The following is a 142675-nucleotide window of genomic DNA, read 5'->3' as shown; positions in this document are numbered from 1 at the left end:
ATTTTGGGGCAGCTGAGGCCCAACCCCACTGCCTGGAGAATGGCTGTTTGGAGGAACACGAGTACACTGGGTGTTCTGGCTAGGCTGGCTGGGCCTCGCTGGCTCCAGTCCACCTGTGGCTGCCTCCATGCTCAGGCAGTGAGCACTCAGCCCCACTGGGAGCTCTGCTTGTCGCTGTCTCAGAAGTTTGCAGCTGACAAAAGTGATTCTCACAGTTGGTATAAAGCAAACCAACACTCGTGAAGATGGTGCAGGACCAGGCAACGTTCCATTCTGTTATATGAAAGGTGGCCGTGAGTCAGCGGACTTGATGGCAACTAATAGCCTCCTTCCTTTTAAGCCTGTTAATAGGGTTGTAGGCAGAAAAAAAATCAAAAACCCCTACCTTTTTCTCTCCACGCCCCTCTCTACAGGCGATAAGGATCAAGCAATCCTCCAACACACCACGGCAAAACCGCAGTTTCATGTACATGCGGTTATCAGTTACCAGGAACTACACACACTGAAAACTCTTCATGTAACACTTTCCTCACACACCTCAAAAAGAGGGTGGGCATTGGGGAACCAATATTCATTAGATACCTACTACATGTGGGCACTTGATTTTCTCGTTTAGTCCCTACCACCCTGAGGGGTGCCATTACCCTCATTTTATAGATAAGAAAACTGAGTTCAGGAGTTGAGTAAGATATCTAAGCAATTAAATGTAGACCAGGATTTAAAGCCAGTGTTCCGTCCCTGTCCCTCCAAAACTAACGGTCACTGATTTCATTTCAATTTGATCCCTTCCGCCAGACTTCTGCTAAGTTCTGCTCACAGGCTGTAACTTTAGTGACAGGAAGTACTGTTATATTTGGATTTTGCTAACAGGGCAAACTAGCCTTTCTTGCTAGCACCATCACATAGGGGGAAATTACCACTAAGAAAGTACAACAGAGCTTAAGTAGATAGCCTTTTCTACAGAATAAGAGATACACTCTAACACAGTATGAGACTGAAGCGTGTATGTCCAAAGCAGGATACATTGAGGTATAATTTTGTCACCTACTGTCCACCAAAACGATCAAAATAAAATACACAGAATGTTTTAAAACGTTGGAAGCATAAGACCGCTTGGAAACCTAACGAAACGAACCCACAGTTTTCCTTGAGCTAGGAATATGCTTGCTTATTTTAAATATCAGTTTAACAGGTTTAATCTTCAGTCACTAAATAAAAATAATGGGAGATTCAACTGCCTGGTCTTCAAAGTTGGTTGTGCTTAGTCCTTTAAACTCAAAAAACCAAACCCACTGCCGTAGAGTCGATTCCAACTCAGCGATCCTGTACCAAAGCCAAACCAAACCTGCTGGCTATCAAGTGCAACTCGTAGTGACCGTATAGGACAGAGAAGAACTGCCCCATATGGTCTCCAGGGAGCACCTCGTGGATTTGAACTGCCAACCTTTTGGTTAGCAGCCATACCTCTTAACCACCTCTTAACCACTATGCTACCAGGGTTTCCAACAGAGTAAAACTCCCATAGGGTTCCCAGGGTCCTAAGAAGCAGACTGCTACCTCTTACTCCTGCAGAGTTATTGATGGGTTCAAACAACCGATCTTTTGGTTAGCAGCCAAGCACTTAACCACTGTGACACCAAAGACACCAGGGCTCCCTTTATTTAGTCCTTTAGTCCCTTGTTATTCAAATTGCCATCTATGGATCAGCAGCATAGGCATGACCTGGAAGACTGTTAGAAATAAAGCATCTCAGCCATACCCTAGACCTACAGAAGCTGCATTGTAACAAGGTACCCAGGTGATTGGTTTGTGGGCACACCAGCATTTAAGAAGCTCGGCTCTACTGAGGAAAACCTGAAATATAAACATACTCAACTGTGTTTATTCATCCAAGTTAAACTGTCCTCTGCAGACCCAGCTTCTTCCCACACTCCTGCTCCATACGACACTTCCTTTCTCTTGGGGTGTTTTCACAGAAACAGGTTTTGGAGAAGGGAGCTACCTTTGAAATAATCTAGTCCTAATCCATCACCATGGCCCCCTGCATGTAACTGCCATTACCGTAATTATCACACTGCCCTGTTTAAGAGCCTGCTCTCTACTAGTTTGATCTTCGAGAGCAGTTCTGTTCATGTCCGTGTCCTCAGAGGATAGCATATCCATAGCCGGCACCTAGCAGGACTCTGATAACTTGTTCAACTCCCTCATTTCAGTAGATGAAGCAAACAGCCAGGAAGATTTGGGTGGGTCACAAAGGTAGCACCACAGTCAGGGGCTAAGCCAAGTCCAAACTCCTGATCCAAGAGGCATAAATAAGATGATTTGGTGGCCGACATGTTTGCCATCCATTTCTCTCTAAAACCCACTCCCTAATTTTGGATGACAATTCTTGTTTGATATTCTGAGAACTAGCTTGCTTTTATCTAAGCTCATTACAACCCAAAAGCCCATCCATATATTTCAAAAGACACAAAAATGCACATTTAAGATTTCACATGAGCCAAAATTGACAGCTGCAGAGGCTCTGTTCACATTGGGAGAGTTGAAGTGACGTCCTCGCTGCAGCCCAGGACATGTCTGTAGCACCACAGCATTGGTTTAGCATCCTTGTTTGAAGAGGTGTAGAAGGACCAGTGAAGCGCAGACAAGGTTTGCTTTATTAACAGCTGTGGGAATCACTTTTTTCAGCTGTAGACTTCTGACCATGCTACTACTTTAACTTCAGAAACAGTGACAAGCAGAGCTCCCAGGTGGGGCTGAGCGCTCACCGCCTGAGCACAGAGGCAGCCATATGCACCTCAGAGAAGAGGGTGGTGGGGAATTGGGATGTCTGAGAGACTGTGTCTGGAAATTGGACTATGGGGCAATGGACAGATGGAGTGAAATAGGATGAGCCAGGTGGGATGTGGCAGATGGAAAAACGAGTGATGACCAAAAATTCAGAGCACTTCCGAGCACCCGTCTGAGGTGATGAATCCAGATTTGGACCTATTGTGATAAAGCCGTGTAGACAGAATCTTGTCCCCATGACCTTTGCCCTCTGGTGTCATGCCGGTGGTTATGTTACATCACATGGCAAAAAGGACTTTGCAGGTGAAATTGATTACTGATCAGTTGATTTTTGTCCTAGGGTAAAATCACAACAAAGTTATAGTAAAGCAAAAAGAAAGATTTTATTCAGCATATGTTCCAAGAAGCTAAAGTGGGAAATGGACAAGCATGCTGCAAGAGCTATGTCTACCCAAGTCTGAGGGACCTTACAGAATCATCAGTATCTATTAACATTACGAATGGATAAAATCATTGAAAGCTTTGCCTTTTCACAGATTGGCCAAAAACTGCTAAATCACCCTGATTCTACATTTTGAATTTTTTTCTTAAAAACTTTTTATTTTTGTATTTTAAATTTAAATATGTGATCTAACTGGAAATAACTAGGTATAAGCAGCAAGTCAATGGATCAAAGTATTTATTTTTAGAGGTTATTGTTTAGGTAGTTACCAAATTGCCCAGAAAACTAGTTCTTGAATAAACCATCTCGTTCCTCTGCTCCCCACCATCAAAAAATTGAAAAGCATTTTCAGAAAAAGGAAGCCCACCATTCTCACCATTTCATTTTAAATATATTGCTTTGGTGCATAAAATACCCCTTCTCTCTTTTTTTTTTTTTTTATTTATCCATCTGTGATCTTTTCTCTATTAAACTCACAAAAATTTGAGGTGTGCGGGATTTTTGCAAAACTAACAAGCAAGGGTGATTTCATAACTGGGTCTATGTGTTCCAGCCTCAAAGCAGGAGAGGTGTAAATAGAAGCCACAAGGATGTCTTAAGCCATGAGAACATGCTTCTCTGGGATTTGCTGTTTTGTTCTACAGAGGGCTCTAGATTTTTTCCATATGAAGATAAATCTGTATATCAACTTTACTATCCACAGGGAATAACACCCTAAGCCATAGTCATTTATAAGGAATATATTCATGCCTTGGAGGATATTTACAAGTATATGTTTGAATTGTTTTTCTTAATAATCACTGATACAAGTTTCAGTAACGAGAGTCAAGAGGGTCTTCATTGGTCCAACAAATCCTACTGTTTACTAAGTGCTAATAGAAAAAGGGTGAAAAATATGTAGGTTTTTTGTGCTCCATTTATGATTTGTTTGTGTGAAAGTTTCCCTAAAATATATTTTCCCAAGATTGTCCCAGCTGTTGTCTTTACACCTCAGGACCCAGTTGATGTGTCCTTGTGAGTCCTTGTGAGTCCAGCTCCAGCTGGGTCACACTCTTGATGCTCAAGGACAGGGAATAATGCCTCCAATTTTATCTCCTACATCATTTTAAAATTGGGAGATTATCCTGATTTATCAGAGTGGACTTTAAGCAGAAGTGGAATTCGGAGTGGTCCAAAGCATGAGAAGGATTCGACGTGCCCTTGCTGTCCTGAAGGTGAAGGGGCCAGCCATGTGGAAAGCATAAGTAAGAAATGACTTCTACCAATACCCAGTGAGCATGGAAAGCCCAGCACACACCTTGGTTCCAGCCCTGTGAGGCCCTGAGCAGGGGACCCAGTTGGGCCACACCGTGCCCAAATGAGTGTTCTTTTAAGCCGCTAAGTTGGTAGTAATTTATTACGGCAGCAATCAGGAAAGAGAGTCATTTTCTCAGTGAAGATTATATACTCTGTTCCAATGCTTCTCAAACCTCCCAGGCTGCAACTTTAGTGACAGGGTCTCCTATTATATTTGGATTTTGCTAACAAGGCATAGTAGCCTTTTTGACGTCACCACCTACACAGCAGGTAGAGCCCAAGGCTGAATACGGGCGGTTTCACTTCCTTTGCCCTTTTCCGTGGCCTGTGAGGGGACGGGCTTGCAGATTTGTGTCCTGCTTCCGGAGGATGGATCCTTGCTAGCGCCCCTGCCCCCAGCTGAATGGAAAGCAGGCTTCTGGAGGCCACTGGCAGCAGCATCCTGGCCTCGGAGATGAGGGCACTCACGTCATCACTAAGAAAAGTATGCATGGAGTTGCCAGACACTTAGCGAGAAGGAATGACTCATTCAAAAACAAAATACTGAGCATTCACTATGTGCCAGGCCCTGTGCGAGGAGCCTGGGATGCAGCAGGCTCCTTTTCCCTCCCCACATGGAGCTTACAGTCTAGCAACTTAAGAAAGGCTGAAACTACTGTCGGCTACTCTGAGTGGAGATTGCCCTTTTCTTTGCTCTTTCGGAGGGTGATGGCCTCTGGCAGCTAAGTGCCGAGGCCAGGTAGGTTTGGCAGCTGGTGCACATCTGCTCTCGCTCCTGGGGCGCCAGGTGGGCCAGGCTTGTCCTTGGGCAGCAGTAAGTGGCCTGTGGAGGCTGTGCCTGAGAAGAGTTGAAATTGTGTTTCAAGGCCTTCAAATCCAGAGTCATGGATGGAAATAACTGTGCCAGCACAAAAATAATCATCAGGATACTCTTTTAAACATGCTCATAAGACAATGTAGGGTAGTAGAAGGTTCCATCAGATCCCTAACAAATAACCCCAACGGACAGAAAGACAACTAGCCTGTGGGACAAGTAGAATTTAAAAATCTGTATTAGCTGGAAAAGAATATCATGATGTTCTCTTTCAATAGGTGTGTGGCAAGTCTAAGATGCAAGGGAATTGGCTTTTAAAAGTGGTACAAGGGCGCCATGAAAACCTCATAGCGTAACTTGACTGTAATCTAGATCGCTTGGAAGAGCAGCTGCTGTGGAGAGTGTCTGTCTCAGATCCCACCCAAGAGAGTTTGCTGCTGAGGAACAACACCTGAGTAAGGTGTTCACAGCACAGACACGAGGCATCAGCCAGATTCTAGGGACCCCAGACCTTTGTGGCAGCATTCATAGATGAACCCCAGCTAGTAGTGGTTTCCTCCTTCATTTAATAAACTGCAGATGCAAATGGTGGTCACTGGCCAGTTTCCTCTTTACCGAGTCTGAGTGGGTTTTCTTGGATATCTTTTCCACGATGAGCCTTAGGATTAAGAGGTAGCCCGGGCAGTGGAGGAGATGGCCCCGCCTGCTTTCTGAACTCCATTCCAGAGGCCAGTCTTTTAGATGATAACCTTCCCCTTCTTGGCCTCTCTCTCCATAGATTACATCGTCATCTTTTGTGACTCTTACCTTTGTAGGTGAGTGATTCTGAAGTGATTTCAACCAGGCCTCTGAAATGAGCGGTCTCTTCTCTGAAGAAGCATTAGTTGTCCCCAAGTTGTTCACTTGCGTCACTGGGCTGTGAATGAGAAGGCGTCCTGGTTCCTGGCCAGCTGGGCCCTGTGACCTTATCGCCGCCTGCCCCTGGTCGGGCCCTGTCCCAGGGGACTGCTGCTCTGAGCTCGCCCTGCCATGTTGCAGCCACCTGGGTGGGACCCTTTGCGGGTCAGTGCTCCTCCACCACTGTGCTGTCTGTGACTCTGAAGTATCAGGTCTGGTCCGCATGTTTGTTCTCAGTTATGGATTGTCAGCTCCTTGTCGACAGTCTTATTCCGGCATGTGCATTTGTCATCTGTTGGGCTGATTTCTGACCATATCCACTGTGCTCTGCTTCCTTAGGAGTTTTTCTCAGAATTTAATACACAGGGCTAAGCACTTGTACGTTCATATCTTATCCTTAAATGACTCTATGAGGCAAGGAGGGCAGAGTTGTAGAAACAAGTCCAGCGAGAAGACACAATTATTTTTAATTGTCCTTTAAGTGAAAGTTTATAGTTTAAGCTAGATTCTCATACAAAGATTTATACACACATTGTTATGTGACCCTAGTTGCTCTCCCTGTAACGTGACAGCACACTCCTCCTTTCCACCTTGGATTTCCCGTGACCATTCAACCAGCTCCTGTCCCTTTCTGCTTTCTTATTTCACCTCCAGACAGGAGCTATCCATTTAGTCTCACGTATCTACTTGATCTAAGAAGCACTCTCTTCACAAGTATCATTTTATGTCTTACAGTCCAGTCTAATCTTTGTCTGAAGAGTTGGCTTTGGGAATGGTTTCAGTTCTGGGCTAACAGAGAGTCCGGGGGCCATGTCTTCCAGGGTCCCTCCAGTCTCAGTCAGACCATTAAGCCTGGTCTTTTTATTAGAATTTGAGTTCTGCATCCCACTTTTCTCCTGCCCCATCAGGGACTATCTGTTGTCTTCCCTGTCAGGGCAGTCATTGGTGGTAGCTGGGCACCATTTAGTTCTTCTGGTCTCAGGCTGATGGAGTCTCTAGTTTATGTGGCCCTTCCTGTCTTTGGGGTTAATGTTTTCCTTGTGTCTTTGATGTTCTTCATTCTCTTTTGCTCCAGGTGGATTGGGGCCAATTGATGTATCTTAGATGGCAGCTTGCTAGCTTTTAGGACCCCAGTCACCACTCACCAAGATGGGATGCAGAACATTTTCTTAATAAACTTTGTTATGCCTGGCTTATTTTTACCAGAGCCAGTGCTGGACCTTAAGTTGTTCTTTGCTCCAGACCTGCTCCTGTAAGTTCCATCATTTCAATCTTTCATTTTTCATTGAAAAATGTGGATATTTTTTGACAGCTCCTCTCACACACATTTAATTTCTTCACAGTCTTAGAGCGTTAACGTCACCATAACCCACGGCTGTCAAGTTGATTCTGACTCATGGTGTCCCTAAGGGACAGAGAAAAACTACCCTATAGGGTTTCCAAGGCTGTAAATCTTCACAGAAGCAGACTGCTGCATCTTTCTCCCTTGAGTGGCTGGTGAGTTCATGCCATTGACCTTTTGGTTAGCAGCTTAATAACTGCGCCTTTAACGTCACAATAGCACTATAAAAAAACGTTCCTGCCACAATGCAAATATTTTTAAAAGGGTGCTCTGCAAGACTGCTGTTGTTAAGTGAGGGTGTCCGTGGCTTCTGCCTGCTTCTAAGCCATACCCGTGAGGCCTAGTCACTGCACCTTAATGCTCCCAGTCTGGGTAGGGCCATGGGGGCCAGATGGGACTACCACATTGACCATTGCCAGGGATGGATGAGCAATGGTCCAGACCTAGTTCATCTGCATGTGCTCTTCCCAGCCCGAGTGATTGGTTTAGGGGCAGGCATGAGATCCAGGATGGCCCAAGGAGAAATCTCTGGGACTGGTTAGAACTGTTGCATAGGAGACGTGCTTTCCCTGGGGCTGAAGGGCTAAGTGAGCCCTGGTGGTGCTGTGGTTAAGCGCTACACTGAGCTACACCTGCTAACTAAAAGGTTGGCAATTCGAATCTACCAGCCATTCCTTGGAAATTCTATAGGGCAGTTCTACTCTGCCCTGTGGGCTCGCTGTGAGTTGGAATTGCCTCGACAGCAACAGGCAATAGGTTCTGGAGGACTGAGAGGTATCCGATAGCTGATGGGGACTGTCTTGCCACCATTTGAAGATGGTCTGTCTGAAAAGGAAGCCCACATGGTCAAGAGAAGGGTGAGGAGGCAAACACAGGTGGCTTGTGGCATAGCCATGCCACCTCCAGATGCTATCTGCTGGGAACGCCCATTCCATGAGAGCTTGCCTCCTTAGGAAAGGTTGGAGTAGGGAGCTAGAAAGGCTTTGTTCTGGGCCTTGGCTCTTCCGTACAAACTGCACAGATCTACGGCTGAACCAGCTGCCTTCAAAATCCAGAGAACTAACTCCCACCAACTCTCTGCCAAATGGCAACCCATTTGACCTAGATGTGGTGGTGATGAAACTTAGGCCCTACACTTCCCAGATCTGAAGACCGTCTTGGAGGGGCTTGGAGAGGCTGCAGTTTAGCCTTACGAGCAGTCTGGAGTAGGCTGCTTGGTTTAAACCCTTTCTCTGCCCCTTCCTAGAGCTTTGTGATCTGGAGAAGTGACTTAACCTCTCCGTTCCTGAGGGCTTTTGTTTGCAAAACAGGGCTAAGTAAATAGAATAGTGCCAATTAGTGCTATATATGTTGTCTTAGTTATCTAGCACTGCTGTAACAGAAATACCACAAGTGGATGGTTTTAACAAAGAGAAATTTATTCTCTCACAGTCTAGGAGGCTAGAAGTCCAAATTCAGGGTGCCAGCTCCAGGGGAAGGCTTTCTGTGTCGGTGCTGGGGGAAGGCCCTTGTCATTAGTCTTCTCTGGTCTAGGAGATTCTCAGCACAGAGACCCGGATCTAAAGGATGCGCCCCCCCCGCCCCGGTTTTTCATTCTTGGTGTTATGAGGTCCTTCTGTCTCTGCTTGCTTCTCTCTTTTATATCTCGAAAGAGATTGACTCAATATACAACCTAATCCTGTAGATTGAGCCCTGCCTCATTAATTTAACTGCTTCTAATCCTGCCTCATTAACATCATAGAGGTAGGATTTACAATGCATAGGCAAATCACAGAAGATCAGAAAATGGTGGACAACCACACAATACTGGGAATCTTGGCCTAGCCAAGTTGACACACATTTTTGGGGGGCACAGTTCAATCCATAACATGTGCCTTAGCTGTTTATTAGTGTTGTTGAAGATTAGTTATTTGAGAGTAGATGATTCCTCTCTTTCCTCCTGTGCTTCATCCTCTGGCCACAAGTGCCCTCTTTTGCCCAGGCACATCCCCATACCCTCACCACCATAGGCATCTGGAGTCGGAGCCAGCTTTTCCAGCTTTGGAGACTTGCTGAGCGTTCCTGAGCAGTCTGGGAGTGTTGGAGAAGCATCTGCCCAGTGAAAAACTAGTTGCTAGTTCAACTTGCAAACTAATGGCTAAAAGAGTTCCCTCCCAAGAGGAGTGCATCACTGACCTGTGACTATACCTGTGGGTGCCCAGGAGGGAAAGGGGCTCCATATATCTGGCCAGGAGGGCTTTTTAAATGGACTTCTGAGTGAATGTCCCTCTGCTTGGGGTCCCAAACCTAAGTGTCTTTAACTTAGAGGGTGGGGTGAATGACAAGTCCCTCAGGATTAATGCCTGATGCCTTGCTTTGGACCTTCTGGCATGGAAAGGTTTTTCTCTACCAGGACATAGTAGTTGGGTGGGAAAAGCACTGGCTGGGACCCCAGAGCTAAGATCCTGTCTTTGCTAGTGATTTGGTATTTGTACGACCTTGGGGTGAGCCCCTCACCCTCTGCCCAAGCTTATCCTGGAAAGAAATCACAAGGAAAGCAGCCAGAAGCTTTAAGGATTTCCCAATCTAGTCCTTAGACCTCTCCTTTTGACAATATGTTATAGATTGCTGGGACCAAAAAGGTTTAAAGCTTGTTCTCTTCCATGCTCATTGGCACCTCTGGGCAAGTGTTCTCTTGTTAACAGCTGCCCACACTCAAGGATGGGAAATCCAGGGGTTGCCAGTTAGAACAAGTGTGTTCACGGCAGTGGGAAGACAGGACTGGCTGGCACTGGGCTGGGGTGGATTGGGGTTAAGCAGCTGTTTTGCTATTTGGAACACGGGCCATGGTTGGCTTACCAAAATCAAAACCAAACCCACTGCCATTGAGTCAATTTCAACTCACAGCGACACTATGAGTCGCATTAGCTTAGGGCTCACCAAAGACAGATAACTGTAGCCCCATATTTCCATGGTCTCTTCCTGGCTTATAGCAAATAAGCTGCTAACTTTCCTGGTGGGGAGACAAAAGAGCTCAGCATTTGGGGACCTGGGCTGACTGGAAAGCTGTAAAAGCAAGGTTGGGTTACTGGGCATGTGCTGAAAGGATGAGGAAATTCATTGCTAGAAACCAGAGGTAGGACTTGAGTAAGATCCTGTACCCTCTTCCCAAGAGCCTCTTTTCCCCCTTGGATCAGCTCACCTTATTGCTAATACCACCCAGTTACTCATTAAGCCAGATGAATGCCACACCTTTGCAACTTTTTACTCTCTCCTCTCCATCTTACCTGCTCTTGATTCAGTCCAGCAGAAACAAGGACATACCAAATCCACTGCCGTCGAGTCCACTCTGACTCATAGTGACCCTACAGGGCAGAGTAGAACTGCCCCATCGGGTTTCCAAGGCTGTGAATCTTTGTGGAAGCAGACGGCCGCATCCTCCTGCGGAGCAGCTGGTGGGTTCCAATGGCTGACCTTTTTGGTTAGCTGCCAAGTGCTTAACCACTGCACCACCAGGACTCTTCAAAGTGAGGGGTCATACCCCTCATAGCAAGAACCCAATTTTTCCAACTTGCCCCGGCTTTGGCCAGATCATCCGTGCTAAAGGTAAGGGAACATTTGGTTACCCAAAACTAACCAAAATGTCAATGTACTTTGAAAGAGTATGTGATTCACTCACTCATTCATATTATTCATTCAATAAACACTTAGAACTTATAATTATATACCAGGTATTGTACTAGGTCCTGAATTTACAAAGATAAAGACAGTCCCTTCATAACAACTTCCTGGTGTCAGCTATTTTCAGAGTATTTCTAATATCTGAGAAGTGAAGATTTCCACTTGCTTCCCTCACAGTGAAAGTTAAGAATTCCTGAGTGGGATGGGCACTGGCTTGTTAGCCTGTAGCCTGCAAGCAGTAATTACCTTTTTCCTCTTTCCTCCTCCAAGCAGGTGTTGCAGCCATGGAGGTCCAGGGTCCTTCAGAAATCCCAAACCACCCAGGGTGTATGCGTATGGGGGAGGAGCCGGGAGGCATACACACACATGAGTATCTCATGGGAGGAACTTGGTGAGTGTGTCAAGCACACTCCCTACTTTCCCCTACTGTGGGTATTGTCTGTCTTCAATTAAAACCTTGTCCAGAAAGCTAACAGACTGTCAGCTGCAGCAAGGGTTCTAATTCAAACAAACAAATCTGTTGCTGTTGTGTCAATTTTGACTCATAGTTACCCTACAGGACAGAGCAGAACTGCCCCATAGGGTTTCTAAGAAGTGGCTGGTGGATTCAAACTGCCGTCCTTTTGTTTAGCAGCTGAACTCTTAACCACTGAGCCTCCAGGGCTCTGATACTGTTCTATTGACCATGACAAAATCCTAGAGAAAAACTGGGATTTCTGGATGGGAGGATACATAGGAATTGTCTCATGGGATTTGTACTACATACATACACGCATCTACTGTGCACATGTGTAAAGAGCTGCCAGCTAACATTTCTCAAATGGCGGCTCATTCAAGGCCATCGAACGAGTAGACTGTTGATGGCCTGCCTGTCTATTGTCAGTCCACTGATTGATACCCCAGTACTGTCGAGTCAATTCCGACTCATAGCCAGTGCTGTCAAGTCAATTCCGACTCATAGCGACCTTATGGGGCAGAGTAGAACGGCCCCAAAGAGTTTCCAAGGAGCGTCTGGCGGATTCGAACTGCCGACCCTTTGGTTAGCAGCTGTAGCACTTAACCACTACACCACCAGGGTTTCTGATTGATACCCAGCGGTACTTAATCAAGGACTTTCAGTGCAGCTATTGGTATTTGTCGAGTCTTGCAAACAAGAACAAAACACAATGAGAAAAAGGAGGGCGTGCTCCTGTGACCAACTGCTGCAGCTGCTGCCACAAGTTCTCACCCCTCCACGGACCTGTCACCCCTCCCTCAGCACCTGGAAGAAGAAACAAGGCTGGCTTCTCGCTGAGAGGCCACAGCCTGCCAGCCTCCTCCAAGGCCCTCGTAGCTGACGGTATCTCGGTGCGGCAAACTTTCATTCCTGTGCTCACAGTATTTCTCCCCAAACTTTTTTCCCCATCTACCTCCCGGTTTGTCACGATGATGGGGAGTGGCCCCAGCCTGCCCCAGCAGGCACCTGCCTCCCTGGCCAAACCCCAGCCCTGCAACAAGTCCCTGCTTCTGCCTCCAGGCTCTGAGAACCCTTTGAGAATAGATCGGGGTGAGGAGGAAGTGGGGGCAAACCCTCTCCAGTCTCTCCTCAGCAAGCTTGTTTCTTCAAACAGGTCTGCCTTTCACCTGCACAATCAATGTGTGGACAAGGCCCAATGGGGAGGTGATGCTGCCTTGTGGTGTGATCCTTAACCACGTCGCTGTAGAAAACATGCTTTGAGAAATGGTCTCTAAAATGCTCTGGAGCCCCTGTTGTCCACTAACAAGCACTCTCTGTCTCTGAAGACAGACTCGTTCCTCTAGGGTCTACATCCTGAAATCCAGGGCAGAAGTTGTAGCCAGACCCTGGGACTTTTCAGGTGGACCGCTTCCCACCCTGCTGCCAAGCCTGAGTCAGCAGGCACAGAGAGAGGGGGCAGGGAGCTGCTTGGTGTTCTGCCCCAGCTTGCCCGTCTACTTGAGGAGGAGGGTAGGATGGGTGGGACGCCATAGGTGGGCCTGCTTTGAAAGGCAGTTAGATGGTGTGCATCTTTTTACATGCCCTTAAGCCGACTTTCAAGAGGGCCCACTGGGCTCATGTTTGCTTTTTGTTCTTAAAAACAATTCCAAAATTATCCATTGAAATAAAAATCTATTATTCTGGTTTCCATCTTCACCTGTTAATGTTGTTGTTGTGTGCCATTGAGTCAATTCCGATTCATAGTGACCCTACCTGTTAATAGTGATTTATAAACTGAATTTTGATAAAACTTGAGGAAAGTGTCCTTGTTTATTAGTTAATTGTAGGATGGGCTGGAACCCTTCAAGCAGAATAGCCACCACTGTTCTCTTGGCAAAAGGCTCTTGTCTACTGTTGTGACCCGTCACAAAATGCCAACGCTACCAGATGTTTTGAAAACACACCCCGTGAAGGTACTTTTTGTTGTATTCAGATTGAGGATCCAATACAAGCCTTTGTTTGCTGGAAATTTAAAAACAAGTCTATTTATTTAGTAGAACGTGAAAATAATTCCCGTGGAGACAGTACGTTTCAGGACCATTATTTGAGGGCTTTAGTGCACATGTGTCTCACAACTTCTAATACATGCTGGCTTTCAGGAGCCATGGCCAAGTGCCAGGGCAAGAACAAAGAATGGCCAAGTGCCAGAGCGTGAACAAAGAAAACAAATCTCCTGACCTCAACACACTGAATGTCAAAGTACTTAAGGCCTCATGGACCCCTGGACAAGATAGGAGATAGAGAAAGCAAGAAGGAAGTGGCTTAGGCACAGTCACTGTGTCCCGCTGGTAAAAATGTCAGAAAGTGGTTTGCATGAATGTGAGAAAGAAAGTAGTTATAACAAATTCTACTTTGCATTAAATGGAATTGTTTTTGCCTACCCTGCCCATAGGAATTCCTTCACCACGGTGCATTTTTATACTCTGAGAAGAAAGATCTTTTGAAAGCAAGTTTCAGCAAGAAGGTGGAAAGGCCTCTCAGGAAGAAGGCAGAGCTGGCGAAGCCACTGGGGAGCTCCAAGGCATTTGGAAACCATCCACAGTAGGAACCCATGGTACCTTCCTTACTGGCAAGAAAGCTGGGGAGGTTGGAGGTGTGTTTGCAAGGATCAGTGAGGACTCAGCATTCAAATTGAGAGGACACAAGAAGTGGAAGCTAGAGTAGTTCACCTGTCAGAAGGAATGGGGAAAAAATAGCTTCTGGGAGTACAAACAGGCCAAGACAAGTTGCCTGACAGTTGGATTCTGCCTCCCAGAGAAGACTCTTGGTTGACATGAGGCAATCTTTGTCACCTTGGCCAAGCCCAGCTCATCAAGAACCTGGACATTGAAGTAAATGACTTCTTGGGCTCAGTAGACATCTTCCCTGGTCAGTAGGGTATCCAGTGGCTGTGTTAAAGCTACCTATAACCCTCCAAACAGTTCTTTACAGCATCCCCACTGTGGCCACAAGAACAAAAGCGCCTTCTATGGCCAAATGATCCAGTGTTTACTTCCGTGGGTCCTTGGACACCTTAACCAGATGGCACTAAGTAGTGGCTACTACAGGACAGAAGGAGCAGAGGACAGATACCAGCTAGGGCTCAGTGCTCCAGGAAATGCTTAAGGAAAAGGCGCAGGTGCTGGCTCCCCAACTCAACTTCTGGACATTCCAGACCATTGCCACCACATACTTCACCCACTGAACCCAAATAAGAGTTTTTATGGGAAGATGCCTTCCTTCTGAGATACTAACATTTGAGTGCTTCCGTAACTATTTTTTAGCATCTCAAGACCTGGTCTCATTCTGCAATCCCCGAATTGCTCCAAACCCTTCTGTACCTTCTGATTGCCATGTCCCTGCTCAGCTTTTTGGAGCATAGGAACTACAGTCATCACGGGCTCCCGGTTCTTCCCGAGGCAGGTAGAGACTGCTTGAGCAGGAGGTGCTGAGCCATTTCTGTGGTTCCTGAGGCCAGGAGAAAGTGCTCAGATTCCCGTTTGGTATAAAGAGAAGAAAGCATCTTCCCTAGAATTTGTATTCAGCTCAGTCATTTCTGAGTTTGTAAAGACATTATTCTTGATGTTATTATTTTCTAAAATGACTGTTAAAAAAGGACATAAAATCCTAGGTCTAACTTAGAAACGTTTTAAGGTGTCTATATATTTTTCCTATCATGGGTAGGGCAGGTGGTGTACTTGTATTGGGGAGTGCCCTTAGGAACAACGGAGTCCCTGGGTGGTGCAAAGGTGAGCAGTTCGAGTCCACCCAGAGGCATCTCAGAAGCAAGGCCTGGAGATCTACTTCCCCAAAATCGTCCATTGAAAACCCTACACATCACAGTTCTACTCTGACAAGTAGGGGGTTGCCATGAGTCACAATCACTTCAATGCCCTCAGCCAATCCTACAGGGAATTCTGATTTTGAGATGGCTATTTTTTATTTAGGTGCCCAAATTGAGGCAGGGAGGCATGGCTTTTGTACCCCTCACCACCTGCATCTGTTGCCCCTGGAGAGGAAGTGTCACCTTGGGAGAGGCAGCTCCCCTCTGAGGACACTTCCTGGGGAGAGACTCAGTTGAGGCGAAGAGTGTCTGGATCCTAAAAACAAGTGTCTGGGTGACACACCCCAGCAACTACTACCCTCCTCATCAGCCCGCTAATAAGAAGAGACTAACATTATTTAAAATTATTTATTTTTCTATAGTACATCTCAATCAAATCATAAAACAGTCTGATACATTTTTTTCTCAAACACAATTACACTCATCTCAGATGCTTTTTCTTTCTTCTTTCGATCTTACAAGATGGACAAAGATACACCTTACTGGGCCAAAAAAAAAATATATATATATATATGTATATCACTCAGAGTAAATTTATTGAAAACACAAGCCTCCCAGGCCCCGCCCCAGGGCATCTGATTGCGTGTCTGGAGGGGGGCCCTGGAAATCCCACTGTCAATTCTCCTGCAGGTGGTACCTGACCCACCATTCGAGAAACATTGCTTAGCATTTGTCCGTTATCTACTGGAAGCAATTTCAGTAAATCTGGGAATAATGATGTATACAGAAATAGCTCTTCTATAAAATTTCCGTATAAAAATAATGGTATTTATTTACAAAGTTTGAGATACTACAAAATAATGTATCATATTAGGTTAGGTGCTTCAATCTAAGAAACGAATGTCTGCGTTAGGCAAGTCAGATGTGGTGTTTGGATCCCACCCCCCCCATGTAAACTGTGTAAAGTGTGGGACGCCATGATGTTTTCTTCACGCAGAAAAAAGCAGAACTATATTTTCTGGAAGTAAAACCTAACAGCTCACGATCAGAGTAAAACATGTCCAAATGAAAAGGCGCACTAACTGATGATCTGAGCTCATGGACTTCCCTCCACCTTTCCTTTTTTTTTTTTTTTTGTCTAAAAGTCAAGTGTAGCGGTATTGAACCAAAACACCTGACGGAACTCACAGTACTGAAACGTGTTCCTCAGAGCTCAGGCCTCCTGAGCAGTAGTGCCCTTGGCTACTTTGCAGTTCCATTTTTCGTGAACTTATCCTGGTACCACTGGGAAAAATAGAACTTCAGTGTGCTCAGAGAAGCCTTTTAGCGCTAAAGTGACTGGGCCTTCAGGGATCTTAGTATGAAAAAAAACTTTAACCCCAGTCGTGAACAAGAAAAACCATGAGGCTATTTGCTATTAGACGGTGCCTGTCCTGTTGACCATAAAGCATGGCAGGTGACACTGGTGAAGCAGGACACAGTTGGGTTTTAAGGCCCACAAATGACGTGGGTAAGTCTTCTGTTGAGACAGAGATGAACGGAAACAAGCTCATGTGGTACAGAGGGCCTACTGGTAACCTAACCTCTTAAGGCCCCTACAGGTGTGAATGACAATCTTTGCCAGTGTAGGAATGAGTTTCTTCCCAGGTGTGACTGTCTAAACCTGGGTCTCCTGAGTTGGGAGAGGCCCGAAGTTGACACCACAGCCTCACGCTGGGACTCAGGAGAGGCGGAGCCCCACTTCTGCTCCCCAGCTATTTGGCACTTGGAGTGACTGATGCTAATCCAACAGCCATCTGGAAGGATTTGGAGAGGGCGTAGTTTTCAGGAGGCAATGCGGCTCTTGTTGGAAGAAACCCAGGGTTTTGGTGCAGACTCTGCCACAGATTGGCTGAGAGACCTTGGGCAAGCCATGCTCTCCACTTGTTCCACATCTCTAATATGGGTTTGAAGAGCTGATCTCTCCGACCTGAGATCCTTGGTGGAAAACGGGTGGGCCAATACCTCTCTACGCTTCAGCTGCCATGCTTCCTTCCAATCCAACTACGAGCAGGGAGGACCAAAGTCCAATCCGCTGGAGCAGCAAGTGGTCAAGAGAGTATTAGATTCTATAGGCCTTTTTCTAAAGCAAAGGCTATGTAAGAATGATACAAGATGAACTTGGCTAAGACAACGGCTGCACAGGATACACATAATAGATGAATACAATTTCTCCTGTGTCGATACAATGGTGAATGGATGGGGCTGCTATTATGTAAGCTTTTTGTCCCTGTCAGGGACTCTAAGGCATAACTGGAAGGTGAAAGTTTTACGTCCCCCACTTTTTCTTCCAGAGTACAAGTGTAGACATACGTGGGAAAGTTGGATCCCAAAGATTATCTATGTATAACTTCAGGGATATCTTGTTTAAGTAAAGGGGCTATTACCTGAGAAATGTTATAGTTTATGTGGGCACTTAGCTTGAATATTTTCTTAAAAGGTAAAATCTCAAGCAAAAAAAAAAAAATCAAGCCTTTTTCCTTTTGAGCAACACTGTTTGGCCTGAATGACAGTTAAACAGCAGGTGACATTTTGGCATTTCCCTGGCATCTTGGTTATTTGTCATTGAAGGGACTGTGTTAGGGGGCAGGGAGGCACATTTCTGAGTCACTTGAATGGCATGGTGCAGGCTTCTGGCACAATATACACTATATGCAAATACATATTATGAGTATTTGGGACCATTGCTTTGGGTCCATGAAAATTGGAATTCCTTCTGGAAAAGTGGTCCTTAGGTAGTCGTTAGCTCCACCAAAGCCAGCCCACACGCAGAATAAAAGCAGATCATGTTTTCTGTATCCGATATAAAAAACAGATTTTTATGTACCCAACAACCTGGAAAACTAGGAGAAACATGTAGGAAAGTTCTCCAGTTTCGAATCACTTTTCTACTATGTAGGTTCACCTGGAAGGTAACAAAGGCAATAATCAGAAGGTCATGGGTTAGTTGGAATATTCCCTTGGTTTATGGATATTGTTGGTAGATAAGTTTGGTTTTCTTTTAAATCTTAAAAGTTCCTAAACAGAACCCAAAATGTATGCTTAAAACTGGAACGGTGGGGCCTTTAGAGTTTAGGAGTGATCCTGAGCATGTCACGGGTCGTGTGGTGTGTTAGGAAGCTACAGGGTGGTTCTTTCAATTGGCTGATTCAGGACTTTCTCAGAGGGGCCTGCCCAGGCCACCTCAGCTACAGTAGCCTTCCCCCACTGTCTCACTGCACCGTTGTTTTCTACAGCACTGATGCTTCTGAATGTTTTGCTTGTGATCATCTGTTTTCCGTAAAACCAGAGTTCCATGAGGGCATGGCTGTCTGTCCCTGCTCTCTGTCCCAGTGCCTAGCCCTAGCACAGCACGTAACAGGTGCTCAAGCACACACTGAATGAAGAAATAGACATGTACATTCACTGTGAAGTACCGGATAAAGGCTGACTTGTTTCTGAGGTCTGCTACTACTGTCAAGTATGGCAGGTTATGGTTACAGCCGTCAATCTGCTAACGGGGGGAGCTGCCCGCTTCCATCCTGCTAAGATGGCAGCATCTGCATGGCTTTTTCTCCCCAGCGCTTCCATAAAGAACTCAATGGAAGGAAGCCAAACGTGGTTGTGATATGTGACGTATTCCAGAACAGCAGGCATCGTTGAGAGGTGAAGAATCACTACATCAGCACCTCCTTTCCTGCCCCTCCCCAAGGTCCTCCACGACCATAAGGCACAATTCATACCAATGCTCTACGTCACCTGGACATGAAAAGATTAAGCAGATGAGAGACAGAATGACAGTGAGGAAGGGCTAGGAGAGGCCTGGGTAGGTGCATTCTCACCCGCCCCTGGAAGCCTTCAGCACTGCCCAGCCCTGGTGGCATTGCCTCTGCACACGACGGTCAACAAGGCTGCTGGGTACCTCCAGCACATGTGCTTGGCGGGCAGCAGCTGACTGACCGAATGACACTGCCAAACAGACTCCCAAGGGGAAAAGGCCTCGCTAACTCCCCCAAAGCAGAATGTGGCCTGCACCCTCTGGGAGTGGTGATTTGTGTCCACGCACATATCCCAGGGTACTGCTCCTACAAGGAAGCCTTGAGCTGACACCAACAATTTCCTAACATCTTTTTCACTTCAATTCCTTTATGAAATTCTGACTCAGTGTTCAACTTCAGACCCGGGTAAGTAAGGGGAGATAAAGAAGAATAATGGAATCTATCTTTTTAATGTCTCAGTTAACTTAGTTTTCTCTTTAGGTCAGGTTTTATACCAGCCACAGTACTGGTGACCACATGTCCTTCGCAGTAACCCAAATGCATTATGGGGAAGCGGAGGCCATTTCCAGGGAGACACAACCACCTGTGGCTGGGACGGCCAAAGAAGGGCCGCCAATAAGGATAAGAGACTTTGGTTGCTTTTTTTTTTTTAAGCCCATCCCATATTTTATCAATTTAAAGCACTACGGCAGCAGAGATGAGGAGAGAAGGAGGCAGTTTCCCTCTTAACGAGGATTTTGCTATTTGGTTATAACTAATGGACTTGTCATGAACGTTGAAATGTATCTTGGGACCTAAGACACGCTATTTTGAGTGAAGACTAAAAAACTAGCTATGCCCATGGGCCTCTCTGGGCCCCCCTGAGGTTCAGGGACAAGAAGGGCTGGAGTCAGCAAAGGAGCAGGCAGTCCCTTAAAAGATGGTTTGGAGGAAACCCTGTTTGACCTGACCTGCACGGCTGATGGCTTCCCAGTGAGAAACGTCTCCTGCTGGCCCATGGGGACCCACCAAGACCCCTGCAGCGCTTAACTCCTCTGCCTGACTGGTTGAGGAGCTGTGCTCCAGAAGTCATCTAAACCAGAATTCTCTAAAAACTGCCTTTGCCTCCCTGCTTCTCCCTCCTGCCAACACTGAGTCAGCCTGTGCCGATGGCTTATTCCTGACAGAACGAGGGCTTTGTTTCAAAGGAGCTTAATTAAAGCTTAAGTTGTATGTTCATGTTTATCAGTTTTTCTAACTTTAATACAAAGTTTAAGCCAGCCAAGCGTCTACCTCCAGCTCACTGGAAGCATGGCGGCAGAGCTTTGACAATGCGTCCCAGGAGAGAGCCTGTGCCTCCCCTGTGGGATTGAGAAGAGGGTTAGTCGGGAGGAGCTCGGTGCTGGGCTCATGGGTGCTAGATGCATAATCAAGGAACACCAAAATCATTCCAGTCAAAGTTTTAGAGTTAACCTTTCCATTACATTCCGCTCAAAGCTTTAGAGTTAATTTTGCCATTAGGATTTTGCGTTTTTCAAGACCTTTAATGTGAAATTAATTGTAAACTGCTAATCTACTTGTAGAAGTTATGCCCTTAATTTTGATGTTTCTTTTTTTATTCAAAATAATTTCTTCAAATTCACAAAATATCACTGAGACTCACACTTATTTTCCCCTGTGTCCATTACACGTGCTCAGTGCCTTTAATAGGTCACGGTCTAGCTGCTTCCTTGTTGGGCCATGATGGCGGGTGTCCTCACACCATCTACTCAGAGGGGCCGGGCTGTGAACACACCAGCGTGGGATTACTAATGGCATCTTTGGCTATAAAACGACATACTTTTTCCACCCCACCATAAACCAAATCTTCTGGAGTGTTCAGCGTTTTTCAATGTTTCCATGAAACACTGAATAGTGGGTTAGATTGAAACGCAGTTTACCCAGGAATAAACCCAACAGAGTCGTTCTGATTAATGAAAATGTACAAAACGTGACATGGAAACACTGTTGTTCAGGTTCTTGAAAGTTCAGGTCCTTGAAAGAGGCTTTTAAGACATAAGTAATGCCATTTGGTTCAGTTTCACAAATTGCACACTGAGTGAAATCATACAATCACTGCAGGGAACTGCGGGCAGGCGATTCGATCACAGGGGTTTCTTTGTTTTCTTTTAAATGAAAAAGCTGTACGAAATGCATGATTAAAACTATAGATACAGTTTCCTTCCCCGTAAGGTTCCAGGTTTAGAATGCTGGCAGAAGGCAGTGCTGGCAAAGTGTTCAATGCATGTGGAAATGCTATTCTATTTTGGCTTCCAGAAATAGCCCTAGTATATTCTATGCACCAATGCGCTGGCTAATAATGGTCATTTCAGTTTTACTATAAATTATTCTAAATCTCACTTAAGTACTTAAGAATTAGCATTCGCTCCTTTCTAGAAGCTGTCTAAGGCAGCTGATGCATAAAGCACCTCGACTGGACTTCCCACTAGTTCAGCAGTTCAGTCTGTGCCCCTCAGGCCACAGGATTGTCCATCTACAACCCTCATGTATAGCTCCCCCTACTGGGACTTTTCATGTTTATTTCTGCCTTGTAGAAGGCAGCCCAGGCTAGGAGAGAAACACGAGAAGCATGATCGCCAAGGACTATTCCTTGTAGCAATCTCAATTTCAAGGATTATATGGGCATGGGGGTTGCGGGGAGGGACACAAAGATCCCACCCCAGGGAAGATAAATGAGCTTCATTTATGCTGCCAATTCTTCAGGGATTGTGCCTCCTCTATCACCTCTGAAAACAGGCTTTGTCGGCAACGTGACCTATTGCTCTGCCGGTCAGTTTTCATTCACACTACGTTCGCTTTTGTCTCAATCATCTTGGCCTTCATGTGATTTGCTTATTGTGTTTCTCTAGTTTTCACGGAACACACGGTGCAAACAAAGGCAAAGACTGAAGCAATCATTTCAAAAACAAGCGCTCACACTAAAGACACACATGAGCATCAAATAACAAAAGGTGGATTTCCTCCTGTCTTTATTCTGGGGAGGAGGAATCCTCCTCGTCATCGTCTTCGTCTTCGTCGTTGAACGAACAAGGGGTCTCGCCTCGGGACTCAGAGCAGTGAGAGGCCGCACTGCTGGACTGGTGACTGTTTGGGGCAAGGAGCTGCCCGGTTGCTAAGGCCACTTCAGCATCCAAGCATAACCCTTGGTTGACACTAGCAAACAATTAAAACACACAGGCTCATTAACGCGGTGTATGCGTCAAGTTCTGTAAAACACAGCAGTAAAAACGCAGGAAGGTGGTGCCACTGCCACAATCGGCCATGAATCTGCTGAGGACTCACGCCAGCAGGAAGGCGGCGCTGGCTCCCCCTTCAGAGGGTTAGGGCTTCATGGTTCGCCCTCTAACCTTGAAAAAAATACATACCTTGACTGGGATAAGGTGGCACCAGTGGTCAGGTCTAAATCTGAAACTGACTGGGTAGAGTTCAAAAGCAGTCCCTGATTTAACCAAGAAGGTCCTGTGGAGATATCTAAAAAAAAAAAATGGAACATGTAAGCTCTTATTGTTCTGTGGCTATTGTATTGTACAGCCATACAAGTCTCCTGCCCTGGGAAGAACCCAGGCTTTTCCTCTTCTTGGAAAAAAACTCTCGAGGCTTTAAGTGCAGAAAAAAAATGGTGGGAGGCAGATATAGGGAAAAAGAATTTAAATAAAAACAATCACAGATTCTTTCTTATTTTCTTCTTAAATAAGACCTGCAGAAAGCAAGCTCAGAGCATTGCTCACTGGGCACAGTGATCAAAAGACCATCCCTGGATACCTGCTGGCCTTACCACAAAAGACCTTGGCTGTGGTGTTAACAGTCAAAGCCAGGAGTGGGTGAAGAGAAAGTCAAATTAGAAATATCTTAGGTAAGAGGGATATCCTGATACACTTTTGCCAAAACCCCCACTGCACCATCTTTTCAAGTATCCACAGGTGAACTCAATGCTATTACTTGTCAAAGGTCTATTCTTTTCTGACAAGGTTTCCCACCATCCCTTGCTTTATAATTCAAACTACCCCTTATTTTATTTACTATTTTTTAATAATTTATTTTTTTGTTGATGTTAAAAATATGCACAGCAAAACATATACCAATTCAACAATTTCTACATGTACAATTCAGTGACACTGATTATACTTCTTCAAGTTGGGTAACCATTCTCATCCTCCTTTGCCAAATTATTCCTTCACCACTAACATAAACTCACTACCCCGTATCTAATCGTTCGCGTTGCTGTTGCCAATTTGATCCCATGTAGACTCTTTTTTAAAAGGTCACAGGCAATTAATATTTTTAATGAGGGTGACACAGACATTACTAGAAACTGTCATGTTTTAGTCCACATAAAATACTTTGGGTATATCCTTCTGATCTTATATTCTATGCATATACCATATTTCTCCTATTACCAAACTGATCAATTCTTACTGTAATTACTTGTTTAATATTTGTCTCCCCATCTAGAACGTTAACTCAAAGAAGGCAGTGACTGGAACATAAGATCTAAGTCAATGTTACTCAGTGAATGAATACAGAGTAGTCTGAACAGTTTACAAAATAGGTGGTATATACTCACATTAAGAAAATTAGAACAAGTCCACAAGAGCCAAAAATACCACTTTGAGTATATTCCACCTAAATTCAGAGGTTGTCTCTAGATTTGATGCCCTGAATACTAATAACTGAAGACCAGACAAGCTGTGGAATGACATCGGGGACATCATACATGAGAAAGCAAAATGTCATTAAAAAGACAGGAAAGAAAGAAAAGAACAAAATGGATGTCAGAAGACACTCTGAAACTTGCTCTTGAATGCTGAGTAGCTAAAGCGAACAGAAGAAATGATGAAGTAAAAGAGCTGAACAGAAGTTTCAAAGGGTGGCTCAAGAAGACAAAGTAAAGTATTGTAATGAAATGTGCAAAGATCTGGAGTTAGAAAACAAAAAAGGGAAGAACTCACTCGGCATTTCTCAAGCTGAAAGAACTGAAGAAAAAAAATTTCACCTGTGAGTTGCAATTCTGAAGGATTCTATGGGCAAAATATTGAAAGATGCAGGAAGCAACAAAAGAAGATGGAAGGAATACACAGTCACTGTACCAAAAAGAATGGATTGACGTTCAACCATTTCAGACGATAGTATATGATCAAGAACCAATGTTACTGAAGGAAGAAGTCCAAGTTGCACTGAGAGAATTGGTGAAAAATGAGGCTCCAGGAGTTGACAGAATACTGAGATGTTTCAACAAATGGATGCCGCAATGGAGGTGCTCACTCGTCTATGCCAAGAAATTTGGAAGACTGCTACCTGACTGACCAACTGGAAGAGATCCATATTTGTGCCCATTCCAAAGAAAGGTGATTCCAACAGAATGCGGAAATTACTGAACAATATCGTTAATATCCACACAAGTAATATTTTGCTGAAGATCATTCAAAAGCGGTTGCAGCAGTACATCGACAGGAACTGCCAGAAATTCAAGGTGGATTCAGAAAAGGATATGGAATGAGGAATATTATTGCTGATGTCAGATGGATCTTGGCTGAAAGCAGAGAATACCAGAAAGATGTTTACCTGTGTTTTATTGGCTATGCAAAGGCATTCAACTGTGTGGATCACAACAAATTATGGGTAACATTGCAAAGAATGGGAATTCCAGAACACTTCATTGTGCTCATGAGAAACCTGTACACAGATCAAGAGGTAGTTGTTTGAACAGAACGAGGGGATACTGCATTATTCAAATTCAGGAAAGGTATGCATCAGGGTTGTATCCTTTCACCATACTTACTCAATCTGTATGCTGAGCAAATAATATGAGAAGCTGGACTATATGAAGATGAACACGGCATCAGGACTGGGGAAAGACTCGTTAACAACCTGTGATATGCAGATGACACAACCGTTGCTTGCTGAAAGCCAAGAGGACTTGAAGCACATACTATGAAGATCAAATTTCACAGCCTTCAGTATGGATTACAGCTCAACATAAGAAAATAAAAATTCTCACAACTGGACCAATAAGCAACACCATGATCAACAGAGAAAGTACTGACGTTGTCAAGGATTTCATTTTACTCAGATCCACAATCAACACCCATGGAAGCTGCAGTCAAAAAATCAAATGATGTATTACATTGGACAAATCTGCTGCAAAAGACCTCTTTAAAGTGTTCAAAAGCAAAGATGTCACTTTGAGGACTAAGGTGATCCAAAGCATGGTATTTTTAATTGCTTCACGTTCCTGCGAAAGCTGGACAATGAATAAGGAAGATGGATGAAGAACTGACACCCTTGAATTACGATGTCAGCAAAGAATGAATATATCATGGACTACCAGAAGAAAAAACAAATCTGTCTTGAAAGAAGTATAGCCAGAATGCTCCTTAGAAGCAAGGATGGTGAGACTTCATCTCATGTACTTTGGGCATGTTATTGGGGGGACCAGTTGCTGGAGAAGGACATCATGCTTGATAAAGCAGAGGGTCAGCAAAAAATAGGAAGTTCCTCCAAGAGATGGACTGACACTGGCTGCAACAATGGGCTCAAGCATAACAATGATTATGGGGATGGCCCAGGACCGGGCAGTGTTTCATTTTATTGTACATAGGGTTGCTGTTATGGCTTGAATTGTATCCCCTGAAAATGTGTGTCCACTTGGCTAGGCCATGATTTCCAGTATTGTGCGGTTGTCCACCATTTTGTGATTTTATGTGATTATCCTATGTGTTGTAAATCCTAACCTCTATGCTGTTAATGAGGCAGGATTAGAAACAGTTATGTTAATGAGGCAGGACTCAATCTACAGGATTAGGTTTTATCTTGAGTCAATGTCTTTTGAGATATAAAAGAAAGAATCAAGCAGAGAAGGAGACCTCATGCCACCAAGAAAGAAGCACCAGGAGTGGAGCCTGTCCTTTGGACCCAGGGTCCCTGTGCTGAGAAGCTCCTAGACCAGAGGGAGATTGATGACAAGGATTTTTCTCCAGAAATGACAGAGAAAGCCTTCCCCTGGAGCTGGTGCCTTTGAACTTGGACTTTTAGTCTCCTAAACTGTGAAACTGTGAGATAATAAACTTCTGTTTGATAAAGCCATCCACTTGTGGTATTTGTTTTAGCAGCACTAATAACTAAGACCCGCTTCCATCAAGTCTATTCTGACTCATAGCGACCCTAGAGGACAGAGCAGAACCACCCCATAGGGTCTCCAAGGAGCAGTTTGTGGATTCGAACTTCTGACCTTTGGGTTAGCAGTCATAGATAGCTCTTAACCACTGTGCCACCTGGGCTCCAGTAACTAAGACAGTTGCTATGAATCAGAATGGGCTCGATGGCATATAACAACAGCAACAATATATTCACATTAGACATACATCTCTAACTCCTAAAAATTAAACACGGTTATCAAAAGACTTCATCAAAAGAGTAAAAAGAGAACATACAGACGGGGAAAGAATTTTTTGGCTATGACATATCTGACAAGGGTCTCATCACTGAAATCTACAAAATACTTCAATATTTCAACAGCAAAAAGAGAAATAATTCTATTAAAAAATGGGTAAAGGAAATGAACAGACACTTTACCAAAGAAGACATTCAGCCAACAAGCAGACACATGAAGAAATGCTCGTGATAATTAGCCACTAGAGAAGTACAAATCAAAACTACAATGAGGAACCATCTTACCTCGACAATACTGGCACTAATAATTAAAAAAAACAAAAACAAAAACAGAAAATATTAAATGTTGGAGAGGTTGTGGGAAGACCGGAACTCTTATGCACTGCAAGTGAGAACGTAAAATGGTACAACCACTATTGCAAACGATATGGTCCCTCCTTAGAAAGCCAGAAACAGAAATACACAATCCAGCAATCCCACTCCTAGGAATAATCCTAGAGAAATAAGGGCTATTACACGAATAGACATATGCTTACCTAAGTTCACTGCAGCACTGTTTACAATAGCAAAAAGATGAAAACTATCTAATTGCCCATCAACAGATGAATGGATAAACAAATTATGGTACATACAGACAATGGAGTACCACACAACGATAAGGAGCGACGACTTAAAGAATGAAGACAAATCCATGAAACATCTCACAACATGGATGAACCTGGAGGGCATTACGCTGAGTGAAGTAAGTCAATCACAAAAGGACAAATATTGTATGAGACCACTATTATACAAACTCAAGAAAAGGTTTAAACACAGAAAAAAGCAATCTTTGATGGTTACGAGGGAGGTGAGGGGTAGGGAGGGGAAATCACTTACTCTAGAGTAGACAAGTGTCAACTTTGGTGAAGAGAAAGACAACACACAATATAGGGGAAGTCAGCACAATCTGACCAAGGTAATCTCACAGAAGCTCACTAGACACATCCAAACACCCGGAGGAACCTAGTTGCTGGGGCTGAGGGCTGGGGACCATAATCTGGGGGATGTCTAGGTCAACAGGCATAACGTACTTCATAAGCAAAATGTTCTACACTCTACTTTGGTGAGTAGCGTCTGGGGTCTTAAAAGCTTGCGAGCAGCTGTCTAAGATACATCTATTGGTCCTATACCATCTGGAGCAAAGGAGAATGAAGAAAACCAGACATAAGGAAACTATTAGCTCAAAGGACTAAAGGACCACATGAACTACAGCTTCTACCAGCATGAGCCTGGCTACCACCATCAACTGCTCTGACAGGGATCACCATAAAAGAGTTCCAGAGAGGAGGAGAAAAATATAGAGCAAAATTCAAATTCACAAAAAAAAAAGACCAGACTTACTGGTCTGACAGAGACTGAAGGAATGCCCGAGACTACGGCCCCTGGACACCCTGCTAACTTAGAACCGAAGCCACTCCCGAAGCCCACTTTTCAAAGATTACACAGGCCTGTAAAACAAATAACATACGAGGGGAACGTGCTTCTTAGTTCAACCAAATATATGAGACCGAATTGGCAAATCCTGCCCAAAAGCAAGACGAGCAGGCAGGAAGAGACAGGAAAACTGGATGAATGGACGTAGTGGTGGAAAGGGGAAGAGTGCTGACACGTTGCAGAGATGACAACCAATGTCACAAACAATTTGTGTATAAATTTTTGAAAGAAACTACCTTGCACTGTAACCTTTCACCTAAAGCACAGTAAAAAAAAAAAAAAAAAAACAACCCCTAAGAAGAAAATCTTTGACTTAAATTGTAAAGTTAAGACCAAATGTATGCTCAGAAAATATAATTTACCAAAAGGAGGTTTTATTCAGTCAAAATAATTTTTATAATTATTATACAAAAAATGGAATTATATGTAATGAGATTGGAAACTGTGCTACCCTATCCTGGCACTGTCTGACCAAGTGAGAGGCTGTTCCCATGTATGAAAATATACTAAATGTCTACATTAATTTTAGAATGGTCTTGTGAAGCTTTTTCTTCACAGGCAAGCTAAGGCAGCTGTTAAAAAAAAAAAAAAAAGAAGACTCCAGTTCTAAGAAGAATAGCAGACTTTCAATACACTAAGTAAGAGCAAGTCTGTACAAGACGAAATTAAAGCCAGAATTCTGTGCTGGGTATTAATTAGTATATAAAACTATGGAAACTTTCTGTCAGAATACGGCTATTTATTTGTGAGCAGGACACATGAGTTTTTCTTTTACAGTGGCTTTGAAAAGCCTACAGTTCTGTCACATTATGGTAGGAGCCACACAATGGTTCTCACATTCCTGCCCAAGAGCCATTCTGTCCCTTTCTACACTAAAGGCACGTTTCTTCCTTTGAACTAATGAGAAAGTCTGTATCCCAGTCAGCAAATGAGGTCACCAAGAGATCAAAACCACAGAGCCTGCCTATTTGCCCTGAGCCTTTTTACCAAGAATAAGCTAAGATAAAGTGATTTACGAGTAAGTCTTTATTCAGGCCCTGCTGGACTGCCCGTATGACTGGCTGCTAACGGAACAGCAGACCCGCCCGGAGAGAATGTGCGGTGCAGGCGACAGGCTGGAGACACAGGGCGGGGAGGCTGAGGGGCAAAGAGGAGCAGGGGTCGCACCATAGAAGACAACGTTGCCAACTGAGGAACAAAATCAAACAGAAAGCAAACCTCAATCAAGGAACTTTTCTGTTGAAACCAAAGGGCCAAAACCATGAAACAAAATAAAAGGGACCTTTCTGCTTGTATTTGATTTACTAGACCTTAGCATTAGCATTAAAATGTCTTAAAAAGTGGTGTCAAATCCTAGGTGGTAATACTTATGAATGAAGAAAAAGGAGAAAGCAAACGATTCTTTATACGTCTATGTTATATGGGTAGGACGGAGCCCTGGTGGCTCAGTGGTTAAGCGTTTGTCTGCTAACCAGAAGGTCAGCAGTTCAAATCCACCAGCCGCTCCTTGGAAACCCTATGCGGCAGCTTTACTCTGTCCTATACGGTCGCTATGAGTTGGAATCGACTCGACGGCAACAGGTTTTACTGGTAGAATGTATCATATTTTCAGGAATTAGGACAATCACAAACATTTCTGAATATTTAAAAAAAAAAAAACCATTGCCCTGAGTCTATTCCAATTCAGAGTGACCCTGTAGGGCAGAGTAGAACTGCCCCATAGGGTTTCCGAGGCTGTAATCTTTATGGACGCAAACTGCCACGTCTTTCCCCAGGGAGCAGCAGGTGGGTTCAAACCACAGACCTTTCAGTTAGCAGCCAAGCACTTTAATCACTGTGCCACCAGGGCTCCAAATTCAGAACAGTATAAAAATTAACCTATTTAATTTTTGTGGTTAGTAACTGAGTACTTAACCACTGTACCACCGAACCAAAAAACCAAACCTGTTGCGGTCCAGTGGATTCCAACTCATAGTGACCCTACAGGACAGAGTGGAACTGCCCCATAAGGTTTCCAAGGAACCTGGTGGATTCGAACTGCCGACCTTTTGGTTGGCAGCTGTAGCACTTAACCACTATGCCACAAACAAAAGCAAGTGAACCATAAACAGGAAATCTGAAAGAGTGGTTACCTCAAAAGGGCGGAAAGGGCACAGACTGAGCGGACTTCAACCGGAATGTTCTTTTTCTTAAACTGGGTGGTGGTGGTGGGGGGGTTCACAGGAGTTCACTGTAATTGTGAGCCTTTAGATTTTACATAAGTAAACCTTCCTTTGTATCTACGCAGTGCTGAATAAAACAATTTAAGGCTGGGAAGAGAGGAATCTTGAGGCATTTCACCGTAACGTGGAAACAGTGTATATAAATATGAATCCGTATTTACCCTACTCTGCCTTTTTTCTGATATTTAAAGTTTTACTATATTCTTCCTCTCTGAATTCAACATTTTAACCCAAGACATTTTTTAATCTTTTGTACAGACAGATGATATAACAGAAAGTACAGTGAAACCTGTGAGAGCCAGAACTTGACGGGACTGCCTTATTTTTGCAAATTTCCTGCCTATCACTTTTCCATTGCTCTCTTAGTGGAAAATATTTTAGTTTTCCTTCTCTGACAGGTTTCTGCCTTCGTGGGTTCTGGCATTCACAGGGTTTTAATGTATTCCATAAGGGTAGGATGGGGGGAGGTTTCTGCTTTCCTCCAAACTGCCCTAAGTTGCCCCTGAGGTGTCCAGAGGGCACTAAGAGAGAGGATGTCTAAAAAACTTCATCAAACTTTCACTAAAAGCTTACTCTAGCCAGCCTCCATGCTAGTACTGAGAAACAGATATAAAAGATATCTCTGAGGAGTCAAATTTAGTGATGAACTGGCTGATTTCGATGTATACAATGCATGTTATATACATGTAAATTCAGAATAAAACTCAAAATCCATTGCTGACGAGTCGATTCCGAGTCATAGCGACCCTATAGGACAGAGTAAAACTGCCCCAGGATTTCCAAGGCTGTAAATCTTTACGGAAGCAGACTGTCACATCTTCTCCCGTGGAGCAAGTTGGTGGGTTCAAACTGCCGACCTTTTGGTTAGCAGCTGAGCACTTTAACCATCGTGCTACCAGGGCTCCAAAATCAGAACAGCATAAAAAATCATCTATCTAATCTTTTGACCAGAGATCCTAAATGCATTATCTGAAGTGGTGAAAGTTGCAATTTAGTGATGCCATCAAGTACGGGCTTTTCAAAAATATCACAGTTTTCCGTGAGAAAGTTTGAACAAGTTAGGGTTTGGCATTTAGCCAGAGGCGACATGTGGAAATGGCAGTTACCTGTGATGTAACCTTCTAGGGCCTTTGGCACCAGCGATTTAGCAAGCTTCAGGTCCTCCAGGGAGCATGCCCCTGACTCCAGGCCAAATGACATTCCCATGCGCTTCAGTACTTCTATGTCATCATGGATCTCAAAGGTGTTGTCAAAATTAAAAAGGTATTCAAACCTGCAGCAGGAAACAAAGTTAGGAGGTGGTTGTAGGCAGTATGAGGGTCTGAACAATTTGGTACCTTGAGAGCCAAAGTTCAGCTGAGAGCCTAAGTTTAGCTACAGTACTGTCACCGTTGAGAGCAATAAAGACCCATTCTGGTGTGTCCCAGGAGACATCCCAAATAAACCACTCTCCCAATTAAAACAACTTTCCTGTGACAGACAGCAGGAGTCTCTAAACTTGAGTCCTCTTTAAGCTGTTGCAAACAGGAGGCAGACATTTTGCCTGGCAAAGGCCTTTCACTGTTCTAAATCCAATACTTTTCAAAGCTGCCTACAGCTTTGTCACGGAAGATAGAGTATCATGGCTTTCCCCCTTTCTTTCCAGTTTAATAGAGTCTTAAGCTTTAACGTTTTGGATGCTTCCTTCATTTTCATGAGCCAAATGTTAGCTCCAGCATACCCCAGGTAAGCAACAAATGGAAGGCTTTTCCTCTGAGGTGTGCACACCCTCACAAACTGGCCAATTCCCAAATCCTGCCTTCAGACCAAGTACCAAAGGGATACACAGCTGCCCAGCACAACCCTTCAATAAAGAGGCAAGAGCAGGAAGATACAACCTGACTCTCAGGCTCTGGGGCACCCCTAACCATAGGCCTCAGCCCTGCAGGGCAGAGTTCAGGTGACGGTACTGGGACAGTGCTGTTATGACATTCACTACATGAAAATCATGTGCGGGTGAAACTTTTTATGCTAGATATTGTTGTTGATTCTGACACATAGCAGCCCTATAGGACAGAGTAGAGCTGCCTCATAGGGTTTTCTAAACTGTAATCTTTAGAGGAGCAGATTTCCACGTCTTTTCTCCCGTGGAGCCACTGGTGGGTTAGGACCACCAACCTTTCCGTTAGCAGCTGTGTGTTTAACCACTGTGCCACCAGGGCTCCTTATGCTACATTTTAGATCAAAGCAAACATTATAATTTTAAGCAACAAGCCATATTTAAATAATTTGAAGTATGTAAATTTGAATAAAGGACATTAAAAAATTTTCAGAAGTGAACAGAAAATCTGAAGTGGGTGTCTGTCACAGGGATAATTTCAGGCGTATGTGAAAAGGAGACAGATTTGTACACTGAATCCTCACTGTGGGGACGCCTCCGGGCTAACTGAGGGGAAAAGAATGCATCACCAACATGACTGAAAGAAAGGGCGATAGGACCTACCTTGAGTAACAAGCTTCTACAAGTTGTTTAAAGACTCCTTCCCGCCACTTGGGGGAGGTTCAGGAAAGGGCATGAGTCAGTAACCACCAGGGGACAGAAACCTTACTAGCTCTCAGCCTGGGTGGATAGAACCCCTAATTCTCTTAGGTGAATGGTCCCCAGACTTTAATGCCACCCCTTTTAAATTTAAAATAAAAGACTAACTAAGGAGAGAATTTAATAATTCCCCACAGGACGAGAGACTAAGTAGAGAGAGTAGCTACAATTCTAACAGGTCTTTTTTTTTTTTCTGAAAATACCCTAACCATTCTCTAGAATTCTCGGTTGCTTTTTTTCTGAGACTAATTAACATCCTTTTAGACATAGATGGTTGTGCAGAATTTGCATGTGTGTAATATCGACCACTGGGCTGGGTTCTTTATGAATTTATCATAAACTGCAAGGTAATTACTATAATTCTTATTTTTAGGGAGGAAGGCAGGAGATCTCAGAGAGGGTAAGGGACTCTGTATAGCTAGGGGAAAGACTGAAAAAACTGGGGCTGCTGACTTCATAGCCTGCAGTCTCTACTATTTCTCCTTGTGCCAGTGGCTTCATTCATTAATAAACGGTGCTCTGCAGGAGAAAAGACCTGGTCATCTTGAATGATTTTAGAAATTCCTGCCCACCGTTTTTCTGTGTGTGTGCACGCATATGTGTATGCCTTCTTCTTTAACTGACCCAGAATCTCTGAGGGTAAGAGACACAGATATGGGAACCACACTGCCAGAGAAAAGAGTGGGAAAAACAAAGAGTGGTAAAGGCCAAGGGCAACGAGTTAGCTGTGAGAAGATCAGAGGCTCTGGTCTTCCTGGGACAGTCCTGGGGTCCGCCTGCTGTCCCAATGTAATTAATCATCAATGCTTTCAAAAGTGTCTCAATCTGGATGATAAATTATACACTGGCCCCTTTAACAATGGCTAACATTTATAAAGCATTTGCCTTGAGTCAGCCCCTTTGTAGGCATTATCTCATTTAATCCTCCCAATAAAGCTGGGATGTGACATAGGCCTTAGTGGTCCCATCTGTTGTTACGAAAATGGAGTTTTGTGGGAGTTAAGGTCAAGGGGCAACCATCCTCATTTGGGTCTGACGCCCTCCCTCTGCACTCCACACCCTTAACTCTCTCCTGATCCTGGAAAAGTCCCTGGTTGCAGCCCGAACACCACTGATAGAAACTGTTTTTATGAAGGGTAAAGTCAACTACAGATTAATCGTGTATTTTGAAAAGGAGTATTTCTCACTTGCTATGAGGAAAATTACCATCAGTCTTAGTTGACAGATAAAGCAGAAAACATGCCCAATATTTTTATGTCTACGCATTCACTGGAAACCCTGGTGGCTTAGTTGTTAAGAGCTACGGCTGCTAACTAAAAGGTCAGCAGTTCAAATCCAGTAGGCACTCCTTGGAAACTCTATGGGGCAGTTCTACTCTGTCCTGTAGGGTCGCTATGAGTCAGAACTGACTCAAGGGCAATGGGTTTGGGTTTTTTTGTTGTTGTTGTTAACTCATTCATTAATTAACAGGAGCACACTCAACTATGAAACAGCAAAACAAATGGCTCACTGATAGTCTGAATTACTGCCGTTACTTGCCCAGAGTTACCACACACATGCATGGCTTGGGCCCAGGCACCACTATGCACACAACAGCAGCAGTGCAGAGTCTGGTCTGAGAAGGGGTTACGGATAATGGAGCATAACCTTCTTTATCTTGCATGTGATGGGAATCTGTGAACAGAAGGCCAGACCTGCACCCCTCCCCTAATTTTCCACTCACTTGTCACTGGAGATGCTGCAATCAATGACTGTTTTTCTGCTTGTATTGATGATTATAAATGGCAGCTGAATGGTGGAGTTCAGGGCTGGAGGGCCCTGGTTCTGCTGCTCATTTTGCCGATTCCTCTGTACCAGGTTCTTGAACGCTATTTGCTGTAATAATCAGTAAGAAGAATATGGCTATTTATTGTGGATAAATGAGTGGGAATTTAAATCCATTGACACATTTAAAATATAGTTTAAAATCACAGCATTTAAAGAGGCATTCCACCTACACTGGTGAATTAATTTAGAAAATTAAACACTTAAGAAAAAAATTACAATGCTCCAACTCGAATACATTTCAAAGAAAAAGAAAAGTATACATTGAAATGGTATGTGACATAATCCTACTATAAACAATGGGCCCATGGTTTCCTTCACCCATAGGAACAGGACATCACAGGTCCAGGAGACAGCCCAGTGAGTGGCAACTGTGGCTCTTCTTAGCATGATGCAGCAAAAGGGACACCAAGTGGGCTTATGTTTAACATTTATCTAACACAGATTCCTGAGAGCTTAGAGCCAAACGCACCTTTTAGATTTTCTAACTCAGGGGCTTGCCAACTTTTTAAAGCCACAAGACCCCTTCTTCAAATGAAATCTTAGGGGCACACCCACTACCTAATACAGAGGCAAGCAGCACTGCTCTGGGGGTCTCTAGGGGGCTGAGAGTCGTTAGCCAGCTGCGCCCTTCATTCACCCTCACAGTGGTTTCTGCGGCACCTCCACAGAAATCCTCAGCATCCTTAAGCAAACTTTCTATGACAGTTTGGAATCCAGCCTGTACTGGGTTGGACTGTGTCCCCTAAAAATTCATGTCCTTCCCAGAACATCAGAATGTGACCTTATTTGGAAATAGGGTCATAATCCAATATGACTGGTGATCTTATAAGAAGAGACACAAAGACACGGAATGTAGACAGCCCTGTAAAGACTGAGCCAGAGATTAGAACTATGCTGCCATAAACCAAGGAAGGCCTGGGGCTACCAGAAGCTGGAAGAGGCAAGGTAGGATTCTCCTAGAGGCTGTAGAGAGAGCATGGCCCTGACAGTACCCTGATTTAGGACTTCTGGCCTCCAGAGCTGTGCCAGAATGAATTTCTGTTGTTTTAAGCCACCTAGTTTGTGGCACTTTGTCACGGCAGACATAAGAAACTAAAGTTCAGCCCACCTGTGCCCCACCCAACACATTCCAGATGAGGAAACTGAGTCAGAGCACTGATTATAAGGCCTACATCTTTGTCATCTTTGTACTAAATCTTGCGGCTACTTTTGGTTATAACCATTACTCAAAAAATCAAAGAAAGTAACCCTCCTCTTTTTATTTTTTGATAATAAGGTAAATGTACCATAGAATCCCATAGCTAGAAAGACCTTATAATTAAATAGTTTAAGCTTTCCATCTGCTATCTCAGGAAACAGATACTGGTTTTAAAAAGCTCTTGAAGTTAGAACCATTCATTCTGGGCCTTAACTAAAGTTTGATTAAGATTCCTGTTACCTTAAAATAGTTGGGTGTTATCTCCCTAGAAAGTGAACATTTATGCTTTTAAAATGTACAAAGCAAAAGGGATAATCAATTTATTCTAGCCCTAACAGTGTGCCCAATATCACTTTCTCGTTTTAAGTTATAATTCTTTGTCATCTTCTGCAACTAAAGAACTAAGGCTATTTATATTCACTGCTCAATTCATTTAATATTGAAGAAAAAAATATGCTGGAATTACAGAACTGAGAAAAAGAATTAAATGTTTGAATACTTCTGCCCAGTTTCTTCTTTTCTACTCAAATAAACCTCTTGGGAGCCGCTTCCATACTTTGTGGACCTAGTGCCCTGGGAGGGCCTTAGTACACACAGGGAACATGAACAGTGGTAAGTAATGGTCCTTAAATATTTACGAGTCAACTGTTCAATATTATGTACATTTAATAGCATCAAAGATTTTTCAGGTGCAGACAGCAGTGAAAACATGTTCTTTTCATAGCAAAAAGAAAAATCACCTCCCAATTATTCTGGATGGATGCCCTTATTTGTTGACCCTTTGACTGGTTTTCTGCAGCCTTTTGTTCTTTTCCAGGCTCATTAACATCTATTTCAAAAAATGGAACAGCTTCAGGTGTGTTCAGGAGCCCTGGTGGCACAGTGGTTAAGAGCTTGGCTGCTAACCAAAAGGTCAGCAGTTCAAATCTACCAGCTGCTCCTTGGACACCCCATGGGGCAGATCTACTCCGTCCTATAGGGTCGCTGTGAGTTGGAACTGACTTGACAGCAATGGGTTTGGTTTTTGTTTTTTTCAGGTGTATTCAGACATTCACTTTGCTACATGTTAGCAGTCCTGGAGAACTGCTGGTGCAATGACTAAGCACTTGGCTGCTAACTGAAAGTTTGGCAATTCAAACCCACCAGCTGCTCCTGTAAAGATTACAGCCTAGGAAACCCTATGGGGCAGTTTTACACTGTCATATAGGGTCACTATGAGTCGGGAATGATTTGATGCCACATGGCAATGACAACAACAGGAGGAGGAAATGAGCTGTGTATCTACTAGAAGACTAAAAGTTGTTTTCAATTATAATTTGAGTTTCATTTTAATGTTTAGAGAGACCTGTTTTTATAGATGTTGATAGCTAGGTTTCCTCTGGCTAGAAATCTTTTATAAATATTCGGTTCCAGAGATAGTAGAGGAAAAGAAACTCAGAACTTAGGAAAATACAAATACAATGTTCATTGTACAAAGAAGAGTAAAGAATACAGATAAGCAGAGAAAAATATTCAGCTTTATTCTTTGTGCTGGGCATCTAGAGATATGAAAGTCCCACAATCATAAAGGCAATCTTGTCCAGCACCATTCTTCCTGATAAACAAACAGATAGACAGATTTTTACATGCCGTTTGCCAAAAATCAAGCTCCAAAGTATTCCGTGAAGGTGTTGAAGGAATCCCAGGAAGTATTGGAGGTAACTGTGCAGAAACAGGGACAACAGAGGAAGCTGAGGGAAGAGGGCAGCATAAGAGTAAGTGGCAAGTCCCTGAAGGCCAGGGCTCTCAGAAGGCAGAATCCCACCAGGAGGGGCCCAGGAATAAACTGTTGGTCTTCAACTTTTATTTGTAACCTGCAGAACAATCTCTTGAAACAAAATCTTATTTGGAAGCCCAATATGAAAAATACATAAAATGCCTCAGGTAGGTTCCACAGGGCTCAGTGTGAAAACCAGGCACAGAACACAGTAAGAAAGAAACGGCCTAATCAGGATCAAACATCATGTCTGGGGCTTCCTGTCTTTGGAAAGTCACAACTTTATCTGCTGATAATCCTCTGCCCCTGCCATTTCCTTTCCTACTTCCTACTCTCAGATCAACCACAGTTCTCTGGAAGAGCCACACTCTCTTCTCTTGCCTCTCTGATTTACACATGAATGTGAAAAAAGGACACAAATAAAAGCATCTAGAAAGAGAAAAACAAACACACTTGCAACACTTATGAATATTTAACATATTTGGTCCATTAGATAAAGTACTGAAGGAAAAAACTGGTAAAAGATCTGGTGATTTATTACTACCTTTATCTCTGAAGAGTTGGATCATGTCAAAAATTAAATAGGACCTAAATTTATTCAAATCAAACTGGTTTTGTGGTTGGTTATAAAAGGCTTTTCACATAAAGACATTTTGCTAAGAAAATCATAAAGGCTCTGGTTCACTTTAGAAAGTTTATCTGATTGAATTGAAAATGGCTCAACTGTACTGCTCAGAGTGAATTTTTATACCAATTACAATTACCAAAAATAGAAAGAAAAAAAAAGAAAAAAGTCTAACTACCCTGTGATTTCACTTCACATGATTTTATACAAGGGCTCTATTCAATTTTTTTAAAAACCATCCAAATACTAGGCAGTTATCCAAAAAAAAGTATAAACATAGGAATCCTTATTAAACTATAAAATATATTTTTCTTAAATGCATTTTAAGTTTTGGTGTTTCTACAATACTCATTGAATCATGTCATGTCATTCTGCCATTTCCAGACAGTCTTCAAGGGAAGTAAGTATAACAGGTGGATCTGATTACTCAAAGTGTTTAAATTTTAAACGGCCTTACTACTTGACATTCTAAATCTGAGCTAGAATAAACCAAAAGATTCCTGACAGTTTATGGGCAGAATAAGAATCAGGTATAAGTGTCACAAATAGTCTGCTGCATAACATAAGTCACACATGGGGCAAGTATGCTGTGGCAGGGCTGGGATGAGGTCTAGAAGGAACGATCTAAAAGGCAGCGTGTGTGGAGGGCAATGTGCTCAGATGCAGGTGAGGGAGGCTACCCTGGCGTGGTACCACCAGACGCTACTTACAGGCTCCACGAGGAAAAAGCACGGTGACTCTAAAAGCACGTAAGTGGAGGAAGTGAATAGAGGCAGGGTAGGTGATGAAAACCACCTCAGCATCTTTACCTGCAGGAGAAGTTCTTGCAGCTGAGCCCGCTTCTGCTTTATCCGTTCTATCCGCCTCTGCTTCTCTATCTTTAAAACACAGGTTACAAAATAACATCAGCACATCAGAGCGTAAAGTACAGCTCACTGTTCAGGTCCTATTCTGAGGTAGCAAGAATTCTCCTTACAGAAACTCAACCCATTTTAACCACCAACATCCAAAAAGGCAAATCACACCTTTTGGTGGGGTCAGGAAGCAGGCAAGACAGCATAACGGTGGCAAGTGTCATCAGTAATGAGATTCCTCCACGTAATGAATACGTGGTGTGCGGTCCTGTTGCTGTTTATTCCTGAAATTCTGATCAGAGTGACAGCTACCACTCAACAAAGCGCTTTACACACATTATCTTAATTCATCTTCACAAAAACCACATGAGATAAGAACTATTGTTATCCACTTTGCATGTAAGGAAATGGAGGCTTAGAGGGGTTATGTAACTCCTCAAGTTCACACCACTAGTGAGTGGCAGGGCCAGGATTTGAAACTAAGCCATCTGATTCCAGACACCCTGTTATTAATTACTATATTACCCCTCCAAGACATGCGATTAAAAAAAAAAATTTATTGTGCTTTAAGTGAAAGTTTACAAATCAAGTCGGTCTCTCATACAAAAATTTATATACACCTTGCTATATACTTCTACTTCTAGTTGCTCTCCCCCTAATGAGACAGCACACTCTTTCCCTCCACTCTCTTTTTTTGTGTCCATTCGGCCAGCTTCTGACCCCCTCTGCCCTTTCATCTCCCCTCCAGACAGGAGCTGCCTACATAGTCTCATGTGTCTACTTGATCCAAGAAGCTCACTCTTCACCAGTATCATTTTCTATCCCATAGTCCAGTCCAATCCCTTTCTGAAGAGTTGGCTTTGGGAATGGTTCCTGTCTTGGGCTAACAGAAGGTCTGGGAACCACGACCTCTGGGGTCCTTCTAGGCTCAGTCAGACCATTAAGTCTGGTCTTTTTACAGGAGTTTGGGGTCTGCATCCCACTGCTCTCTTGCTCCCTCAGACATGCAATTTTTACTTATAGTAAGAAACATGCTGTGGACAAATTTCCTAGCTGCAAACAATGCTGATTTTTCCTCAGTCTTTTCTGGAAAACACACTCCGGTCTGAATTTCCTTGCAGATGTATTCCTCATTGTCTCTTTGGGCAGAACTCAATGACATCAAATAAGACCTTTGTCTTGTTTACTCCAACAGATTATTTCTTATTTGCTCCCCCTTAATCTAACCTGCACTAGGAGCTTCCTCTCACCACTGCCACACTTTAGCCCTAAATTACTCAGGGTTCACTGTAAAATCTGTGTGGTCTTCTAAATTTGCAAAACATTGTAGGGGTTTCCTCCTGCATCTGAAGCCCTGACAAGCCAAAAAGGCACTAAAATTAAAAACAAAACAAAAAACCCAAACCTGATGCCTTCAAGTTGATTACGAGTAGAACTGCCCCACAGGGTTTCCGAGGAGTGGCAGGTGGATTTGAACTGCCGACCTTTTGGTTAGCAGCCAAGCTCTTTAACCACTGGGCCACCAGGGCTCCAAAAAGGCACTACCAGAAGCCAAATGAGTCTTTCTCAGCCCCTACCTGTCCTTCACCCCCCACATCCAAGCTGGCCAAGCTGCACTGATTCCACATCTTAAACACCTCTCCAACCTCACTGCCACCGCCTTATCCCAGACCAGCACCGTGTCTCACCTAACTACACCTAAAGCATCCTTCTGTCTCTAATCTCCCCTGGACCTCTTCTCTCCCCATCTTCCTGTCAATTCAACTTCCAACCCACTAGCTAAGTGATTCTTTAAAACATATCGTATCCCTCCCATCCCCGTGCTTTATAATTCATCAATAGCTTCCCATTATTTACAGGATCAGGTTCCCACTACTTAGCACTTATGATCTATCTCCTTTCTCCATGTGTGTACTCTGGTCACAACCAGCTATGGACATGCTCTCTCATGCCTCTGCCTGGAAGGCCCTCCCTACCCTTATCCACTTGGCAAACTTCTACTCTACCCTCATAACTGAGTTCAGGGATTATTTCTGGAAAACCCCTCCCTTTTCTCCCTCTCCAGAGGATCTATCTGTACATACTTCTTTTATAGCAGTGATCACACTTTTTTCAACTTCTTTTACACTCTCCTCTCCCCAGCTATAACAGTTCCTGGGGGTCAGAGATTTTGTCTTATATATTCTTTGGCTCAGCACATGGTAGAAATGGACACATTTTTGCTTACTGAGTCTTTGGTATCAGCTTAATATTACTGGTAAAGTGATCTTCAAATTCCCTTCTATTATCGGAAGAAAGAAAAATGAGAAATGGAGGACATTCCCACTCTAGCAAATGGATAACATTAATTCTGTCACTTTTGATTAATATCTGGTTTCTCCCCCCGTCTACAAGCATAATAATACCAAATAATGTTTCATTTGCTAGAGGAAAAAGAGACTGAGAAAAACATGCAATCAAACTTAATTATCTTCAAAAGCTCAGTTTACTCCACTCATGGTCACGAGAATAAAATCACCTCAAACCAACTTAGCAACAGTGTGTAGGGCAAATGCTCATTTAAGGAAGATTTTTCTATGACGCTGGAAGTTAACAAAATAAAATAACTTCTGCACAAATTCATGTAAGTTGAGTATAAAGACATGATAAGGATGCAAATAAAATGCCATTTTATTGCCACTATTCCAGAGTCATTTGCTTGACTTTCACAACATGTAGAAGACTGAGTAACCAACATACAGGAAATAGCCAACTTAATCCACTTTTTTTGTGTGTGATTCATACAAGCAAGCGTTTCATTAGATATCATTTCTATTACCTAACTCACCAAGAAAAATTTTAGCAGAATGCTCAGAATTAAATTAGAATAAATTAAAGACCTTCTCTAAAAAAAATAAAATCTAAATAATATTTATTCATTACAGGCTGCTAAGGAAATGCTATTTTTAGAAGACTAAAGGCAAAGCAGAAAATCTCTATTCTTTCAAAAGTCTTAAAAGAAATTCTTTCTAGTATTTATGAATCGACACTAAAACTTCATCACTGTTCACAGCAAACAGAGGTCAAATTATCACAGGATAGATTATGTGATCTACTTTAAAAGTGTTTTCTCTCTGAAGAATTTTGTAAGCAACTTCACTGTAAATTGGAATTAAAAAAAAAAATTTTTTAGTCTTCTCAAGAAATATGGGTTCTTTAAAACATTATTCTCTAGTTAAAAATAAGAATTACAACAAATTCTAAAATACCTTTAGTAAAAATATTTAATGAAACACTGATTAAAAATATTCTTAAAAATTTTCATTCACCTTTTATAAAATGCTCTCTTTATCGTCCTCATTTGTTTTACAAGAAAAACGTGAGTTTTTTGACACTCAGAAATTGAGTACCCATATGTGCATGGTTTGGTATGATACAATACTATTACCAACTTAATATTAATATATTATATAATATTAAGAACAAAGAAGTTCAAGTTTAGTCCTATTATCTGTTTTTTATTATATTAAGAATAAAGAAGTTCAAGTTTAGTCCTATTATCTGTCTTAAGATACAACCTTAGGCAAGTCAATTCACTTCTATGTCCCTCAGGTTTATCATTTAGAAAATAGACTGATCAGATTATATATTTAAAGCTTCTTCCAGTTCTAAAATTCCACATAAGTCTGTTAAAAAAAAAAAAAAAAGACACATAAACAAAGAATAGTATCATGTGGCTGTATTTCTAAATGAAAATGCCTCTGGGGTAAAAGTAATGCCAACTGCTATCTATAAACAGAAAACTCATTTACCTCCAGGTTTTGACATTCCTGAGCTGAGTTGGTAGGCAGGCCGATCCACTTGATTTCTTTTTTTTCCTTTGAAATTATGTTCATTGCCATTAGCACGTTTAAAGCATCATAAACTCTTCGTCTAATATTCTTCTGATCATAAGCCTGCTAAAAATTGTTTTTTATTGAGTGATGATATTTAAGGGTTTGGCTATTTGAATTAAAGCTGAATTTTCTCCTAAGTTTGTCAAATAGGCAAGATGATAACATAAGAAAGATGTTTGAATTACAGAGAAATATGTAAATGGCAGCACTTTATGTAAAGCAGTATTATAGCTTTAAAAATTTTAGAAATTCAAATACAATGTCTAAAATTTAGTGAGTCTGGTGGAAAACAGAAACAACCTAAATATTTAACAGTAGGAGAAGGAGAAAGTAGTCTATGATCCATCACCCAATCAAATTTCATACAGCCACTGCTAATGGTTATGAATAATAATGTGGATTTTTTATGATAAAATTTTAAATAAAGAAAGTAGGATATATACATATTAATAACATGATTTCAAGAACATTAAATTCACTGGAAGGAAAACTGGCAATACTGGTTTTTCCTGAAGTGTTTGTAATACTTTTACTACAACATGTGCGACACAAGGAGCCCTGGTGGTACAGTGGTTAAGCGCTTGGCTGCCAACCAAAAAGTCGGTGGTTCTATTCCACCAGGCGCTCTGCGGAAGAAAGATGTGGCAGTCTGCTTCTGTAAAGATTACAGTCTTGGAAACCCTATGCGGTAATCTAATCTGTCCTACAGGGTCGCTGTGAGTTGGAATCGACTCAAAGGCAATGGGTTTGGTTTGGTTTATGTACTACACGCAGCTCTATGAGGTAGGTAATACGATTGTCCTCATTTTGTGCATAAGGAAACAAAGGGCAAAGAACACTAGCAGCTTGCTATTTAATGCATTTAAAGTGGACAGTTCTCTTCTCATTTGCAAAATCAGATAAAATTACTGCATCTTATACTTCCAAGATACAAATGCGAATCAAACTTCCACCTCCATGCTACAACAGAATGGCTTCCCTCCATAGACAACTCTTGGCTGGCTCCTTAACTTCCAAAGGCTGTCATGGGGCTATCTGCATGACCCGACAGCCATCGATTCCCCAGGGCAATGTAAGTTCTAGGCTTAAATAAAGTTGGACCGTCAAAAGGCTACACGATTGAACTATATTATCTTGGCTTCCAGAAAAATGTTCTCCACGTGTTGTGCTGCAATGTAAAGTCCTCAGGTTTTATCCAAAGACATTACAAGAAACAGCCATATGAAATCTGTCACTGTTCTCTACTTCTAGCAATAGAAAGCTAGATAATGTGAAACTCTTCTAAAAAACCACTATGAAAATGTAATAAATATCCATTTACATGCATGACTGCAAGGAATTTCTCCAGGGAGTAAAAATGAAGATTGCAGGTGAGAGTAAGGGGAAGGAATGACTGGAAAAGGGGGTGAAGGAAAATTCTAGGGTGATGAGATTGCTCCCTATCTTTATAGGGGTTTGAGCTATACAGGTTTATGCACTTGCCAAAATTCAACTACTGATTCACATATGATTCTGTGCATTTCCTTAAATTCAAATTTTACCTCAAAAGAAAAAAAAAAAGCCAATAAACAGATACTGAAGTCAATGGAGTGATGTGTACTTCATGTGCATGTCTGAAGTAAAGTTTTTAGGGATGATATCTACAACTTATTATAAAATTTATCAAAAAAATAAGATAAACTGATTGATGGATGGATAGATGGACAGGTATGTGATAAAGACAGGACAATAAAAGGTTAACTGTAGTATCTAAGTGGTGGGTAAATGGGTGGTCACTGTGAAATTCTTTTAACTTAAAACTTTTTTATAATAAAATGTTGGGGGGAAAATGAAGAATAAGTTGACAGACAAAATGTTCAATAAGCATGGAAGCTTAGGTTAGTAATGAGCCTTGCTGCAAGTGAGGAGTCTGGGCCACAGCAACTGCTTCACCACAAGCTTGTTAGAAATGCTGAAGCTCAGCACCATCCTGCAACTACAGAATTAGAATCTGCATTTTGACCAAATTTGCAGTATTTTTAAGCACCTTAAAGTCCGAGAAGCACTGCTCTAAGATGTTTGCAGACTTTGGTAACTTAATAAAACCAAAACCCAACCCACTGCTGCCGAGTCAATTCCAACTCAAAGCAACCCTACCGGACAGGGTAGAACTGCCCCACAGGGTTTCCAAAGAGTGGTTGGTGGACTCAAACTGCTGACCTTTTGGTTAGCAGCTGAGCTCTTAACCACTGTGCCACCAGGGCTCCTATAAAGACCTGGTTTAATAGCTGTGGAGAGGTGGGGGCAAAACCTCGAATTGCATGGTTGGGGAGAGAGGACTTGAAATGGGATAGTCATATAGAGCTGTCATTTCCAAAGGACAAATGCTAAGGGGGGCCGAAGAAACCTACCTGTCTCTGGGCTCTAAGTTGAAGTGGGGATAAATAGGATCAAAAAAACTTCCTTCTGAATTTGTAAACACAGTCTCTTGAGGGGCTAGGCATTAAAATTTCCATTACCTATATGCTCCTGGTGCCCTGGTGGTGCAACGGGTTGATTTATCTGGTATATGCTCCTGGAGACTATAAGCTAAAACTAACACACAGAGTGGTCCCTGGTAGGTAGTGCGCATCTACTGGCGAAACTAACAAAGCTCCTTTTGGGGGATATGCTCTCAACCCAAGCTATCTGGGATTCCCACAGATAAAACCCCACTGAACATGAGGTCGCAATCCCAAATTATAAAATATAAAAATAAATAAGTCACTACAAGTAAGACTCATTAGGAAAAACTCTAACAGCATTGGATAACCAAAACATTAGATGGTGGAATTAATACACACTGAACAAAAAATAAGTATATTAATATCTTTAGAATAAATGATGGGATGGAAGTTTCTAGAAAGAAATTAGATATATTAAAACAGATCAGACAAATTTGGAAAAAGAACCAAATAGAACTTCTAGAAATAAAAACCTCAGTGAATGAGTTAAACAGCAGATTAGGCACAAATAAAGAGAAGATAACTGTAAGATTAACCAGAAGAAATTATCCAGAATGCAGCAGAGAGAAAAACAGATGTACAACATGAAAGAACAGTTAAGAGATAGGAAGGATAAAATGAGAAGGATTAACCTTTTTCTAATCAGAGTTTCAGAAAGATGGGTCAGGATCTCATCTCTCACTTGGACTACCACATCCACGTCCTAATAAGCAATTTTGCCAAAGTCTTGATCACCAATCTGATTCCTACTCTGCGGTCAATATACACAGCTAATGTCACATCCCTACACAAATTCCTCAATGGTCCAGATCACCTTTAACAAAAAAATTCAATTCCTTTACAGACCTACTTTGTAAACTGGCTCTTGCTTATCAACCCAGCTTTACCCCCCAGCACTCCTCATTCCAACAATGGTGACCAAACTCTAACTTTCAAAACATACCAGGGTTTCTCACACCTCTGCTCTGAACAACTTCTTCTTGTCTGGCAGAATCAAACTCATTCTCTGTCCCTGCTCACATGCCATCTCCTTTTCCCCTGGCAGAACTCAGGTGTTCTTTGTCATATGTTCCTACTCTGTTCTGTATATACAGGTAGTCCCCAACTTCCGATGGGGTTCCGTTCCAACTCAGTCCTATGTGGTTCTGACCTAAGTCAAATACCTCTTTTTTTTTTTTTTTGAGTTTTCATAGCCTGCTATACAGCAGCATTTTGAACAGTAAATCATAACCCTGAACATCTACAAGTGAACATCTGAGAATGATAACATCAGCAAATTATGTACTGCAACATTGTATGTAGTACACATCACCAATGATAAAATGTACAAAAAAAAAAAGACAGTTGTAAGTGTGGTTTGTTGTAACTCAAATACATCATTCGCTGGGGACTACCTGTACTTTCCAGAGAGCATATACTTTCCATTTATTTACTATACATAATTGCATTTTAAAATATGTTCATCTACTAGACTGTAAGGCTATACTGGGAGGGATCATTTTTAAAAAAATTTTTATTTTTAATGCATACAGTAATAATTATTTTTTCAAACAGAAAGGTCTACAATGTATCACCGAAGCTAATAACGATAAAACAGATGATTTGCATGCATTAGCTCCCTTAATCCTCATAACGACCTATGACATAGACAGTATTATTAAACCTGTTTACCAATAAGGACACTGAGACTCAGAAGTTAAGTACTTTATCCAAAGTCACATAGCTAGATTTAAACCCAGGTCTGTGTGACTCCACAGTCTCCACTCTTACCTGCTTCCCTAATATGAACGCAGTAATTTGATGAGATGGAGATTTCCACATTTTTATAAAGAAATGTTTAAAAGAAAATATTATAATGGTAGATGAAATGCCACTCTTTGGGTTAGGGTCTCAAGCTGCGACACCTTAAAATAAGAGCAAGCCTAAAGACCATTTCAATTCAGCTCATTCACTGAAACGGAACTAAGGCATCCTCGACTGCTGATGTCCTCAGCCATCTACATTAATCCTTTCTGAAAGAAGGTATCAGATCCTAAGTCTCAAATTATTTCTACACATACAACTACAGGCGAAAGGCAAGAAGACAATGTGATGGAAAACCAAGGAAAACAACAGACAATAGAAACAGGACCTCAGAAGATTCAAATAATTGAGTAGTCAGATAGAAACTTTAAAATAACTATACTTACTAGGTTCAAAGATTAAAAAAAACAAGGTTGAGAATTTCAGCAAACTGTTTAAAAAAAAACAGGGAACTGTAGAATTTAGATTTGCAAAATATAACTAAAATTAAGAACTTAGCTAATGGCTTTAACAGTGGCTTAGACATAGCTGTATGAAGAATTAGTGAACTGAAGCAGAAATTAGAAGAAAATGTCCAGAATAAAGCAGAGACACAAAAAGATGAAAGATACAGGAAAAAATCTTCAAGATACATTGGTAAGAAAACAAATTAACAATGTCACATGCAAAGCATAATCACATTTCTGCTTAAAATAAATTTTAAAAACTTTATCTTGTATATGCATAAAGAAGTTCTGGAATGATACTCCAGAAATTGGCCACAGTGATTACTGCCTTTAGAGAGGGTCCGTGGTGGAAAGAAGACATTTTTCATTATATACTTACCTGCACATCTGATTTTTTTAAATAAAAGTGTACATATATTACTTTTTCAATTAAAAACTAAATTTTCTTATTGACTTAGACATTGAAGAAACACTAAAAGATTAAGAAACATACCCAGTCATTGGAAAAGTGATTAAACATAAAAAGTATATTTAAAAAGATGGCCCTTCAGCTGTTAAGGCTGTGTGCCACTGAGTTGATTCTGACTCATAGCTACCCTATAGGACAGTGTAGAACTGCCCCAGAGGGTCTCCGAGGCTGAAACATTTATGAAAAATATACTTGTTTATATCTACATTTAAATAAAAAATACAAGAATCCTTTCCAAAACAAACAAAAATCAACCATAAAAATCCCTGACAGACAATATGAAAACTTCAAGACGTTGGAGATTGCCTAACTCATCTCATTCCTCAAATCTATGACAAAAATGACCCAAAAAGTAAATTGCTGAATCACTCATCATAATCAATGTCAAGTTCATGATCTACCTACCGAATCAGCTGCCAAATGGTTATTGGAATTGGTGAACTCTGATACCAGCTCATCAGCTACTTCATTATATGATGTTGTTCCTTTCCGCTGAACTTTCTCACACACTTTCATTGAAAAATGTCTCAAACCTTTCCCATTTTTATCTCCTTTTTTGCTTCGTTTACTAGGAGAGAAAAAGAAAATCTTTATACTCTACTATGCTTGTTAAAGATTTCCTTTACAGAAACTCTATAAAATAATACCAAAAAAAAAAAAAAAACACCAGAAGATACTAATTTAATTTTTGCCTTAAGGGGTAAAATTTAAAAATGAATTAGAGATAAGGAAATGCTTTTAGTTTTTGCTTTAAGAGCCTAATAAAGAAGGAAGCTAGAGTGTTTTTCATTCATTCAACAAATACTTATTGATTACTTACTTATTATGTACCAGGCATTGTCCTAGACACTAGGAATCAGTGAAAAAAAAAAAAAAAAAACCCTGCCCTTCTACAGCTTACACTCCTGATGCTACTGCAGTCCTCCACCGCCCAAGCCAGAAACATCACCTGATACAACTTATTCTTTCACTCCCTTCCTATCTAATCAATCTAATTCTATGTAATCTAATCTAATTCAGATCTTGGCTGTTTTACATCCTAAATATCTCTTGAATTCAACCTCTTCTCTCTGTTTCCTCTGCCCTAGTCGAGGCTCTCATCATCTCTTTCTGAATATAACCAGAGCCTTCTGGATGGTCTCCTTTGTGCTGTGTAGAGGCACCCCGATCCTTTCTCCATATGGCCATTATGATGACCTTTCTACATAAATCCGACCATATCCCTATTCTGTTTAAACCCAGTGGTGGTGGCAGTAGTAAATACTTAGACTGCTTTGTGCCTGCTACTGTTCTAGGCAATTTCATTTTTTTAAAAAAAAAAGAATCCATCAATTCCCACCTGCTACATACATTTCCACACAAAGCACACTCTATGTTGATTTGTCCTTGGAGCCTGGTGTGTTTAGATACAAATGGCTAGTCACACATAAAATTATACAATTAGTACACGCTGGGCAACAAAAGTAAATAAGGATTGCTAAAAACAGGAGTACAGGGGTTTTTTAAAAGCCAGGAAGGACACGAGGTTGTTGTTTTTCATATAATTCTGAGACCTTTTAAAAAGGGAGCCATAAGGTAATCATAGGGTAGTTTTGTGTGATCATCTGGATAATTTGCTCTTTACAGTAAGCCATGGATAATATTTAAAGAAACTAAACATAGCCCTTAAGACCAAACCCAACCCATGGCTGTCAAGTTAATCCCAACTTATGGCAACCCCGTATATAACAGAGTAGAAATGCTCCATAGGGTTTTCTTGGTGGTAATTTTTACAGAAGCAGATCACCAGGCCTTTCTTCTGTGGAGCTGCTGGGCAGGTCTGAACCATCAATCTTTAGGTTAACAGTCGAGTGGAAACTGTCTGCTCTCAAACATAGCTCTCAAGCAGGAACAACTGAACTCTTTACACAATAAATACTTAAACGCAAATGACCATAATCCTCAAACACAGATACAAGACTACATGTAAGAGGTTTATAAACTTAGTTCAATACACACGCTGATGATAAACTTGAAGAAAATTGGGGTTAAATATCAACACTGATAAACTAATATTTACTAGCTATATATTCTGAGCAGTTTACTTCATTTATCTCTGATCCAGAGTCCTCCATCTGAAAAATGGGGATACAAATACTCACCTCACAAATTTGTTGGGAGGATTAAATGATACAGGATGGGTAAAACACATGGTATACTGTAGATGTTTTTTCCCCTTCATGAGCTGCCAGAATTTTCATGAGCAACACAAAACTGAAGGGCAAACAACAAATGCACGAGCAACAGAAAACAAAATAGGTCATGGAGACCTCATAAAAATTAAATACTGTAGTCATCAAAATTATTTATCAAAAGAGTAAAAACACGATTTACAGAATGGGAGAAAATCTTTGGGAACCACATATCCAATAAGGGTCTTTTTATCTAAAAAATACATAAAACTTCTACAACTTAACCAAAAGATAATCCAATCAAAAAATGGGCAAAGGGCCCTCTCAAGCAGCCAACAAACACATGAAGATGCTCATCGTCACTGGCCATTTAGAGAGATACAAATCGAAACCACAATGAGACATTACCTACTAGAGTGGCAATGACCAAAAAAATCAGAAAATAAAAAATGCTGGCAAGGATGTGTGGAGATAGGAACCCTTATCCACTGCTGGTGGGATGTAAAATGGTAAAATCCTTGTGGAAAACAGTATGGTGATTCTTCAAAGAATTAGAAATAGAGCTACCATAGGATCCAGCACTCCCACTCCTAAGTATATACCTAGGGACTTAAAAGTAGGGACATGAACAGACATATGTTCATTGCAGCATTATTCACAATAACAAAACACAGTAACAAAAAAAGATGGAAAGAACCCAAGTGTTCTTCAGCAGAAGAATGGATAAACATAATCAATGTGGTACATACATACTATGGAATATTATTCAGCCTTGAAGAAAAACGAAGTCCTGATACATGCTACAACCATGAATGAAACTTTTAGACATTACACTGAGTGAAATAAGTCAATCACAAAAGGACAAATATTGTATGGTCTCACTTATAGTTGACATGACAAGAACAGGTAAATATATAAAAACCAAGGGTTACTAGTGGTTACCAGGGGTGGGAGGGGAGGAGGAATCATTCTTTGGGAAGTGCTGAATGTTTATCTACGGTGATAGGAAAATTGGGGTTGACTAAGGGTAACTGTTACACAACTTAACTATTACAACTGATACCGTTACACTATACATGCGTTTTTTTGAAAGGGAAAAATGACAAATAGAAAGTTACATTTAATTTTACAAGAAAACCAGCAGCAAAAAAAAAAGCGCAGCTGTTGATACTACTTAGGTACAAGTAAACACCCCACAGGATTAGTTTTCTTGGTTTGAAGGTCTAGGGTCATGGCTTCATGCGTCTGTCTAGTCAATTGGTCCAAGAAAATTTTAGGAGTTTCTGCTCTACCTCCGAGTTCAATGAGTAGTGCCTGGGGTCTTGACAGCTTGCTAGTGGCCACCCAAGTTAGAACAATTGGTCTCTATTCGCCTGGAGCAAGAGAGGAAGGAGATCCAGGAATCAGAGAAGGAAATGGTCCGCAGGTCTAACTGCCTCCAGGAACTACTACCTCCCTTGGCATGAGACCAGAAGAAGTGGATGGTGCCCATTTACCATTACTGAATGTTTTGATCAAGGATCCAATAGACGGATCCTTGATTAAAAGGAGGACAATTGTGAAATTCCAAATTCTTGTTGGAAACCAGACTCACTGGATACATTGAGACTGGAGGGACCTTCGAATATATTGCCTAGAAACTTTTAAACCTGGAACCAAAACTACCCCATGAAGTCATCTTTAAACTAGATAACAGTTTAGCTCAATAAATAATGTTTGCCTTGAGCACTGCACCCTTTTAAAGAATTACCTATATGAGATCAAAATGACAACAGTAACTCTAAAGCACAGACAAGAGCTTTAAGGGGCAGAGAGTCTAAGTTAACGGTGGTGAAACAGCATGGGCAGAGATAGTGAGAATGGTGAGAGAACGTGAAGTGTGTAACCACTGTCAATGACCTGTATATGAAAAAATGTTCAATGGGTTATGTTTTGTTCAGTGTATTTTCACAGAACAAAAGCAAACAAAAACTGAAGGGCACTAACTCAAAATCTGCTGAATCAAGAAACTGAGCTTGTTCTTTGGAAGACTGGTAGGGCATCATGCCCAAACCCAATCAATGTCTACACTAAAACTCAAAAGAGGAGCTTAGAATATGCAACGTCCTACAATACACAGATAGGAGATTCTGTCCTACAACCAATTCTGTAAGCCACTTCTTTAAAAGCTAAATGAACAATGCCTCCAATTAAGAAAATAAATAACTACAAGGGGACTACAAAATATTGAGGCTCAGAATTAAGACAAATATCTAGAATACTTAACGAAGTGGAAAATCCGTGCATCTATAAGAGTGACCTGATTCCAGCCCCTACGCTTTACTCATAACTAAATACGTTCATTTTAGGAAGTCTCTCAGCTGTCTACTGTTTTTAACCTTTCCCTGAGTTCTTTAATGTAAACTTATATTAAAGTGTAACACAAAGAAAAGTAAATCCGTATTACTTTCTTCTGGTCACTACCCATACCCACCCTCCACCTCAAAGATACCCACTACCGTGAATTCTAACATTATAAATTAGATTTAGCTGCTCTGAACTCTGTATAATTAAAACCACATAGTATGTACTCTTTTATGTCTGACTCAACATTACCTTCCGGAGATGCATTCGTTGACATGACTGTAGTTTGTTCATTCATTCCACTGTATGAAATATACCACAATTTATTTGTCCATTCTGTTGATGGACAATTCGGTCTATTTCTTGTTTGAGGCTACTAAGAATAGAACTTCTATGAACTATTTCGTAGCTTTTGGTGTTTGCATTTAATTGCTGAGCCACGGGCGACATGTACGTTCAGCTTTAGTAAATGCTGCCAACTTCCAAAATTACTGTACCAATTTACACTGCCACCAGTAGAGTATGAACATCCCAGATGCTTCACACCCTTGACAAAACTTAGTACTGCCTATCTTTTTCATTTTAGCTATTCTAGTGGATTAGGAAACCCTGGTGGTATAGTGGTTAAGTGCTACAGCTGCTGACCAAAGGGTTCGAATCTGCCAGGCGCTCCTTGGAAACTCTATGGGGCAGTTCTACTCTGTCCTATATGGTCGCTATGAGTCGGAATCGGCTCGACGGCACTGGGTTTGGTTTTTGGTTTAGTGGATATGATACGGTACAGCATTGTGGCTTTCATCTGCATTTTCCTGATGACTAATGATGATTAGCACCTTTTCATATGATTTTTTTTCTCTGGCTATTTCTATTTGTTGCTGGAATAAAGAAATTAAACTGATTTTTATATTAACCTTGTATCCAGGAACCTTGCTAAATTCAGGTATTAATTCTAATTCATTTGTCTGTAGGTTCTTCTGAATTTCCTAGGCACTCAATCATGCCATTTGCAAATAATGCAAATTTTACATCTTCCTTTATAATCCTCAAAAAGGAAAAATTCTTTTGCTTTTGTTTCTTGGCTTACTGTACGAACTACAGTTTCCAGTACAATACTGAATAAAAGTAGTGATGCAGGGATCCTTCTCTTGTTCCTGATTCCATGTTGAAAGCTTTCGATAATTTACTATTTATATGTTGTTTGCTGTCGGCTTTTGTCAATAGTATTCTTTGTATTAAGTTCCCTTCTATTGCTAATTTGCTGTTTTACCAAAATAAACAGTTAAGTCAGATTTTTTTTCCGTATCTAATGACCACGTAATCTTTCTCCTTTACTCTCAGCCTCCTGCCCACACTCTGCAAACAATCCCTTATCTAGAAGTACAGTAGTTGCTTGCCTTTCTGAGCTTCCCCCCCTCTCTAAAATCTTAGCCCCTCCAGTCCTTACTGCCTCAGTAGCTTTCTGGCAGGAACGCTAGATTGCTGCAAGTTACTCCATTAAAATTTTTTGTTGTTGTTAATCATGTAATATTTTGAGAATATTTCTTTAGTCATTATTTTTTAATTTCTGAGAACTTTTTTCTTCTTTGTTCATTTTTCCTAGGTCACTATTCTTGTTTTATGGATATATTTCTTCTTAGGAACCTTCAGACCTTTCAAATGGTGATAATTACAATTTTGTACTCTTTTCTTCTAGTAGAAACATTCCTATTTCTTTAGGGTTACCTCTTTCGTTTATTCCCCTTGGTCTTTGTCTTTTGTGACGTGGTTTTCCAAAAATGTCTTGTTCTTTCATGTTTACAAATGTTGAATTTGTTATTTTATATACATAGTTCACATGGGCTTCCTGCATGTTGGTCTGTTTTCCTAAGGAAGTTCTCCTTACTTGGGGAGGACTAAGTATAACCTCTGGGTAGGTCACACGGGCAGGCAGGCTTAATTTCAGGCTGAATGGCTCTTAATTAAGCAGGTACTCTAGTCTCCCTTTCCTCCTCAGAACCACAAAGGCCAGTATAAGGAAGGGTTGTCCTGGGGCATACTACAACCTTTAAATTCTCCCAAAGCAGGGAGATCCAATTTCTTGGAGATCAGTTCTCCAAGTTCTAGCCTTGGGTCAACTTTTTTGGTGCAACTGCTTTGTGTGTGGAGGTGAGATGGGAGGTCCAAGGGGATATGGAGGGCTGGGAAGATGCAGTGGGCCTAATGGCTCCGTGGAAGTCTTTATTTAATTAGCCTAATTATTCTCCCTACCAATTTATTCTTGCTTTTTTTTTTTTATACCGGAACCTCTTCAGGACAGTGCAGGGAAGAATGGCTCCCATGTTCAAGGCCGACTTCTCCTACGCATATTTAGGCTGTGGATTTCTCTAGTTTGACTTGTCATTCATTATAATCATACCAGTTTTCATCTTCTAGTTGGAAAATCTATGTCTCCACTGCTTTTATAGATTTATAAATTATATTTTTACACTATAATTTCAATACGATCTTAGGAGTTGGGAAGCTTCCTACCCAAATCTTAAATAAGTAGATTTACGGCCTGTCTTACAACCTGAGCTCTCTGAAACACTAAGGCCTTTTTTCAAATAACAGCGAAATTTGGCCTCAGGATATAAACTCTATAATTTCTACTAGTCCATGAACCAAACAAAGCAACCAATAGGAAGCACTCTTTACCAAGTAAAACCAAACTGGAAAACTAAAAAAAAAAAGTAAGAAAATTAGAACCACCAAAACATTACAGCTTGAAAAGCATGTTACACTTTACTAATAATTTCATTTGAAGTATTCAAAAGAATTACAACTGAAAATTAAAGAAAATGTATTTATCTTTCCAGGCATATAACTAGAACCCACAAACCACCATCTTTGTATATTTTTCCAATGATAATTTATTATTATTTACAAAAGTAATATATGCTAAAATTCCTAGTATAATAATACAGTATCCCAGGTCTAAGTTATTCCATTTAAATGAGGAATTCTACATAATATATAATAAAAATTCAATGTCTCATTAAAGAGAGATCCAACCAGAATGTTTAAATCAGCAAAGTAATTTAGTCATGTTTATAAAATTTAAACTTGACTTTAACTGGCAAAAGAAATCATTTTCCTATATGTGAAAAATAGACATTCTACTTTGATCTAAAGAGGTTTTCTCTTACTCACGAATGTTACGGATTGAATTGTGTCCCCCAGAAACGTGTGTTGTAAATCATAACCTCTATGCCTGTGGTTATAAGCCCATTTGGAAATGGATTGTCTTTGTTATGTTAATAACACAGGCTTAGTGTACAGGGTGTCTTCAGCCAATCTCTTTTGAGATATAAAAGAGATTAAACAAGAAAGGGAGCAAGTAGAGATGGGGTAAGAGAGATTAAGAGAGATGCCAAGCCACATGGAGATCTCCAATGAACTAGGAAATAGAGGCTGAAGAGACAAGGACTTTCCCCCAGAGCCAATACAGAGAGAAAGCCTTCCCCTAGAGCAGGGCACCCTGAATTTGAACTTCGAGCCTCCAAAACTGTAAGAAAGTAAGCTTCTGTTTGTTGAAGCCATCCACTTGTGGTATTACTGTAATAGCAGTACTAGATAACTAGGACAATGAGCCTAAAAATACCTCGCCCAAAACTAATCTTGCCTGAAGCTTTGCTAGCTTCTTTTTCACTCAAAATGGCTTACAGAGTGCAGCAGCCAATAACAAACCCATTAACTCAGGATTTAATGAAAAAGACTGTGTGTTTTCTTAATTCTAATTTCAAGAGGTCTCATAGCTACAGATACGTCAGAGGCCAGAGTTTTAGGAGTTACTTTTTAATGGTAACTCAATAACTATTAAGTACTTTGTTACCACGGAAATTTGTATTTATCAAGTAAAATAATATAGCTTGTGTTAATTAAGCCTCTGTAAAACCTCAGTCCCCGGGTGAGTTTTTCTTCTTGCGGGAGAGAATGCTGCCCCAAATTGCAAATCGTCTAGTAAATCACGGAGCAATCAAATATTGTTATTCTTTTGAACTAATTTCAAGGATTTTTTTTTTTTTATAACATATGTATCTGTAGGAGTGCAGCTGAAATAACCCCGCAGTTGAAATACACACAAAAAATGTTAATCCCTGATGGATCTTCACTGTCTCCCTCCCTGTGCCCTGTGGCCACTTTCATGCTCAAGATACTATTTATATGCTAATAGCATCATCACTTGGATAACTCTTACAGCTTTTCAAACTTCATATGCCCAAAACAAAACTCTCAGTTCCTTCCCAAACTTACTCCTAATTACCATAAATGTTATGGCATTACCTATTACCCAATTGTTCATGCCAAAAAAACTCCAAAGCCATCCTTGACCTCCCCGTTTTCTTTATTCAATTTATCAATAAACCCCGTTGGTTCGACCTCCAAAGTTTATTCATTTTTTTCCATCTCCATTGCCAAGTCACTACTCCCTAAAACAGCCTCCTGATGTCCCTGGTTCGCTCTTGTCTCCTTAGAATCCATTATCCACCCATCAGCCTGCTTAAAACCTTCCTTAGAACAAAAACCAAATTTCCTACTATGACCCACAAGGTCTTTCATGATCTGACCCTTGCCTGCCTCTCCATCTTCATCTCATATCACTCTTTGTCTTTATCACGATCTCCAGCCAACTATGCTACTCTAAACCCATAAAGTTAATTCTCACTTAGAAGCTCTGCATTTGCCATCCCCTCTGCCTGGAATGCTTCCCCCACCCCACCCCTGGCTATTCACCTACCTGGCTTCTTGACATTCTTTAATCTCTACTCAAATGTCATCTCCTTAGACAGTCATTCTCTGGGGACAGCCACTGCCCTTCCAATACTATCCTTTTGTTTTCTTGCATAGCACCTACCCAAATCTCAAACTATTTATTACCTTCCCCACAAATATAAGCTGCTCAAAGGCAAAGACTTACTCATCTTGTTTATTATTATCTCTAGTACCTAGAACATACCAACACTTAGCGGACATTCAAAATATATTTGTTGAATGAATGGGGGGACTTCATAAACATCATTGAAGCAGTATATAAATATTAATTATAATGATTTTGATAATCATTAGCTGTAGCATATATAAATAAACTGAGTTTTAACTATATTCCAATAAGAAAAAAAAGACATTAAGGTTAAATGAGCATAAGGGAAGAATGAAGTGCTGCTGTGCTAAATCTTACTCATTTAGAACAGGAATAAAGAAAAACACATGCAACTATCTTTGTGGTTCGGTAAGAGGAGAGCACATTACAGAAATGTTATATTAGAAAATGAACAGAATAATAAAAGAGCTAGCAAAAAAGCCACTGAACCAAATGCAGTGGCTATACCAACAAATTTATAAACAAAATTACAAACAAATTTATACCAATAAAATATAAATGGGAAAGTCAAAACAGTAGCTATCTTAACAAATTTAACCTAGCACTTTTACACGTGATTTTTAGAGTTTGGTCTTTTATGAAAGAGAGTGAAAGAGTTTTGTTTCCTATACTGACTGCTCTCTGGAAACCTTGGTGGCATAGTGGTTAAGTGCTACGGCTGCCAACCAAAAGGTCAGCAGTTCAAATCCACCAGGTACTCCTTGGAAACCCTATGGGGCAGTTCTACTCTGTCCTATAGGGTCGCTATGAGTTAGAATTGACTCGACCGCAACGGGTTTTGGTTTTATACTGTTCTCCACACTGGCAGGACATTGGTGCCACCAATCCTAACTAATAAAGAGTTCCATTTTGACAGGGGCCTTGAACATTGCCAAACATATCTATAAGAATGCGTGCAGCTGCCATTTTCAAGGATAAATGCAAATAGATACTAGTAAGTTTAAAAAAGGACTTTCCATTATAGAGAGGAAAGAATAGTTCTCATCATATATCTCTGTGTGATACATCAGTTTCTTAGCATGATTTTATCTGTTCAAGAGATTAAACAGTGAAGATCCAGGACGCAAGGAACAAAAGGCATCAAGGAACTAAAGTAGCTGTGGCGCCAATGCAAGAAAACATACATTCTTTATTTTTTTATACTCCCAAGGTCCTCATTCTGAGGCTATTCGCTCTTATTTTAGACACAATCCTAGCACACCTGGCCATCTAGTTTCTCAGTGCACAGCAAGTCAGAGATAGCAAATTTGAAAATATGGAAGACAGACAACTACTTTGTTGGAAGAGTATGACTTAACAGGAAGGAAATTACAACATCATTAAAAAAAATTACAAAATCTTAGAATCAAAAGTAAATTTAAGAAGCACAGCTGGCCAGGTTTTATTTAGACTAGGGACAACCTCAGAGAGTTCAGCTGCCTCTGAGATGCCACTCTTATTTTAACACAGTGCAACATCAATATGGCTCCTAGTGTAATGGCTTGCAAAGAATAGTGAACTTAGGTTCAAATAATGACCCTAAGTGGACAGTTTTTAACCCTGGGGTTTCTGACTTGGTAGGCATTTATATTTTATTTATCAGACCACAGGTAATTCTGATGACATCTGGAATTGAGAATCACAGTCCTAATATTCTAAGGAAAGGAAACATCTCATTACTTAAACTAGGATATAATCAGGGCACCAAACTCCCTCCACATACTAGCATCTCCCCAGCAAAATACTTACTCACACTTACACTCACCTTTCTGAAAAATCAGAGTCTATAAATTCTCTAGCCCGTTTTCTATCACTAAAAAGAAAAAAGATAGCATAAAAAGAACACGTATATAAACACAATTTTCTTTCATGAAAAATGTATTGTAACTTGTCTAATTCCACACTGAATGTATCCAAACCACAAAAATAACAAATATGAGATATATACATAGAGCTAAAACTTCATTTTATCATGGCGCCAAGAAATCACAACACAGTACTGTCGTCGGTTGAAATGAACTCCACGAATCTTTAGAGAGGAAAACGCTGCAGATTTACAAAGGAGAAGAGAGAAAAGTCCTATTCACTCTGGAATGACTAACAATCATGCAACTCCCCACAAATAGAAAGCACAGCCAGGACTGAAAACATCCAAAACCCTGGTCACTTTTGGGCCAATGCTGCTGGCACAGGCTTGGTCCTCACATAATCATTTGTCAAGGTTATGGTGAAATGCATCTTCTAGACATACATGAAAATTTTTATAAGAACTGAATAAAGGCCATGGGCTTATCGGTGATCCTATCATTTCATCTCATTTGATAATGGAAAAGTATACCAGACTCCTCTTCTGTGTGTGGGTGTGTCTATGGTTTAAAAGCACTTTGCCAGGGTTACTTAATTAATTTATTCCCTTAATTCATTTGATATCCATTAAGCAAGGAGCTTCCTACTCACCCCACATTTACTGTCCACTTGCTAGAACTCACACATAAAAGTCAATAACAGAGCTACCACTGCAGGACGCCATCATGGAAGTAACTTCAAATTGAAGACAAAATGAGGTTTTGAGCCATTTATCTAACTTTTTTTTTTAAAGGAAGCATAAATTGCTAAAATTATAAGACACAGAGAAAGGCTAGGTAAGAGTATTTTACAGGCAAAGATGAAAAATGTAAAATTATGATACTAAAAGTTACAAATTAATATAAAAGGAACTGACTTAATTGTCCAGTGTTTAAAAGAATTGAGGGAAGACAATGAGATTTTTAATACATTTGGCCTCCTTTTTTACTAGTTCTTTTTCTGGCTCTTAAAAAAAATAATTCTTCACAGGGAAAATGCTGGTTATAGTAATAATTAACATGTTTCTTGTGTGTATTTAAACAATATAAAATATAGTTTTTGTATCTCCAAAGCAGCTAAATGTTGTAATCATAGCAAGGACTCCTATTTCAGAGTTGAAAAAAGGCAGAAGATTCAGTTACAAGCTCTTGTACTGTCATTCATTTAAAAATGGCTGCTCTAGAGACTATCCATATCTAAAATGTAAAGTAAAATAAAATAGGTGATTTTGAAGAAAACACATTGGGCTTTAAGAAGTAGACTAACATAGAAGTCCCTGGGTGTTATAACAGTTAATGCACTTGGCTGCTAACTAAAAGGCTGGAGGTTCAAGTTCAGTCACAGGTGCCTCAGAGGAAAAGCCTGGCAATCTACTTATAAAAACCCAGCTATTGAGAACCTTACGGAGCACAGTTCTACTCTGACACACACGGGGCCACCATGAGTTAGAGCTGACTTGATGGCAGCTGGTTTACCTGTTTTTTTGTTTTTCTAAGATTAATATAAAACAAGAATGGAAGAAGATAAGATGGTGAGAAAAAAAGGTCAGAACTTAAAAAAAAATTTTTTTTTTTTTAAACAGTAAATTACAACATTCTTACCCTGGGACCCAGCCAGTAGCCTCTGCTATGTGTGTCTGAGTAACCATGGCTGGTGCAGGCGTATATGGACTCCCGATCAGAACGCTTCCTGCACTGGTTAGTCTCTGTGGTGTGCTTATAATCTGCAGAGTTAGGAACAAGGAAAACAGTATTCTTAGATATTAAGAACAGGCTACAGGCAGAAAATAATGTTGACATTTAACTTACACACAAGGAGGAAACCTTGCTGTTTAAAATGCACTTAGTAACAATCATCTAAGATAGAAGCAATACCTTTGACTCGCTTACATCCTAGGATCTTGAAGCACAAGTATCCTGAATACTGACGTCTAAGTGAGGCCACAAGGCAGGTTTCAGCAAGTGAGGAGCAATTTGGAAGGATTAAGCTGGCAACTGGCAATGCTTTAAAAAATCAGGGAAATAAAAAGCCTCCTTTGAAATTATAAAACCTAAATGCCACAGAGCTTCATTTACTAGAACGAGGCTAATAGCAATCAGATTTTCCCAGTCTGTTATACACTATATAATTGGGATTATTGCATAGATGAAGTATATATTATAGATGCAATTTTTTTCAAGAGTATCTCCTCATGTCATTAAATACTCTTTAAAGACATTTTAAGATCATAAAATATTCCACCACATGATTATTTCCTTATTGTTTTATATATATATATAGTCTCAACTCACACTTGTGCAATGACCTTGGCCTAAATTTTTATTTCCTAAGTATAGACTCCCGAAAGGGAACTAGTGGAACTATAAACATGGACTTTTAAAACAGGCTCCTTCATATGTGTTACCAAACTGTCAGGTTTTCTTGTAATTTTCATTGGTGAACAGAATGTGTTTTTTTGAAAGATGTTTATAATAATTAGTACAAATTAACAGTATGGCAGCCTTTTAAAGTATTTTCATCAAAAAATAAGGGTACCCCGGATACCCGTTTACCTCAGTACTGGAGTCACCCCTGAGGTTCACCTGTCAGCCAAAGATTAAAACAAACAACAACACATGCAATTCAACCATGTATACGAGACTAAATGGGCACACCAGCCCATGGGCAAGGACGAGAAGACAGGAGGGGACAGGGAAGTGGATGAATGGAAATGGGAAACCCAGGGTCAAGAAGGGGAGAGTGCAGACATGTAGCAGAGTTGGCAACCAGTGTTACGAAACAATGTGTGTTCATTGTTTAATGAGAAACTAATTTGTTTTGTAAACTTTTACCTAAAGCACAATAAACATAAATAAAAAATAACGGCATACTCTAGCGAATGGAGTTATTAATGAAACAAAATTGGTCCCGTGTTGATAATTGTTGAAGCAACTGCCAACTACATAGGTGTTTTCTCTACTTTTGTGTAGGTTTGAAATTTTCCACAATAGTAGGGGTTTTTTTTTTTAAGTCCCAATTAAGAAATAAACGCATCTGTATCAACTACACATCATTTTAAAGAAAAAAAAACAGCTCTTAAAGCATTCTATTTCTATCGCCTTAAGCACTTCAAAGTGCATATCAATTCTTGTCTCCCTGAAGGACTGAAACATGCTTCTGCAGCCACAGGGTCTAAGTTGAATCATTGGTAGAAGTATGAAGCCCATTAAGTTAGTTGTTAACATATGGAACCAAAAGCAAGGATTCAAATGCATTTCAATCTCTTCCACTTGAAGGAAACAGTCTAGCAATAACCTCTGAATTATAAAAACTGTTCAGACTTAGTTATTGAAATCCAATCAACATTTAACCACTTACTAAATATTTAGGAACTTTAGTTATTGTCTGTTTGTGTTTGGCATTATACCAATTTGGGGGTAGGTGGATATTTCCACCTATAAATACATAGGTAATAATTTAATAAGTTAATTTTATAGTTAATAATAAAAAAAGACAGTAACACTGACAGATGTCTAGAGAACTGTGACTGTCTACAATATGCCCAGGATTATTATACAAGGCATTCAGAAAGCAGCTTGCCTCATGAGAAAACATGATTTCTAGACAATGTATTTGTATCTCTCATCAAATTCTGCTTGGCATTCTAAGGATGACTGTACCTCCCACCCTCAGCCCCATTTCCGTAGAAGATCTTTAAGGGTAGAGAAAGTGCCTTGCTCAACTGTGGATTTGCAAGGTCTAGCAGTGTTAGGAGACACTCATAAAGAAGGCACAATAAATATTTACTCAACTGAGACAGAAGATACAACTTTTAAAACACTGAAATGAAGTAGTTCCTTTGTTCACTCTATGCTAGAGAGATTATATAAAATTGAGTAAGAAAATACAATACAAAGAGCAGAGCTCTCACCAATCACTATTTCACACTATCGTTCTCTATTATGCTGATCTTGGGTGCTGACAGCTTAAGAGAGGAAATGTGAGTATCTGATCAGTCTGGTCTACTCTTCCTAGAAGGGGAGTCTCCAAAAAGTAACCCTAAGCATTCTAACTTACCCACGAAAACAGACTGCATTACCTGTACAATGTTGTTAATTAAGGAATTCTTTTCCTATACTTGCTTGTTACTAGTAGCCTACAAGTGCCTCGTTTTTTATTTTTAATTTTTATTGTGCTTTAAGTGCAAGTTTACAAATCAAGTCAGTCTCTCATACAAAAATTTATATACACCTTGCTATATACTCCTAATTGCTCTCCCGCTAATGAGACAGCACACTCATTCCCTCCACTCTCTATTTTCATGTCCTTTCGGCCACAAGCTCCTCATTTTTACCTGACTTAAGGGGTAAAGAAAAGAACGAAGAAGGAAAACAGCAGAAAAAAACTGGGTATGTTTATTGAGAATGACTGTGGAAATGAACTGCTGGGTTCTAGTGTCTGCTTGTTTCTTTCTCAATGTCAGATTGTTAGCTGATATTTCTTGCTGATCTGAGAGTTATTATCTCTAGCAATACCGTGTCCCTTTCTTCTAGCACAAGGTCTGCTACATAGTAAGCACTTAATAAACATTTCCTGAATGAACAAACTGGAGGGATGAGAGACTTGAAGTAAAAGAACAAGTCAGAAGAACATGTGAGACGCGCTGAGCTCCTAAACTAGGATACTGGCCATGAATCTGAAGAGATGAAACCAAAGGAAAGTCAATAAATTTTGTTTCTATAGGTGATAAGCTGGACACACTTTATAACACTGAACCTTAATTGGGAAATCCATAAAAGTAGGGTTTTTTAAATAATTAAAACTAGACGTTAAAACATACTTGTAATATTCAGACAATCTGAATAAGAGAAATGAGCGTTTACCTTAAAGTTCAGAGCCCTCCCCAAACAAACAAAAGGCATTTTTAATTTAAATGTAATCATGTGGATTCTCAGACAACAGGTTACCTTCAGGCTCTGAAAATCATAGAGCAATTGAACCTCATTCTGGAGATTTTCTGCCCTCAACCAACATATCTTAAATACTACTGCCATCTACAGTAAGAAAAGCCATGAAAACTTATGTATTCTGAAAGGAAAAATAATCTACATAATTATAAAGTGCTATATTAGACTATTTCCTTTTTTGACAAAATTCCAGTTTTTCACCATAAGAAACATACAATTTGTGACCTTTGAAATAAAATAACCATGATCACAAGGTAAAATTACAATCCAATAGGCTAGAATCTCACTTTCTGAACTCAGATGCTAAAAAGGGAGTCTTTAACTTTCTTTGAGATCTCTTCGAGAATCTAAAAATAAAAACAACAAACAAAACTATTCACTCATCTCACCAGTGGGGAAAATGCAAACCCTTGAAAATCGTATTGGTCCAAAGACTACAGATAAATGCTTCTGGATTAGTGAAATCTTTTAATGTCTCTCCCATTGCCATTGAGTTGCTTCTGACTCATAGCAACCCTACAGGACAGAGGAGAACTGCCCCATAGGGCTTCCAAGGTTAATCTTTATGGAAGCAGACTGCCACATTTTTCTCCCTTGGAATGGCAGGTGGGTTCCAACCACTGACCTTCTGGTTAGCAGCTGAGCAATTAACCACTGCACCACCAGGGCTCCTTTTAATGTCTAGTCTGCCCTAAAAAAAAGAGCCCCAGTGGCACAAACAGTTAAGAGCTTGGCTGTTAACAGAAATGTTGGCAGTTTGAACCCACCCAGTGGCTCTGTGGGAGAAAGACGTAGCGATTTGCTTCCTTTAAGATTGTTGTGTTGTGTTGTTCATGGTCCTGCACTATCTGCTTGAGCCCACTGTGTCAATCCATCTCCTTGTGGGTCTTCCTTTTTTTCGTTGACCCTGTACTTTACATCATACTTTACCAAGCATGATGTCCTTCTCCAGGGACTGATCCCTCCTGACAACATGTCCAAAGTATGCTTCCGAGGAGCATTCTGGTTGTACTTCTTCCAAGACAGATTTGTTCATTCTTTTGGCAGTCCATGGTATAGTCAGTATTCTTCAACAACACCACAATTCAAAGGCATCAATTCTTCAGTCTTCCTTATTCACTGTCCAGCTTTCAAATGCGTATGAGGCAATTGAAAACACCATGGCTTGGGTCAGGCCCACCTTAGTCCTCAAGGTGACATCTTTGCTTTTAACACTTTAAAGAGTCTTTTGCAGCAGATTTACCCAACGCAATACGTCTTTTGATTTCCCAATTCCTGCTTCCATGGGTGTTGATTACGGATCCAGGTAAAATGAAATCCTTGACAACTTCAGTCTTTTCTGTTTATCATGATGTTGCTTATTGGTCCCACTGTGAGGATTTTTGTTTTCTTTATGCTGAGGTGCAATCCATACTGAAGGCTGTGGTCTTTGAGCTGCATCAGTAAGTGCTTCAAGTCCTCTTCTCTTTCAGAAGGCAAAGTTGTGTTATCTGCATATTGCAGGTTGTTAATGAGTCTTCCTCCAATCCTGATGCTTCGCTCTTCTTCATACAGTCCAGCTTCTCTGATTATTTGCTCAGCATACAGATTGAATAGGTATGATGAAAGGATACAACCCTGACACACACCTTTCCTGACTTTAAACCATGCAGTATCCCTTCGATCTATTTCAATGACTGCCCCTTGATCCATGTACAGATTCCTCATGAGTACAATTAAGTGTTCTGGGATTTCCATTCTTTGCAGTGTTATCCATAATTTGTTATGATTCACACAGTCGAATGCCTTAGCATAGTTAATAAAACATAGGTAAATATCTTTCTGGTATTTTCTGCTTTCAGCCAAGATCCATCTGACATCAGCAATGATATCCCTGGTTCCACGTCCTCTTCTAAATCTGGCTTGAATTTCTGGCAGTTCCCTGTCGATATACTGTTGCAGCCACTTTTGAATGATCTTCAGCAAAATTTTGCTTGCATGTGATATTAATGATATTGTTTGATAATTTCTACATTTGGTTGGATCACCTTTCTTGGGAATAGGCATATATATGGATCTCTCCCACTCAGTTGATCAGGTAGCTGTCTCCCAAATTTCTCGGCATAGATGAGTGAGCACTCCCAGCGCTGCATTTGTTCAAACATCTCAGTAGGTATTTTGTCAATTCCCGGAGCCTTCTTTTTGCCAATGCCTTCGGTGCAGCTTGGACTTCCTCCTTCAGTACCATCAGTTCCTGATCATATGCTACCTCCTGAAATGGCTGAATGTTGACCAGTTCTTTTTGGTATAGTGACTCTGTATTCCTGCTATCTTCTTTGGATGCTTTCTTCATCATTTAATGTTTTCCTCATAGAATCCTTCAGTACTGCAACTCAAGGCTTGAATTTTTTCTTCAATTCTTTCGGCTTGAGAAATGCTGAGCGTGTTCTTCCCTTTTGGTTTTCTATCTCCATGTCTTTGCATGTGTCATCATAATACTTTACTTTGTCTTCCTGAACTGCCCTTTGAAATCTTCTGTTCAGCTCTTTTAGTTCATCATTTTTTCCTTTTGCTTTAGCTACTCGACGTTCAAAAGCAAGTGTCAGAGTTTCTTCTGATATCCAGTTAGTTCCTTTCCTTCTCCCCTGTCTTTTTAATGACCTCTTGCTTTCTTCATGTATGATATCCTTGATGTCATTCCACAACTTGTCTGGTCTTCAGTCAGTAGAGTTCAACTTGTCAAATCTATTCTTGATATGGTCCCTAAATTCAGGTGGGATATATTCAAGGTCGTACTTTGGCTCTTGTGGACTTTTTCTAATTTTCTTCAGTTTCAACTTGAACTTGCATATGGGTAACTGAGGTCTGATCCACAGTCAGCCCCTGGCCTTGTTCTGACTGATGATATTGAGCTTTTCCATTTTTTTTCCCCACAGATGTAGTCAGTTTGATTCCTGTGTATTCCATCTGGCGAGGTTCATGTGTATAGTCGCCATTTATGTTGGTAAAAAAAGATATTTGCAATGAAGAAGTCATTGGTCTTGCAAAATTCTATCATGCAATCTCCAGCATTGTTTCTACCACCAAGGCCATATTTTTCAACTACTGATCCTTCTTCTTTAGTTTCCAGCTTTCACATTCCACTCACCAGTAATTATCAGTGCATCCTGATTGCATGTTTGATCAATTTCAGCCTGCAGAAGTTGATAAAAAATTTTCAATTTCTTCATCTTTGGCTTTAGTGATTCGTGCATAAATGTGAATGACAGTCATATTAATTGGTCTACCTTATAGGCGTATGGATATTTTTCTATCATTCACAGCGTTGTACTTCAGGATAGCTCTTGAAATGTTCTTTTTGATGATGAATGCAACGCCATTTCTCTTCAATTTGTCATTGCTGGCATAGCAGACCATATGATTGTCCAATTCAAAATGACCAACACTAGTCCATTTCACCTCGCTAATGCCTAGGATATCCATCTTTGTGTTCCATTTCATTTTAGACGATTTCCGATTTTCCTAGGTTCACAGTTCATACATTCTAGGTTCCAATTATTAATGGATGTTTGCAGCTGTTTCTTCTCATCTTGAGTCCTGCCACATCAGCAAATGAAGGTCCCAAAAGCTTGACTCCATCCACGTCATTAAGGTCGGCTCTACTTCAAGGAGGCAGCTCTTCTTCAGTTGCATTTTGGGTGTCTTCCAATCTGAGGGGCTCATCTTTTGGCACTGTATCAGACAATGTTCCACTGCTATTCATAAGGTTTTCACTTGCTAATTCTTTTCAAAAGTAGACTCCTGGGTCCTTCTTCCTGGTCTGTCTTAGTCTGGAAGCTCCATTGAAACTGGTCTGCCATGGGTGAGCCTGCTGCTATTTAAATAGTGGTGGCATAGCTTCCAGCATCATGGCAACACACAAGCCCCCACAGAATGACAAACTGACAAACGCATGGGGACCTTTAAAATTACAGTCAAGAAAATCCCATGAGGTCATCTACTCTGTCACACGGGTCATCAGGAGTCAAAATCAACTTAACAGCACCTAATAACAACAGCCCTCTAGAGTTCTAGTTTGCCTTCAGCAAATCATGTGGTGTTTCTGGGTCTCAGTCTCCTTGTCCATAAATTGAGGGAGCTGGACTATGTGGTGTCTAAGATCCCTCCTAGCTTTACTACTCTAAGACTTATCAGCATTTAGAATCCTGGTTAGACTGAAAAGTTGAATCTTGCCATTATGAGCACCTGCCATTTCTAGTTACTTAACTTGTCCTCGTCCCCAAGACAGAGAAAGATGAACACGTTCAAAGTAGTTTAATCCTTTTCACATTTTCTCTTCCCTCGAAGGTTTGGTTCTGTGGATGACTGTAGGGTCAAAGAAGTAACTCCAAATGTATGAATATTCTGCTTTTGGCCATAGCCATCCATCCTAAACAGGTATGACCTCTTGTCCTACCTGACAATACCTGAGGGAGACATTTTAGCATAACGTATTACAGGTCTACTGTTACTATATGATGGGTGGAGAAAACATAACTCTTTACTTAACTGTTGATGGGAGCTTTAGATGACCAACTTCCTGACTCTGTTTCTATAAGTTCAAAAATGACACTATTCTGGTAACATTGTCAGAGTTTTTGTGCTGCATAAGTGAAACTTTTCTCTGTAAAGTACTTACATCTGCTGCCCTACAGCCTCAGTGAAGCCAAGGGATCTGACTAGTTGAAGGTGCAAAATCCTGGTAAATAGCACTAAGAGAGGGTAAGATCCCCAGAATAAAAGTTACTGCTATTAGTTTCTAAAATCACAGAACAGAAAATCAGATTTTTTTGTTTCCCCTCTTGGGGTCTTTTGAAATTTCTATCTACCACTAAGATTAAGCTTCCAAGGGACACGTGAAGTTTAAAGGGCAGGTAGAGGAAAAAAAAGGCCGTAAGGAGCAAACCAAATGGATGAGGTTTTGTTCAAGCATTCTCTAACTAGACAAAAAATTTTGAAAATCATATCTCTATTTGGAAGAAGGATTGAGGGAGAGGGGTTCAAGAAAAGAAGATGAAGAAAAGAATCTAGAAATGGCACTAGTTGGGGTCCTACAATAGTCAGGAAATCAAAAAGACAATTCTGATTCCTGCTCCAAGGACTGAGTGCTGTGAAAAGCTCCTCAGGAGCAGGAAGACGAAGTGAGGCCTTGGGCTGGCCGGGCTTAAGGGAAAGCCCCAAGTCTCCTCTCCTTCTTCTGACCTCTGTTTTGCTGATTCTGAGGTTTGCAGTAATTGGGTTAGGAGTATTCATGACTACTTAGCATTGTCAGAACTGAACTGTGTAATGGTTTACATGCATATTGGTTCAAATTGATGATTTTGTTTATAGATTAGTCCTTTGGGAAGAAATATTACATGTTTCCAAAAGAGAAATTCAAATTTGAGCCCTGGCAGCATCGCTAAAATATAACAGAAAACATTCTTTCAAAATAGAGGAGTACAGTAAGGCCTAGACTCATAAAGCTGGGGTATGTTTGTTTGATTTTGGTGTTTATATAATCATAATTCAAACTACTGACTTAAAGTCAGTGCCTTATTCCATTTCCACGTACTGTAGTGGTTGGCAAGGGGTAAATGCTCAGCAAATGTTTGAAAACAGACCCTGAGCTACCTTGAAATGGGAATGTCATGGGTTGAATTGTGTCCCCCAAAATGTGTGTCAGCTTGGTCGGGCCATGATTCCCAATGTTATGTGGTTGTGTTCCATTTTGGGATTGCAATTTTATGTCAAGGAGGATTAGGGTGGGATTGTAACACCCTTACTAAGGTCACATCCCTGATCCAATGTAAAGGGAGTTTCCCTGGGGTGTGGCCTGTACCACCTTTATCTTACAAGAGACAAAAGGAAAGGGAATCGAGCGGAGAGTAGGGGACCTCATACTACCAAGAAAGCAGCACCGGGAGCAGAGCACATCCTCTGGACCCGGCATCCCTATGCAGAGAAGCTCCTAATCCAGGGGAAGATTGATGATGAGGACCTTCCTCCAGAGATGACAGAGAAAGCCTTCCCCTGGGGCTGACACCCTGAATTTGGGCTTCTAGCCTACTAGAGTGTGAGTGAATAAACTTCTGTTTGTTGAAGCCACCCACTTGTGGTATTTCTGTTACAGCAGCACTAGATGACTAAGACAGCTGGAGTATGTTTGTTTGAATTTGGTATTTATATAATCACATTTCAAAATACTGACTTAAAGTCAGTGCCTTATTTCATTTGCACGTTCCACAGTGGCTGGCAAGGGGCAAATGCTTAGTAAATGTCTAAAAAATAGACCCTGAACTACCTTGAAATGGGAACATTTACCTGAGTTTAAGGCTCTATAAGGTTTGGAGCTAGATTACATTCTTGACATACTGACAGTAAATTGTAGGGGATCTTTAGTTTGGATTCTGCAGATGGTTAACGGTTCTTGACCGACTAAGCAAAATGGCTTTCTATGTCTGAAGTATGTGTACATACTTTAAGACTTTCTGAAACCATTACGTATGTTAGGAGATATGTTTCTCTAAGTGACGTTACATTTAACATACTCCACGGTGCTGATATTAGGGGACCTCTCCCTGCTCAAAAAAAAAAAAAAATCCTTACTGCTCCATTAATGAGAAGAATGTACGGAAAACAAAAAGGTATTGTTTAAATGTTTAAGTACTTTTGCTAATGATTCCAAAACCCATTGCCGTCCAGTCAATTCCGACTCCTAGTGACCCTATAGGATAGGGGAGAACTGCCTCATAGGGTTTCTAAGGAGTGCCTGGTGGATTTGAACTGCCGACCTTTTGGTTAGCAGCCGTAGCACTTAACCACTATGCCACAAGGGTTTCCATGCTAATGGTACTTGAGGCTATTTAAATTTGGTATAGTTTTAGAATAGTTCTATGCAATCTTATTTAAGAAGGTAAGATGTTTAAATCTGGCACAGCGCACTACAGCCCAGAGCTCCTGGGCTCAAGCGATCCCCTAGCCCCAGCCTTCCAAGTAGCTGGGACTACAGGCCACTGTGCCCAGCTTTAAATTAGTGTTTGTGTAAATACGTATGTTAAGAGAGGTGGGTGGATGTCTACATTTCATAGAAAGCCAAAGGAACACATTCATCAAAACTTCTGATACATTCAAAATTCTCTTCTCACCTCAACTTTTGCCATGACCCTGGCTCATTTCTATGCGATAATCCATCCACCTCCAGTCTCTTAGAATATCTTGATTTCCTCAACTCTGGGGACCTTCTATCTCTACTGCAGCAATCCATTATCTGACTTGACCCCAAATATTTTCCAGGACTGTTTTTCTTGTAAACACATCTGGCCTAAAATCCCATTATCTCACTCTAATTCCTGTCTTCCCAACTCTCTCACGTCCTCACAATGACCCTGCTCTTTGACCTCATCAAATTTCCATTTTCTCCTACTCTCCATTGTCCTGCCCTTAATTAAATCTTCACAGCCTGATTTCTGTTTTTTTGCTGCTCTCAGCGAAGTCATGATTACCACATGCTTTACATTTTATGTATTTCAGATAATCTTCATGAAGGCACTTGACTTTGTACACAATCCCAGTGTGCTGTTTGGATTGTCTCCCTAGGAAGTTATACATATAATTCTTTTTGTTTTCTGGTAGAATTTTAGAATATATTGAGCACTTGTCTTGAAGTCTTTGGATAAAATCTTTAATTCAGGTTCATAGCTATGGCCCTACCAAACAGATTTTTTTTTTAAAGTGGACAACTATCAGTAAAAGGTATTTCCCTATTAAATAAGGTTTTCTGAAAGTGCTCTACACATCAAGCTCTGGCATAACTAACCAACAATTTTAGAAGAAACAGTTAAATATTTTCCATTTTTCATTCATTGTGTCGACTGCTACCAATAATGATGAATTGCCATGCTGCTTTTCCCTCAAATGTTCTTTAACGGAAAAAATTTCAAATTAAGAGCACCACATATAGATTAACTCTTGAATATATAGTTTATGATGGTTAAGGTTTCTTTATAAGAAAAAGAAAAAAGGAGAAGAGTATAAAATATAACACATGTCAAATCAATTATTAAGCAACTAAAAACATGAAAAGCCCCACATAGTGAGTAAAACCTTAATTTTTATGAATTTTCCAGAGTTCGTAGATTCAAGTACATGAAGGCTAAACATGAAGAGCGCAATGCCTTTTTTCCCCTTCAAGACTTAACCAGCCAGCTATATTCAGATAAAAACAAAACTTTTTAAAGATGTGATAGAGATAACTGAAATTAACTGGAAAATCTGATGTAACATCTTTACTACAATTAGCCTTTAAATGAGTCTTGCCTAAGCACAGTTTCGAACTTTTAATATTTGATGATTTTCTTACCATTTGGGGTCCAACATTCACATTTATTGGTCCTAAGGTTTTTGGTAAAATCTTTGTTGGTGAGATGGTGTTGGAAACTGGAAATGCAACAAATGAAAGGTTACCTGAAATGATATCGAAACATTAGATTAGTGTTCTGCCATATCATAGCCTATCTACACGTCCAGAGTCACAACCCCGGTTTTGCCAAAATAATTTACAATTATCTCGAGAAGCAAATTCTACACATGAAAGCTTACGGAAAAGCCTTATTAATGACGGGTTTGTTCTAGTAAATACAATTAATTCTATTGAATAAGAAATCTATAAAACACAGTTCCAATCTATCTGACAATTAACTATTGGACTTTTCGTTAGTGTCTGATTTTAGAGGAAGAAAGTATCTAGGGAATACATAATACAAATCATAGCTTATATCAACCGAGAAACCAAGTTAGGTCTTTATTAGACATCACAGAACAAAAAAATGTATGGAATTTAACATGATGAAAAGTAAAATTCTATCTGAATTTCTTTACAGTATATTTATAGTACAGAATCTCAAACAGTATATGGATTTTTATATAAAATTTAATATGTTTATCAAAATGTTGAGTTTGTAGTTTTTAGAGGTTTTATAATAGTGGAGGAAAAATACATGTTATCTAGCTATTTATGTTGGGGTTTGTGGGATCTACACGGTATTTCCCAGGGAATTTCAACAATAAATTTCTAATTAAGGTAGCATAGTGCTACCAACAAAAAAACAACCAATAATTTTCTAAACTACCATATCATCTACTTACTCCTCTGGGCAAATTTCAGTTCATCAGTGGTTCTCATAGAGTATGACAAGTGGAACTGAATACAACAAATGAGTTAGCCCAGGATGTATGTGAAAGAGAAGAGGGCCCATATTGAAACCTGAGGGGGCAGGGGAGAACAGTTAGGAGCAGGACTAAAAAACACCTCCTTCTCAGTCTCCTTCTCAAGTGGCCCCCTTCTTCAGCTATTTCAAATCCTGACCACACTTCTTAATCCCCTTCTCTTACTTCCTAATCCTCAGCAGATACCTATGTTTCCTGCAGTAAGGAAATTAGGCTGTAAGGGCAAAATTACAGCTCTTTCTCCTGAACCTGTGAACTTAACTGCACTGGCTTAATTTTTACTTTTTTCCCTTTGAGTGAAAATGTCCCTTATTCTCATACAAATTAACTCATTCACCTCTGCTCAGCTCTTTCTGACTCCTCAGCAATCTCACCCATTCATTATCTACTTTGCTTCCCGAGTTTCAACTATGCCATTAGCTTTTTCTCTCTTTCTGCCCATCTGCCACCAGGGACCATTCTCCCTAAAATTCCCAGCGTCAGGTCAAATTCTTGATCCTTCTCACACCCACTCAGCAAGGCTTAGTACCCAAATCTGCTTCTCCTTCATGTTCTCAATCTTGTTATGTGACTGAGTCTTGACAAAGCATTGGCCTATGATCATCACCATCACCCACCCAGTGACCCAACTCAGAAATAATCTTCCCTCAACTTTGCCTCTCAGCCCCCTCCCTCATCCACTGACCACAATATCGTCCTTGATTTCTCCTTAATTTGCTCCCTTTATGACCCTGTATTTGTTTAATTTGGAACTTCATCAATTCTGGCATGAATAAAGTTACCCCTAAGTCAGCAGTGTACCTCTGTGGCTGAGCACTGGAATCACTTGGGGAACAACAAAAAAACACTGATGTCTATGTCTGACCCCTGAGCTGCTCGTGGTGAACCTGGGCATCAGATTGTTAAAAGTTCTCCAGATGGTTCCACTCAGCAGCTGGGCCGATCATCACTGCTCTAACTGGATAAATATCCTGCCTCAAATAGCTTTTCTTGCCCCTCCCCATATCTGTAACAAACCAGTCTTTCAATTGGTGGAACTATTTTGGACATTCACCTACTTAAGGCCTTCGAAGAGTCAACAACTTTCTGAATGCCTCTCAAACTCAGTGGGGCATTTGAAGATCTTACCCCAGCTTCCCTTCTCAGCTTCATCTTCAGCTACGCCCCCACATGCACCCTACTCTCCAACTAGACGAAATATCTGCAGTTCCAGAAAGGCTCCAGTTCAACCACCCCAGCTTTGGTGCACGCCTTTCCTTCTGCTGGTGATGCCCTTCTCTACTGGGCCAACTCCTACCAGCACTTCAAAATGGACACATTCCGTACCCTTTGCTGACTGATTGCCAGGTGCCATGCGCTACTCCAGGGGCTTCCTTCCCATATATACACCATTGCGTTAATGCTTAAAACAAAAATGTGAAATAGATTATTACTAAATCCATTTTACATATGAAGACACTGAGATGAGTGAGGAGAATGACTCTGTACAAAGTTCTGTAGGTAGAGAGCACCATAGCTCTACCTCGAAGCCCACGTATGCTCTGTGTGTCATCTCCACCTTAAAAGCTGTCCCCAGACAATGCAGTCTAGGTATTAGATGCCCCTCTTCTGGATTTTCATAAAACCTTTTATTGTTTATTTGTAGTTCTCTACTGTAAGTGGGCTATGTCTCTCAGTTTTGTATCCTAGAACCTAACTTAGTCCCTGGTACAAAGTATGTGCACAAAACCATAAATACGGTTGGATCAGCACAGCTGAAGCTATTATCTTCTTAATCCAGGTGTCGTACTTCCTGCAATGCAGCCTGAAGTGCATCCTTTGTTATTTTCAACAGGGATCATAACTCAAACTGAGTTTGCAATCAACTTAAATACCAAGTCATTTGTCTATTGTTTCTGTTTTTAAAGCATGACAGACTCATCAGTATTATCAAGTAAAATTTCCCCACCTTCTAACTGTGCAACTGACTTTTCTTCTTAACATAAATTCCACGCCTTATCAATTGAGGCTAATATCACAACTCCCCAAATATGGTTATTCACCTGTGGGAGAATTCAGTCAGGTGGGGAATAACGACCAGTGATTCCGGGAGTAACGGCATCTATGTAATTGGTAGACATGTGGCTTAAACTCAATCCCAGGCAGGAGAGGAACACGCCACAGAGCTGTGCAAGAAAGAACACAGCCCTGAAAGAGTCTGGCTCTCCAAAGTTGGTTTTAAAAATGCTCTTAATGCCGCTGACAGTTTTAGATGAGATCATCTCTGCTACACCATACTAGAAGCAAAAGTAAAAAAAATTGCAAAAAAACAACTGAAGCAAGAAACTCAAAAAAGATAATTAAAGTTAGGATGCATAGGTCCTAATTTTAAACTTTCAGTAATAAAGGAAAATAGAAACATAAAATTTTGGTCAAAAGAAGAAAGAAAGAATTAAAACCAGATCTACCATGCCAATTAAAATACCAAGAGAATTTAGAAGGAACATAGTAAATTTGACAAATAGATACTATAACAGGATCTGGAAGAGTAAAAGTAGAAGACAGCCAAGATAATTTTGAAAAAAGAGAATAATGGGGAAGAAATTTCAAATTTCCAGTTTCAAAATTATTACAAAGTTACAGTAATTGAAATAATGTGGTACTAGCAAAGGAGCTTGGATCCACAATCACCCATGGAAGCAGCAGTCAAGAAATCAAAAGACACATCGCATTGGGCAAATCTGCTGCGAAAGACCTCTTTAAAGTGTTCAAAAGCAAAGACGTCACCTTGAACACTAAGGTGCATCTGACCCAAGCCATGGTATTTTCAATTGCATTATATGCATATGAAAGCTAGACAATGAGTAAGCAAGACCGAAGAAGAATCGACACCTTTGAATTGTGGTGTTGGCGAAGAATATTGAATATTCCATGGATTGCCAAAAGAATGAACAAATGTGTCTTGGAGGAAGTACAACCAGAATGCTCCTTAAAAGCAAGGGTGGCAAGACTATGTCTTACATACTCTGGACATATTATCAAGAGGGATTAGTCCCTGGAAGGCAACATGCTTGGTAAAGTACAGGGTCATTAAAAAAGAGGAAGACCCTCAGTGAGATGGATTGACACAGTGGCTGCAACAATGGGCTCAAGCATAACAACGATTGTGAACATGGTGCAGGACTGGGCAGTGTTTCGTTCTGTAGTACACAGGGTCGCTGTGAGTCGGAACTGACTTCACGGCACCTAACAACAACAACAGCAAAGGAGCACACAGAGAAAAGGACAGTGAACTCAGAAATGAGTTAATTTATGTCTGAAAATCAATAGCAAAAGGGTAGATTGTTTAAGAAATGATGAGATTGTCCATTTGTATAAAAGAAACCTTAGATTTCAATTCCTCACCCTGCACAAAAATTAATTCCAGAAAGATAAAATATTTAAACATAAAGATTCAAACCATCAAAGTATTAGGAGAAAGTAATAGAAGACAATCCATATTCATGGATCAGAAGATTTAGCATTGTTAACTTGGCAATACTCTCCCAATTAAGTTACAGATGCAAAGTAATCCCTATCAGATTCCCAGCTGACTTCTTCATAGAAAATGACAAATTGATTTTATAAAATTCATATAGAATTGCAAGGGTCCTGCTACGGACTGAACTGTGTCCCCCCGCCGCCCCACATATGCTGTAAATCCTAACCTCTATGCCTGCAGTTACAGTCCCACTGGGGAATGAGTTTTCTGCCATGTTAATGAGGTAGTGTTAGTGTGGAGTGTGTGTCTTAGTTGTCTAGTGCTGCTATAACAGAAACACTGCAAGTGGATGGGTTTAACAAACAGAAACTTATTTTCTCACAGTCTAGGAGGCTAGAAGATTGAACTCAGGGCACCAGCTCCAGGGGAAGGCCTTCTCTCTCTGTGGGCTCCAGGGAAAGGTCCTTGTCATCAATCTTCCCCTGGTCTAGGAGCTCCTCAGTGCATGGACCCCGGGTCTAAAGGACACAGTCTGCTTCCAGCGCTTCTTTCTTGGTGGCATGAGGTCTCTATCTTTCTGCTCACTTCTCTCTCCTTTTATTTCTTATAAAAGATGATGTAAGCCATACCCCAGGGAAACTCACCTTACATCTGATCAAGGATGTGACCTGAGTAAGGGTGTTGCATCCCACCTTAGTCTTCTTTAACATAACCTAATGTTGCCTCATTAACCACAGAGGTTAGAGTTTACAACACAGGAAGATTGCATTAAATCACAAAATGGAAGGCAACCACACAATACCGGGAATCATGGCCTAGCCACGCTGACATATATTTTGGGGGGACACAATTCAATCCAGGACAGTGTTTTGAGTTAATCTCTTACAAGAGATAAAAAGAGCAGATCAGGCAAGCTGAGGTGGGGAAAGGGAGATGTGAAGCCACATGAAGATCACCCATGAGCAGAAGCTCAAAAAAGACAGGGTCCTTCCTCCAGAGCCAACAGAGAGAGAAAGCCTTCCCCTAGAAATGGCACCCTGAATTTGGACTTCTAACCTCCCAAACTGTGAGAAAATAAACTTCTGTTTGTTAAAGCTATCCTCCACTTGTGGTATTTCTGTTACAGCGGCACTAGATAACTAAGAAAGGACATAAACAAGACAATTTTGGAAAAGAAGAACGAAATGGGTAGACTCACACTTCCCCATTTCAAAAGTTACTACATAGCAAGGGTAATCAAGGCAGTGTGGTGCTGGCGTAAGGACAGATCAATGGAATGGAACTGGAGAGTCCAGAAATACAAACCATGAGTCTATGGTCAACCGATTTTCAACAAGGGTGTCAAGACTATTTAATAGGGAAAGAAAACTGTTTTTATCAAATGGTGTTGGGGCAGCTGTATAGCCATATACAAAAGAATAAAGTTGGAATCCTACCTCACACCATATATAAATTTAACTCAAACTGGATCAAACACTTAAATGTAAGAGTTAAAACTATGAGACTCTTAGAAGAAAACACAGGGGTACACCGTCATAACCTCAGATTTTGCAATGGATTCTTAGATATGACATCTAAAATGTGAGCAACAAAAGAAAAGAATAGATAAACTGGACTTCATCAAAATAAAAAACTTTTGTGCTTCAAAGTACATTATCAAGAAGGTAAGAAGACAACCCAGAGAATGGGGAAAATATTTGTAAATCATATATCTAATAAGGAACTTTTATCTAGAATATATAAAGAGCTCTTACAATTCAATAATAAAAAGACAAATAGCCCAATTTAAAAATTGGCAAAGGATCTGAATAGATATTTCTCCAAGGAAGATTATACAAATGCCCAATAAGCACATGAAAAGCTACTCAACATCATTAGCCATTACCCCAGTTACCCAGTGCCGTCGAGTCGATTCCAACTCATAGCGACCCTACAGGACAGAGTAGAACTGCCCCATAGAGTTTCCAAGGAGCGCCTGGCGGATTCAAACTGCCGATCCTTTGGCCAGCAGCCGTAGCACTTAACCACTAAGCCACCAGGGTTTCCTCATTAAATCCAAATCCAAATCACAATGAGATGCCACTTCACACCCACTAGGATGGCTAGAAACAAAAAGTCAAACAATAACAAGCACCGGCAAAGATTTGAGAAAATCAGAACACTCACACACAGCTAGCGAGAATGTAAAATGGTGCAGTTCCTTTGGAAAACAGTGTGGCAGCTCCTCGAAAGGTTTAACATAGAATCACCGTGTGACTCAGCAATCCCACTCCTAGGTATACACTCAAGAGAAACAAACATGTGTGTTCATGCCAAAGCTTGTATAGGAATGTTTACAGGACCACTATTCATAACAGCCAAAAGATAAAAACAACCCAAATGTACATCAGCTTATGAACAGATAAAAAAAAAATGTGATCTATCCATATAAAAGAATATTATTCAGTCATAAAAAGAAGTGCTGATACATGCCACAACATGGGTGAACCTTGAAAACATTATACTAAGTGAAAGAAGCCAGCCACAAAAGATCACATATGATATGATACCATTTACATGAAATATCCAGAATGGGCAAATTTAGAGAGACAGAAAGTAAATTAATGGTTGCTTAGGGCTCGGAGAATGGTGAGGGCGTTTGGGAGTGTGATTAAATGAATTCCTTTGTGTGACCTTTTGCTCCGCTCTCTGGAAAAACAGCTTGAGAGATTTCTCCCCTTAGCCCTGAGGAGTTGCCTTTGCCCTTGTTTTCTATTCCGGAGAGTTTGTTAGTCTTGTCCAGGCTGATAGACATTTCCTGGGTAAGCTATAACGAACTTTTGTCTGGCCCTGGGCTGAAGCCTGCCCCATAACTGGTATGTGCCTTGCAGAGATTGGTCCATAGACTATGCAAATGAAGTGTCTGTAGCCTATCGAGAGGAGACTGGTCAGTTTGTGGCCTTGCTGGGAGGGGCTGTGCCTTGAAATGGACAAAGAATTGTTCCTATGTGCAGCCAACCCCACAGAAGCTTTTCAGACAGAAAGACGCAGGAAGAGAAGCAACAGGAAGAAGTAGAAAGAAGAGAGAAAAGAGAAGAAGCAGAGAGAGAGGGGGCAAGGAAACTCTTTAAGAGCTGTAACACAGGTCAAGGGCTGTAACACTGAAGACAGTGAGAGGCTCAGAAATGGCCCAGCAGCCGAGGCAGCAGTGACAGGCCTGGAAGGGGCCATGTGGCAGAGTCAGTGGTGACAGGCGGCAGGGCCAAAGGGAGCCTATTCTCAGGGGGTTGAGAGAAGCCTGTCCTGAGGGGGCTGAGAGGAGCCTACCCTGAGGGGGCCGAGAGGAGCCTGTCCTGAGAGGGCACAGAGGAGCTGACCTCGGGGCTGAGAGGAGGCCTGCACAACTGAGAGGAGCTAAGAGAGTTGTCCTGCACATGCTTCCTGATCCTAAGTTGTATAGCCCATTGATCCTGATCCCAAGTTGGACCCTGTTACTTCCTTAATAAACCACTTAACTATAAGTATGGTCTCTGTGGCCACTGCAAAGAATTATTGAACTCAGAAGAGTAGACAGTGCTGTGGGAGGGATGGCTGGTGTCAGAATTGGTAAAAACGTTGGAGAGTGGAGGTATGTCTGACCTCCACTTCGTGGGAATCAGTTTTGGGCTGATCCTGGTCATCACCCCCCCAAGTTAGACAGGTTCTAATGATGATACTACTACTATTCCTACCATTTCACATGGGTGACAACAGAAGTGTACAGGGTTTCTTTCTGAGGTGACGAAAATGTCCTAAAATTGACTGTGGTGATGGTTGCACATATCTCTGAACATACGAAAATCCTTAGAATTGTACATTTAAAGGATGAATTGTATGGCATGTGAATTATATCTCAATAAAGTTGCTTTAAAAAAAAAAAAACAGTAAATATTTCCTGAAGTCTTCTTAAAACCAAACAATAGTTTAATTCACTAGTAAAAAATGTCTGCCTTGAGCAGTATGCTCTTTTAAGATCTGTGTACATGGGATCAAGGAGCCCTGGTGGTGCTGTGGTTAAGAGCACTGCTGCTAACCAAAAGGTTGGCAGTTCAAATCCAACAGCTGCTCCTTGGAAACTCTGGGGCTGTTCTACTCTGCTGTAAAGGGTCGCTATGAGTCGGAATCGACTTGACGGCAACAGATTTGGTTTGGTATGTGGGATCAAACTGACAACAACAAATCAAAAGATGAGATAGGAACCTTAAGGGGCAGTGAGTGTGACTGTGACAATGGCTGTACAACTCAAAGAACGTAATCGATGTCACTGTACATGTAGAAATGGTTGAACTGGTGTACATTTTGCTGTGTATAATCTCAACAACAACAAAATAAAAAAAAGAAAATAATAGAACAGTATTTTTATCATTTTGGGAATTATAAAGCCTTTCTAAGCATTTATAGAATTTAGAAATCCTAAGAGAAAGAAAAGAATGGCAAAATTGACTGCCTAAAAATCAACATTTTCTACACAGCAAAAGACCCAATATATTTAAAAGACAAATTTTACACCAGGCAAACAAATTTACAACACACTAGTCATTAGATTACTGTCCTTAATTTTTATTTATTTATTTAACATCCCCTTATAAATCAATATGCAAAAGACAATATTCCAATACAAAAATAAGCTGAGTACATGAATATAAATGGCCGTAATCATATGTAAAGATGTTTGATTTTAATATTCAAAGAATTAGCTTTTTTTTAATAAAAAAGAAACCTTATTATCTACCAGACTGATAAAGATTAAGAAGTTAAATAATGCTCTAAATTTTATATGTGAAGTATCAATGGAGCCCTGGTAGTGACAACGGTTAAGCACTCGGCTGCTATCCAAAATGTTGGCAGCTCAAACCTACCCAGTGACTCTGCAGGAAAAAGGCCTGGCAATCTGCTTCTGTAAAGATTACGGAAGTTGGAACTGACTAGATGGCACCCAACAACAATGCTAAACACTAGAGGTATTCAGTGAACAAGTGACACTGTCCTCCACACTCAAGAGACTAACATAATCTGTTGGTGGAGGAGGTTACTGTAGAACCTTTCTGGAGGGCAGTCTGACTATGGAACGGTTTGTCAAGGTACAAATAGAGAGTAGAAAATGTAAATAAGTGCTTTAAAAGCAATTATATGCATTTTAAAGACTCTTTCCACCTCAACAAATGTCCTTTCAACTGCTCTCTGCTGCCTAAGTGGCAAGCTCATCCCTGGCCTCCACAACAACATCACAATTAATAACGGGCACATTCTCTGGCTAACAATTCCTCTAGTGGAAATACACCCTAAGAAACTAAGCAGATAAGAACAATGGTCTATGTCCTAGGATTGTAGCACTGGGGATAAAAACAAAAACCTGGAAACAATTTAAATCTATAAACACTTTTCGGTACAAGTATATGATGTTCCTAAAAATACAAGCACTCAGAGCTGCTTGTATTGCCCTAGAAAAATACCCTTGTTGAATTACAAAAAAATTTGATTAGTATTATTTCATTTAACAAAAAAACTTCGATATCCCAGGCATTAGTGAGCTGAAATGGACTGGTATGGGCCATTTTGAATTAGACAATCACACGCCCTACAATGCTGGGAATGACAGCTCGAAGAGGGATGGCATTGCATTCATCATCAAAAAGAATATCTCAAGATCTATCCTGAGGTACAATGCTGTCAGTGATAGGATAATATCCAAACACTTCCAAGGAAGAACAGTTAATATGACTATTATTCAAATTTACACACCAACCACTAACGCCAAAGATGAAGAAATTGAAGATTTTTACCGACTTCTGCAGTTTGAAATGGACTGAGCATGTAGTCACGATGAGCTGATAATTACTGGTGACTGGAATGTGAAAGTTGGAAACAAAGGATGACCACCCACTGCTGTCGAGTCAATTTGGACTCATAGCGACCCTACAGGACAGGGTACAACTACCTCATAGAGTTTCCAAGGAGTACCAGGCAGTTTCGAACTGCTGACCTCTTGGTTAGCAGCCGTAGCACTTAGCCACTACGCCACCAGGGTTTCCAAAGAAGGATGAGCAGTTGGAAAATATGGCCTTGGTGACAGAAATGATGCCGGAGATCGCATGACAGAATTTTGCAAGACCAACAACTTCTTCATTGCAAATACCTTTTTCACCAACATAAACGGCAACTATAAAAGTGGACCTCGCTGGACAGAATAAATAGGAATCGAACCGACAACATTTGTGGAAAGAGACGATGGAAAAGCTCAGTATCATCAGTCAGAACAAGGCCAGGGCTGGCTGTGGAACACAAAGACCAGACGAGCTGTGGAATGACATTGAGGACATCATACATGAAGAAAGTAAGAGGTCATTGAAAAGACAGAAAAGAAAGAAAAGGCCAAAATGGATATCAGAAAAGACTATGAAACTTGCTCTTGAATGTCAAGTAGCTAAAGCAAAAGGAAGAAGAGATGGAGTAAAAGAGCTGAACAGAAGATTTCAAAGAGTAGCTTGAGAAGACAAACTATTTTAATGACATGAGCAAAGACCTGGAAATAGAAAACCAAAAGGGAAGAACACGCTCAGCATTTCTCAAGCTGAAAGAACTGAAGAAAAAAAATTCAAGCCTCGAGTTGCAATACTGAAGGATTCTATGGGGAAAATATTAAATGACAAAGGAAGCATCAAAAGCAGATGGAAGGAATACACAGAGTCACTATACCAAAAAGAATTGGTGGACATTCAACCATTTCAGGAGATAGCATATGATCAGGAACTGACAGTACCGAAGGAAGAAGTCCAAGTTGGACTGAAGGCATTGGCAAAAAACAAGGCTCCAAGAACTGACAGAATACCAATTGAGATGTTTCAAGAAACAGATGCAGAGTTGGAAGTGCTCACTCATCTCTGCCAAAAAATTTGGAAGACAGCTACCTGGCCAACCAACTGGAAGAGATCCGTATTTATGCCTAGTCTCAAGAAAGGTGATACAGTCAAATGTGGAAATTATCAAACCGTATCATTAATATGACACATAAGTAAAATTTTGCTAAAGATCATTCAAAAGTGGCTGCAGCAGTATGTCAACAGGGAACTGCCAGAAGCTCAAGCCAGATTCAGAAGAGGATATGGAACAAGGGATATCACTGCTGATGTCAGGTGGATCCTGGCTGAAAGCAGAGAATACCAGAAGGATGTTTACCTGTGTTTTATTGACTATGCAAAGGCATTCAACTGTGTGGATCATAATAAATTATGGATAACATTGCAAAGAATGGGAATTCCAGAACACTTAATTGTGCTCATGAGGAACCTGCACAGATCAAAGGGCAGTTGTTCAAACAGAACAAGGGGATACTGACTGGTTTGAAGTCAGGAAAGCCGTGTGTGAGGGTTGTATCCTTTCACCATACTTATTCAGTCTGTATGCTGAGCAATAATCTGAGAAAAGTTGGACTATATGAAGAAGAATGCGTCATCAGGATTGGAGGAAGACTCATTAATGACCTGTGTTATGTAGATGGCACAACCTTGCTTGCTGAAAGTGAAAAGGACTTGAAGCACTTATTGATAAAGATCAAAGACTACAGCCTTCAGTATGGATTACACCTCAACATAAAGAAAACAAAAATCCTCACAACTGGACCGATAAGCAACATCATGACAAACGGAGAAAAGATTGAAGTTGTCAAGGATTTCATTTTATTTGGATCCACAATCAACACTCATGGAAGCAGCAGTCGAGAAATCAAAATATGCATTGTATTGGGCAAATCTACTGCAAAAGACCTCTTTAAATTGTTAAAGTGCAAAGATGTCACCTTAAAGACTAAGGTTTGCCTGATCCTAGCCATGGTGTTTTCAATCGCCTCATATGCACACAAAAGCTGTACAATGAATAAGGGAGACTGAAGAAGAATGGACACCTTTGAATTGTGGTGTTAGAGAAGACTATTGAATATACCAAGGGCTGCCAAAAGAACGAACAAATCCATCTTGAAAGAAGTACAACCAGAATGCTCCTCAGAAGCAGGGATGGCGAGACTACGTCTCACATACTTTGGATGCGTTATCAGGAAGGATCAGTCCCCGGAGAAGGACATCATGTTGGTAAAGCAGAGGGTCAGCAAAGAAGGGGAAGACCTTCAAGGAGATGGATTGACACAGTGGCTGCAACAAACAGCTCAAGCATAACAATTGTGAGGATGGCGCAGGACCGGGCAGTGTTTCGTTGTGTTTTTATTTACATGGGGTCGCTATGAGTCAGAATTGACTTGACGGGCACCTAACAACAATGTGTATACACACACACACTCATATATATATGTGCGTGTGTATATATGTGTGTGTGTATATATATATATACACACACACATATATGTTTATATGTGCATAAAAGTCTGGCAAGATAAACAACAAATTCAATAGTGGTTAAAAAAAAAAAACAAAAACCTGTTGCCATCAAGTCAATTCCAACTCATAGCAACCCTATAGGACAGAGTAGAACTGCCCCATATGGTTTCCTAGGAGTGCCTGGGGGATTCGAACTGCCAACCTTTTGGTTAGCAGCCATAGCTCTTAACCACTATACCACCAGGGTTTCCTTAACAGTGGTTAGCTCTAGTGAATAATACAGAGGAGGCTTTTTTTCATTATTTTTTTGGGGGGTGAAAATACATACAACAAAACACGTATCGCTTCAGCCATTTCTATATGTAAAATTCAGTGACACTGGTTACATTCTTTAAAGTTGTGACGTCTTTCTCGACAACCTTTTCCAAACTGTTTCACCATCATTAACATAAACTCACTGGCCCCCATAAGCTTCTCATCTACTGAGTTGCTGTTGTCGATTTGATCATATGTAGATAATTCTTTAAAAATATATAATGCTTAATGCAGATGTTCTTTTCTAACTAGGCTCAACTATTATTTGGCTCAGAGATGGCTTCAGATGATAGTTTGGTTCAAGGGTCAAAGATTTCCTCAGGGTAATAGTTTGGGGGCTCATCCAGCCTCAATGGCTCCAGAAAGTCTGGATTCCATGGGAATTAAAATTCTATTTTACATTTCCCTCCTTTTGATTAGGATTCTTCTATAGAATCCTTGATCTAAATGTTCAGTAATGGTAGCAGGGCACCATCCAGCTCTTCTGGTCTCACAGCAAAGGAGGCAGTTATTCGTGGAGGCGACTAGACATGTATTTCATTTCACAGGAGGCTTTTACTTTCTGTTTATACTTTTTATTATTTGAAAAAAAATCTTTTATGGACATGCAAGCATTTGTTTTATTTATAAAGCTATTGCCATTCTGCCAAAAGTAGGGGGAGAGGGATTCAGCTACAGCTGTTGAAACAAAATAAAGATCTTCTATAAATGAAAGATTTGTATTTCATAATTGTTGTTTTTAGGTGCCGTTGAGTTAATTTTCATCTCATAACAACCCCTTGGAAACCCTGGTGGCGTAGTGCTATGGCTGCTAACAAAAAGGTCAGCAATTCGAATCCGCCAGGTGCTCCCTGGAAACCCTGTGGGGCAGTTCTACTCTGTCCTGTAGGGTCGCTATGAGTCAGAATTGACTCAACAGCAGTGGGTTTGGTTTTTTGTTTTTGTTTTTAACAAGCCCACGTGACAGAGTACAGCTGTCCCATAGGGTTTCGCAGGCTGTAATCTTTACAGAAGGAGATCTCCAAGTCTTTCTCCTGTTGTGCCAGTGGATGGGTTTGGATAGCCAGACTTTCGGTTAGCAGCCAAGCACTTAATTATTGCACCAGCAAGGGCTTCTTATTTTATAATTTGTAACAATTAAATCTGCTTCAGAAGCAGTTAAATGACCTTCACTGGTATTCCAATAATTGTAATATCTAGAAAATAAAAGCGGTACCTTTGGACAAAATTTACTTTCATCAAATCAACTAGGGTCAGCAGCAGAGTTTTTTTTTTTTTTTTTGGCCTCAAAAGGACACATTTAGATAGGTTACAAAAAACATCCACTCTCCCGAAATTTCAGCCCAGTTAATGGAAGTAAACCAAACCAAATAATTTTTTATAATTACTTGGCTTTAACTCCTAGCTCATTGCCAATAAGACCCTGACACTGTCTAGAAGCCAAATCCTAGCACTCTGATGTATTTATTAAAAACAAAAATTCAAAAAACTTGCCTGGATTTTGGTTCCAGCAAATTCCCCAAATTAACTAAATGAGATCAATCACCTAGGGAAGGGGCTAGGAAACTGAGAGCTAAAAGCTTCTGCCAAATCTTGGCATGGGCACAGGATTTTGCCTCAAAATTTTATTTCAATTTCTTGAGTAACTGGGAACTTTCTGTTTTCCATTAGGATTGTCCAGAAACCAAGGATTTCTTTCACTCACAGTTCTTTAGGAGGTTCCAATTTCAGTTAATCACCTTCAGTATATACAATTAAAATGAAAAAATTCAGCCAAATAATGCAGTTTGTCTATGTGAGGCTCGTGTAAGTTATTTTTCTCACGGAACTTTCTGAAATTTTTTTTGGCCTGAATTAGCTTTAAGAAAAACCTTCTCTACCCAAGCCTATATCACATCCTTCCTAGAAGACCCAAATTAGTAACTTACTCTAGGTAAGAATATGCCTATTCTGCCAGCGTAGCAGGGCCGGCGGTTTGGGGACTATGGTTTCCAGGGACATCTAAGTCAACTGGCATAATAAAATCTATTAAGAAAATATTCTGCATCCCACTTTGGAGACTGGCGCCTGGGGTCTTAAACACTAGCAAGCAGCCATCTAAGATGTATCACTTGGTCTCAACCCACCGGGAGCAAGGAAGAATGAACACCACCAAAGACACAAGGTAATTATAAGCCTAAGAGACAGAAAGGACCACATAAACCAGAGACTACACCAGCCTGAGACCAGAAGAACTAGATGGTGCCCAGCCACAGCCGATGACTGCCCTGACAGGGTACACAACAGAGAACCCCCGAGGGAGCAGGAGAGCAGTGGGATGCAGACTCCAAATTCTCATAAAAAGACCAGACTTAATGGTCAGACTGGGACTAGAAGGACCCTGGAGGCCATGGTCCCCAGATCTTCAGTTAGCCCAAGACAGGAACCATTCCCAGAGCCAACTCTTCGGACAGGGATTGGACTGGAATATAGGATGGAAAATGATACTGGTGAAGGACAAGCTTCTCGGATCAAGTAGACACATGTGACTATGTTTGCATCTCCTGTGTGGAGGGGAGATGAGAGGGCAGATGGGGCCAGAAGCTACCCAAATGGACACGAGGAGTGAGAATGTAGGGAAGGACTATGTTATCTCATTAGGGGGAGAGCAATTAGGAGTGTATAGCAAGGTGTATGTAAATTTTTGTATGAGAGTCTGACCTGATTCGTAAACTTTTACTTAAAGCACAATAAAAGTTAAAAAAAAAAAAAAAAGAATATGCCTACTCTATGAAATTATAAACCTCTAAAATCAGAGGCAGTGGATATCCCATTTGTATGGGACAAGCTAACCTATAGCCCTAAAAGTTAAAAAACAATCTGGGCTGTGGTGGTATATTTGTTGTCAAACTCACAGGACTGTAGGCTAAAAAGGGTAAATTTTACTGTATGTAAACTACGCCTTAATGAGAGAAATGACGGTAAAAAGTGGACCTAGACAACTTCATATTTATTATTAAGAAGCTAATTTAAGATTATATAATTCCCTTGCTTTTCCTCTTCTGTTCCCTCAACTGGTGCTATGTTCCTTCTTAAATTTTTAAAATTTTATTTTTTAAACAGGTAGTTCACGCACTTGCCTAAATGATCCCTCCAATTACTGTCCCTTTTGTCTCCTGCATCATCACAATCTTCCCCTCTCTGCCGGATCGTCCCCGTCAGCACAGAAACGTGCGTCATTTATCCTATCTTAAAAACAAAAAACAAGCAAAAATAACCTTTCTTGATCACGCGCGGTCTTCCAGCTAACAACTCATTTCTGTTGCCCTTTAAGCAAACTCCATGACAGCCATCCACATTACCATCTCCACTGCCTCTCCTCTGCTTCTCTTGAACCCATCCCCTTATTTCCCCACAACTCTGCTGAAATAGCTCTTGTCAAGATCATCTCTAGGTTGCTCAATCCAATGGTTAAGTCTCAGCCTTCAACTTAACCTACCAGCCACATCTGACCCTTCACTTGGCATCCAAACCATCACTCTTTCAGATTCTCCTCCTATCCCACTGGCTGCTCCTGGTCTTGGTCCCTGGCTCTTCCTTAGTGTGATCCCCCACCTTTTTTCTGCCTACCCCTCCTCACCAGGTGATCCAACTAAATGTCATGGCTTTAAATACATGGATGGCTCCAGGTATATTTCTCCAGATAAAACCCCTCTCCTGAACTGCAGATTCACGTGTCAAACTGCCTTGTCCTATCTCATTTTGATGTATAATAGGGATTTCAAACTTACATGTCCAAAATCTAACTTCTGACCCCCACCCGAAACCTTCTTTTCCCATCTCTCTCTTCACCCCAATAAATGTCAGCTCCATTCTTTCAACTGTTCAGATCAAAAACCTCGGGTCACTGCTGACTCTTCTCTACTATCCCGTGTGCAAGCCATTAATAAATCCTCTTGGTTCTGTCTTTAAATATATCTTGAATACCACTTCTCACCCACCCCGCTGCCCTTGCTCGAATGATTGCAATCACCTCCTGATTCATTTCCCTGCCTCTGTGCTGTGCCCCACCCCACTGCCCTGCAAGTGTATCCCCACACTGTCTAATACAGTAGTCTCTAGACACATGTAGACCAAAGAAGAATTGAGGTCTTTGAGTTATGGTGTTGGCAAAGACTGCTGAATATACCACGGACTGCCAGAAGAATGAAGAAATTTGCCTTGGAAGAACAGTCACAATGCTCCTTATGAGTGAGGATGGCAGACGCATCTCACATACTCAGGACATGTTATCAGTAGGGATCAGTCCCTGCAGAAGGACATCATGCTTGGTAGAGTAGAGGGTCAGTGAAAAAGAGGAAGACCCTCAGTGAGATGGACTGACACAGTGGCTGCGACAGTGGGCTCAACCGTAACAACGACAGTGAGGATGGCGCAGGACCGGGCAGTGTTTCCTTCTGTTGTCCACGAGGTCACTATGAGTTGGAGCTGACTCGACGGCACCTGACAACAACAACAAGACACATGTGGCTACTAAGCACTTGAAATGTCGTTAGTGCAAGGGAGGACCTGAATTTTAAATTAATTTTATTTTAGTTAATTTAACTTTAAGAACTGAAGATGGCACAGAACGTAAGGTTGACGTGCACCAGAGGTGACTCCATGGCAACTAACAACAATTGTAAAAATTCCAGCTGCTTCTTTTTACTTTTTTTTTTTTAAGGTGGCTTCCAGAAAATTTAAAGTGACCTAAGTGGCTAAGTGGCTGCGACAACGGGCTCAAGCGTAACGACGACAGTGAGGAGGATGGCGCAGGACTGGGCGACGTCTCCCTGTGTTGTACGTGGGGTCACCATGAGTCGGAGCTGACGGGACGGCACCCACCAACCAGCGGCTCACACTGTACTGCGGGACAGCACTGGCCTGCTCTCCCCACAGCAGCCAAGCCGACCCTGTGGTGTGGATTTACCAATCCTCTTCCAAACCCTCTGCATCTCAGGCAGCACCAGTTCTTCTGATGGTCCACACAGCCTGGTACTGCCTGCAGCCGTCCTTTCTGACCCGTCACCTACCAAGCTCCCTCGACCTCACTCCGCTAGTCACACAGGTCTCTGCTGTTTTTCAAACCATGAGAAGCAAATTTCTACCTCACGCCCTTTGTCCTTAAGTTTCCTCTGTCTTATCACCCTCTTCTCCCAGATGCCTATACCCTTTACTCCCCTACTTCCTTCAAGTCTCTAATCAGTCAACATTGCATCCAAGATGCCTGATCACCCTATGTAAGTACTTCATTCCTACCTTACTACGCTTTCTTTTTCACCATAGCACTTATCTCCATATATTGCATATTTATATTTACCTGTTTTATGTGATTATTAGAGTCCCTGGGTAGTGCAAATGGTTAAGTACTGGACTACTAATCGAAAGGTTGGTAGTTGAAACCCACCAGAGGTGCCTGGGAAGACAGGCCTGGCGATCTGCTTCCGAAAACCCTATGGAGCAGCACTACTCTGCACACACGGGGTTGCCATGAGTCGGAAATGACTCACCAGCACCTAAACAACAACAGCAACCAAAAAAAAAAAAAAAAACCAAACCCAGTGCCGTCGATTCTGACTCATAGCGACCCTGTAGGACAGAGCAGAACTGCCCCACAGAGTTTCCAAGGAGCGCCTGGCAGATTCAAACTGCCGAAGCTTTGGTTACCAGCCGTAGCACTTAACCACCATGCCACTAGGGTTTCCAACAACAACAGCAGCAGGTGATTATTATCTGTAGCCCACCTGTTCTCAGAATGCTAAGTTCTACAAGTGGAGGGACTTTGTCCTCTCATTCACTGCTGTGTCTCCCACACCTAGCATAGTGCCCAGCACACTGTGATACTCAGTAAGTATTTGTTGGATGGATGGACGGATGAATTAATGAGTAAATGAATGTCTGCATGTAAGCATATGATACAAAATTCACGAGACAAGAGCGTGCAGCAAAAATGAAGTCTCCTCCCATTCCCAAGCACCATTCAACCATTCCCCTTCCCTAGTGATAGCTACTGATGCCAGTTCTTCCATACCTTCCAGAAATTTCTAGGCTTATACAAAACCCAGTGCCATCGAGTCTTCTTTACACATATAGCTGAATACTGTATCAGTTTCCATGTTGCTTTTTTCACTTAGTAATACTGTAAATCTATCTTAGATACCTTTATATGTAATGTTGCTTCAATCTTTATTTTGTTAGCTACACAGTATTTCCTTTTCCAGCTCTAACAGTTTATTTACTGAGTCTCTCAGTGATGGAAAAATCTTTTAGTATTACAAATAATACTGCAATGTCTATAAAAATGTCTTTACGTACACTGGTCTGACCAATTTAACCTCCCCTTCATAAATGTATGAAAGTGTCCATCTCCACGTAACCCAACATGTTATCCTAATATGTTATCCAACTTTAGTTTGGCCAATTTTTAGGTTAAAACAAAGTATCTCATTTTGGTTTTATTTTGATTTTATCACGAGTAAGGCTGAGCACCTTTTGTTTAAAGCCAACTTAAAAAAATTTACATATGCTGTTCTTTGATGTGAAGATTGTATTAAACACACCTCCCCTCATGTTTCTAGAAACCCCCAGCCATCTAGACATACTAAATGCCTTGCTTTTCAGCCTTCTAGTGAAGATCAAGTGTGATATTTAATGCCTTCATTTTAAATTCTTGACCCACCTGGAATTTATTTGGTGTAAGAAGTCAATGACCCAAGTTTATTTTTTTCCAGATGGCTCCCGTTAATGAATAATCCACCGACTACCCCCATGCTGATATGAAATACTACCTTTATCACTTACGTATTTGGGTCACTTTCTTGACTTTCCATTCTGCTCCACTGATCTGCCCATTCACGCGCCAGGACCACATAGCTTTCCTTCATTCATTATTAACTTTCCCATAAGAGAACAGGCAGAGCCAGAGACATAAAGTGTCAGGCACTTCTTTCCTTCCTGTACTACCCTTTTAGCTATTTGTTAATAACTACTGTAAAGGACTACCAATTAGTTTAAAATACAGTACTAATGGGGTTAAGTGACAGGTCAGTTCTGAAATGGGTAAATTTACATGGAGAAAAGATTCTACAAACCTAAGACTATATTTCTAATTTCAGCCAACTACCTAGAAAGCAATCTACATCACTGAAAGCAAACTGGACTAGGGAAAAATGTTACTGATGGCTCAGGGAATATCTGTGACCTCTATTTGAAAATAACTAAGGCCTGGAAAGTCAATAGCACTATCTTCATATTAGATTAAGAACTCATAATTAATTTAAAAAGACAGCATATGTAGCTGGAAATACAAAATCTGTAAGATCGGTAAAACATGGCATATCCACGTATAATGTACCCCTATGGTGTTGGGGAAAAAGGTAAATACGTAAACCTCGCAGTTACTCTAACTGCCTTCATTTTTATGTTTAAATATACTCAGATATCTTCCCCTTAAAAACAAAAGTTTTTATCCTATTTATTAGCGAGCTGTACCTCACAGGTTATGAAGTGCGTTGCCCATCTGTATGTTCCACCATTACATTCTGTTTTGTTGCATTTGTAGTCAACTGTGCTCACCAAAGTTCCTAAGATTAAACCCAAAGGTCGTCACAATTATTAAACGTTTTAACCTGGATGACCACAACATCACTGTAAGTTAGGATGGGTGAGAAATAGAAGATAGAAGTTCGTAGCATCTCCAAGGTCTAATGACAAATGTGACCTCTGGACCCTCCCTCTCAGTATTTGGTTCCCAAGTGGAAATCAACCATTCCAGGGTACACAGATAAGGACAGAACATCCAAAATGCATATTTCTACATATCATAGCCATGTAAGCAAAAATCTGGATGTTTCTGCAGCTGTCAGATACAGGGCTTCTAGAATTCCCTCAAATGGACCACCTAACCAGAATCCTTCCACAAACCAAGGAACCTTGAAATAATCATTAACAAGAAGCTCCACAGCCTAAGGTTATACTCCTAAATAGTCAATAAATCTTATATGCCAGGCTTTCATACATTTTTTTCCCTAGAGGATCAGATCTGTTCCCTTGGCTTTGATGAGTATTTTTACTCAGAGGACATCTTTTAAAACAATTAGCTAACTCCCCCTCTCTGTTTTCCGGAATCATAAATGCCCTGGCTTCTTCATTTTGAAAGGAAAAGAAACCATTTCTTCTCATGGCCAGGATTTAAACCTTGCCTCTTTCTTCTTCTTTTTTAAAAATTTGCATTGTGTGAAATATACGTAACAAACATTTCAAACATTTTTATGTGTACAATTTAATGACATTTGCCATGACCTCTTTATTTTTTAAGCCAACTCCTTAATTCAAATTCTGGTATATTATCGTTGTTTTCATTTAGTTCATCAACCTCAAAGCTAAAAGATTTTAGAAATCATTCAGTCCACTCTCACTAGGTCTCTTTTCCAAGTCAGTTCCTTCAATACTTGTTAAAGGTCCATCTAAAAACTTGTGTCTCACCTACAGGTTTAATTCCATTGCTTTTTCCCTGGCTTCTTTATCTTTAGTTAAAACATGCCATTGAGGACTTTTTATTTTTTTGTTCAGTCAAGGAAACCCTTTAATTCCTAATTGTTTCATTTCTCTTCCACTTGCTTAATTAAAATTTCCTATTTTTGGACAACATAGCTTCTGATTAATAATTGACTGAGTTTAACATATGCCCCCCAAACTTTTGGTTCTCCCAATCCTTCACAGCCATTCTCCCCATACATGCCTGATCATAAGAGGCACTGGCTGGCGGAGGGGCCCTCTTATTCAAAATACACACTCCTGGGTTCCACCACTAGATACCTAAAGAATCAGAGAAGAGGTGGAGAATCTGTATTTTTAACAAGTCTCTTAGAGGATTCTCACAATCAGGCAAGACTGGGAAATAGTTCATCTTTTTCTCTTTGTTCAAATTAAGGAAGTAATAGATTGTAAGCAAACTCTATTACACTAAACTTATTTCTGTTTTCATTTTAAAAAGAGAAAAGGCTGAGTTGACCTTGCTGCTTCCATCTCTTGTTCTTAAATGCTGTTTCTCTTCAATGTTTAGCCCATTTTTGACCACTACTTTCGGCACCATTACCACAACCAACACACCCATGAGACAGATGGCACACAGGATGCCGTCTGTAGGCCTAGTAAGAGAGAGTAAGAGAAAAGCGGCACACTTTATCTCGTACCCACAGCCACTGCATGGCTAGGGTAGATCAAGGCAGCTGGGCGCAGCCACAAGGAGCAGAATTTATGAGTATCAAAACACCCAAGGGCACTCAATTGAAAATCATTCTCACAGAGAGGCTCACATTTCCTATTGGATGGTAACCTGCCACAGACAGGCTTAACAAATCATTTAAAACTTACGGTCAAGTGAAATAGTTTTTCAATATTTATAAAAGGTGACAATGATTACAGACAAAGCTAGATTTAAAAAGCTGGTTTCTTAAAATACATTTATGATTTCAGGACACCAACTCAAACAGACCAAGGACCACCCATGAATTAAGAGTTCCCAGAGAAGTTCTTCTCCTTAGCAAATAAAAACAGGGAATCATTGTAGTCTACATAATGTGTGCTGCTCTGGGTGTACCATACTAAATAGCTCTTTACAAATTATAATAATTTATCAATATTCTTCCTTCAACAAGATCTTCCACTCGAGAGCTATTACTCAAGTTACATTTACATCAGATTGTGAAGAGCAAGAAATCTCCAAAGTTAGACATAATGTAGACAAAACCCCTTTGTATTAAAACATTATCCATTAAGAGTTTGCAAACTTTTCTAAGTAGGTTCTCCTAGGTCTACCTGGCACACAGTAAGTGCTCAGTTCATGGTTTCTTCATTATCCCATCAGGGAAATTGCGAAGACAGTTGCCAAACTCTATACCACAAGTGAGCAAAGTGCCAAAAACATGGCTCCCTGTTGATGGTCTCCAGTTTTAGAGTTAGGTTCCCAAAGTTCTTCTGAAAATTAGTAGCTTGAAACTTGGTAGGACAGAACAATGTTATTGTATAAGAGATTGCTGGAACCATTCGCAAAACAGAGTTAAGTCATAATATTGTCAAGGCATAGTACCCACACTCTTCTCCCAGCTCTTAAACAGTAGTGTTAAAGGTTCAGGGAAATGTACGCACCATCCCAAATATGAGAGATTTCTAACTAAAAAAAAAAAAAATTTCTAAATAGTCGGTGATTATTTCTAATTACATCTGTAAGGCAGGGAACACCTAAATCGGTCACTCTCTCGATATTCTGACTTGGAGAAGAATGAACTGGTGGGCCTCCGATTCCTCTACACCCCAGTGTCATGCTGCGGAGTTGATACACAGGGCAATAACCACGGATGCCTCACTCCTGAAGTCTTCTTTCAGCACATATGCTTTATTTCAGTAAAATAAATCAATTGCTGATGGGTGTGTTTATTAGACTTCAGGAGTTATCTCTAAATGGCAGCTGTATTAAGAAAGCTTTTTTTTTTTTTCTTCAGATGCTGCCAACCAATTTCTAGGTAACAAACTCAAATTGATTTGGTTTCTCATATATACAGTACACACCTACCCTAAAATGGAAATGGGCTTATTGTATATAGAGTACATATCTACAGTATAACAAAAGCTAATGTGCTGCTCTCTGTCATAACCTGAACACACATTTTGGTGATTCCATAATTTTCATAGTGGGAATCAATCTTCAAATAATTCAACTGATTTGCTCTTAATTTGAAGGGTTAACAGTCTCAACTATTTCTGCTGATGCTGTTTTCCTCAGTAAGTCACGTGCCATCACATCTCCATTTATAATTGTGCTATACATTTTTGATAGCTACAATCTATGTTGTCAGAGTTCGATTTCACATGTGGGGCCACCAACCTTTTTTTTTTTTCAAAGCTGTCTATTCTACCAAAATAGACAGCTTTGGTCAACATCGTAAAAGTTCTTACTTTAGTCAAACTTGTGGTTTGTAAACCCATATTAATCCATTTATTTTATTTTTCTTCAAAAGAGAGAAAAAATCTAACTGTTAACATGTTACTATTCCTTAACGCAGCAAAACGTACACAGACCAAATGGGTTCTCTCCTAAAAACTCTGATCTAATCTTAATTAAAACAATGATACTGCCTCAAAATCTCTAAATTCTGTCATTAGTTGAAGCAAAGCAAATCTTTTAGGGAAGCCCATAGATCCTAGCTAAGAGCAAGAGAAATTTTTTAATAATCTCCTTGAATGGTAACATTTTTATCTTTTCTAGTTTTTAAACATATTAAATATTTAGAAAACTGTATAATATGTGATCCACACACAAATTCTGAACTATATCTCAAAGAATTTTTTGGCTATTAAAAAGTGAAAAAACCACTAGGTAAATTACTGCTAAATTTACCGAGTAAAGTATGGCAAATATTTACTAAATGCCTCAGATGTGAAAGACCTGGTGCTGAGCACTGGGTTTTCAAGAGCTGACTTTAAGAAATGCAGAAAGTTATAAAGTGTATGAATAAATGTGCATTATACAAGAACACAGCACTTCTCTTTGTGTTACTGGTAAAAGGAAAAGGCTTTTACTTTATTCATTATGAATTCTACAAATTCAAAAACTTTTTTTTTTAATGTTGGCTGTTTTCGTGACATGCATATTGCCTGCAAATTCTCCCATCCTTCTCTTTGCAGCAGATAATCACTCTCCCCTTTTTCCATTAGCAAGGACCCTAAGCTTACTTATCTTTTGAGAGGCAAAACAGCAAGACAGCATTTCAATTAAACCCAAAATATTTCTTTCACATTTCTTATTCAAAGATCTTCTGGAATAAGTTTCATGCTTCTCATAGAAGATGAAATGACTTACCAATATACACAACTGATGTTTCACATTTTCAAATTCATTTTGAGCCTTCCTAACTATCACGAGATTACAAACTTTTACATTCTCTGAGTAGTCCCTAGATATTTTATAATGACTTAACTTTTGAAAAATACTCTCAATAACCTGATGCTCAATTTTTTTTTCCTTAAGTTAAATGGTCTAAAATAAAATATCCCACTTTTGCATTAATTACACACAATTTTTGAAGATGGGGGAAACAAAGTTTCTGCAATGGGTTGGTTATTCCAAATATGTTACTCTAATACTGATGTTCAAATCCTGAGTATAAAAAAAGAAATTTTAAAAGACTAAGCTTTGTTGATTCACTGATTAAGTCAGATTTATGACCTCCCCTCCCCATTCCAGCTACTGTGTTTTGAATGAAACAACCTCAATTGTAACAGAAGAAACATCTGTTGCTCTTTCTTCATCAGGGCTTTCCTGCCTGAAAGGAAGGCTCTCCCCCTGATCTCCCCCTTCCACTCCCCCCCCCCCACACCAAGTTCCTTAAAACTTGTTCTAAAGTAAATGTATTAAAATTATTTCAGATTGTGCTGGATCTATACAATGTCACCGTTGATCTAGAAAGATTCACTTTTTTAATTAAAGCGCATAGAATGGCTAAGTTCCATACACATCAAAAAACAAGAAAGGTGACCGATGTTCCATTGTCACTAAAATGCAGACTTGAAAAGTGTATACTTGAAGTGATCAACTCAATCAAGTTGTCACACATTCCCGGCTCACTCAGAACTGCTTAGAGTTTTTTCTTTACGGGATCCAGATGCATATAGAATCTTGCATGCTATATTTTCTTTGCCAGCCCAAAGCTAACATAATGGCAGTCACTGCCCCGAGAGGCAGACACCAAATGGTGCCACCCACACCCTCACACTGCCTCATAATAAACCATAAAGCAGTGGAATGCACCAGTCCCTTTATGAGCAAACAATGCCTGAGCTTCATTAGAATACAGCTGACATTTTCAAAGCACAAATAGTTTTAAGAAAAATGTTCTAGGTGGAAAAAAAAAAAGGCATGAAACAGCTATAAAATCTGAAATATTTTTCAAGTGTCAGGTTTATCCCTCAAGATCCCGAGGAAGCCTATTTGGCTGTTGACAATTTAAATTCTCCATAAAAAAAAAAAAAAATGTATAGTTAAGGGTAAAGTTTATTAACTGCTAGAAAGAAATGGAAGTAAAAATCATTTGAATTGCTTTCAGAAGTTAAAAATCACAAAGTACCTTTCAAATTATTCCCGTCCTCAAATGTTTCTGTAGCTCTTGAATGAAAAACACTGAACTCTAGAATTATTTTCACATTTTAATGAATTTAGGTAAGTAACTGAGTGATAAACTAACTCTACCCCTCCCCCCCAGCCCACCCCAACCCCCATGCCCTGTAGTTTCCCTGTCTGCAACAAGCAAGGACGTCTTGATTTCAGCGTGCTCTTAGCTATTTACCCATTTACCATTGCTGCTGTTTAAAGAACAGAAAGCAAACGCTGTAAAAACTCACCCAGCACTAAGAAACAAAATGCTCTCTCTTACCTGGTCTAAGGAAGCATGCCTCTCACTGCAGTACCAACAACACTCTACAGTCTTTGTTACCATTCAGTGGAAACTTGAGACTGTGTCAGACATAAGCAATCGAGCTCAGAAAAGATCCATTTAAAATACTCCTCAGTAAAAAGAAAAAAGATGCTCAAGAAAACTAGCTATTGGCTTTTAAAAGACCTCTAAATACTGCCTAACGTAACAAAGAGACTTCAAAAGAAACTGGAAACACAGGTCCTAAGAGACCGAAAGGGGCTTTTTTAAGGAGCCTTTCTATGTTGGACCTTGCTTTCTTACTAAAGTTCTTTTTTTTTTATTATGTTTAAAATAAAAGGGGTGAGATGGTGAAATGCCTAACTCCAAGCTAACGCTTCTCTAAAAAAATCACTTGAATTTAATCACTTGAATTTTAGCTGGCTAAAAAGTAAGATTAAACTTACTCGTGAAAGCTGAAAAATTCGAATTACACATTTCAGGGTATTTGCTGGCTCTGAAGCAGTCACGCAGCAGCAGATCTGAATGCATCTTGAAAGCAGAGCAAAAGCACCGAGAGTTACACGAATAAAAATGGGAAGAAACTCTTGAAAAGTTGGTCAAAGCTTTTTGAACCTGAAATAACTGTCCGGCTCTTCTGAGAGGGAGAGAGAGAGGAAAAAAAAAAAAAACCTGGTCCTGCCCCCTGAGATAGGAGGCTACGCTTCAATGCCAAAATGAATGACAGGCCCATTTCTGATATCAACAAAGAGCAGCTTAGTCGTGTGTGTGTGTGTGTCTGTGTCTGTGTCTGTGTGTGTCCGTGTCCATGTCTGTGTCTGTGTGTGTCTCTGTGTGTGTTTACTTTCTCACACAGTTAAAGGTTCTAAAATTTTCAGATTACTACCCTGCGCAGCGGTTAAGAGCTCAGCTGCTAACCAAAGGTCAGCAGTTCCAATCCACTAGCTGCTGCTCGGAAACCCTATAGGGCAGTTCTGTTCGGTCCTATAGGGTCACTGTGAGTCGGAATCAACTCGCCAGCAACGTTTTTTTTTCCCCCCTTTATTTATGTACGCTAAGTACCTTTTTCCATTTTCTCAAGAGAGCCCCAGTTAATGTCCCAGTTTTAAAAATGATTAATTAAAAATATGTACTTAATCATCTCAGTTTTTCTAGCCAGGAAGTGGAACCAAAGCTGACTTCTTCTGTTCCTTCCCAAATCTATTCTTTATAAAATCAGATAATCAAAAGACTAATTATCAATATCAGTAAGCTTTCCCTGCATCCTGGTCGTGGGCACAAGGAGAAACAAGAAGTAGGGAACAAACATTAAAAGGTAACCGAGATCATAAAATTTTTAACTAGCTAGATGTAAAAATAATGCCTATAATCATACAAATTCAAAACGATAAACACTTGGATCAATGGCATATATTTACTGAATGCCTTTTATGAGTCAAGCACTGTTTTGGGCTCTAGGGATATAGCAGTGAACACAACAGACAAAAGCCAAACAAAAACCCCTGACTTCAGTGGGCTTATTACCTTACGTCTCAGCTCCCTCTATGAACAGCGTTTCTAGTGAGTAAGGTACCTTTCCTTTTTTGATGAGTTACCACCTAATTGGAAAATGCAGCCCTGGAGGCTCAGTGGTTAAGAGCTCGGCTGCTAACCAAAAGGCTGCAGTTCGAATCCACCAGCTGTTCCTTTGAAACCCTATGGGGCAGTGCTACTCTGTCCTATAGGGTTGCTATGAGTCAGAATCAACTAGACAGCAATGGGTTTGGTTTAAATTTGAAAACAGCTTTCGGGGGCAAGGATTTTGAGCTTTGCTCAGTACTGTATATTCAATGTCTAAAACAGGACTGTTAGCTAAATAAATACACATTGAATGAAACAGATCAAAGAGAGCTTTTTCTTAATTAAACTTTTCTTTTGTAAATAGACTATGTACCGCTTTTTACACTTAGATGCATACAGAGATATAGCAACAATGATATAGTTTAGGGTCTAAATTAAAGTGGGCTATAAACATATTAAGGAGCCCTGGTGGCACAAACAGTTAAGTGGCTGCTAATCGAAAGGTTGACAGTTCAAACCCACCCAGCAGCTCCACGGGAGAAAGACCTGGAGATCTCCTTCCGCAAAGATTATAGTCAAAAAAAACCCTATGGGGCAGTTCTACTGTATTATAGTAAAAAAAAAAAAAACCTCTATGAGACAGTTGCTGAGTCGAAATCAGCTTGATAGCACCTAACAACAATAACAAATATATACTAGTTTAAACAAAATTAAAAATACCACCTATATGGCCCTGTACCTTTTCTGATTCTAAAATCCTTTTCCACTATCAGGCGTGAGATCACTGTAATATTTAAAGGAAAATTGGTTAAACTTCTACAAACTAAGTTTTTGTGAGCAGTCAAATTTTGGAAGACTTTTGAATAAAAAAAGAAACTTGGAAATTACACAGAATCCGCTCAATTTTGTGTATTAAAATATTTTATGTTTATATATAATTTTAAACGCCCCATCCTGCTTCTCACCATTCTTGATCTCCTACCAGCAGCCAGGTAGAGAAAAGAACTGCACACCTCTACCTGTCAGATGAGAAATGCTCGCCCATGTCACCCAAGACCAGGATATTCAGGGGCTAGCTATGGTCATGTCTACTTTGCTACTCTGTTAAAACAAAAGGAAATTAAACTTTCAGGTACCCAAGTACACTCACCATACTTTGGAGAGCTGGACAGCGATTACAAGTTCACACATTTAGTATTTGTTCTAACATAACCTTTCACGTAACATTTCAGGAAGAAATGAAATGACTGAGGTCAAGAGTCGTTAAATGGGTGGGGCCAAAGTAGGATTCCACTGTTCCCGTAGGAATAATTTTTCTTCTCTCTAACTACAAGCCAGAGTCCCTGGGTGGTGCAAACAACATGCTCAGGTGCTAACCAAAGGCTAGGAGGTTCAAGTCCACCAGAGGTGCTTTGGAGGCAAGGTCTAGCAATCTAATTCCAAAAAATTAGCCACTGAAAACCCTGTGGAACAACTGCCTCCTTTGCCATGAGACCCAGAACTGGATGGAGCTTGGCTGCCATTACTGAACATTTTGATCAAAGATTCTCTAGAAGAATCCTGATCAAAAGAGGGGAAATGTGGCACAGAATTTAAAATTCTCATGAAATCTAGGCTTTCTGGAGCCATGAAGCCTGGATGAACCCCTGAGATAATCTTTAAACCTTAAACCAAAAATATCCCCTTAAGTCTTTTTAAAACCAAACAATAGTTTAGCTTAAATAGTAAAGAATGCCTGCCTGAGCACTGTCCTCTTTGAAGATCTATCTATATGGGATCAAACTAAAAACAAGAACTTGAAAGATTAGATAGGAAACTTGGGGAGGCAGTGAGTTTGTATTAATGAGGGAGAAACAACTCAGAAAACGAGGGTGAGAACGGTTGTACAACTCAAAGAATAATCAGTGTCACTGAATTGTACATGTAGAAATTGTATGTTCTGCTGTGTATATTCTCAACAACAACAAAAAATAAAATAAATATAAAAAAAGAAAACCCTATAGATCACAGTTCTACACTGATATACACAGGGTCTCCATGAGTCGGAAGAGACTCAACGGCAACTGTTTTTTTAACCACCACTCATTCCTTCCTTCAACAGATACTTACGGAGCACCACTTACGTATCAGGCACTGAGACAGCAAACTGACCTGCTCCCTACTGCCTACTCTATAGATCTGACCCTCAGGCTATCTCTATCCCTCCACCTATTTCCGTTCTCCCTGCTTGCCTTCCTTCCTGATGACCCCTCTCCAGTCCCAAATTCTTCACTCACACTGCTGTTTCCTTGATATAGATCTCTCTGTATACATTTATACACTTTACTGGTTTTGCGTCTCTAGAGAACCCAGCCTAAGACACAACTCTAATTCATGTCATGTCAGATCCCACGTATGTTAGAGCAGAACTATGCTCCACAGGGTTTTCTTTTCTTTCTCTTTTGTTTTTTGCGCTATAGAGTTTTAATGGCTGAATTCTCAGAAGTAGATTGCCAGGCCTTTCTTCTGAGGCACCTCTGGGTGAATTTGAACCTCAGGCTCTCAACCGAGCATGTCAACCATTTGCACCAATAAGGGACTCCACTTTAAGCAACACATTCATTCCAACTATTGATTATCTCGAAAACACCAAACGTGCCTAGGCATTCTTTCCCCTGACTTTATAAGCTGAGTTATTTTGACTGGAGTTTGCTATGTGTTTTAGCAACATGAGCAAATATTAACAAAATATTCCTATAGGCAAAAATGACACTATGATAGCTTAATGAAGTTTTTTTTTTTTTTTTGCCCATAGTTGCTAAATATAACTATCTACCAGACCCATATGACGGAGCAGAAATCAGTGACGTCCTGCCTATACTTGCTAACATTTTCAAGGAAAATGTCTGATCTTCTTGATGAGCGCTATAACTAAGGCAATGAATTCCTATCACCACTTCCATGGATAAGACTTTGTTTCTCAAAAACATCACACAGTAAGTAACTTTGCTTTGCTCACTCCTCTTCTTCATTCTATGCTGTAAATGTAGACATTTTTCAAGGTTCTGTCCTTGATGCTCTTTTCTTCAAGATCTACACTCCCACTTCTATGACTTAACTATCACTTCTGTGTAGATGATTACAAAAAATTAAAGCTCTGGCCTTCTCTGTTCTGCTCTGCTCTAAACTCTTATTTTCAACGGCCTACTGCCCATCTCTACCCAGACATCCCACAATCTCAAATGCAACTTCTACACTATTCAATCCTTGGTCTACCTTCCCAAACCAGCTCATCCTCCTATGCTCTCCACCCTTGTTAAAGACATCATCATACAGAATTGAAAGCAATTTTCTATTCTTGCCTCTATTTCACCATCCAAATGCCCACACTGCTTCCAGTGTTTTTCTAAAACACATGTCATTCCCTTATGTCTTGGTTATTTAGTGCTGCTATAACAGAAAACCACAAGTGGATGGCTTTAACAAAGAGAAATGTATTTCTTCACAGTAAAGTAGGCTAAAAGTTCAAATTCGGGGTGTCGGCTCTAGGAGAAGGCTTTCTTTTTCTGTCAGCCTTCTCATCAGTCTTCCTCCGGACTAGGAGCTTCTCTGAGCAGAGACCCCAGGTTCAAAGGACGCGCTCTGCTTCCAGCACTACTTTCTTGGTGGTATAAGGTCCCGCTGTCTCTCTTCTTGCTTCTCTCTTTTATATCTCAAGAGATTGCCTCAAGACACAATCCAATCTTGTAGATTGAGCCCTGCCTCACTAACACAACTGCCGTCCATCCTCCCTCATTAACATCACAGAAGCGGGATTTACAACGTACAGGAAAATCACACAATACAGGGAATCATGGCCCTGCCAAATTGATACACACATTTTTGAGGCGACACAATTCAATCCATGACACTTTGGTTTAAAAACAAATGAGAAAAGAAATATAACTTCTGATGGCTTCCCAGTGTCTAGAGCTGTGCTATTCAAAATGGCAGACTTAGCCACATGTGGCTATTTAATATGATTAAAATTGCATAAAGCTTAATTTTTCAAGGACTTCTTGGAAGATGGCAGCATGAGTAGGTTCATGATTCTGGATACCTCCTTGCCATGATCACCAAGGGAAGCAATTAAAAAGCCAAAACCAAACCCATTGCCGTCAAGTCGATTCTGACTCATAGCAACCCTATAGGACTCTGTAAACTCAACTATATAAGAACTCTGAAAAGCTAATGGAGGGTTAAAGAAAATAAGCACAAGTGGAAACAAGAGGAAGGGAGCTTTAAAAAAAAATGATTTATATTTTTGGTTGTTGAAAATATATACAGCAGAACATACACTGATTCAATAATTTTTACATGTACAATTCAGTAACCTCAATCACATTCAAGTTGTGCGACCATTCTTACCCTCCCTTTCTGAAATGTTCCTCCCCCACTAACGTAAACTCACTGCCCCTAAGCTTCCTATCTAACCTTTCCAGTTGCTATTTTCAATTTGATCTCATATAAATAGTTCTTTAACAGAGCACAAAGCACAAGGCAGACATTCTTTACTAATTAAGCTAAATTGTTATTTGGTTAAAGATGATTCCAGGGAATATTTTTGGCTTAAGTTTTAAAGATTATTTCAGGGCAATAGTTTGAGGAGTTCATTCAGCCTCCATGACTCCAGAAAGTCTAGATTTCATGAGAATTTTAAATTCCGTTCCTCAGTTTTTCCCTTTTGATCAGAACTCTTCTAAAGAATCTTTGATCAAAATGTTCAGCAATGGTAGTCAGGCACCATCCAGTTCTTCTGGCCTCATGGCAAAGGAGGCAGTTGTTCAAGGAGCCAGTTAGCCACACATTCTATTTCCTCTTCCTTTCCTGACTCTCCTTCTCCCTCTATTGCTCCAGGCAAAAAAAGACCAATTGTTGTGCCTCGGATGGTCGCTTGCAAGCTTTTAAGACCCTGAGCACTACGCCACAAACTAGGAGGTAGAACAGAAGCCCTGAACATGATATTAGGCCAACTAACTGGGATGTCCCATGAAACCATGACCCTAAACCTCCAAACCAAGAAACCAAATCCCATGAGGTGCTTGATTGTACATGAGCAGCCTCAGCAGCTACTCTTTTGTTGTTGCTGTAAATATATTTATCACACATTTGCCAATTAAATTTTAACAGATGTACAACTTACTGACATCAATTACATTAATCGGTTGGGTAACCATTACCCTTAATCAATGAGAATTTTCCATCACCATAAACAGAAACTCAGTACTTCATAAGCTATAACTCCCCTTTTCCCCCTCCCTTCCACTGCTGGTAACCACTAATAAACTTTGGTCTCTGTACATTTGACTGCTCTTGTCTTTTTATACAAGTGAGGTCATATAGTATTTGTCCTTTTGTGACATATCTTCAAGCTCCATCCATGTTATAGCAGGCACCAGGATTTCGTTTCTCTTTCTGGTTGAGTAGTATTCCACTATATGTATCCATTGATCCACTGATGGGCATTTATGTTGTTTTCATTTTTAGCTATTGTGAACAGTGCTGAAATGAACATTGTTGAATATATATATTCGTGTTGCTTCTTTAAAGTCCCTTGGGAATACTCCTAGCAGTGGAATTGCTGGGTCATATGGTAGTTCTATTTTTAGTTTTTTGAGGAACCACCACATAGTTTTCCCAACAGCTGTACCATTTTACATTCCTATCAGCAATGGATAAGGGTTCCAATTTCCCCACATCCTCGTCTACATTTGTTATTTTGTCTTCTTTTTATCTTAGTCTTCCCGTGGAAGTGAAATGATATGTCATTGTGGTTTTGATTTGCATCTCTCTGGTGACTAATGATATTGAACATCTTTTCATGCGTTTGTTGGCCATATGAATACTCTCTTTGTTGAAATGTTTATTCAAGCCCTTTGCCCATTTTTTTGACTGAATGTTTATCTTCTTGTTGTTGTCAGAGTTTTATATACATTTTGGTTATTAGATCCTTATTGGATGTATGGTTTCCAAAGATATTCTCCCAATCAGTAGCTTTTTTTAAAAAAAAATTTTTTTTGTAAAGCCTTTTGTGTGTATGGAGGGTTTGTTGTTGTTAAATGATATCGAGTCAATTTTTGACTCATAGTTACCCCTTGTGACAGAGAAGAACTGTCCCATAGGGTTTTCTAGGCTGTATTCTTTTTTAGTTAATCTTTATGGAAGTACTTTGCTAGGTCTTTCTCCTGTGAAGCCACTGTGTGGGTTTGAACCACCAACATTTTGGTTAGCAGCCAAGCACTTAACCATTGTGCTACAAGGTAAAAGTAAGTAGTTTTTACGAGGTCCCATTTACTTATTTTGCCTTTTGCTGTTCATGCTTTTGTTATTATATCAGATAATCCGTTGTTAAAAGCTAAGCCTGAGAGCCTTGCCCCTGTATTTTCTTGTAAGAATCTTATGGTTTTAGTTTTCACATTTAGGTCTAAAAAAGACAGCTTTTAAATGGCAGGAAAATTTTTTTCCTACTGTCTGTATTCTTCCTCCTCCCAGCTCAGTGGCAGCTGTGGCTGCAGCAGAGGGGGAATATGGTAAGTATTCTCAGAGAGGTGGCCTGTTCTCTGATGCTGGAGTAGGCAGGGCAGACTTTGTTATGGTAGGCTATTCGGTATGTCTGTTCTGATCTGTCTGGGGGCTGCCTGAAGGAATGAAGCCTTGGTTTGGCCTGACACAGAGCTCCACAGGATGGAGAGGGAGCGGCATGCAACAACTGAAGGCTGTGTTTGCCCTTAGTCCCCTGGGAATAAATGGTGCAACTGAAGCAGACAATTAACTCCTAAAAACTAAAGGAGTATCCCAAATGAGATTTTCTTGCAGAAATGAGCACTTTTGAAAGCACTATGTATGTAGGAAAATAGAGAAATCCACACATATAGTCAGAGCTAACCTGCTTTCATATTGTAATGTCCTAACTTCAATTAAAAAAAAAATTAGAAAGCATACAAAAAAATGGAAAAGGATGGCCCGTTTAAACGAACAAAATAAATGAAGAAAAACAGTCTCTATGGAAGTCCAGATAATGGAAAGACTAGAAGACTTTAAAACAGCGGTATTAAATATGCTCAAAGAACTTAAGTAAAACAAAGGAAATTAGTGAACAATACAGGAACAAAATGAGAATATCAATCAATCAAGAGATAGATACTATAAAAAGAAACCAAACAGAATTATTGATGCTAAATATATAATAATGGAAATGAAAAAAAAAGTCAATGGAGGGACTCAACAGCAAATTTGGGCTGAAGAATGAATAAGTGAACTATAGGCTCCAAACAAAAAACCAAACCCGTTGCCATAGAGTCAATTCCGACTCATAGCAACCCTATAGGACAAAGTAGAACTGTCCCACAGGGTTTCCAAAGAGTTGATGGTGGATCTGAACTGCTGACCTTTTGATTAGCAGCCATAGCTCTTAACCACTATGCCTAAGGCCATCTAAATTATTGAGTCTGAGGAGCAAAAGACAAGAGAAGAAAAAAAGTGAGTAAAGCCTAATGGAATTGTGGCACACATCATAGGAATCCCAGAAGGAGAAGAGAAAGGAACAGAATGAATATTTGAAAAAATAACATCAGAAAACTTTCTAAATCTGATGAAAGACATGAATCTAAAAATCCACGAAGGTTAACAAACTCAAAGTAGGATAAATATAAAGAGACCTACAACAAGATGCATTATAATCAAACTCTATATAATCAAAGGGACAGAGTCCTGAAAGGAGCAATAGAGAAGCAAACTGTCACATACAAGGGATCACATACAATGGATCCTCAATAAGATTAACTGCCAATTTCTCCTCAGAAACCTTGGCGGCCAGAAGGCAGCAGGATAACATATTTAAACCGCTGAAAGAAAAGAACTGGTAACCAAGAATCTTTATCCAGCAAAACTGTCTTTCAAGCATGAGGGCAAAATTAAGACATTCCTGGTAAACAAAAGCTAAGGGAGTTCATGATGACTAGACAAAGTGCCTTACAAGAAACTCTAAAAGGAGTCCTTCAGATAGGATAAAAGGACGCTGGACAATAACCTAAAGTTGTTTAAAAAAAGAAAAAACCAAAAACAATCTCCAATAAAGGTAATCTCATGGTAAATATAAGGGCCAATTTTATGATATACTTAGTTTGTAAATCTCATAGTTATGTCCTACATGATTCAAAAAGATAAATACATAAAATATAATCATAAGTTTATGTTATTGGGCACATAATGTTTAAAGATATATTTATGATAATAACATAAAGAAGGGAGGAGAGTGGTATAGGAATAGAGTTTTTATATATTACTGAAGTTAAGGTCATATCAATTTAAATTCAATGGTTATAAATTTAGGGGCCCTGATAGCACAATGGTTAAGTGCTCAGCTGCTAACTTAAAGGCCAGCAGGTCAAACCCACCAGATGCTCTGTGGAAGAAAACACCTGGAGATCTACTTCCACAAAGATTACAGCCTAGGAAATCCTATGGGGCAATTCTACTTTGTCATTTAGGATCACTATGAATTGGAGTTGATTCAATGGCACACAATAACAACAGTTACAAATTAAAAATTCTTAGTTATCTCCTGCTGCTGTAACAGAAATACCACAAGTGGATGATTTTAACAAACAGAAATTTATTTTCTTACAGTTTAAAAGGCTAGAATTTCGAATTCAAGGCACAGGCTGCAGGGGGAAGGCTTTCTCTCTCTGTCAGCTCTGGAGGAAGGTCTTTGTCTCTTCAGCTTCTGTTTCTTGCTTCCTTGGAGATCTCCAAGTTGCTTGGTGTCTATCTTTCCCCATTTCTGTTTGCTTAATCTGCTCCTTTTATACTCTGTAAGAGACTGACTCAAGAACACAGTATACCAATCCTGCCTCATTAACATAACAAAGACAACCCATTCCCAAAAGGGATTATAACCACAGACTTAGAGGTTAGGATTTACAACACAGTTCTTTTAGTTCTTCTCACAAGTGCCTGGAGGCACCCCACTCTGCCAATGAGCCTCCTGCCTAAAGGTGCTCAGCTCTCTTGCTCCATTGGTCAGCAAGTTCACTGTAGGTGCCTCACGTCATGGGCCAGGAAGGTCAGCACAACACCTTGCACTGGTCTCCTAGTTTTGTTGCTGCCACTCCAGTATTAAAACACTCTCTGTCTCCTGGGTCTAGGAGGTTCTCAGCACCGGGAGCTTGGGTCCAAAGGACATGCTCCACTCCAGGCTCTTCTTCTTGATGACAGTGAGGTCCCTCCCCCTCGACCTCTATGGGATGGCTGCTTATACAGGCAAGTGGCTCAATTCTATTGGGTGGATTTTACATACCTATTTGCATAATAATTGATCAATCCCCTTGCTGAACTAAACTGGCCAATTCTTTCACAGGTGGCTCCATCTATTTGCATAATAACAGACATTTTCTGCTGGGAGGGGCTGGCTTCTTCCCTGGACAAAAGTAACAAGCTTCTCCAAAGGGCTAGGGCAACTGTAACAAGTGCAACTCAAATCAATAACTTTATAACAGAAGAAAATAGAAAAAGAAGATCGAACTTACCCAAAGCTATCAAAAAGAAGAAAATAACGAAGACAAAAGTAGAAATAAATGAAATAGAGAATGGAAAACAATAGAGAGAATCAATAAAACCATAAGTTGGTTCTTTGAAAAGATCAATAAAATTGACAAACTTTTACCTACAATGACAAAGAAAAAAACAGAAGTTGCGTATAACTAAAATCTGAAATGAAAGCGGGGACATTACTACCAATTCTTCAGAAATAAAAAGGATCATAAGCATACTATGAACAATTGTACATCAACAAATTAGAGAACCTACATGAAATGGACAAATTTCTAGAAACACATAAACTACCTAAATTGACTCAAGAAGAAACAGAAAATCTCAAAAGATCCATAAAAAGTTAAGAGATTGAATCAGAAATCAAAAACTTTCCAACAACAGAAAGGTCCTGGACCTTTTGGCTTCACTGGGGGAATTCTACCAAACATTTAAAAAAGGACTGACACCAATCTTTCTTAAACTCTTCCAAAAAATAGAAGAGTAGGGAACACTTCACAGTTCATTCTATGAGATCAGCACCACCCTATTAGCAAAACCAGAGAAAGATATCCCAAGAAAACTGTAGATCAATATACCTTATAAATACAGATACAAAAATCCTCATCCTCAACAAAATACTAGCGAACAAAATCCAACACCGTGTTAAAAGGATTATGTACCATTACTCAGTGGGATTTATTCCAGGAATGCGAAGGAGGTTCAACATTAGAAAACCAATCCACGAAATACACCACATTAGTAGAATGAAGGAAGAGAAACACATAATCATCTCGATAGATGCAGAAAAGGCATTTGGCAAAATCCAACATGCTTTCATAATAAAAACACTCAGCAAACTAAGAATAGAAGAGAAATTCCTCAATATGATATAGAGCATTTATGAAAAATCCACAGCTAACACCATACGCAATGGAGAAAGATGAAGAGATTTCTTCTTAAGGTCAGAACAAGACAAAGAGGCCCACTCTCACCACTGCTATTCAATATTGTACTGAAAGTCCTGTTGTATTAAGTGCCATGGAGTAGATTTCAACTCCAAATGACCTCACATTACAGAGTAGAACTGCCCCATAGGGTTTTCTTGGCTGTAAACTTTATAGGAGCAGATCGCCACATCTTTCTCCCATGGATCTGCTAGGTGAGTTTGAACTGCCAACCTTTTGGTTAAAAGCTGAGCACTTAACTGTTGCATCACCAGGGTTCCTTCTGGAAATTCTAGATAGAGCAATTAGACAAGAAAAAGAAATAAAAAGCATTTAAATCAAGAAGGAAGAAGTAAAATATCCGTATTCGCAGATGATATGATCGTATATACATAGAAAAACCTGAGAATCCACAAGAAAGCTACTAGAGCTTATAAATGAATTCAGCAAAGTGGCAGGGTACAGGGTAAACACACAAAAGTCAACTGGGTTTCTATACACCAGCAATGAACAATTAAGGAAATTAAGAAAATAATTACGTTCACAATAGCATTTAAAAGAATAAATTACCTAGGGATAAATTTAACCAAGGAGGTGAGTCTTGTGCAAATTAAAATCACACTGAGATACCATTTCATACACACTAGGATGGCTATTATCAGAAAAAATGGAAAATAACACGTGTTGGCAAAAATGTGGAGAAATTGGAACACTGATTCATTGCCGGTGGTAATGAAAAACAGTGCAGCTGCTGTGGAAAACAATATGGTGGTTACTCAAAAAATTAAAAATAGAACTACCAAAAGACCTAGCAATTCCATTCCTAGCTATATACCCCAAAGAATGGAAAGCAAGGACTCAAACAGATACTTGTACACTGCAATTATTATTCATTGTTTGGTGTTCATTGTAGCATTATTCACAATAGCCAAAATGTGGAAACAACTCAAGTATCCATCAACAGATGAAGAGATAAACAAAATGTGGTAAATACATACAAACAATGGAATATTATTTGACCATAAAGAGAAATGAAGTCTGGATACATGTTACAACATGGATGAATCCTTAAAATATTATGGTACGTGAAATAAGTAAGACACAAAAGGATAAATATTATATGATCTCACTTATATGAAATACCTAGAATAGGCAAATGCATAGAGACCAGGGTGATTACCAGGGGTGGGTGGAAGGAGGAAATGGGGCATTACTGCTTAAGGGGTACCTAGTTTCAGGAGCCCTGGTGGTGCAGTGGTTAAGAGCTCAGCTGCTAACCAAAAGGTCGGCAGTTCAAATTCAAAGGTTGCTCCTTGGAAACTCTATGGGGCAGTTCTACTTTGTCCTTTAGGGTTGCTATGAGTCAGAACTGACTCGACCGCAACGGGTTTGGTTTTTTTGATTTTTAATTTGTTAAGGGTGATGAAAACAACTTGGAAATGGATACTGATGATGGATGCACAACATGGTCAATGTAATGAATGTCACTGAGTTGTACACATAAAACTGGTTTAAATGGCAAATGTTTTGTTACATATATTTTACCACAACTAAAAAAACTCAATTTCTCAGTCACATTAGCCACATTGCAAGTACTCAATAGCCACCTGTGGTTAACAGCTACTCTACTGGACAGTGCAGATACACAACATTTCTAACATTGCAGAAAGTTCTATTAGACATCTCTGATCTAGACAATAACAGTAAACTACTTTTTTTTTTTTTTTTTACTTAAGATAGTAGTTTAAGTTTTCCTCAGTCTGGCTCCAATCTGTCACCTTTCTAACCTCCTCTCCTACCAAAATCCCTATGTGTCCTTCAGTCACAGCTGAGTTAGTGGGGCCCAAAGAACCAGGTAGAGGGCTTTTCAGGATGAAGGAGTCCTGTGGAAGTACTATGGAGAAGGATCGACAGCAGAGGAAGAAACCAAAAATACTACAGGGGATGGAAATAGTTAACTAAGTTAGGCAGGGATGAAACTTTGGATGTAAGATTTTAGCCTTAGAGAAGGAATATGATATAGTGGAGAAAGCATGAGCACTGGAGTCACAACACTTCATCCGTATTCAAGTATTAGTTTAGCTGTAAGGGATAGAAACCCAACTCAAACTAGTTAGACTTAAAAGGGAATTAGTTGGCTCAACTGGCTCACAACATCCAAGAAATGGTTAGATAACCAAGAGTCTGGGATGCAACTGGGCCCCAGAAACATCAAGAACCAAGGACTGAACTCCAAGTTTTCCACAGCAGTGCCTATCTCCTTCTCATGTCTCATGTCAGCATTGTTCTCATGATAGATCAGCATTTTCCACATGGTGGGAAGCATGGCCATTGATGTGTTACTAATTGTATATCTAATGTACTCCATTAACCTCTCTCTCAACCTAGGTCTTAAAATGCCCAGGAAGTATTCATTGGTTGAACTTGGGTCAGGTGCTTATCCTCGGCCAACGAAATGTTGCCAAAGTGATGAGGTCTGGGCCAATCAACTGCAGCCAGAAGGGCACAATCATGTAAAATGTAGTGGCTAGGTAGATGGGGTAGAGATTGGTGAAGGAGCTTCTACATATCCCATAGATGTCCACTAAAATCACTTACTAGTTGAATTGAACAAGTCATTTAAAGTTAAAAGATTAAGTGATTCATCAACAAGAGGTAAAGTCAAGATTAACCCTAGGTTTTCTGATTCCAATGATTATGCTATTTTCATTAGAATATTCCTTAATCATCAGGGGGAGGGAAAGGGGAGGGATTTATCCACCCACCTCTTTAAGGTCACACTGTCCTTTTGCAATAGACTTTTGCAATAGATTCTTTCTTAAGCAGCAAGGGCTTAAGATTTCAAAGTTATTTACTTCCCTCTTTGGAAACTTTAATTTATCCCTCTCCACGGAGTCTTTCTTAACATTTAAAATGCAGAGATCTTTCCTTTTCTAACTGCTGTCACACTAAAAATAGGCTACTTTTCATCTCTCTTTAACCACCAAATTTTTCGAAACTGTGGTATGTATATCCACTATCTCAGTGTTCTTGACAACTGTTATTTCAATTTTTCAAAAATGCACCAAGTACCTACTTCATTCTTCATTCTTGCCTGAAAGCAGAGAATACCAGAAAAATGTCTACCTGTATTTTACTGACCGTGCAAAGGCATTCAACTGTGTGGATCATAACAAATTATGGATAACATTGCAAAGCATGGGAATTGTGCTCATGTGGAACCTGTACATAGACCAAGAGGCAGTTGTTCAAACAGAACAAGTGGATACTGAGTGAATTAAAATAAAAAAAAGGAGTGTGTAAGAGCTGTATCCTTTCTCCTTATATAATCTGCGTGTAGAGCAAGTAATTTAATAAACCAGACTATATGAAGAAGAATACAGCATTAGGGTTGGAGGAAGACTCACTAAGAACCTGTGATTTGCAGATGACACAACTTTGCTGAAAGGGAAAAGGGCTTGAAGCACTTATTGATAAAGATCAAAGACTACAGCCTTCAGTATGGATTACACTTCAACATAAAGAAAACAAACATCCTCACAACTGGACTAATAAGCAAGATCATGATAAACAGAAAAGATGGAAGTTGTCAAGGATTTCACTTACCTGGATCCACAATCAACGCCCATGGAAGCAGCAGTCAAGAAATCAAATGACACATTGCAATGGGCAAATTGGCTGTAAAAGACCTCTTTAAAGTGTTAAAAAGCAAAGATGTCACTTTGAGGACTAAGGTGCACCTAACCCAAGCCATGGTATTTTCAATTACCTCATATGCATGCAAAAGCTGCATGATGAATAAGGAAGACTGAAGAAGAATTGACGCCTTTGAATTATGGTGTTGGCAAAGAATATTGAATACATCATGGACTGCCAGAAGAATGAACAAATCTGTCATGGAAGAAGTACAGCCAGAATGCTCCTTAGAAGCAAGGATGGTGAGACTTTGTCTCATGCACTTTGGAGGTGTTATCAGGAGAAGGACATAATGCTTGGTAGAGGGTCAATGAAAAAGAGGAAGACCCTCAATGAGGTGGAATACCACAGTGGCTGCAACAATAGGCTCAAACATAAGAAGAATTGCGAGGATGGTAAAGGACTGGATAGTGTTTTGTTCTGTCGTACATAGGGTCACTGTGAGTCAGAACTGACTTGATAGAACCTAACAACAACAACCTCTTTCATGATAGCCACTGTGCTAGGCACTGGGGATACAAAAATCAATAAGACAGCTCTTAACTTCAAAGAAAAAACCCATGGTGGCTTCTACCCAACTGCTAAAACGAAATGCTACTGTCTAAAGTAGAAAATGAGGAGGTGGGGCCAAGATGGTGGAATAGTCAGACGCTTCCTGTCGTTGCTCTTACAACAAAGATCAAAAAAAAAAAAAAGTGAATCCATTATATATGACAGTCTAGGAGTCCTGATCATTAAAGACAAAGTTGAGGTATCAGACTGAGTGGCAGGGGGAAGGACAGACAGTTCAGAAGCAGCAAAGAAGTGCCAGTCATGAGGTTGCCAACACCTTGCTGGCCGGTGCATGTGGGCTGAGGTGAGCAGTAGGCAGATGCAGGATGAGGCAAGCAAGAGCCTTCAGGACCTGTTTCACCACATCAGGAGAGGCCCTGTGGCAGAGAGTCTGTACAAGCCCCTGGAGCCAGGGGAAAATGGCACTGGACCTGCAAAAGTTAAATGCAAGCATCTAACCTAATGCGTCAGGTCAACATAACTCCTCCCCCTCCAGGACTTTCACAGCAGAGAGAAGTGCCTCTTTCCCCAGCCCACCCCTTCTCTGCTCCAACATCAGTCCGGCAGTATCCAACAACTGCCACACCCCATAAGCCAGAACTCAGAGCTAAAAAAAAGAAACACCAAGCCCCCGAAGCCAGGGACTCAGGACTATCTGTGCCCAAAAAAGCCTTGCAGCTCTAAAAAATTGCAATGCCCCCTAAGCCAGGAACTCAGGGGCCCCTTTACCTAGGCACTGGCATAAGGGGTCAATGGACTTGTAGCACCCTTCACCCCTACCTAGACCTGTGTGGGCCGATTCAACACCACATGCCCTCATTAGCTTAGAACGAACACAGCATATACCTGAAGCCTATTTGCAACTGCAGCAGCCAAGGGGGAATTGCAAATTTGTGACATTTAACACCACCCTGCACATTAAACAGGTTCCTCACCCACACACGTCAGGGGCCTGAGGACTGGTGGTATCACCACTCCATCTAGCCACCCACAACAGGGATCTGAGAATAAGGGGTGCCTCCCAGTCCCTATAGCCAACAGCATTGGGTGCCCAAGGACTGGCTGCAAAACTCACCCCTCTACATGCTCTAGGGGACAAGGACATGCTCCACCCAGGTACCCAGGGCAGCTGTCAGCTGCCTGCCTTGCTTGGCACATAGCCCCATACTGCAGCCAGATATCTGTGCCTGCTCCAAACACCCCTACGCAGCCCTGCCCATCAGGACTGCAGGTGAGAGTATGTACCACACACTCAGTGACTGATGACCTGGACACCTGAGCTGAATCTGCGCAAGAAAAGTGAACAGACTCCTGGGCTCACATACCTAGTAGCTACTTTAACCACCTGGTGACAAGACGTGAGACCTTCAAAGACACCAATAACCAAAGTAGCTCACACACTCAGCCTACTTGAGCATATTAAAACAAAACAAAAAACTCGGACACAGTAGACAAACATACAATAAAAAAATATAATAATTTACTGATGTCTCGGAGACAACAGTCAATATCAAATCACATAAAGAAGCAGTTCAAGATGGCTTCAGCAAGCAACCAAAATAAAGAACCAGGAAACCTTCCAGAGGAAGAGAAGATCTTGGAATTACTGGAGTTGGAATTCAAAAGATACAGAGCTCTTTGAGAGATTAGGCAAGAGATTAGACAAAACTCAGACCAAGCCAAGGAACACACAGACAAAGCAATAGAGGAATTCAGGAAAACAATACAAGAGCAGAATGACAAATATAATAGACTGCTAGAAACCATAGAGAGACAGCACCTAGAAATCCAAGAGATTGACAATAAAATTTCAGAATTAGACAATTCGATAGAGGTCATAGGAGCAGAATTGATGCAATGGAAGTCAGAATTAGTGAGACTGAAGATAAATCCCTTGACACCAATTTATATGAGGAGAATCAGAAAAAAGAATTTAAAAAAAATGAAGAAACTCTAAGAATTATGTGGGACACTATTAAGAGGAAAGACCTACAAGTAATTGGAGTACCAGAACAGGGGAAGATAACAGAAAATAGAGAGAGAATTGTTTGAAGATTTGCTGGCAGAAACTTCCCTGATGCCATGAAAGACAAGAAGATATCTATCCAAGAAGCTCATCAAATCCCACACAGGTAGACCCCAAAGGAAAGTCACCAAAAACAAAAACAAAAAAACCAAACCCGTTGCCATAAAGCCATAAAGGTAGACATTAATAACAGAAACAGCAAGGGCAAAAAAATCAAATACAGGGAAACTGAACAACACCTTGCTCAAAACTATTGGGCTATAGAAGAAATCAAGGATGGAATTAAAAAATTCATAGAATCAAATTAGAATGAAAATACATCTTACCAGAAACTTTGGGACACAGCAAAAGCCAAAAGCAGTGCTTAGAGGTCAACTTATAGCAATAAATGCACACATCCAAAAAGAAGAAAGGGCCAAAATCAAAACATTAACCCTACAACTCGAACAAATAGAAACAGAGCAGCAAAAGAAGCCCCCAGACACCAGGAGAAAGGAAATAGTAAAGATTAGAGCAGAAATAAATGAAATAGAGAATAGAAAAACAATTGAAAGAGTCAAAAAGACCGAAAGTTGGTTCTTTCAAAAGATCAACAAAGTCAATAAACCACTGGCCAAACTGACTAAAGAAAAACAGGAGAGGACTCAAACAACCTGAATAAGAAATGAGATGGGGGATATTACAATGGCATAACTGAAATAAAAAGGATCATAACAGAATACTATGAAAAACTGTACACTCCAACATATTTGAAAACCTAGAGGAAATGGACAAATTTCTAAAGTAGAAGATGCACTCTGCCTCAATAAATCTAATAACGTATGCTCATGCTCCATACCTTGCTGTATTTGACTCTGTTGATCTTAAAATCCCACCTTCCTAGTATCATTAAAACAATCCTCTCTTGGCTTTTATAAAGACCATTCCTTCTCTGTTCCCGTCTCCACCCTTCCACACTGGTTCCTTTGCTTTTCTCACTACTTGTATTCCAAATGGCTGAACCACGGCCCTCTGTTCTTTTAGAAGGTGACCAGATAAAATTATTATCCAAACTGAGTCACCACTGAATGTGAAAGGGGGCACACTATTAATAATTATGCTGGATGCAGTGCAATGGGTTTCTTGTATACATGGCCTTTCTGGCCTTGGGTTTATAATTCTGCCAAAAACAATTAGTTGGGCCACAGCCTGCCTGATGATTGGTCTATTTTACATACATTGCAGGGATTGGACAGTTTACTATGCAAATAAGGTACGTAAAACCTTTGTAGGAATTAGTTGATTACTATGCAAATTAGGTGACTGTGGCCTACAGAGGGGATTGGTCAGTTTGTGGTTTTCTGAAGCATCTCTGGGTGGACTCAAACTCCTAACCTTTTAGGATCCCAACCTGGTTTCCTAGGTTCATTTCCTACAACTCCAGATGCATGAATTATTCACAATTCCCTGAACAAACCATGCCTTTAAGTTTGCAGTTTTCTTCATCTGGTAAACTACTACTCATCCTCCAGAAAACTATCCTCCAAAGCCCATATAAAATGTTGCCTCCGTTCAAATATTCCCAGTCGCCCTACGCAGACCTGTTTCTATTTTGAGGTCCTACAGCACTACAGCATTTATCATCTTCCTTTGTAATTCCACATCTGACCCTTCCAGTAGTCTGTGTGTTCCCCCACAGCAGGTTTTTCCCAGTCTGCAGACCTCCTATTCCATCCCTGTACCACTCCTAAAGGAACAGATAGAATCCCTAGCCTCAGGAAGTTATAGTCCAATGCAGGGTACAGATTATAAAGCAAACAAATACAAAAGTATCAGTCGTGTTAAGTGCTATGCAAGAAATTAATAGGTATTAGAGGTGGGAATGGGTATTACATGTATGTTCTTTTAGATAAGGTGGTCCAAGAAGACCTCTCTGAGGGGAATAATATTTAAACTGTAACCTAGAAAATAAGGAGGTGTCAGCCATAGTAAAATCAGAGAGAAGGACATTTAGGCAAATATGAATAGAACGTACGAAGGTTCGTTCATGTAACGTCAATAAGTAAAGCAAATAAGTTAAATCTGAGGAAGACAAAATACACATAAGGGTTTTCGGGAAAAAAAAGTAATTGACTAATTTTGGATTATTTACATAAAATAGTAGAAGAACTCCATTTCTTCTTTTCTTATCTAGGGCTACACAGAGAAGATAGAAAAGAAGCAATCACGGATGCCACTTTGAGCAGAAGATTAAAAAGGGGCAAATACCAAACACACAGGGGTTATCTGATCTCACTAAATATTCTTTAAACACCATGATGAATGTGTAATATTCCACTGTATGGGTGTGTCATATTTTATTTATTTTTGTGTTATTGATCAAACCAATCTGGAACCATTCTATTCCATTCAATTCAGTTCCAATGCAGCTGGACGTGCAGTACTTCTTCCTCTGACCCTGACTACCCAGAGCTAGGTCAGACCTCACAAGCCAAGGGTCACCTCCAGACTGCTAAGCCTGCCTAAGACTTCGGATGCTAGCCGCAAACTTGGGAGTCCCCAGGGCCCCCTCACTTCTGATCTGCTGGCTACTAATTTGGGGGTTTCCTCTACCCTCTCAGGATGCCAGCCATAAGTTCAGGAGGGGTCCCCAAGCCATCCTCAGTTCTGCCCTGCTGGTGCCCACTACTCCCTAGGGTTTGATAACTCAATGAATGACTCAGAAAGTGCTATACTTAAAATTTTACAAGAAGGATACAAATGAAGAGACTCATAGAACAAGGTCTGGGAGGTTTCCCAGTGTGGAGTTTCCATGTCCCAAAAAAGGCTGAACTGCCCTTCCATGTGCATTGATGCCTTATCACCAACCAGGAAGCCCCTGGGGCTTTCGTATTCACAGCCTTTGTTAGGACCTTATTGCCTAGGCGCAAATGGTTAATCACTTAGGCAGCCAAAAGGTTGGTGGTTTGAATTTACCCAGAGGGGCCTCGGAAAACAGGCACGGTGATCTGTTTCCAAAAGTCCACAGCCATAACCACCCCCCCGCCCCCCCCCCCCCACCGCCCCCAGCACGGTTCCACTCTGCACATGTGGGGTTGCCATGAGTCAGTACTGGCTTGAGGGCAATTGGCCTTATTTTTTTTTAATTGCATAGGCATGATTGATTGAATCACGCCCACCTCCCTGATACCCCCAGGTGAGTCCTTCTGGCCTGGCTAGTCCGTCCCGACCAAGAGGCACCTTATTGGTATAAACTCTCAGGTGTGGTCTGAAGGCCTCATCAAACACACTTTAATCCCTGGAGAAATTCTAAAGTTTTCAAGGTCATCTCTCAGGAACCAAGGAAAAAGACCAAATTCTTTGGGTACAGTTACTTGTGAACCCCACAATGTTATCTAAAACTGTGTATTTACCCAGTCTGCATATTTGGCCATTATAAATAATTGTGTAATAAACACTTCTATACTCAAATCTCTGTTTTCTAATGACAGATTTGCAGAAGGGATTCTACTGGGTGAAAGAATATAAACTATTCTGAGGGGTTTGATATATATTACCAATTTGCTTCCAAGAGAGCTGGTACTGATTTATGGTCTCACTAGAAATATATGAAGATACCTATTTCTCATACCTATGTCAACCCAGGTCATAATTTCAAGAAAATCTTACCCAACTTGATAAACAAAAATATTTTGTTTTAAATAGCTTTATATGATTCTCAACATAATCCACATGCTCATTGTAGAAAACTACAATACACAAAAGCACACAGGAAAAAATTAAAATTACCTATAATTCAACCAAGGAGCCCTGGTTGTGCAATGGTTAAGCACGTAGTTGCTTACCAAAGGTCGGTGGTTCAAACCCACCAGCAGTTCCTCGGGAGGAAAGACTTAGTGATCTGCCCCTGTAAATATTACAGCCTAACCAACTGCTCTGACGGGGATCACAATAGAGGGTCCTGGACAGAGTTGCAGAAAAATGTACAACAAAATTCTAACAAAAAAACACCAGACTTACTGGCCTAACATTTGAGAAACCCTGAGAGTATGCCCCCCCAGACACCATTATAGCTCAGTACTGAAGTCACTCCTCAGGTTCACCCTTCAGCTAAAGATTAGACAGGCCCATAAATCAAACAAGACTAAAGGGGCACACCAGCCCAGGGGCAAGGACTAAAAGGCAGGACAGGACAGGAAACCTGGTAATGGGGAACCCAAGGTCGAGAAGAGGAGAGTGTTGACATTTCGTGGGGTTGGCAACCAATGTCACAAAACAGTGTGTGTATTAACTGTTTAATGAGAAACTAGTTTGCTCTGTAAACTTTTATCTAAAGTATGATTTAAAAAAAAAGGATAAAGATTACAGCCTAGAAAACCCTATGGGGCAGTTCTACTCTGTCCTATAGGGTCACTATGAGTTGGGACTGACTCGACAACACACAACAAAAACAACATAATTCAATCACCTGAAATAATTCCAATGAATGCTTTTGTGTATGTATATCAAATCTTTTTCTATGTGCCACAGTTTTCTTTTTTCAAAAGAGGGAGGAGGAAATGCTACACATGCTAGTTTAACCTTTTTAACTTAATTTTTTGAAAATATCTGTAGAATACCACCTTACAAGAGCATGGTGAGGGGTTCCAATCCGACGACTGTTCTAAGTCAATTCTGACGTATATCGAATACTTTTTTTTTTCAACATTATTGCCTTTTATTACCAGTATCTTTATAAATTGAATCTTTATTTGTCTTTCGGGGTTGGAAACACTACACATAAACTTACGGATATATTTTAATACATACATACACATAAAAAAATACACAAATCATAAAAATTTACTCTGACGATGAAGAAGAGGATGAAGAGGAGTTGGACGATGTTGGCATTTTGTCAGTTGTGGTAATAACTCCACTTGTGGAAGGTTCTAGATCATCTGGATTACCCTGGGAATGGGGATGGCATTTCTAGTCAGAAAATTAGAGAGAGTTGTCTGTATGGTCCTCTTCTTTTTTTCTTCATATATTTCACGATAGCATCTCACAGTTTCCTGAACCTGCCATCAATGTTTGGGTCCATGTTTTTAAGGAACCGAACCCTCTGATTTAGTTTAGAAAACTAAGTCTATATGGCAGGCAGTGTTTGAACAGTAAATCATAAAACTGAACATCAGCAAGGGAGCATCTGAGAATGATTACATCAGCAAATTACTTGCTGCGACATTGTACATAGAACATATTACTAAGGATAAGATGTACCAAAACAAAAAGACAGTCGTAAGTGTGGTACGTTGTAACTCAAATTTGTCATGAGCTGGGGACTACCTGTATCACAGTGCGCTCTGTTAATTATCAGGCTACTTCCAATTTCTTATTGTTATCTACGAAGCTGTGGTAAACATCCTTTGCCAAAATCTACAGGTTTTTCTTTACTGTTTTAGGATAAATCCACAAAAGAGAAAGTGCTCAAAAATTTTACGCATTTTGAAGACTGTACACATTACCCTCCAGAGAAGTTGTATCTCACTCTGAGTTCCCACATTTTCCTCTTGCTTCACAAAAGCAAGTATTAACAAAATAACTAACTAACAAACAAACACCCTTTGGTAATGTGACTGGCAAAAAATGACTTTTGTCATTTAAATTTGCATTGGATTTCTGGTGAAGTTGAATATGGATTCATATTAGGCTTTTGTATTTCTCCTGTAGATTATCCATTCTGCTGCCCTGTTTTCTCTCATAATGTCAATATTTAGCTTACCTATTTCTTATTGGAAACCCTGGTAGTGTGGTGGTTAAGACCCACAGCTGCTAATCAAAAGGTCCGCATTCAAATCTACCAGGTGCTCCCTGGAAACCGTATAGGGCAGTTCTACTCTGTCCTATAGGGTCGCTATGAGTCGGAATCTACTTGACAGCAAAAGGGTTTTTTGTTGTTGTTGCTATTTGTATTACATTTGGTCATCATGTTTCCTTACCCTCTTCTGCTCTGTGAGTTTCTCAGGCTTTCCTTGTCTTTGATGACCTTGACAGTTTTGAGGAGCAATAGTTAGGTATTTTGTAGAATGCCACTCAATTTGGGTTTGTCTGATGTTTTTTCTCATGGTTAGACTGAGGTTATGGGTTATTGGGCAGAAGACCACAGGAGTAAAGTGCCATTTGTATTACATCATATCAATGGTATATGCTATCAACATGATTTATCACTGTTGATACTGACCATGATCACCAGGCCGAGGTAATGTTCTCTAGGTGTCTTCACTGTAGAAGTTACTTCCCCTCTCCCTTTCCAAACACTATTCTTTGAAAGTGAGTCACAAAGTACAGCCCACACTCAAGGTGGAGGGGGGAGTTAAGGTCCACTTCTTTGAAGGAGGAGTATCTACATAAATTATTTGGAATTCCACACAGACTTGCCTCTTCTCTCCCATTTATGTATATATTCAGCCACTTATTTATATCACCATAGACTCATAATCCATTACAATATTAGTTTTTTGTTGTTGTTGCTCAAATTTTTCTAGCTTGGGCCACTGAGAGCTCTTCAGGTTGGCTCCTGTGTTGCTTTGACACGCCCCACTGTTTTGTTTTTTGAGCATTTCTTTACTTTCTGGCACTATAAGATGTTCCAGGTTCATCGTGTACATTTCTTACCCCAGCCCTAAACTTAGCCATTTTCCTATGAAGGCTTGCATTCTTTTATAGGAGAAATCAATGCGCCACCAGGGCTTATTGGTATATTAGAAACCAAGATCTGGGCGCTGGGTGATATTATCAGTTTTTAAAAACTCCAATTAGATTTGATTGAAATGGTATTATATAACTTTTATTTGGGAAGAATTGTCAACTCATCTTTAAAATACTTATTTTTCTCTCATAGAATGATTTTCGAGTCTTTTTTTGTTTTTCTGTAATAAAAAATTGCTTTTTCTGTATATCACAGCAATATAATAATTTAAATGTCACTTAATATTCCCTCAACTGCTAATGTTAATTTCCTGGACCTCAGAAAATCTCCCCCAGCCCCCAAGCATCTCTGTAAGCTCTCACAGCAGTCATCTGCAGCCTTAGTTACACATTAGAATCAACTGGGGAACTTAAAAATCTCTGTTCCAAGCTATACCCCAAACCAACTGCATCAGACTCTCTAAGGGTGGGACCAAGGTGTAAGTCGTGTTCTAAAGCTCTCGGATGATTTCAATATGTACCTAAACTAGAGAACCACTGCCTCAGTCTTTTATATGCCCTCATTAAAATATCATTCCCTCTAAGCTTTGCTGGGTAATGCTGCTTCCAGTGGGCCCAGGTCACGTCTCCCTTCTTCCGCAGCACTACTGCAAGTCCATGGAAGGTCAAAGCTTCAAGCTTTGCTGTTTTTGAAATAAGGAAGAATATTTTGTTCCCATATTACATTACCCTACAATCCACTAGGCGCTCCTTGGAAACTCTATGGGGTGGTTCTACTCTGTCCTATAGGGTCGCTATGAGTCGGAATCGACTCGACGGCACTGGGTATAAGAGACATAGGAGCCCTGGTGGCGCAGTGGCTAAAGCACTCAGTGGCTAACTGAAAGGTCAGCAGTTTGAACCCACAAGTGGCTCCACGGAAGAAAAATCCTGGTGATCTGCTTCTATAAAGATTATAGCCTAGGAAACCAATGAGTAAGTTCTACTTTGTCTTGTAGGATCACTATGAGGTGGAATCGAATCGACAGCAATGGGTTTGGTTTGATATAAGAGACATACGTGAGTGGCACTTCTTGTGACTTAACAAGGTGATTCTTGTTAAACAGTATTTAAGGGATGATTCACATTTTGATGTTTTTTTAAAAAAAACTTACACCCACCCTATTCCCATGAGACTCATACATGACTTGAATAAGTCTGGCCATAATACAGAGTTTAGTAACTACTGACATATATTCAGTCATGTCTCCTCTCCAAAGACCAAAAGTTTTCTTAAAAGGTCAACCTCCTTTGCGCAAAATAGGTTCTAAGTCCCTCAACCAAATAGGATTCTAGCAGAATGCTCTACTAGCTCACTAGACAGGGCTTTACAAAGAGAAATAGTCAGCTAGTCTACATAATTATAATAATCCCAAGGGCCACGACAGAGCTGAAGTTGCAAGGCAACCAAGTAAATTAAATTCCAAAGAGAGACAAGCCTTGCAGAGCATGGGAGAAAGAAGTAGCCAATATACAAATGGATAAGAAAACAGCTAAATTAAAAAAAAAAAAATCTTAGAGGTAAAGTGTGGCTTAACATGACAACCTGGAACAGTTTGAGACCCCAGATGCAAAAGGTGTTTGCTCTAGCCTCTATCAGGTGTTCACAGATTAGAAAGATTAGGGGTGTGGCAGGAGGCTGAAGACAGGCTCCCACAGTGGTACACACATGGGTGAGGTAATAGGTTGCTACTGAGAGTTAGGCACAAATCCCCAGCTACGTCTCTGGATACTTCTACCCTACCAAGTAAAAGCCAGAAACCACTGGAGGGCAGCAGACCTTCTCACTCCCTGGGCTTAGGCAAAACCCCAACTCTTCTGGTGAAAAGGTTGAGGAAAGACCCTTTTGCCTCTGGTGAAAGGGCAAGAAACCCTTCTATACCCAGGGCATAGGCAAAAATTCATTGCTGCTGGGGGAGAAATAGAAACAAAAATCCTCTGACTCTGGGACAGGAACAGGAAACCATTTTGGGCCCAGGATTCTACACTGATACCAGGCATAGGTCTGCTACTGTTCAGGTGGAGGCAGGAATAGTGTTAAATCCCATCCATGAGGCATAAGTGCACAGGGCCTACCTGGCACTGAGGCTGGCCCAGGACAACAGAGAACCATCCATGACACCACCAGGAGCCTAGTCCTAAGTAATAAGCAACATCAGTCAACCACTGGTATCAGTCAGTCACTGGTGGAGAGACAAGAACATGGAGAGATAGTACCCCCTCTGTGATCTGGGTATGAAGAGACTGAGGAAAGCCATAGTAGAGCAAGAACACTGAGAAACATCATCTGAAACACTAGGCCCTACTCTAAGTACAAGGTAATAGCAAGAGTCAACCATATCCACTTTAAATATAAGATGTTGAGAGGTAAAAGTAAAAAAGATGAATATATCATGCTAACACTAATCAGAAGAACTCTAGAATGGCTATATTAATACCAGAAAAAGTAGGCTTCAGGACAAAGAATTTTACCAGGGATAAAGATAGGCATTACACAATGATAGAAGGATAACTTCATCAAGACAACATAAAAATCATAAATGTGGTTACACCAAACAAAAGTTTCAATATATGCAGGAAAAACTGATAGGACAAAGAACAGATAGAAATATAAATAATCATAATTGAAGATGTCAACCTCTCTTGGTGATCAGCGGTACAAGTAGATACATAATAAGGATACAGAAAATCTGAACAACCCTATTAACCAACTGGACATCATTGATGAGCCATATGATCACCTCAATAGATGGCAGAAAAAAAGTATCTGACAAAATTCAACACCCAATCATGATAAAAATTTCAACAAACTGGAATGGACGAGAACTTCCTAAACCTGAAAAAGGACATCAAAGCCTCATAAAACCTCAGCTAACATCATATTTACAGTGAAAGACTGAATGCTTTCTTCCTAACATCAGGCATCAATGTCTACTCTCAGCACCACCGTTCATCATTACACCTGAGATCCCAGACGGTGCAACAAAGCAAGAGAACTAAACAGCATACATACTTAGAAGGGAGAAAGAAAATTGTTTTGATTTATAGACATTATTTTCTACACTGATAATCTAAAAGAACCAACAAAAAAGCTATGGAAACTAATATGTTTGATGAACTAACAAGTTTAGCAAGGTAACCCCACTGCCAAACCCACTGCCGATTCATAGCGGCCCTGAACGACAGAGTAGAACTGCCCCATGGGGTTTCCGAGGTTGTAAATCTTGACAGAAGCAGACTGTAAAGAAGCACATCTTTCTCCTGCAGAGAGGATGGTGGGTTCAAAACACCTACCTTTTGGTTAGGTGTCAAGCACTTTAACCACTGTGCCACCAGGGCTCCTTTTAGCAAGGTCCCAAAATATACAATATACAAAAAACTCACCAGAAATGAGTGAATTTTATTGCATGTTAATTATACCTCAATAAATCTGACTTTAAAAACAAAACAAACAAACAATAATAGGAGGAACTCCTTATCTTGTTCTTGCCTTTAATGGAAATGTTATTAAATATTGTATTAGCTAATAATTTAATAATTAATTATGGTATTGGCAATGAATATTGAATGTATCATGGACTGCCAGAAGAACGAACAAATCTGTCTTGGAAGATTTGTTCGAAATCTTTCAAAAGTTTCATGTATTTTGGACATGTTACTAGGAGGGACCAGTCCCTGGAGAAGGACATCATGACTGGTAAAGAGTCAGCGAAAAATAGGAAGACCCTCAATGAGATGGACTGACACAGTAGCTGCAACGATGGGCTCAAGCATAGCAATGATTGTGAGGATGGTGCAGGGCTGGGCAGGGTTTTGTTTTGTTGTACATAGGGTCATTATGACTTGGAACCAACTCAACGGCACCTAACAACAACAATAATAACTTAAAGATTAACTTTAAAAATTGTTACATACATATATTGATACGAAAGGATCCTTTAAATTGATGGAATAGCAATCAAGATGTTTCAACAAATGGATGCAGAGGTAGAAGTGCTTACTCATCTATGCCAAAAAATTTGGAAGACAGCTGCCTGGCGAACAGACTGGAAGAGATCCATATTTTTGCCTGTTCCCAAGAAAGGCGATCCAACCAAATATGGAAATTATAGAACAATATCATATGCAAGTAAAATTTTGCTAAAGATCACTCAAAAGCAGCTGCAGTAGTACATGGACAGGGAACTGCCAGAAATTCAAGCTGTATTCAGAAGAGGACATGGAACCAGGCATATCATTGCTGATGTCAGATGCATTCTGGCTGAAAACAGAGAATACCAGAAAGATGTTTACCTGTGTTTTATTGACTATGCAAAGGCATTCAACTGTGTGGATCATAACAAATTATGGCCAACATTGTGAGGAATGGGAATTCCAGAACACTTCATTGTGCTCAGGGGGAACCTGTTATACATTAAGAGGCAGTCGCTCGAACAGAACAATGGGAGGTTGTGTGATTAAAGTCAGGAAAGGTGTGGGTCAGGGTTGTATCCTTTCACCATACTCATTCAATCTGTATGCTGAGCAAATAATCCAAGAAGCTGGACTATACGAAGAAGAATACACCATTAGGATTAGAGGAAGACTCATTAACAACCTGCAATATGCAGATGACACAACCTTGCTTGCTTAAAGTGAAGAGGGCTTGAAACACTTATTGATGAAGATCAAAGACCACACAGCCTTCAGTATGGATTACACCTCAACATAAAGAAAACAAAAATCCTTACAGCTGGACCAATAAGCAACATCATGATAAACAGAGAAAAGGTTGAAGTTGTCAAGGATTTAATTTTACTTGGATCCACAATCAATGCCCACGGAAGCAGCAGTTGAGAAATCAAATGATGCATTGCATTGGGCAAATCTGTTGCAAAAGACCTCTTTAAAGTGTTGAAAAGCAAAGATGTCACCTTGAAGACTAAAGTGCACCTAACCAAGCCATGGTGTTTTCAACTGCCTCATATGCACACAAAAGCTGGACGATGAATAAGGAAGACCGAAGAAGATTTGATGCCTTTGAATTATGGTTGTTGGTGAGGAATATTGAATATGGACTGCCAGAAGAACAAAAAAATCTCTCTTGGAAGAAGTACAGCCAGAATGCTCCTTAGAAGCAAGGATGGCAAGACTACATCTCACTTTGGACATGTTATCAGGAGGGATCAGTCCTTGGAGGAGGACATCAAGCTTGGTAAAGTAGGGGGTCAGCGAAAAAGAGGAAGACCCTCAACAAGATGGATTGACACAGGTGGCTGCAGCAATGGGCTCAAGCATAACAACGACTGTAAGGATGGCGCGGGACCAGGCAGTGTTTCGTTCTGTGGTACATAGGGTTGCTATGAGTCAGAACTGATTCGATGGCACCTAACAACATTCTTTAAGGTCTAGTTCACAAAGAGATTTTTTAAGTGACTGAATTTTACAAAATGTAGCCTGAAAGTTTTTGAGACAAAAATATGGTTCTACTTTAACCTACCAATGTGAATATTTTGCTAATTTGTTAATATTAAATCAAATATCCTTACTTTCTTGAGATAAACCCTACTTGGCTCATGGTACATTGTTTTTTTTAACGTACTGTTGGATTTTATTTGCTAGTATTTTCAGTTTTTTTTGTTTGTTTCTATAGTTAAAAGTGTGATTGGTTTATAACTTTCTGTACTATTAAATTTTATCAGAATTAAATTAGTTTTTTCCCATATATTGGGAAGCTTTTGCTTTTATATGCTGCATGTTTTATTGCCTGAATTATCTACTTATAGAAACTGGAAAAAACTTGCCCACAAAACCATCAGGGTTAGGGTCTTCTTTGAAGCAATTTTTTTGAGATTTTCAATTCTTCAAATATACTGGACTTCTCAAGGTTTCTACTTTAAAATTAATTGTGGTAGTTTATATTTTCTCCCAAATAGTATCTCATCAATATTTTAAAATTCTTTCACATAATTGCTATATGGCAATTTTATACTTTTTTAAAATTTCTATATATCGTAACCTCTAATTTTCCTAATATTCAAATATTTTGCTAAATGGCTTGCTTGAGTTTGTTTTTGTTTGCTTATTTATAATGGTCAGCCCAGCTGGATTGATCAGCTTTACCAGTTTTCTACCTTTATTTTTATGTTTAATATGCCCACCTCTTGCTAACCATTGCCTAACTTTTGAAGGTGAATTCATTGTTTGTTTTGCCCCATTTTAAAATAACAAAAGCATATATACAACTCTGGCGGTATTGTGTGTGTGTATGTATAAAATTATATACTCTCTTGTTATTTTTAATAATCATTCCAGCTTAGGTTTCTTCTCTGATTTAATAGCTATTTGGGGAGAAAAGTGATAGGTGGACTTTTTCATCAATTTCAAATTGTATTGCATTGTGGCAAGATGCTATGGTCAATCACATTATCTGTTATTTGGACTTAATGAGATTTTTCTTTGTCTCCTGGTAGATTACCTTCTGTAAATGTTCCACGAATGCATGAAGTGAAGGGGCATTCTCTGTTTGTAAGGTATTCAGTGTTGGAGTCAAAGTGATGTGAGGAAGGTGTTCACTTAGAGGGGTGACAGAGATGGGAAACTGGTTACATATGGGAATTAATCACATAAGTAAATATAAAAGATAATGACAGCCAGGTTCCTCACTGACAAAGAGAGTTACAAACAAGGAAAGGAAGAAAACCAGAGTGAACTTTTAAGGCATAGTCTGGAATTGGAGACATTTATGTGAATGCATGGCATTCAATATATATAGATAATTTAAATAAATATTGGTGTGTGTGTATGTACATATATGTATTCCATAGCTATGTCTACGGAGAGGGCCTGGCAGCAGCAACATCCCATTAGCAGTGAGCATACCTGGCATCCATATCTTGGTTTCTAAATACGATTTTTCACTAAAAGGAATCAGGACTCCTTGGAGATTGGCTGATTGTAGGGATGGATCAGGAAGCACATAAGATGAGCTTGAAACAGATATGTCAAAAGACTACAGAAGCCAGCTTGAGGGGCTCCCACCAGCCAACGTGGGACATTTTAAGCATCAAATAAAATAATAATAGTAACATATTATAACTCATTGAACAACACAGGAATCAAGAGTCTATACAAATATAATTAATACATTTTAATTCTGATGAAGAATAGTATATTTATGTAGTCTCAGACTACCTCCCCACAAAATACTTATTAATTACAAAGGGGAGCAGAATAACTTTACTGAGCAGAGGCCTGGCAGACACCATCTTAATTAAGTGATCAAAATGGACATCATCAATAATGGGCAAATCAAAATTATGTGTCAGCTAATAGGATGCAATGAGAACATAGCATCACTCCTCTGATATTTCTGTCAAAGATACATAGCCTGTACCTAAGCATTAGGAAATATCAAACAAACCCAAATCGAGAGGTATTTTATAAAATAATTGGCCTATAACCTTAAAAAATGTCAAGGTCTTGAATGTCAAGAAAACACTGAGGAACTGTTCCAGACTGAAGGAGACAAGAGAGATGTGAAAAGAGATGTGAAACAAGATGTAACACAGGACTCTGCATTATACCGTTTTACTGTAAAGGACATTATCGGGACAAGTGGAATGACTTGAATGAAGGCTGAGGGTTTTGGTAATAATGTATGAATGCTAATTTCCTGGTTTTTGTGGCTGTATTGTGGCTGTATAAAAGAGCGTCCTTGTAAATAATATACACAAAAGTATCCAGGGGGTCATGAGAATCCTCCTCACAACTTACTCTCAAATGATTCAGGAAAAAAAAAAAAAAGTAATTTGACTGTACTTCTAACTTTTCTGTAAGTTTATGATAGCTTCAAAATTTTAAAAAATCATAAAAAATCAAGAGAATGATAAACACATAGAGGCTATCTAAGGGGGGCAGGGAGATGGGATGGGGGAACACACTGGTAGTTGTCAGTTATTATACAGTTCTAATTGGTTTGTGCTGTAATGTACTTATGAACTGTATTTTTCTGTTCTAATTTGTTTGGTGGCGGATTCATGGGTGTTCATTATATCGTATTTTATAACTTAACTTTTTAAATTCATAATTTCTTGAATATATTAAATAATGTATTTCAAAATGTCAGAAAGAAATAAAAAAAAATTTTAAGGAGTGCAAAAAAAAAAAAAATGCTTAACATGAATGTAACGATGAGGAGATAATCTGACAAATCCAGGCTCTGAGACATTCTATAAGGCAACTGGCCTGGATTCTTCAATACGTCAATGTCATGATTAACAAAAATAAAGGGGTGTTGTTGGGAAATAATGGACACTAAAGAGGCACAACAACCAAATGCAATGTACAACAACTAAATGCAACCAATAACCCTTGAGACAATTGGAGAAACATGAACATGGAACGGATATTAAATAATATTATTCTACCAATAGTAAGGCCCTTGGGTATTACAATGGTATTGTGGTTATATGTGAGAATGTCTTTGTTCTTAGGATATGTATGCTGAAGTATTTTAGAATGAATATCTACAACTTACTTTCAAATGATTCAGAAAAAAATACACACACACACCCAACACACACCACACATATGGAGAGAGAGGAAGGAAAAAGGTAAAGCAAATGTGACAAAATGTGGTAAAAATGGGTGAATCTAGGTGAAGCCTACACAGATGTTCATTCTATTATCCTTTCTAATTTATTGTACATTTAAAATCTTTCAAGATAAAAAGAGAAGAAATATGTAGTCACAAGAACAAAGGTCATCAGGCAAATTTTGTTTTTAATCATAAATTAAAATTTAATTTATTTGGTAAAGTTCTTGAAAATTGCCCAAAAAAGAGGTGAAATATGTATTTGTCAATTATAGCTGAAAATTCCATTTTAATAAACACAATTATACAAAGCTTATTCCATTATAAAACTATTTCCAAGTCCCTGTATACAATGACGATAATGATGACTTACGTATATTTCTCTAGTGCTTAAATTTTTCCAAATATTTTCATTTAATCTTCAAAAGAGCTGGTTTTACTAGGTGAGAAACTGGGTCATGGCCAGCACCAAAAGCTAGTAAGTAAGCAAACTGGAATTAGAACCCACGTTTTGCGCTGTTGATTCCAGTGCTTTTTATTTTTTTGTATTTCTTTATTTAAAATAAAATATTAATGAAAAATTTCAAATATATTAAAAAAGCAAGGAGAATAGTATCATGAAACCCCATGTGCCCATCACCCAGTGGTGTGCTGGAACCAGCTCATACCAGCTTAGGAGAGATGATTGTAAACATTCTTTCTCACAAGTCATTCAAAGACATGGTGTTCGCAACTTGAAACTGGCCATGGTGGGATTATTTATGCTACAGAAATCAGCAAATTGTACAAATCAGCCTCCTCTCTGCCCCAAATTGGTTGTTAAACATTTGCTAACACAACCAGTTTCAGTAAGGATCAATTCACAATTATCTATAACCCACCCACTCCCCTATTCACTCCTCTGTTGGGTTTTTTTTTTTAAGACAAACCCAAACATTACCTCGTTTTATATGTAAATATTTCCATATGTAAAGACAGTACTTTGGTACTTTATTGATGGCAGGTTAATGCAACATAACAGGTTTTTCTTCTTACTTTTCCATTCTTAAACTGTGTGGATTAATGACACTTTTGAATCATTTGTTCATTCCTTAGTTCTTATACTATATCCTTAGTTCCATACTCCTATGGTGTTCTTGTTGACATCAATTCATTCTTCTATTTCTGCTTCCTAGGTTTGCTGATTAAATTCCATAATGTATTATTTATACTAACATGTAAAATTTATGGAAAACTCCTCTTCATAAAATTAAATGGTTAAAACTTCTTTTCCTCCAAAGATTACTCCTTAAACGTATGGCATTTGGACATAATTTTCCCCAGGTCTTTCTTATGCTTACCATTTTTCCAAGCTATATCAACAGCATACCAAACCAAACCCATTGAGTTGATTCCAACTCATAGCAACCCTGTAAGACAGAGTAGAACTGCCCCATAGAGTTTCCAAGGAGCACCTGGTGAATTTGAATTGCCAACCTTCTGGTTAGCAGTCATAGTTCTTAACCATTATGCCACCAGGGTTTCAGCATACAGTGAATCTTTAAAAAAAAAAAAAAAATCCGATATCCCCATAAGCACAGTCACAATTCTTAATTACTGAGATAAATATGTCCTATATTTATCTATTTGAAATCTGGCTAACACCTCCTTAATCCATTAAAGAAGTCATATTTGCTGTCATATACATATATATATAATCCATTAAAGAAGTCATATTTGCTGTTATATACATATATATATATAATCCATTAAAGAAGTCATATCTGCTGTCATATATATATATATATATATATATATATATCAACCAACCAACCCATCACCATCGAGTTCATTCCGACTCCTTGCAACCCTATAGGGCAGAGTAGAACTGCCCCATAGGGGTTCTAAGGAGTGGCTGGTGGATTTGAACTTTCAACCTATTTGATTAGCAGCCATAGTTCTTAACCATTGCACCACCTGAAGCTGGCACAGTTCCTAGAAAATAACGGCTTAGTAAAAAAAGTAAATTTTTGTTTTGCCTCAAGGTAGGCAGGAAGCAGGTATCCTCCTGAGAGGGAACCAGATCTTGTGTTCAGCTGTCAGAACTGGGAAACTACAGTTTATTTATAAAGTGATAAAGCAAACTCTTGAATTCTGGAATTTCTAGCCCTTTCTCTGCATTAGCATGGCCCTAAGATTCATCATTATAATGATGATGATCAACGGGAAGAGGAGATGGAGGAGAAAAATGTGTGTAATTATACGACCACGTGTTTTCATTCTTTTAATACCTCAGTAGTATTTATTGAGTACCTACTAAAGTTCAAGCCCAGTGCTTGGTACTAGAGTGAATAAAATAAACAAGACGGAGCTCCTACTCTTAGGAAACTTTCACATTAGTGAGAAGACAACTAAATAGGCAATTGAAATATAGTGAAAACCAGATGGTAGACAAGCATTAACTTTGGTGAAGGGAAAGACCACACACAAGATAGGGGAAGTAAGCCCAACTTGACCAAGGCAAAGTCACAGAAGCTTCCTAGATACATCCAAACACCTTTGAGGGACGGAGCTACTGGGGCTCAGGGCTGGAGCCCATGGTCTCAGGGGACACCTATTTAGGTCAATTGGCATAACACAGTTCATAAAGAAAACGTTCTTCATCCCACTTTGGTCAGTAGTGTCTGGGGTCTTAAAAGCTTGCAAGTGGCCATCTAAGATACATCTTTTAGTTCCATCTCATCCAGAGCAAAGGAGATGAAGAAGCATAAAGACACAAGGAAAATATCAGTCCAAACGACTAATGGACCACATGAACCACAGCCTCCACCAGCCTGAGCCCAGAAGAACTAGATGGTGCCCAGCTACCATCTCCGGTCACTCTGACAAGGATCACAATAGAGCGTCCTGAACAGAGTGGGAGAAAAATGTACAACAAGATCCAAATTCAAAAAAAAACACCAGACAGAGACTGGAGGAACCTCCGAGACTATGGGTCCCAGACACCCTGCTAACTCAGAACTGAAGCCACTCCCGAAGTCCACCTTTCAGCCAAAGAATTAGACAGGCCTATAAAATAAATAATAGCACACATGAGAAGTATGTTTCTTAGCTCAGTCAAGGACACAAGATCAAATGGGCAACATCCGCTCAAAAGCAATGATGAGAAGGCAAGAAGGGACAGATAAACCTGGACAAATAGTCGTGGGGAACCCAGGGCATAAAGGGAAAAGGGGAGAGTGCTGACACATTGTGGAGACTGCAACCAATATCACAAAGCAATTTCTGTATAAATTTTTGAATGAGAAACTTATTTGCCCTGTAAGCTCTCACCTAAAGCATAATAAAATTAAAAGAAAGAGAGAGAAATAGTGCAGTTATGTTAGGTCCTGGTGGTGCAAGCGGTTTGCTCTCAGCTGCTAACCTAAAGGTTGCCAGTTCGAACCCACTCAGCATTGCTGCTCTATGCAGACACTAATGTGGCAAGGATCTGAGGCCTCTTGACAGAAGCCTGCAAGGAAATCTTACCGAACAGCCATGTAAGTGAGCCATCTTGGAAGTAGGTCTTCCAGCCGTAGTCTAGCCTTCAGATGACTACAGTCCCGGCCAACAGCTTAGCTACAACCTCATGAGAGGCCCTGAGCCAGAATCACCTAGCTAAGCCACTCCTGGATTCCCAACCCTCAGAAACTGTGTGAGATGCTAAGTGTTTGCAATTTAGGGTAAATTGTTACACAGCAAGAGATAAGTAGCGCTCTGTCAGTTAGCAGGGTCTTGCATGCCATAAGAATGGGCCTGCACCAATACCTCTTCATGCTCATTCATTGGCTGGGAGCAGCCATGGTTAGTGTGGCCTCAGCAAGAATGAGGTGGTGGTTCCAAAGGGGGCACAGCTGGGGCTGTCAGTCATCTATGCTCCCACCCACCCCCCAACAATCAGATCTGAATGGTACATTTCCATGGCCACCACAGGATAACAAAAAGTTCATTAGCTAGAACATACCCTTTCGAAAACAAAACGAAGAAATAAGGGCCACATGAACCAGAGACCTACATTATCCTGAGACCAGAAGAACTAATTGGTGCCCGGCCACAATCGATGTCTGCCCTGTCAGGGAGCACAACAGACAACTCCTGAGGGAACAGGAGACCAGTGGGATACAGACCCCAAATTCTCATGCAAAGACCATACCTAATGGTATGACTGCAACTAGAGGAATCCCAGAGACAATGCTCCCCAGAACTTCTGATGGCACAGGACAGGAACCATCCCCGAAGACAAATCATCAGGCATGAAAAGGACTGGTCAGTGGCGGGGGGAGAGATGCTGATGAAGAGTGAGCTAATTAAATCAGGTGGATACTGGAGAGTGTGTTGGCAACTCTTGACTGGAGGGGGGATGGGAAGATAGAGAGAGAGGGAAGATGGCAAAATTGGCACGAAACGAGAGACTGAAAGGGCTGACTCAATAGGGGGAGAGCAAGTGGGAGAAGGGAGTAAGATGTATGTAAACCTACATGTGACAGACTGATTGGAATGGTAAATGTTCACTTGAAGCTTAATAAAAATTAATTAAAAAAAAAAAAAGAAAGAACAGGATCTTTTTTAATCAAGAAAATAAAAGTATTTCTCTCTTCTGAGTTTAGCTTAAAGAGTTAAGAGACTTGTAGGAATACAAGCAAAACAATAGAGAAAATTCTTAGAGTAGAGCTAAGAAAACTCCAGTTCTTGGATTAGCTCTGGTTCTCAGCTTGATTTCATGTGTGCTAAGAATAGATATTGTTCTGCCGACCAAAAACATAACTTCTTCCTGGGTGGGTTGTTTTGTCTCTCCCATTGAGAGAGCAATTTCTGAAACCAAAGGATAAGGTGCAACTGAAGAACCGCGAACTGGATTAATCACCAACCCTGAATTTCTAGAAGTACTTAAAAAAAAAAAAAAAAAGAAGTACTTGGGTGAGAGAATTCAAGTGTTGTGAATTCCATAAATTATATTTTTCCCCAGTGGATTAAGTTTAAGTGATTGTATTTTTAACCAGAAAAATGTTTTTAACAGAAAAATGTTCACATTTTGCCAAAAACTTAGGATGAGGTGGGAGGGAGAGGGTATAATTATAAAACTAAATATGGCTGCAGGGAGATGCTAGAAGTTTTTGTCTTTGACCACAGTCCCCAGACTCAGCTCCTTGGCTTTATAGTTTCCCACCCAAACCATCTCAGAGTTCATGCTATTATGATATACTTTTCCCAGGCCAGTTCAATACCAATTGGCTCAGTATGTTTTTGTGTTGGAACACTTAAGGTCTGTGTTCCAGATATGTCAGTGTGTTTTCTCCTTGGGGCCTGAAAAATAGTCAAAATCACCTTAGAAGATCTCCAATTCACATCTGAATGAGATAAGGACATTGAAATAAGGATTCATGAAGGACTTACATTTCCAGGATAGTATAATTCATCGACCTAAATAAAGTCTGATTCTAACCTGTTTTTCTAAGAAATTTCTATGTAAATCAACGGTAAGTATTAAGTACTTACAAGAATTAATTTTAAAGTTACCTTGGTGTACTAATCCTAAGTATTCAAAGAGAACACACTATTCAAAACAAATGAAATCTAAAATTCCTTTGAATTTGAGTACCTGGTATTACAGAATAAAGCAATATTCAGCTATTTTTCTACAGAATTAGTAGTTATATCTATTTACTTTGATCAATATGTAAAATACATATATTAAACAAAGCCCTGAAGTTTTAGGTCTAAGCCCTGTGCAGTTTGCTCTGTGGCCATCCTGTGACATATGGTTAAGACTTTCCAATGACTGCATCCAATGTTTCTTAACAAGTGAGTTAGTTCATAAAAAATTAAACCAAATGTGTTGCTGTCAATTCCAACTCATACCAACCCTATAGGACAGGGTAGAACTACCCCATAGAGTTTCCAAGGAGCAGCTGGTAGATTTGAACTACCGACCTTTTGGTTAGCAGCCGAGCTCTTAACCACTGTGCCACCAGGGTGAGGTCCAAATCAAGAAAAGCTTTGAAAATTGGCCAGCAAAATAGTCACCAATTTCTAGAGGATTAGCTACCTAACTAAACAACACACAATAAAATTTTGTGATCTAGAGTAGAAGAGAGCCAAGAGAGAAAACATATTCAGCACAAAACTGTTTAATATCATCTAGAACAACAGGTGCTACTCAGACAGTTTCATCATTCCTAATCTCTCTGCCTTCAGCTTTCTTTGCACGTATTTAGAATTTCTCTTATTTTCCTCCTCTTTAAAACAGCATTTTTTTTCAGTTCTCTTTGTTCATGACTAATAAAATATATAAAGCAGAATTTCTTATCTCACTGGTTCATCTTTATTAATGTATTAATTTATCTAGAATGTTCATGACATCACTAATTGTAATAGCCCCCAAACTGAAAATTACTCAAATGCCCAACAACAATAGAATGAATAAACAAATGACGATTTAGTCACACAATGCAATATTACAGAGCAATGAGAAAGGATCAACTACCGCTGCCTACGACACAATGGATGAATCTCATAAATGTAATATTGAGCAAGGGGAGGCAGTAACTAATGAATAAATACTACATGATTCCATTTATATAAAGCATAGAAACACACAAAAATAGCCTATGTTATTAGAAGTCAAGATGGCAGTTCCTCTTGAAAGGGAGCACAAAGCACGCCCCTGGGGTATGGCTAATAATTTGCTTCTTGATTTGAGTGCTGGTTTGTAAAATTTCATCAACCCACACAACTAAAACTTGAAAAATAGATACATATATACGTCTGCATATGTATGCATACGTGTGTGTATAAAATTAATGTTTTAAAATCATAAAGGTAATAGTCCACTATGGAAATACTAAGAAATACAGAAAACTATATAGTAATTAATTAATTAATGTCACAATCTCACTTCCTGAAGATACTTATAATTTGACATATTTCTTCATTTTCTTCTATAAATAAATTTCACAGTTGAGAACATAAATAAGTTACATTAGAGCTGTTAAATCATATCAAAACATCCCTACATAAAATAATTATTGTATATCAAGCATTTTCTATCTTTAAAATGCTTTTCTTCATAAGCAAAACCTTGTGATGACAAAATTAGCTATTATGTACACACACACACACATACATACACACACACACACACAATTTACTTAAAAATCACCTAAAGCAAAAAAATCCATGGTCTGGAAGTCTGGGACAGGTGAAGCTTGATGGCATCTGAATGTTAGATGCACACCAAGTATTATGGAAAAAAATGTTTTCTGAATGGAATGAAAAACCTTCGGCAGGAAATCAGGCTGAAGCTGCCTGTTGCTCAAACCCCACTTCTATAAATGCTGAGAGCGGTAGTTCTCAAAGTGGGGCCTGGGGCTAGCAACAACAGCTTCACCCGGGAACTTGGTAGAAGCACGAATTCCAAGACACCACCCCAGACCCACTGAATTAGAAGCTCTGAATCTGTTTTCACATGTCCCCCAGCTGATCTTGCTGCTTGCTAAAATTTGAAAACCACTGGCCTAGAGAATTCTAGAACTCCAGGCATGCTCAGGAAAACACCACCTTTATTAACCAGGCAGTGCAAAAAAGAGAAATCATTTTAAAAACTATTATTGTCATAGCTACTTTGCTCATCTGGGTTAACTGAGGACTTTACTGCCAGACAAACGTTTGCATTTTCTGCTCCACTTCTTTTAGATGGACCATTTACATGTCTGCAACTGCAACATCGGTCATGCGTTTTCATCCTTTAACGGGTCCAGATGGGCCTCACTAAAGGGAAGCTAAAGGATGTCATTGAAAAAAGGGATGATAAAAAGACTTCCTAGCTTATTCTGTGATATGCATGAAATCTTTGATTTAATTACTTTGCAGTCAGTAAGTCAAACAAGTAATTTGCGTTACCAGTAAATCCCGATAGGAACATCCTTTTACTTCAAAATACAACTTGTAAGTAAATAACATAGGGCTAGTTTTTTTAATAATTCAATCAGCATCTTGCAGATATTGTCTACATACTTAATACTATGATAAAGGCTCAAATATCAAAGCAACAACAAACAGGATGGCATGTTAAGTATTCTGTATAAAGCTTTACACATGGGAGTTAAACGACAACAACAATCCCTACAAGATAGGTATTATTATCTGTAAAGTACAAATGCGAAAATTTGCCAAAGAGAGACTTAGTAACTTTAGCACATCACCAATTGTAGACTAGTAAGTAGCAGAGCTGGAATTTGAAGGTGTGCTCTATGGTTCCAAAGCCTGTGCTTTTTCCAATATATCAAACTTAATTTCCAGAACAAAGCAAAATATATTGCTTTTTAATTAGAATGAATACAAAACTTCAAAAAAAGATAGATGTATTTAGTAAAATTTTAGCAACTTTTAATGGTTTTCCCTTTTAGTGCTTTATTTTAAAAGGAAACATAGTTTAAAAAAACAGTATTTTAAGCTATCCTTTTAAGTTTATGGGAGCCCTCATGGCGCAGTGGTTAACAGCCACAGCTGCTAACCACAAGGTAGGCAGTTCAAATCTGTCAGCCACTCCTTAGAAACCCTATCAGGCAGTTCTACTCTGTCCTATGAGTTGGAATCGACTTGAAGCCAACATTTTTTTTTTTTAATTGTACATTAGATGAAGGTTTACACAGCAAACAAGTTTCTCATTAAACAATTAATACACACATTGTTTTATGACGCTGGTTGCCAACCCACAACATGTCAACACTCTCCCTTTCTCAACCCTGGGTTCCACATTACGAGCTTTCCTATCCCCTCTTGCCTTCCCGTCTTTGCCCCCGGGCTGGTGTTCCCTCGTAGTCTTGTTTTGTTTTGCGGGCATGTCCAAACCTTGGCTAAAGTATGAACCTCAGGAATGACTCCATTACTGAGCTATAAGGGTGTCTGGGGGCCATACTCTCGGGGTTTCTCTAGTCTCTGTCAGACCAGTAAGTCTGGTCTTTTTCTTTCTTTTTTTGTGAGTTACAATTTTGTTCTACATTTTTCTCCAGCTCTGTCCAGGTCCCTCTATTGTGATCCCAGTCAGAGCAGTCGATGGTGGTAGCTACGCACCATCTAGTTGAGCTGGACTCAGTCTGGTGGAGGCTGTGGTAGTTGTGGTCCATTAGTCATGTGAACTAATCTTTCCCATATGTCTTTGGGTTTCTTCTTTCTCCCTTGCTGCAGACAGGGTGAGACAAGTGTAGTATCTCAGATGGGTGCTCACAAACTTTTAAGACTCCAGATACTCCTCACCACAGTAGAATCCAGAACATTTCCTTTATGAACTGTTATGCCAATTGAGCTAGATGTTCCTTGAGACCATGGTCCCCACAGCCCTCAGCCCAGCAATTTGGTCCCTCAGGGAGTTTGGATGTGTCTATGGAGCTTCCATGACCTTGCCTTGGACAAGCTGTCCTGGCTTCTCCAGTATTGTGTACTGTCCTACCCTTCATCAAAGTTACCACTTATCTGTTGCCTATTTAATGTCTTTCCCTCCCACTCCTCCCCTCCTCCGTAACCATAAAAGATTGTTTCTTTTTTCATGAGTCTTTCTATTAGTGGTCTCATATAATATTTGTCCTTTTGTGACTGACTTTTTTTACTCAGCCATAATGCCCTCCACATTCATCCACGTTGTGAGATGCTTCAAAGATTCATCACTGTTCTTTATCGTTGAGTAATATACCATTGTGTGTATATACCATAGTTTGTTTATCCATTCATCTATTGAGGG

At 40.1% G+C, this 142675-nt stretch overlaps 1 protein-coding gene across 6 annotated transcripts; it reads right to left on the bottom strand.

Moving 5' to 3' along the window:
• Positions 1–22273: 22273 nt before the first annotated feature.
• TFDP2 (transcription factor Dp-2) lies at positions 22274–100555 on the bottom strand. 6 transcript variants are annotated; one of them, XM_049867171.1, is made up of 12 exons: positions 99312–99454; positions 93373–93464; positions 72878–72981; positions 61174–61295; positions 59493–59540; positions 48740–48902; positions 43050–43196; positions 39214–39282; positions 34722–34873; positions 31527–31693; positions 22702–22807; positions 22274–22489 (listed from the first exon to the last, which is right to left on the bottom strand). In XM_049867171.1, exons 3-12 carry the CDS (start codon positions 72878–72880, stop codon positions 22306–22308), a joined length of 1161 nt encoding a protein of 386 aa, XP_049723128.1. In that variant the 5' UTR covers positions 72881–72981; positions 93373–93464; positions 99312–99454; the 3' UTR covers positions 22274–22305. The 6 variants fall into 6 exon arrangements, with proteins under 6 accessions (XP_049723128.1, XP_049723123.1, XP_049723124.1 ...); XM_049867166.1 differs by lacking the exons at positions 93373–93464; positions 99312–99454 and adding an exon at positions 99758–100555; XM_049867167.1 differs by lacking the exons at positions 93373–93464; positions 99312–99454 and adding an exon at positions 99758–100555 and having other exon boundaries at positions 43050–43193.
• Positions 100556–142675: the final 42120 nt, after the last annotated feature.

This window comes from Elephas maximus, chromosome 23 (genome assembly GCF_024166365.1).
Source record: "Elephas maximus indicus isolate mEleMax1 chromosome 23, mEleMax1 primary haplotype, whole genome shotgun sequence".
NCBI classification, from domain to species: domain Eukaryota; kingdom Metazoa; phylum Chordata; class Mammalia; order Proboscidea; family Elephantidae; genus Elephas; species Elephas maximus.
This window is presented reverse-complemented; position numbering and strand designations above follow the sequence as displayed.

Excerpts from the sequence above, each read along its gene's own strand:
- TFDP2 (XM_049867166.1), bottom strand. The coding sequence starts at position 99,842 with ATGCATTCAGATCTGCTGCTGCGTGACTGCTTCAGAGCCAGCAAATAC. Across the intron at positions 43,197-48,739 it reads ACCATTTGGCAGCTGATTCG|CAGGCTTATGATCAGAAGAA; the intron begins GTAGGTAGATCA and ends AACAATTTTTAG. Across the intron at positions 39,283-43,049 it reads AGGAATGTCAAAACCTGGAG|ATAGAGAAGCAGAGGCGGAT; the intron begins GTAAATGAGTTT and ends TGTGTTTTAAAG.